Consider the following 144,179-nt stretch of genomic DNA (forward strand, 5'->3'; position numbering starts at 1 on the left):
GACCATCATGATGAGAAGCATGTTATTTCAGATTTAGGATATAATTTGACACCAAGAATAAACACTACAATAAGTACTCCAACAACTAATGCAATGTTTGATGTAATTGATGATGTTATGGCGAAGCAAAATACAAATGGAGAAAATGTTGATGAGGAGGGACGAGGTATATAACTATAATTTGATTCTTTGTTTAAGGAGCTCAATATCGAGTTATACCTTAATTGTGAGATGTCTTCCCTAAACTTCTTGGAAAAGTTGTTGCATATTAAAGTGATCAATAAATGTACAGCTAGTTTGTTTGATCAACTTGCAGAGTTACTAAGAGTTGCTTTCCCGAAGTGCAAGATTCCAGCCTTAGATTATGAAGATAAAAATAAGTTGAGAACGATAGGGTTAGGATATCAATCCATCCATGCTTGCAAATATGGTTGTGCTTTGTTTTGGAAGGAGAATGATTCCATGAAGAATTTCCCAATTTGTAACAAGAGTAGATGGGTGGACGCAACCACAAAGAGGAAGAAAGCACCACAAAAAGTGTTGCAATACTTTCCTTTGAATCTAAGGCTTCGATAGAATTTATAACTCCATATTCACATATAAAGATGTGAGTTGGTATAATATTGGATGCTCGGTGGATGGTATGATGTGTTATCTGGTTGATGGGAAGTCATGGTAAAATTTTGTTCAGAGACATTCAAAGTTTTCTAAAGAACCTAAAAATGCTTGTCTGGATTTAGCTGTAGATGACGTTAATCCATTTGACAACTTTATTAATACTTTTAGTATTTAGCCGATTATATTGACTAGTTATCATACACCACCATGGATATGTGTGAAAGGGTCTTCTTCCATGTTAACCTTGTTGATTCATGGCCCTAAATCACCCTTAAAGGATATTGATGTTTACTTGAGGCAAGCCTTTAGTGGATGAGTTGAAAATGTTGTGGGCCGAAGGACTCCAAATGAGAGATACACCTGATGCAGATTAGTGCCCAAAGCCATAACAAAGCTCAGTAATATTGCTATAAATAACATTGTCCTTTTGGGTTACACGCAAGAACAAAAAGAAGCATATATGTAAAGATATTTATTTGAAGGACTAGTTTTATTAATTAATTAATTAATTAATATTAGTATATATATATATATATCTAGGGTTTCAAATACCTCCATATAAATAAAGGGCTCTAGTTTTGATTCTGAGAGAGGAGATTTACATCTAACTCTAAGCTACAAAAGTTCGGAATACTCAAACCCTAAAGAAATCCCAAACATTTGTCTTCACGTCGTGACAATCTGGCTGTCACATTGTGACAGAAGAACATAATCATAGTTTTGATCATGTTTGAGCTCGAAGTTCTAGGGTTACGTGGATTTGGCTCTTGTTTGCGTCTTGGGTGCGATCACAGAAGATGAGCTCTCTTTTAGGTTCTCTAGTTCAATCCACTGCCTTGTCAAACAAAGAAACCAACTAAGAAATCAAATGTATGTTTTTCTTTAGAATTATACTAAGTTGCATAGACTAGAGAGTTTAGATCTGACAGATTTCAAGTTTTAGATTAATTTGTGTATTGTTTCCGCTGCCTTTTGATTGATTAAATGAGGCTTAAAACCCATTAGTGGTATTAGAGCCTGGTTAACTCAAGTCTACTGCACATAGACTTTGTCTTTTGAATGTGTTAGGGTCTGTATGTGTAGGGTTTCTGATTTGAATTGTTTAAATGTCGAGAAATTTGCCTTGATTGAAATTGAATTTGGTATTTCAGTAAAAAAATCAATGTTTTAGTTGATCTGTATCTTCGCCACGACGTGGCTGATCCTACACCATGTTCTGGTATCTACCCGGATCACGACTGACTTCGTCATCACGATGTGACTTTCGATTGAGAACCTAAAGAATAATATATCTAAATTGTGTGTTTTTTGAGTATCACGATGTGGTAGTTCATTCTCCACGTCGTGAAACCTGAAGTACCAGATTTCACTAAATTCGTTTTTATTTTTTGGTTGCTCGTCCTTTTCAAATTTCAAGCACATACAAGCTAGCCTTTACACTAAAAGATTAAGTTACATTTGATTTAACTATAAGATTAATTAAAGGACAAAATATTAGAACCTTATAATTTAATTGTTGATTTCATGTCAAATGAATTAAAAGACACATAAACCTTAGTTATGTTATATATATATATATATATATATATATATATATATATATATATATATTGTAAAATAGTATTTAATTATTTATATGTATAAAATCAAAATAAACATTACGTTCTAGCATGTTTCATCCTAATGTGCATTGTTAGTCTTAACATGCTATTGATATGAGTCAATAAATCTCAATTACAGGAATCTCATAGAGATTGAGATTGACATAGTTATAAGTAACTTAATATTGTAATTTTCGGCTAACCCAATTTACATTTTGAAGCAAAATATGGATCCTAACCCTTTTAATTAATAATATTGGGTAATTATAATAAAAGGATTTCTTGATCAAACTAATTGTTTTTCTTTCTTAATAGATGTCTCATGGTTCGGGTTCTACTCCTCGTCCTCCTCCTCCAATACTAACCTCTTCATCAAACTTCTCACTACTACAACTCCTCTTGCGAGACAAGTTCATTGGTCTCAATTATCTAGATTGGATTCGTAATCTAAGGATCACTTTGAGGTACAAAAAGAAGGAGTATTTTCTGGACGAAGAGCTTGTAGAGGAGCTTCCTAATGATGCTACCAAAGAAGAAGCAACCAATCATGAAAAGCATCACTATCACTCGATTGAAGTCTAGTGCTTAATGTTGGTGACTATATCTCTTGAATTCCTAAAGAGTTGTGAGAATCTTCGGGCGTGAGACATGAATGATCAGCTTAAAGACATGTTTCAAGAGCAAGCTCGCACAAAGAGATTCAAAGTGATGCAATCAATTCTAGGTTGCAAGCAACATGAGAGTTGTTCTGTGAGTGTGCATGTACTAAAACTAAAAGGGTACTTTGACATACTCGATCCTCTAGGATTCCCATTTACTCAAGATTTGGATATTGATATCATCCTTAAATCTTTGACTAGTACATACAAGACGTCACTATGAACTACAACATGAATGGTTTGGAGAAGAGTATCATGGAGCTACATGGGATGCTCAAGATTGCTAAAGAAGGCATCATTCCACTTAGGAACTCTAGCTTAACCACTCCTACTAAGGCTATTAGGGAAGATGGTGTGAAAAAAGGAGGTCCTCTCATCCTCATCCTAAGGGAATATGGAAATGGAAAGCTGGTAATCCAAATCCCATCCCTAAGAACTGTTAGGGTATGAAGTCTTGTCTAACATGGAGCATTTTGATTTCAATGGAGCTCTTAGAACACAAATGAAGCACTTGGGGTTCATGGAGCAAGTGCCAAAGGAACAAATCATTTGAGAAGGCATTGAATCATCTGAAAAAGGAACGAATCAAGTTCCAAAGGAACATATCGTCTAAAAGTGGTTTGAAACAACTTGGAGTGGATTTGAGCAACTTGGAGCAACATGGGGCATCATGGTGTGCCATGTAGAGGAAAGTTGTTCCATCCTTAGGGTTGTTGCACTATGAAGGGAGGATTTTCGCCATTTTGGTTCATGTTGCACCAAATGGGAAGGAGTTTCACCACATATACGAGATGTTGCACCATAATGAAGCCATGGAGGAGATGTTATGCCATCATGGACCATCTTTGTACCTGATGCGTTATCTTGATACCTTTGATGTGCCATGTTGATCCATGTATGCTTAGAAGGCAATGAGATGTCTAGGAGATGTCTCGATACAGTGAGCGTTTGCTATTTGAGTGATTGATCAGACTGTTAGAGAAGTAACTTGGAGGATTCAGGGAGATCTTCGAGGAAAGTACAGATAGATGTGGAAGGTGGTATTGGACCCGTACTACTGGAAGCAGGGGATCTATACTCAAATCGAGGAAAGTCACGATGAGACTAAGCGGCTTGTAGTGTTTGGGAATGTTTGAGTGTTTTCTGATGGTTTGTGTGGTTTATTTTCAGTATGGTGGCCGCTCGAGGAGGTTCTGGTGTTGGCTATGGTGTTGGAGATGGTTCGGGTTCGGGCTCTGGGGCCATGTACATGGATGATCAGATGTGAGATTTCATTTAGTCTGAGATAACTCGCGGTATATTGGAGCATACTACAATGATCTTTAGTAAGATCAAGTAGGGTATCATGGAGCTATTGGTTGAGTGTCTGGGCACATTCCATATTGAGGTGGTAGCTATGGTGAGTGCACGTTCTCTGACCTTTCAATAGTTTCAAGAATGTGGGGATCCTAAGTTCTTCAGGAAGAAGGAAACCATTGCTAGCAGAAAGTGGTTAGCAATAATCGGGAACACCTTCCGGACCAGCTTCCGCCCTGAGGAATCGATGGTCATATTTGCATCCTGTCTCTTGAAGGATAGAGCTTGTGATTAGTGGGAGGAGGTTGATACCATGAATGACGAGGTCATTGAGACAATGAATTAGGATGATTTTATGGTGAGGTTCAGGGCGGAGTTTGCACTGGTGATAGAGGTCCAACAGTTGGTGAGTGAGTTTCAGGACCTTCACTAGACTACTGAGACAGTGGCAGAGATTACTGCTATGTTCAGGGAGAGGGCCTTATTGGTTCCACAATATGTAGTGGACAAGGAGATGAAGAAGGAGAGGTACCACGACATGCTGAGGGATGACATTTGGGACTTTGTGAGCATGTCTAGCTGCAGGAAGTTGGATGATAAGATAGCGAGTGCAAGGGAGCGGGAAATTAATTTGGAGCTTTTGAAGAAGCGGGACATGGTTCAGGCTTAGGCATCAGAAGGTTCAGGAAAGAAGAAAAAGGTTGCCGATTCTGGATCAAGGGGCCAATAGGGTTCGGGCCACTTTGGTAAGTGCGGTAATACGTACGATGGAGATTGTAGGGCGGGTGGTCGTGGCTGCTTCAAGTGCGACATGACTGATCACTTCAGTAGGGATTTCACTACCACCACCACCATCAAGGTATTTGATTTGATTTTCTTTTCATTACAATATGAGGGGCCAAAAAAAGGCCAAATATCTGATTTTAGTATTGGTAGAACTGGTTGCAGTACCCGCTTCGGTGACTTTAAGGATCACTGATGGTGGCCAGGGGAAGGCGTAGGTGCCAATTGTGAGGAGCATATCATTTTAGATGACATCCGAGGAGGCTCGTGCAGCACCTGATGTGGTTATAGGTATGTATCTTCTCCTTATCTCTTTATTTATGTTGTTTACCATTCTTATATATTTGTTTTTGTTTAGGATCGTTCCTTGTGAACGTTATTCTTGCGTTGGTATTGTTTGATTCAGGGGCTACCCAGTCCCTTGTATCTCTTGTGCTTAGCAAGAGGTTTGACGATGTTCTGGAGGATCTGGGTTATCCATTCAAGGTGGAGATTGCCGACGACCGTCATGTGCGAGTGTCGAGGGTTCACCAGGGATGTATTTTGGAGTTATTCATGAATAGTACCTGATTGATTGGTTCCTATTCCTCTACGCGAGAGCTAGTCAATTGTGAGGATGGATTGGTTGAGCCCCAATGGGGCGATGATTGATTGTGGGCTTTAGTTGGTGCATCTTTGAACCCCAAGTTGGGGAGATTTGGTGATACACGGAGAAGGTGATCAGTGTGGACCGACTCTCTGTTCGGAAGAAAGGGCCAGGCGTTATATTCAACAGGGTTGTTTCAGATTTGTGGCCTATATGATGGATACCCGGGAGATGAATAAGGTGACTACGGATGATGTGTCGATTGTTTGGGAATACCCATATATTTTTATGGAGGATTTAGCTAGAGTGCCTCTAGAGAGATAGGTGGCTTTTCGGATTAACATGGTTCCAGGTGCAGCTCTGATAACCAAGGCACGTTATCGGTTAGCACCTCCAGAAATGCATGATTTGTCCACCCAGCTGCTAGAGATGTTATACATGGGGTTCATTCGGCCAAGTAGTACACTATGGGGAGCAACAATATTGTTTGTAAAGAAGAAGGATGGGTCACATCAGATGTGCATCGACTATCAGGAGTTGAATAAGTTAACGGTGAAGAACCGTTATCCAATGTCGAGGATCGACAATGTGTTTGACCAGCTTCAAGGCATATCTTTGTTTTCCAAGATTTATCTACATTCAGGTTATCATTAGATGAGAGTCAGAGATGAAGACATACAGAAGACATCCTTCCAAAATCGTTATATTCATTACGAGTTCGTGGTGATGCCCTTCGAGCTCACTAATGCTCCAGTAGCGTTCATGGATCTCATGAACCACATGTGCAGGCCTATGTTGTATCGGTCTATGAATGTTTTTATTGACGACATGCTAATCTGTTCAAAGACTTAGGAGCAGCATGAGTAGCATCTAAGAGAGGTGTTGGAGACTATGAAGAGGGAGAAGTTGTATGTGAAGTTCTCCAAGTGCGAATTTTGGGTGTACGAGGTGCAGTTTCTGGGGCACCTTATCAACCAGAACAATATCCTAGTCGATCTGGTCAAGGTTGAGGCAGTGATGAGTTGGGAGGTTCCGAGGTCTCCGTCCGAGATTTGGATTTTCCTTGGTTTGGCAGGTTACTATCAGAGATTCATCTAGGATTTCTCCAAGATAGTAGTACCTTTGACCCAATTGACGAAAAAGATTGTCACCTTTCATTGGGGGCCTGAGCAGTAGGGAGCTTTTAAAACTCTGAGGGAGAGATTGTGTGACGCACCGATTCTTGCCTTGACAGAGGGTGTTGAGGATTTTTTGGTATACTATGATGCGTCGATCACAGGTTTAGGTGCAGTTTTGATGCAGCGGGTTCATGTGATCGAATACGCTTCAAGGAAGATAAAGTCTCATGAGGCAAACTACCCTATTCATGATTTGGAATTAGGGGGTGTAGTTTTCGACCTCAAGATTTGGCATCATTATTTGTAAGGGGTCCATTTTACTATTTAAACAGATCACAAAAGTCTGAGGTATCTGATGGATCAACCTAATCTTAACACGAGGCAGTGTATGCGAGCGTATAATGGGTCAGCTGTCCTCTTTTTTCGATTATAATAGCCAAGTTTTGTTGACTCTTCATAGGAGGGTTTGGGTTCCATATTTAGGTGGCACGCATTGAGGTTCTCTATTCATCCTGGAGCAACGAAAATGTATAGATACCTTCGGCTTGTGTGACATCCCCATTTTCACGGCCAGAAAAGACCGATTTCGTTTATGCTTTTAAAAAAATAAAATCAGAGTAATCTTTCAAAAGTATTGCGGAATTTGTCCCTAAAACAAAATATGATAAAAATATTTATCAAAGCATTTCTTAAAGAAATGTATTTTCATTTCATTACAAAACTCGGGATGTCCACATTGATATAGAACAAAAGCATAAACTGTACAAAATAGGCCTTACAACAGTTATTTACATCTACTGGCCTATAATCCAAAATCTCGCTTCATCATCCAACTATGCTCTTGCCACCGCCCGTAATACAAGAAACTGAGTGGGTCAGGCTTGGGAGCCTGGTGAGCATAAAGGGTTTTCAACCCATAATAAATAAGTTTATTAATTTTATCAAACCAAACAAACCCTGATTATCCATTCTCATTATCCTTACTTTACGTCCCTAAAGTATCTATTATAAGGGACATAGCCTAAGGATTTTCATCGGGGTGACAACACTGCTTCAGGGGTTCCTCAACAATATATGTCAAATAAGGCAACCAACGAGGTGACAACACTGCTTTGGAACTTCCTCAACAATTTATGTCAAATAAGGCAACCAAAGGCGTGACAACACTGCTTTGGAAATTCCTCAGCAATTTATGTCAAATAGGCACGAAGTACATCGTTGCCAGGGTTTATACAACGGCCACTAAATCCATAGCTTCCATGGTTTTTAAAGTACACCAGGTGAACATATAGTTCACCACACCTACAGGTTGCGAGCCTGCTAGTGTACCATGGACCGTCTAGAATAGTCCATGGTTGTCATCCATACTCTGCTAGATGACGGGGCCAACGTTTGGGTAAAGGATTTTTCTCACTTTTCACTTCTCACCCTCATCTCATGATCTATATCACTTTTCATCTCATCTTCCAACTCATTTTTCATCACACACCAACTATTTCATCTATCCATGTTATACCCAACATATTTTTAGATAAAAATACATATATAGTTTAAAACCTGTACAAAACATTCATTCAACACCCATCTCAAATAAACAAACTATATATATATATATATATATATATATATATATATATATATACACACACACACAACACGTAATTGATATAAAATACTTCATATCTATGTGTAAGATGAAAGTGACTATACACTCACATGATAAGACGACGAGTAGACCACACTTCGTACCTTAAAACAATATTCTTCGAAGAAACTGATATGTTTTCTAAAAAACCGGGCTTTACGCGGACAGAGTTTCAACTCGAAAACTCTTTTTCTCGGGATCTTCGGGCTCTCCGGGGTTTTCTTACGATGCTAGGATAGTATTTTAGGGTTAGGGGTATTTAATGTAACATAAAAGAAGTAAAGGGTGAGAGATTGAAAATTTTTAACATCAATTCGGCTGGCTTAGTTCACTATTTATAGTGGAGCCTGGCTTGTTCTACGCAGTGCGTTTCGGTGGGTGCGTGGCTTCGGACGTGTCAAGATGCGAGATACGCGTCCACTGCATGCGAACACGGGGCTTTCCCCTTCGGATAAGCTTCGAAGTTTGTGTCCAAAAAAATTCAAAATTTCATAACTTTTGCATATGATCCCTGTTTTCGATGTTCTTTATATCCACGCGTAGGTGAGATTATACTCTACAACCTTCGATTAATCTCCGTCGGCTAATTTTGAATTTATTTTTAAATTTATATTTTAACAGGTCGGGACATGATAAGTTCGTTAAAAATTCATAACTTCTTCATCCGACGTCCATTTTTGTCTGTGTTTTTACTGTTGAACTACTATTAACGAGATCTTCGATTCTCGTTTAGGTTGTGTCGACTAAAAATCAGTTGATCTCATATTCGAACTTCGGGTTGTATACTGCTAAGTCGAAACTTAGAAAAATCATAACTTCCTCATACGAAGTCAGATTTGGGCGTTCTTTCTATGCACGCTCCCGGTTTAACGAACACTACGACTTTCGTTTAGATTGCTAAGGCTAAAAAACACTTTATCGTAAATTCACTTTTTACATCATACAGCGTCGTGCCGGTTCTGTCGCGAAACTTCGACAAGTCATAATTTCTTCGTTATAACTCGGATTTCGGTATTGTTTATATCTTCGGAATCCTTGTTTCAACCACTACAAATTTCTTCATAGATATCGGGTTCATCTAATATTTATTTTCGACGCTTATTTTTATCCTTAACTTATTAAATTATAATAATTTAAGCATAAAACACATAATAATCAAATCATAAATCTTATTATTTCAAAACAAATTACAAAGGTTGGCCTAGACTATTACTTTACCATAAATGTTTAGCCCATAAACACGGGCATTACATCTTAATTATTGGTGGCCCTAAATGAAGCAGGGTGTTGCATGGTACGTGGATAGGTTCTTGACTTATAGTCCGAGCATCAGCGACCTCACGACAAGTTAGAGTCGTTAGGTATTCCCGTCTGGAAATGTGAAGATATCACGATGGACTTAATTAAGAAGTTACAACGGACGGCACGACGAATGGATTCGATATTGGCCATCGTGGATCGATTGACCAAGAGCATGCACTTTATCTTGATTAAGGAGAGTATCTCTGCGGAGAATCTAGCAGACATCTTCATCTAGGAGGTTGTAGCATGGCATGGTGTGCCAATTTCAGTTGTTTCAAATGGGGATGTCCGATTTACTTCCAGGTTCTGGAATAGATTTTGTATTTAGGAGTGGGTACTCATCTGCACTTCAGCTCGGCTTTCTACCCGCAGACTATAACGCCCGTAGATCAGGGCTAGTCAATTTACAGACAATAAGTGTCAAAAAAATGACATGTTGATATAAGAGTGTTTTGAATATATAATATTAACCAAGTTGTAGTATATGTCACAAGGTTTCCGTACATAAAAAAAAACGTTGAAATCCGAGTTATAACGAAGAAGTTATGACATGTCGAAGTTTCGCGACAGATCCGGTACGACACTACTTGACGTAAATAGTGAATTTACGATATGGCGATATTTAGCCTTAATGGTCTGAACGAAAGTCGTAGAATACGTTAAACCGAGAGTGTGCATAAAAAGATCGTCTAAATCTGACTTCGTATGAGGAAGTTATGATTTTTCGAAGTTTCGACTTAGTAGTATGTAGCCCAAAGTTGAAATATGAGATCGATTGGGTTCTAGCCGAAACAATCTAAACGAGAATCGAAGATCTCGTTGATAGTAGTCCAACGGTAAAAAAAGACAGACGAAAACGGACGTCAGATAAAGAAGTTATGAATTTTAACGGACTTTTCCTGTCTCGGCCTGTTAAAAATATAACTTTAAAAATAAAGTCAAAATTAACCGACCAAGTCTAAATGAAAGTTGTAGAGCATAGTCTCACCTACGTGTGGATATAAAGAACGTAAAAAATGGAGCTCGTATGCGAAAGTTACGTATTTTTGAAGTTTGGTATATCGGAGTACGCCACGCGTACATGGGTACGCCCAACGTACCCGTATACATGGATCGGTATGGGCCACGTCGACCTGACCCATCACTCGAGTGTCTCGGTTCCGAGACCATGACGTGTCGGGTCTGATCCGAAGAGTACGCCCGACGTACATAAAGATTATGCCCATGGTACATGTCGACGAGCCTGTACGCCAAGCGTACTCGATGTACGCCCAGCGTACTGCTTGTCGAGGGAGTACGCCCAACGTACTCTGAAGTTATGCCCAACATAATCGCAGGGATCAACCCCTATAAATAGAACTCAAGGGTTGCCGAATTTGATTGCTAATTTTCATTTCCCCACCCTTCTACTTTCTCCTAAATTGCATGAAATACCCCCCGAAGCCCTGGTACCATCCCAACACCCGAAGCAAGTTTCGACGCTCCGACGATCCCGAGAAGAAAAGAGTTTTCGAGCTGAAGCTCTGCCCGCGAGAAGCCCGATTTGTGAAGATATCCCGGTTTCATCAAAGAATTTCTACTCGAAGAGTCGTAGTTCTGTCCGAGCATCGTCTAATCATGTGAGTGTGTAGTTACATTTTCTAACACATAGATATGAAGTATTAGCTATGAAGTACGTGCTATGTGTTTATACATTATTTGTTTATTGAGATGGATGTTGAAATAATGTTTTATACAGGTTTTAAAAGATTTAAATTGTATATGTGTTTGCATCTACAAATATGTTGGGTAGAATATGGGTAAATGAAATAGTTGATGTGAGACGAAATAATACGTGTTTTTGAACTCATGTGTTCATTAAGTATTTTTGAACTCTATGTGTTCACTTGGTGTTTGAACTCAACGTGTTCATTAGTTATTTTTGAACTCTATGTGTTCACTTGGCATTTTTGAACTCAATGTGTTCATTAAGTATTTTTGAACTAGATGTGTTCACTTGGTGTTGTTGAACTGCGTGTGTTCACTAAGTGTTTTATAACTAAGTATTCACCAGATGTTTTGAATTAAGTGTTCACTAGGAGTGTTAGAACTAGGTGTTCGTTAAGTATGTTGAACTAAGTGTTTACCGGTTGTAATTAGAGGCCTTGGCAGTGGTGGACTTTGTGTCAATTCCTTAGGTCAATCCTTATGAATAAATGAATAAAGGATAGTTGATTCTTAGGGTAAATCCTTAAGAAATAAAGGAGATAATGGGGATGGGTAATTTGGATTGATTGATTGATTGATTGATGATTGAATATAATAATTATATTATTGTGGGTCGCAAACCCTATATGCTCACCAGGCTCCCAAGCCTGACTCACTCAGTTTTCTCTGCATTACAGATAATGACACAAGAGTATAAGTTGGTTGACTTGACTAGGGATTTTGAATTATAGACCAGTAGTTGTAAATAACTGTTGTAAGGTTAAATTGTACTATTTATGCTTTTTGGTTTGTATCGGAACATGACATCCCGAGGTTTTATTATTTAATGAAAAGTACATTCTCTTTGAGAAATGTTTTGATAAAGTTTTATCATATTTTGTTTGGGAACAAATTCCGCAACTGTTTTCTTTAAAAGATTACTCTGATTTTAAAACAAAGCATGAACAAATCGGTCTTTTCTGGCCGTGAAATTAGGGATGTCACACAGACTGATGGTCAGAGTGAGCAGACTATTTAGACTTTGGAGGACATGATTCGGGCATGTTTACTAGATTTTGGTGGGAGTTGGGATGCGTATCTCATTTTGGCGGATTTTTTGTATAACAACAGTTATCATGCCAACATTGATCAAACTACTTTACAGATGCTCTATGGGAGGAAATGTAGGACCCCGATATGTTTGGCTGAGGTCATTCATCAAGTCATTTGTGACATCCCAGTATTTAGGTCAAAGGCTACGAATTGTTAAGTTCACAGTAAACCTCTTGGTAGTTTGACTCATCGATTTTTAGTGAATGTTATGTGAAATAAATGAGTTCATTTCAACTATTATAAGATACTAGATGGTATCCTACTTCCAATTACGTAAACTGATAATCATATCAAACATCTCAAACTGCAACCCTAGGAATGCGTCTGAAAACCTGAAATTTCATATTAAGCCGTTATGAGCAATAAAAACACTCTAGTCTCATAATACGTGTTTCCCTTTTTCTGAGAATATAAAGAACGTCCAAAATGGAGTTCGTATGCAAAAGATACAACCGTTTTAAGAATCCAAAATCAGTATAATACAGATTTTTCTTAATACCACTAAAACTGTTTCTATCTGTTGAGGGACTTGCAAGCCTCATATGGAATTTCCGAGAATGTTTTTAGACTAAGGTCATAGTCTAATATTTAATTTCATACTTGAAATATTTTTAATAAAAATATTTATGAAAATTGAAAAATCAAACGCTTTTAGATTTATTAATCGCGAAACATTAAACTATTGATTTCGAGATGATTCTTATTATTGTTAATGTATTCCGGAAAAATATATAAATTTAATGCCGGTTAACGTGAATTTTAACTATGGAAACAATATAATATTTGAAAAATCGTGTTCACTTATTATTAGGGGTGAGAGACATAGTATAGTCAAAGATCAAGCTAAAACCAAATCAAATCCTAAATTATACACCAATTTGCATATTGAAAATATTGAGTAAATCTTGCATTGTACTTCCCTAATATTTCATAGATCATATTGTATACAAAAATAAAACCAAAACCAAAGCTACACACAAAGAGCTTATACAATTTTACACAGAAAGTAAACATCTTTTTATACTCATCCATACACAAAGATAACCATACACACAACGTGTTCTTCTTCTTTTCGGTTGAAGCTGTCAGGAACAACCCTCACATCCATTCTCTTCTTCATTTCCTGTCAATAAGAACCCAACCATACACTTACGTGATGTTTATACAAGTATTGTTCTACACTCTTATAATCTTCCATTCAATCAATTTGTAAAAAGAAATCACAGAGAAATTTACCTTAGATTTAAGCCATTGGGTTCAATCACACAGCAGTCCATCTTCTTGTTTGGTTTCCTGTCAAGCAAAAGCAACAAAAACATTGATTTCTTACTTCTTCATTTGCTGTGAATCATCAAGCCCAAACACTCCATTGAAATTTCATATTTAATTCAAACTTCTCAAATTGTTAAAATTTCATATTTAATTTTTTTTAAATAAACCCATGAAATACATGGTCTCACACCTAGTTGTATTAAAAAATAAAAAAATAAAAAAAAATGAAAGAACACGGGACTGTGCAACCATCGAGATGAAGGCAACCGAGGAGCTGCTTGAGCAGCCCTCGCTGTACCCACCGAGATCACTGCTTCTGTTTCCTTTTCCCTTCGAGACCTCCAGCCACACCGAGCCCCTTCCTTCAAATCCTCCTTCCGAGACAGAAGAGCCAAGAGCTGCTCAAGCAGCCCTTGCTGCCCTCGCTTCACCCTCCTCTCCGGAAAAGTAAAAAGCACCGGTGGCGGTTCCTCTTCCCGATGAACGACAAGAGGCGACCGCCTCTTGTTTTGCTCGCCCCTCATCGCAATTTCTCAACCCCCTTCGCACCTCAGAACACCCTCCGCTTCGATCCTTCTCTTCTTCGGCCTAGTCGAACCCCGGATACCACCACCGCTTGCGAATCGATCGACGAAAGATCAGCAGCCATCGGACCCGATTTCCTTTTTGCCTTCGTGTTTCTTTATTGACTCGATTGTTCGACCGCTTTCTTTCTTTTGTTTGTTTGCCTCATCAACAAATGACGACGAGATGCAATTTAAGCCCTAACTTAAATTCATTTTATAAAATGACAGAAATACCCCCACTATTAAATTGTTTATTCAAAATAAGTCCCAACCTCAAACCTTACCCCATTTATTTAAAAGGACCCCTCCTTTTGTATATATATATTTTTACCAAAATAGTCATATTCATTAAATTGAATTACCAAACAGCACCTATAGTTTTAGTGAAGTTACAAAACAACCCCCATAGTGTAAATTTGTTACAAAACGGTCCTGAAAATGTTTCAAAGTTCAAGAATCGTAGCTTTGCGGTTTTTCACGTCAAGCTTCTCAAAGAAACCGAATTCGAACGACTAGAAATCACTCTTCAATGGTGAGTGTTTACTTCTCATTTTTAATATTTTAATTATTTTTTTTTTTTGGGGGGGGGGGGGGGGGGGGGGGGGGGAATACATGTGCCTATATATTTTGTTTATACAAACCAGTTACCTTTTTATGCGAAAATACAATAAACCTAGTTTATAAAAATATGATTTAACAATGTAAGTAAACTAGTATAAACTTTTTGTATATTTATTATGGTTATTTAATCGTGAAATAATTAGTCCACATAGCAAATGCTACATGATACAAAAATATATGATTTTTATGTGACACTATGTATTATAACAAGAATGTTATAAAACTTTGTAGTATTTCAATGATTTAAGCTATTACTATTCATGTATATTTATATGTTTAAATACATAAAGTATATACATGTACATATGTTCAGTACTTCGAAACATACATCTTTATAAAAGCGAGCACATTACACTTTTACATACATACCAAGCATACTTGGCTTTTATAAACTTTATAAAATGATATTCATTATGGCTAGTGACTTATTCATAATTAAGTTAGGGTTGAGAGCTATTCACAAACTTTTAGTTAATGGATTTTTAGTGAGACATTATTCATTAGTTGAGTTTAAACACGTAACATACCCACACAACTATAATCGTTAATCTTCGAAGCGAGATACATACGTATAGATCTATATAGGGTGGACATCCTCACATGTGGTTTCTAGCTACAACCTCGACCAATCAATCAAAGCGAGTGATAAGTGTTTACGATCGTTACTGCAATGTCCAATGAAGCATTGTAAGGGGTAGACTCAGTCACATAGCTCGTTATAAGACTCACTATAAACATTAACTGGAATCTCTCTCTCTCTTTCTCTCACTCACTACAAACCATAGGCTTGTTTGCTTTCAATACTATTTTAAGTATGGAATTACTTATTTAACAATACAGTTTGGTTTTTCAAGTATATTAATAGATACTTTACCAACACGGTTTTAAGTATGGATTTACTTATAGAAAGATAAATTTTGGATTTCAAAGACTCTTTAGTCTTAACTATTGTTATACATATAAAAATAATACCTTTTAGACTTTTTAAAAGAATTTAGTTGTTAGCAGAAAACCTATAACTCTCACCAACCTTGTGTTGACCCTTAAAACTATATGTATTCTTAGGAAACCACTAAACATATATTCAAGACGGATTGGAGTACATGTGACCTATTTTACTTGTTGTTGTATTATAAGCCTATATGTTAAGGTAAATTTATGTACTATTATTATCTGTAAAAAAAAACTTGTATTCAAATGTCAAAATGGAACTCGAATGCTATTTAGTTTATTCTTGTACTTGTGATATATATTTAGTTTACATGTGATCCATGAACTTAGTTGCACAGCACGACGTGTTTCGGTGCCTTGGTCGGGGGTGTGACATCATGGGGAGTACAGAGTTTGTACTCAAGATGATGAAATTTATAAAGGAGGTTTGCGGAAGACTTCAGACAACACAGAGTCGAAAAAGTAGTTATGTTGATAGGCGGCGGTCAGACTTAGAGTTCCAAGTGTAACGCCGTAAATTTCAAAACAATTTTTCGCATTTTATAAAAACATAATTCATTAAATATTCATAAAAACATCAATGTTTGAAACTCAATCCATGCCATATAAAAATCCCAAGATCTCATAACATAAAAAAAATCATGTGTGTGTACTGATCAAGCCGGCGCCTTTCCACGGTCATCACTAGTACCTGAAACAAATAACACCAAACACTGTAAGCACAAAGCTTAGTGAGTTCCCCAAAATACCACACATAACACATATTAGCCACTCGAGGCTATAACTATGTGGGTCTGTGGACCCTACTCTGTGAACCCTCTGGTTCTATCTCTGTGAACCTTCCGGTTCCAACTCTATAAACATGCACAACATAAATCACATAGAAATAATGCAGTACAACACATAACATACATATAGCATACAAATACTCTGTCACATAACTCTGATTACCTACTCAAGGTAAAGTATAGTGAGAAGACTCACCTCGCGTATCTCGATAACTTGCAAATCCTGGAAATCACTCGCGCTCGATCCCCCGAGCTATAATCCTCCTATAACACAATATATCTCTAATTAACACTTTAAGGTTGACTAACCCTATCAAGTCAACACTGGTCAACCCTGGTCAATGGTCAACGGTCAACTTTGATCGGACTCGGCGAGTGCACTAGAGCGACTCGGCGAGTATATACGTGTTCACTGACTCCCTCGGATCCTCTCTTGACACGTCGAGTACTTCCCTAACTCGATGAGTTCCACCTGGCATGAATCGCGGGGCCACCACGACTCAACTCGCCGAGTCTCAAGAACAACTCGGCGAGTTCCGGCTTGACTCAGCCCCCTAATGACTCTCCCTGACTCACTGGGTCATCCCCAACCCGGCGAGTCTACTCGCTGAACAATTTACGTGAAACCCCAACCCTACTCGCCGAGTCTCAAGAACAACTCGGCGAGTTCATGCCATGCACAAACTCTATCAACCTTCTGAGGTCAGATCTGCTTCCCCAAACCATAGATCTGGCCTTCCCAAGCATGAATGTCACGTAAAGTTCGAAACTTGATGCTTGTATAACCCCCACAAGGCATCAAAAGGAGATTTGGTCCCAAAAATGACAACCTAGGTCCAATAACTCCATAATAACCCAAAAAGCTCCAAGGGTTAAGGTCTCTGGACCTCTTTGAGTCCAGATCCAAGGTACAAACTCGAAGAGGGACCATTTGCTTCACATAATCACTCTCCAAAGGGGGTTAGAAAACCCTAACTCTAAAGATCAACCCTAAAACTGAAGGAGGTTCGAACTATTACCTCAAAATCAAGCCTCTGGACTCTGAATCTACTGGAATCTCACCTCCTCCTTGCTCTTGCCACCTTCTTCTTGCTAAACAAGGAATACAAAGGCCCAAAAGTGACTTCCTCTCTCCCAAAACGATTTAGCTCTCTTAGGGTTCTCTCAAGGGACTGGTAGCCGCAATGGGAGGCTATAAGTGCCCTTAAATAGGCTCCAAACCCGGGGAATTAGGGTTTCATTAAACAGTGTGGACTCGCCAAGTCCACTTTTGGACTCGCCGAGTCCAGACGTGAACCCGTGCCCATAGCCGCGATCATACTCGGCGAGTTTGAGCTCCAACTCGCCGAGTCTCCTCACAATCACCACAATTATAAGAATGAATAATACATGGGAATCCGGGCTGTTACAATTCTCCCCCACTAGAACTAGACTTCGCCCTCGAAGTCTCGCTCTGCAAATAACTCCGGATGCTGCTCGCGCATCTTACGCTCCGGCTCCCAAGTCATCTCGGACCCCTTTCGATGTTGCCACTGAACCAAAACCAAGGGTACCTCCTTGTTCCTCAGAACCTTGATTTTCCGATCTCTGATTGCCACTGGTCTCTCAGCATAATTCAGGCTCGCATCCACCTGAATATCCTCTAATGGAACCACTGCCGACTCGTCGGCTATACACTTTCGCAACTGCGACACTTGGAAAGTGTCGTGAATCTGCCCCAACTCTGCTGGCAATTCCAAACGATAGGCTACCCTGCCTACCCTCGCGACCACCCGGAATGGACCAATATATCGGGGCCCCAACTTGCCCCTCTTCCTGAATCGAATCACTCCTTTCCAAGGAGAGACCTTCAGGAGCACAAAGTCGCCGACCTGAAACTCAAGCTCGGACCGGCGTCTGTCCGCATAACTCTTCTGACGACTCTGAGCGGTCAAAATTCTTCCAAATCATAAACCCTAATCTAACATATCTAAGAACGAAATTCATATGTAAATAAGGGTTTGGAATCTTACCTTACTTGTTATGTAGCAATAACAAGTCAATCCACAAAGTCCTTGACTCTTGAAAGCTTAGTGCCTAAAGTGTTACACCTCTAATGGAGTCACAAACACCACTAGGAATAAGGATAAACAAGGAAGAGAGATAAGGGGCACAAAAATGTCCAAGATCTTCTAAGAAAGCTTAGCCACGTTTTTGGGAGCCTTAAGGGTCCTTATATAGTTGAGGCTTCTAGGTTATCAACTTGGAAACCCTAATCCAGTTGCTTCGTCCTGAAGCATCCCAAAGATCCTTCCAGAAGGACCCTTGGACGATTTGTATATGGAATCTCATATAGAATTCGTCCATTACTACCTTATGGATCCTAAGCCCAACTTTGTAACTATCTTATAATTACAGTATCAGTCCCCTTTATTTAATTAATTTCTTTTGACCACAAAATTAACTCTTGATCAATATTATTTAAACGATATGATTTCTCTTTTAATATATTATTCACATAATATATTAATAAATCATAATTAATCCTCTTTCTCCTTAATTCATCCTATCAGTTGCTATGGTGAAGGCAACCCAAAAGGACCATGCTCATAATCAGGTCAAGTACATACCAAAATAGTTATGGGCTTAGACACCTAATCCAACAGTCTCCCACTTGGATAAGTCTAATAACTATTTTTAAAATACGACTTCATAATGCGATTAGCAATCGTAGCCTTCAAAAGTCGTTGTCAACTCTGATCTTATCAGTAACGTGTCCTTTAGATAAGAGATCATATATTCCTCAATTCTAGATATCGTATAGACATGAGACATGGATTATAATCATTCTCTCAATTTATGTGTTGTTTCCCGATTTCCGATTTATGACGACTGACAACATACTACAATTGAACACATTAACTTAGTCTAGGCTTGGCCAAGCGCTTAGGGTGTCATCACTAAATCATCGAGGGGCCCATAGATATCACTTTTATCCAACTTTGGGTAAAAGGAACAGATAAAATTCGACTCAAATGCTTGCTTGTATTTACTCATCAAATCGCACACAACAATATGTTTTATAACACCAAGTTACTTGTGCGTTTACATATATCAATGTGCAGCCGACTTGCAAACTACAACTCACATGTCTCCATTTCAAGAATATAAGATATTATCATATCACCAATCACTCATGATAAAATCCATGAAGTGATTCAAGTGAGCGTGGGTTTAATCCAATACTCAAATCTTATTTCAGGAATACTCATGAACACTGCAGCAGACTTTTGCTATGTCTAAACGCTTTAGAGAATCTACAGTCAGATTCATGACAGTCTAGCTTCAATACCTACTTCAAAAGTATTCATCGACTGTGGATGGTTTGAATAATCTTATTATTCGGGAAGTCAAAACATGCGAAATGAATCACAAGAATAATACTAATCCTATATGGCCCCAAACTTTTGAGTATAAATAAAACACCTTTATTTAATCACCATATTGATTACTTATTATTCATTGTATAATGTTTCGGATAAACAACTTATTACTTGAATTATAACAACAGTTGTCCCATGCTCCAAGCATGCACACTATGTTTACCTATGGTCCATACTCTGTGAAATAGATCAATTAAACACATTGATATCCAACTCCCACTATGAAAACAATTCCATATTTTTCATACAACAACTCATTATTAATAGAATCATATCTAATCATAATAATGTCATTATGGTCCATTCGTTACTATACTTCCAACTTCCCACAAGTGACCAATCCTTGGCGAACCTTAGATTGTCCTTGACAGTTGTTTAATTATTTTAGTCATATCCGGTTCTGGTCCTTTTCCCTCTTAATGCCCTAGGCATTTGGAAAATTTAGAACGTTCGAATATTACAGCATATGCAATCGATCATATACCAGAAGCGTATGGGAAACGATTCATGAAAAACGTGATACTTTACCAGTTTCTTGCTATAATATTTCCATATATAGAATTCTTTTAACTTGAACCTTTTCAACATAACATCCATATATGTCCTTTGACTAAATTTAATTAAAATTTCTCAATCCAATCTTTTAGATTTTTGAAATGAAGTATAACATTCACTCCCTTAGTTATAGCAAAACAAATTTTCAACCCCTGCAACTTTGCAAAGTGAAACTTTTGTTTTCTACAATTAATATTGCTAACTTGCAACACTTAAAATAATAATCATGCTCCCACTAACATGATGATTATATCAATACCATCATAATATTTATGCTCTCACTAGCTTTGACACGTATTTAGAAAGCAATTGAACTTCTAGAAATCAATACTTTTTGACTTCCAAAGTTCATATTTCTAATATGATATGCTTCGATAAGCCTTTATCTAAGCTTCTCAAACTCATACACCTTTCCTTAGATAGCTCGTATGTATGTCTAAACTAATTTAGAACTTATAGCTATAAGTCCTAAATGTTTAGACTAATGGCCAAATCTCACAATTCGAACTATGAAGAGAGATGTTGTAATCATAATCGAATTTGAGAACGCAAATATCACAATTGCTATCTCCTTAAAATCTCTCTTAGTGAAAGAATTTCCTCACAATCATTTTCATGAAATGGAGAGAAACCTTATGACACTTAGATTTTATAGTGTATGTGCTCCTATCCATGTGAATTTGTCATAACCATAATCATAAGATAATGTTTGTGAAAAATCCAAACTCTTATGGATATAACTTGTTCATTATTAATTTCTTGCCAACAAGGGTCCCACTATTCCTTCAAAGTTATTTAGCAGCTCACCTATACTAGTCAATGCACTTTCATTGAACAAGGTGCTTGCCCTTATGCAGTCAATTGAGAACTCGTATAACTCATATGCATAAGTAACTTTATTGGAATGACATAGAAACAAAATTGTGTCAACTAGTGATTAACAATAGGTTTACTCTTGATTAGTTCTTGAAACTTTTCAAGATCTTTAAGACTCCCACCGACCTCTTGACATATAAGATTATTCTGTCAGGAAACATTTCTTTTCAAACAAATATTCAAGAGTTAGTGCGGTTTCTTATCAAGATAAACACTTCACACAATTGGTCTCAGTTGGTCTTTGTCATATCCAAGACATCACAACTTACCAATTTCAAATGTACAAAAATAAGAAACCTTTCTAATCCACATTTGATAAGCATTATAAACCTTCTTAAGACGATGTCACTCAAGTCACAATCTTGGAGTACGACTCTAAGACTTGATTTTGGAACGAAGTATGATTAACCTTTTGATTTAACCATTCAACAATTTCTGATTCCTCTTCTTAGTCATACTAGTGCACTAAGGTGTTCTTAGAGGATCAATTATGACACGGTTTCATAATCATAAGTTAATCATAAAACATGATGCTTAATTACTCTCCCTTCTTTTCAGATTGGAGAAACTTTTATCTTTCTGCCTAATTGATTCTTCTTATTCGTTCTGCTATACATTGAAACCTTTTCAACGATTCAGAATTACACTTAATCTTGTAAGCATAACCATATTTACTAAACTTTTTAGTAAATCATGACGAAAAGTTTTATCGTTCTTTGTGATGGACTTGACTAGTACACAACAATGTTTGCTAGATCCCCTAGTCCTTCACTTGACTCACATCCATATGTGAACAAAGAATTAGTCTCAATTTCCCAAAGATGAAGGTTCTCATTCATCGTACGATGCAAGTCGCATGATTCCAAGTTTTTGTCAAATTGAAAACTTGGGTGATGAGAATCTTTCCTCATTAGGTAAATTTCTAACACTACCACAAACAACATAACTAAGAATCACATCTATTTCAACATTGCTAATAATAGAAACAAACAAACATCAATTTTCACAAATGCCATTGCAAGGAATTATAAATAAGACAAAAATCAAAATTAATTTTATTTATAAAACCGAGGAAAAAACTAGTCCTTACAACGCAATTCAAATGAAAACTATGCTATTACATATTCCTAAGCAATCCATCATAACTCTCTAAGTAGCAGCTCAAAATCCGATCATCGAACCAGGCAGTCGAAATCCATTTCTTCGCGGTCAGACTCAGCTCACTTTTCATTTAAGCTTCCTTTCTTTTCTTTCATCCTACAGAACATCAAAATGTAATCTTATAACATCATGTATTAAGAATCTACAAATAGGAACTTAATAGAGTTAGATAGTGGATTTACCTGAAGTAGAGTCATACATCTTGACTCTCCCATCCTATCGATCTTTCAGGTACATATGGAATCTTCGCATCCAATACCCCTTCTCTTGGCAGTAGAAACAAACAGAATCTTTTGGAATAACACATGGGACAATTTCAGATTCAGCCTTTCTCTTTACCATTTCGACAAACGGTTTGACTTCGGCCAATCCCTTTCCATTGGGAAGAGAAGAATTTTATGGACTTCTAATGTTGCCACTGTCAATGTCCATGGCGGTTTGGGAATTTGATCTTCCTAACAAATTTGATTGACCAGTGCACCAAATCATTGTTGATTCAACAACAATTAGCAAATAAGTCAAATGAATGAGAGTCACATCATCGTCCACCATATAGTAATAATCAATGAACTTACTATAAGATTTAGGAAGTGATTGAAGAACCAAGTTAACAACCAACTTCCTTGAGACAATGACACCCAACATTCCTAATTTTTCAATGAGTGACTTCATCTCCAAGACGTGTGCACACACAGGCTTTCCATCTTCATGTCCTTTTGCCAACAGGGCTTGAGTGACCTTGAACTTTTCAAGTCTTTGAACTTGTCATTCGGGGAGAATAATTGGAGGAGATGGAGGAAGTGAAGCATGATTTCCATTTCCATGGTTCAATCGTCGAACATCATCTTCAGGTGGAAAGTTATTTCCATAGGAGGGAAGACCATAGTTAGATTTTGACATCTACAAAAACGGGAGAAAATTCAAGTTACTTGATTGAGTCCTTAATAAAACACCCAAATGAGATATTAAGGCTAGGACCCAACACAATATTCTACAACTTGGAAGAGGGATGCTGTAATCCAATTGCAGAACATTTGAAGGTAGGTAAATGACGATTTACCAATTTCCAACATGAAAAATGAAAAAGAAATTTAAGTTTTAAATGAATTGAAACTCCTAGATCTTTTGAGATTCATTGAACTTTCAATGGTATGTTTAATCTCGATTATGCCCTTAAAGTTTGTGACTGGGATGTCGAGGATCACAAACAAGGTGTGGATAAGCATGCAAATTAGCTTAGTACTCTCAAAACCTAATCAATGTGCCGGTTAGCCACACACGCTCCATTGATCTATCATAATCTACGAGCTACCCATTTCCATCCTTCATTGGTCCCATATTGGTGTGCCGGTTGACCACACATGCTCCACTAACGACCAACCAGGTGCAATGTGCAATTTCATGGATTAGCACCAACTCCACATTTTTCCTAAAGCAACTAAGATTTGGGAATTTGTAAAAGTGTTTATCTACTTTGTATTTCATTATACTTATAATGGAAAGTTGTGTCCTATCCTACCCATTCGGCTAACGACCATCCACTAGTCAAGACTGCGGTGGGTAAGAGTAGATACCCATTCAATTGCCATTTTATAGGCAATTTCCTTAAATACCTCTTATAGACCAGTTTTGTGAATGAGGTCTACTAACGGTAAGACTGACTCTTTGCTTATACATATATAATATATACTAGACTTTAAATTTTATATAGTATAAGGGTGTATTTTACACTTTTAAAATACTTATTGGTTTAAACTATTAATAAATTTGAATTTGAATTTTATTAATCTTAAACCATATTATTACGGATTTATTAATTATCTCTTTTAATTAAACACTTAATTAATTTAATAAAACCATAAGGGTGTAATTTGAACTTTTCAAAACACTAGGTTTTTAGAACTTAATATTTCAAAATTAAAACCTTTTTATCAAATTTTAAATTCCAAAACTTGAGGGCAAATTTTGAAACTTTTCAAAATATCTTTTACATTAAATTTGAAAAACAATTAAATATCATATAATTCATAATTATCACATAATTTTAACTAATCTATTTTTCTTACAAGATAATTTGATTCAAAATACAAATAATTAATCTTTATCTTATAAAACAAGTAATTATCTTAAATTGATAATTATCCATTAATTTGATTAAGATATCAATTACCATAATTAACAAAAATATGATTTTTATTTGGAACAACAATTTATGGTAATTATCCAAATAAAATTAGGGCAAAAATTTCGAAATCTGCTATCATACTGTGTTCTCGAGGTGAACACACTGTGTTCTCGAGGTGAGTCTGGTCAGATTCGAAATTCGCAATTTTTTCAGCGTTGAAAACTTAACGTTTGCATCATATAATAGAAAACTACCTAGGCTCTGATACCACTGATGGGTTTTGAACATAACATCATGATGGGTTTTGGTCATAAGACATCCTATGTGCTCATACAAACCCTAATGCTTGGATCTAGGTTTCTCTATTGTACATACTTTGAATCCAAGACTATAAACCCTAATTCTAGCATATGGAAATCAATATTAACATATAATTAGGTTTAAGAACATACCTTGATTGTTATATAGCAATAACAATCCAATTCCTCCTTGAATTGACCTTGGAAAGCAGAGAGTCACAAGTGTCACTCCTCTAATGGCTTACAAACACCATAAGCAAGTGGAGAAGGTATAAAGAGAGAGGAGGGAGGTTAGAATTCGTCCTTAGGACCTCTTGGGAAGGGTTGGACGAATTCCTATGCCTTAGGGGGTTTATATAGGTGTTAAGATTAGGGTTTTAGTCCTTATCCTTATCTAGTTGCTTGTCCACCAAGCAACCATAAGATAACACTTAGAAACCCTTATCCTAGTCGAATTCTAAGTGATTATCACTTCAAATTCGTTCACCATATATATAAGATAATCCTTACCTTATTTTGTAACTATCACATAATTACAATTCAGCCCCTCTAGTTTAATTAATTACACTTGATCACAAAATTAATTCTTAATTAATTATTGACCAATATTAATTAAACAAATATGATTTCTCCTTTAATATATTATTCTTATAACATATTAATAAATCATAATAACCTCTCTCTTTATTTATTTCTCCAATCAAGTTGCTTAGGTGAAGGCAACCCAAAAGGACCATGCACCATCGGGTCAAGTACATACCAAAATAGTTATGGACTTAGACACTAATCCAACAGTCTCCCACTTGGATAAGTCTAATAACTATTCTGCGTATGACTTCGGATCCCGATCTGCAATCGTAGCTTTCCAAAGCCGCTGTCAACTCTGATCATATCAAATACGCGTGTCCTTAGATAAGGGATCATATATTCCTCCATTCTAGATATCACATGAGATATGATTTCTAATCATTCTCTTTGTACTACTTCTCAATTTCTGATTTATGACGACAGACTAATTGAACAAATCAAATTAGCCCTAGCCCGGCCGAGCATTTACGTTTGTCATCACTAAACCATCGAGGGGCCCAAAGATATCGCTTTTATCCTACTTTGGATAAAAGGAACGGATAAACTTTGATACAATGCTCGCTTGCACTCACGCACCGAATCACACACAACAATATGTTTTATAACACCTAGTTACTGGGGCGTTTACATATTATAAATGTGCAACCGATTTGCAAGATACAACTCACACATCTCGGTCTCAAGAATATAAGATGTTATCGTCTCACCAATCACTCGTGATATAATCCATGGAGTGATCCAAGTGAGCGTGGGTTTAATCCAATGCTCAAATCACATTCATAAGCACTCATGAACGTTGCAGCAAACATTTGCTTATGTCTAATACTTTTCTATACATTCCACACACCAATTCACGACAGTCTTCATTCATACCTACTTCCAACATATGAACGACTGTGGCCCGTTTGAATAATTCGATTATTCTTAATAAACTCAATTATTCTGGAAGTCAAAACATCCAAATGTGAAACACAAGAATAATACTAATCCCATATGGCCTCAAACCTTTGAGTATAAATAAAACTCCTTTTATTTATCACCATATCGATTACTCATTATTTGTCGTTTCGGGTAATCAACTTCTTACTTGAATTCCAACACTTGTCCCATGCTCCTAGCATGCACACAATGTTTACCTATGGTTCTTACTTCGTGAAATAGATCACATTGAACACATTTCCAATCCTTCTCATTTCACAACTCCAAATCCGTTTTTCATAAGTTAAAGAATATCAAATTCTTGTTACTTATAGAATATGCTAGATTCTAACATTCTATGCAACTTATCCTTTCGTAATGTCACTGCAGCAAAGTCACAAAGACTATTGCCAATGATATTACAAAGTCTTCTATCGGAGATTGTTACAAGACAATTCCATAGGTGTGATGTCTCTTACTCAAAGTACTTTCTTTGAACACCCTTTTGCATAGAAGTTTCTAATCTAGTCATAGATTTCTCAATATTCAATTCCCAATATGGACACACTTCCATATGTTCTATATGACAACTCATTCTTAATAGAATCTTATCTATTCGTAATGATGTCGATATGGTCCATCCAATATGGAAATATTTCCATATTTTCCAATACTATACTTCCAACTACTCACAAGCGACCAATCCTCGTCGAACTTGGATTGTCCTTTGATAGTTGTTTAATTATTTTAGTCAAAACCAATTCTAGTCCCTTTTCCCTCTAAATGCGCTCGACATTTGGAAAATTTTAGAATGGTCAAACATTAAAGCATTTGCAATCGATCCTATACCCGAAGCGTATGGGACACGACGCATAATCTTTTATTTTCTATGTTCTCAAAATTCGAATTGTGAAGAGGGATGCCATAATCATAATCGAAATTTTAAGAACACACTTTGTATCTTTGACTAAATTTTATTAACATTTCTCAACCTAAACCTTTAGATTTGAAATGAAGCATAATATTCTCTCCCTTAATTATAGCAAAACAACTCTTCAACTATTGCGACTTTGCAAAGTATGACTCTTGTTTTCTATAATTAATATTGCTAACCTTGCAATACTTTCCTTAATAATCATACAATCATAACTTTTATGCTCCCACTATCTTGATGATTATTATAAAACATAACACTTATGCTCCCACTAGCTTCGACATGTATTCATAAACATCTTAACTTTCAGAAAACAATGCTTATTGAATTTCTTAAGTTCATGTTTCTAATACTTAGTGCTTTGATAATCTTTTATCAAGGATTCTTTATACACCTTTGCCTTCGATAGTTCATATGTGTGTCTAAACAATTAAGACTAATTGCCAAACCTCACAATTCAAATTATGGAAAGGGATGCCGTAACCATAATTGAATTTTAGAATGCAATTTTACAATCACTATCTTCTTAAAATCTTTCTTAGTGAAAGCATTTCCTCACAATCATTTTCATGAAGGAGGAAATCTTATGACACTTAGATTTTAAACGGTGTAAATGTTCCTATCCATGTGAATTTGTCAAAACCAACGTTTACGACAAATTCAAACTCATATGGATCGAACTTTCTTAATCTTGATTTCTTGCCTCATGGTAGCACAGCTGCCCACCACGTCTTCCAAGTAGTTAAGCATCTCACCCTTTCTTATCAATGTACCTTTCATTGATTAAGGTGCCTTGCCTTTTATGCATTCAAGATGAGAACTCATAGAACTCATATGCATAATTAACTCAATTGGAACATCACATAATCAAAATAATGTCAATACGATAGGTTTTCAACCTCAACTCGTGTGCTAGTGATGATTGGTAAGGTTTATTTGATTTGTTCTTGAAACTATTCAAGACCATTAAGACTCCCACTGACTCCTTGACATATACGATTCTTTTGTCAATAACCATTTCTTGACAAACAAATATTCAAGAGTTAGTGTAACTTTTATCAAAACACTTCATAAATTGGTACTAGTTGGCCTTTGTCTTATTCAAGACATCACAACTTCCCACATTTGATGAATGTTATAAACCTTTAATACTTTTCACTCATTGTCACAATCTTAACTTTAAGATTTGTTATTGGAACGAAGTATGATTGACTTATTGATTTAACCATTTCTTCAATTCTTGATTCCTCTTCTTAGACATACAATTGTACTAAGACTCACTTAGAAGATCAATTGAGATATGGTTCTTAATCATTAAGACCTATCATAAAGCATAAAAGCTACTCTCCCTTCTTCTTAGAATGGAAAAACTTTTATCTTTCTGCCTACTTGATTCTTCTTATTCGTTCTACTATTGATCTAAACCCTTTAATCAATTTAGAATTACACTTAATCTTGTAAGTATAATCATATTTACTAAGCCTTTAGTAAATCATGACGAATATCTTTGTTATTCTTATGGTGAACTTGATCAACACACTACTTTGTGTACTTGATCTCCTAGTCCTTCACTTGACACTTTGTCAACGAATTGGTGTAATTTCCAAATATGAATTTCTCATTCATCATGCAACCAAGTTGCATGATTCCAAATTTCTGTCCGATTGAAACTTTGGGCGATGAGAAACTCTCCCTATTTGGTAAATTCTTGACATTTCCATAAATAACATAAACAAGAATCATATCCATTCGTTGTAGAAATATTCAAACATTGATTTTCATAATGATTTCATTGTAAGGAAATAAACAATTAAATAAATAAGTCAAACAAAATTTATTTTATTTATAAAAGCAGCGGAAAAATTTGTCCTTACAATGCAAAATCCATTGAAAACTATGTACAAAAGAAATTTTCTAACAACCCTATCATAACTTTCTAAGATCAAAATCTAATCTTCAAGTCCATGCGATCAAGATCCATTCCTTGTGATTAGATTCATCTTGCTCTTTCACCAAGCTTCCTTTCTTTTCACCGATCCTGTAAAACATTCAAATGCAATCTTATTACATTATGTATTAAGAATTAATGAATAGGAACTTAATGGAGTTAGATAGTGGATTTTACCTGAAGCGCAACCATACTCTTTGACTCTCCCATCTTCTGAACTCTTCAGGCTCTTTCGGCAGACTTGTATCCAACGCCCTTTCTTTTGGCAGCAAACGCAGGTCGGTTCTCCTAGAACGTCCTCAGAAGTATGGTCGGTTGACTCTCCCAACAAATACGCTCCATTGCTTCGCCAAATCATTTTTGATTCAGCAGCAATGAGCATGTAAGTTAGGTCAATGAGGTTGTCGTCATGATCCATCATATAATACTTTCTTTTGAACTCATTATATGATTCTGGAAGTGACTGCAAAACCCAATTCACAGCCAACTCATTCGGGAACGACACACCCAACATTATCAACCTATCAATGTGTGATTTCATTCCTAGAACGTGGGCACACACGGGTTTACCATCTTCATGTTTCATTTCCAATAGGGCTTTAGTGATATTGAACCTTTCAATTCTTCGATCTTGTGGGTTGGGGAGAACAATAGGAGGAGGAGGAGGAAGTGAAGCATGATTTCTCATTCCTCGATTGAATCGTGGAATATCATCTTCATGTGGAATGCTTGTTCCACGGGATTTGGGAAGACCATAGTTGTCGAACTTTGACATCTACAAAACGGGAGAAAAAAAACAAATTCAAGTTAGTTGATTGATTGAGTCCTTAGTAAATCACCCAAATGAGATACTAAGGCTAGGACCCAACACAATATTCTACAACTCGGGAGAGGGATGCCGTAACCCAAATTGCAGAACATTTGAAGGTAAGTGAATGACGATTCACTAATTTCCACCATGAAAAACGAAAAAGAATTTAAGTTTTAAATCTATGAAAACTCCTAGATGCTTTGAGATTCATTGAACTTTCAATGGCATGTTTAAATCTCGATATGCCCCTCTTGTTTGTGACTAGGATGCCGAGGATCACAAAGCGGGTGTGAATAACCATGCAAACTACATGGTGCCCTCACATGTTACAGTCACCTATTCGATGTGTCGGTAAACCACACACGCTCTGTAACGCCCGTGTTTCTGGGATTGCCATTTTTAGCAATGTAATAGTCTAGGTTAACCTTTGTAACCCAATTTGAAATAATAAAAATGTATTATTTGTGAATTATGTGAATTATGTGATTTATGTGTTTATTTTCTTAATTATTATAAGTTAATGAATTAAGAATAAAATAAGCGTCAAAATTAAAGTGTGAGATAAGCCCGATATCTTTGCATAAAGTTGTAGTGGTTGAAACAAGGATTCCGGAGATATAAGGAATGCCAAAATCCGAGTTATAACAAAGAAGTTATGACCTGTCGAAGTTTCGCGACAGAACCGGCACGACGTCGAGTGACGTAAAATATGAATTTAAGATAGAGAGATATTTAGCCTTAGCGATCTAAACGAAAGTCGTAGATTTCGTTAAACCGAGAGCGTGCATAAAAGGAACGCCCAAATCTGACTTCGTATGAGGAAGTTATGATTTTTCTAAGTTTTGACTTAGCAGTATGCAGCCCAAATACTCGATTTGAGATCGAGCGGTTTTTAGCCGAAACAATCTAAATGAGAATCGAAGATCTCATTGTTAGTAGCGAAACGATGAAAAGTTAGGCGAGAACGGACGTCAGACGAAGAAGTTATGAATTTATAACGGAGTTTTTCTGTCCCGGCCTTCTAAAAATAAATAATAAAAATAAAAGTCAAAATTAGCCGACGGAGTCTAAATGAAAGTTGTAGAGTATGTTCTGACCTTCGCGTGGATATAAAGAACGTCGAAAACGGAGTTCGTATGAAGGAGATATGAATTTTTGAAGTTTTAATAAATATTTAATATTTATTTTAATTTAAACTCCGGTATTATCCGAAGAGAAGCGAGGCGGTCTATCCGAAGTACGCAGCGCGTACTGCTGTACGCCCCGCGTACAGCATAGGGCACTCGAGTTCTACGGAGTAGTGCGTCGTATGCAATGACGAAGATGGACCGGTGACGTAAGCGCTGACGATCTGCGAAGCACTACGCCCCGCGTACCCCCGAAGTTACGCCCCGCGTAACCCCGAGGATCAGGCTATAAAAGGAGGTCCGAAGCAGCTTCTTTTCTTTTGCAAATTCATCATTCTCTCTAGCCCTTTTGCCTCGATTTGCGTGCCGATTATACCCCGAAGCCCCGGTATTATCCCCGAGCCCCGAAGCGAGATCCGAAGCCCCGAGAATCCCGAAGAGCGTTATTCCCGAGCCGAAGCCCTGCCCGCGAGGAGCCGGTTTTTGTGAAGATCTTCCAGATCTATGGAGAGACGCTACTTCTATAAGCCGTAGTGCTGTCGGATCATCTTCTGATCAAGTGAGTGTATAGTCCCTTTTCAAAACGCAATATTATGAAGTATTTAATATAAAATATGTGCAACGTGTAAATATTTTGTGGTTATATGTGTGAATGTATATTCACTCTCTTCTATCTCATAGATCTGATATATTCTCTATGAAATACGTGTTATGTGTGTATGCCTCATCTGTTATGTGGAATATGTATTGATTAAAGCATGCTATACATGTTTTATAAATAATGTATAAAAATGTATATTTTTATCTACTAATATGTTGGGTAGAACATGGGTAGATAATTGGTGTGAAATAAACAGATGAGAGGCCTCGGTGTTATTGGTGTTATTCTAGTCATTCAGCAGAGTATGGATGATGACCACAGACTATTCTAGACTGTCCTGTGGAACACTAGCAGGCTCATTACCTGTAGGTGTTGTGAACGACGTGTTCACCGGTGTACTCTATCCCCCACATGGTTGCCTTTAGGACACTTATTGTTGAGGAAGCCCCTCTGCAGTAATATCCGTCCCGATGAAAATCCTGAATATAAGTTCCTTATAATAGACGTTATTTTTAGGAACGTAAGGTGAGGATAACGGGAATGGGTAATCGGGTTTATTGTTGATTGATGAAATTAAATATAATTATTGTGGATTTGAAAACCCTATATGCTCACCAGGCTCCCAAGCCTGACCCACTTAGTTGATTTGTATTACAGGAAGTGGCGCAAGAGCTTAAGATGGGCGAATCATCAAGTCATTTTTGTTTACAAGTCTGCATATGTATATATTTGTTGAACGACTTGTAATATCATCGTTTATGCTTTATGATCTATATCGGAACATGACATCCCGACTTTTGATTATGAAATGAAATCATATTTCTATATGAAATGTTTTGATAAATATCTATTTTATCATGTTTTGTTTTTGGGAACAAATTCCGCATCTCTTTTAAAATCAAACGGATTTACTCTGAAAATGTTTTAAAAAGCATAAATGAAATCGGTCTTTTCTGGCCGAGATTTTGGGGATGTCACACGCTCCACCGAACTATGACAAACATTGAGTCACCCTTTGCTACCTTTGCTTAGACCCATTTAGTGTGCCGGTAAACCACACACGCTCCACTAACGTCTTTGCAAGGGCACAATGTGTAATTTCATGGAATTGCATCAATTCACTTTTGCCTAAGTAACTAAGATTGGGAATTTTGAAAAACATTTAGTTACTTTTATAATTCATTATACTTATAATGGAAGGTTTCGTCCTATCCTACCTGTTCGGCTAACGACCCTCCACTAGTCAAGAGTGCGGTGGTTAAGAGTAGATACCCATTCAATCGCCATTTTATAGGCAATTTCCTTAAACACCCCTTATAGACCAGCTTCGTGAATGAGGCCTACTAACGGTAAGCCTGACTTTTACTCATACATATATATAATGTTAGACCTTTAATGTTATATATAGTATAGGGTGTATTTTTATACTTTTAAAATACTAGGTGGTCTAATTTAACAATTATACTTTTAATTCAATTAAATTCTAGACCTAAACTTTTATGGATTTATTAAACTTCTTTTAATTATACACCTTAATTAATTAATAAAACCATAAGTGTGTGATTTGAATTTTTTCAAAACTATACTAGTTTTAGAATTTAACATTCCTAATTAAACTTTTAATCAACTTTTAAATTCCAAAACTTGAGGGCAAGTTTTGAAACATTTCAACACATTAGGGTTTAGAATTTAAATATGCATCAAAATTAAACTATTTAATCAAAATTTAAATTCCAAAACTTGAGGGCAAGTTTTGAAACCTTTTTCAAAACATTAGGGTTTCAACTATTTAAATTTCAAAACAACAAAACTTTTTGGGGTTCAAATTTTATACTATAAAACCTAAAGGGCCAAATATGAAACTTTTCACAACAACAAGGATCAAATAACAAATAATTCAAATTAACATTTAATCACATAATTATCCATATTTGATGATTTCTTGCAAAATAATTTATCAATTTACTTAAAATAATTAATCAATTATCTTATAAGGAAACAATTATCCTATTAATTGATAAATATCTTCAATTAGATTAAAATTATAGTCAAATATATCATATAATCGGATTAATATTAATCTAACATGATAAGGTAATTATCCCAATGCAAAAACAGCAAGAAATCCCGAGATAAGCACTGTCTGACGCACCGACTCGCCGAGTCACCCTCTGGAACTCGCCGAATAGGGCTGACTCGCCGAGTCCAAGAGTGACTCGCCGAGTCAGGTCGAACAGTGAGGCCAAAACACGATTTTCAGTTACATCAAGCATCAATACAATAGAAACCAATCATGGCTCTGATACCACTGATGGGTTTTGGTCATAAGACATCCTATGTGCTCATACAAACCCTAATGCTTGGATCTAGGTTTCTCTATTGTACATACTTTGAATCCAAGACTATAAACCCTAATTCTAGCATATGGAAATCAATATTAACATATAATTAGGTTTAAGAACATACCTTGATTGTTATATAGCAATAACAATCCAATTCCTCCTTGAATTGACCTTGGAAAGCAGAGAGTCACAAGTGTCACTCCTCTAATGGCTTACAAACACCATAAGCAAGTGGAGAAGGTATAAAGAGAGAGGAGGGAGGTTATAATTCGTCCTTAGGACCTCTTGGGAAGGGTTGGACGAATTCCTATGCCTTAGGGGGTTTATATAGGTGTTAAGATTAGGGTTTTAGTCCTTATCCTTATCTAGTTGCTTGTCCACCAAGCAACCATAAGATAACACTTAGAAACCCTTATCCTAGTCGAATTCTAAGTGATTATCACTTCAAATTCGTTCACCATATATATAAGATAATCCTTACCTTATTTTGTAACTATCACATAATTACAATTCAGCCCCTCTAGTTTAATTAATTACACTTGATCACAAAATTAATTCTTAATTAATTATTGACCAATATTAATTAAACAAATATGATTTCTCCTTTAATATATTATTCTTATAACATATTAATAAATCATAATAACCTCTCTCTTTATTTATTTCTCCAATCAAGTTGCTTAGGTGAAGGCAACCCAAAAGGACCATGCACCATCGGGTCAAGTACATACCAAAATAGTTATGGACTTAGACACTAATCCAACACATCATTCATATGGTGTACATGCAACTCTAATGCTTGGGATATAGGTTTTCCTCAAGTTAAACATGCAAAAAATCTTCCAAAGCATAAAACCTAATCTAACATGTCTAAGAACGAAATTCAAATGTAAATAAGGGTTTGGAATCTTACCTTACTTGTTATGTATCAATAACAGGTCAATCCACAAAATCCTTGACTCCTGAAAGCTTAGTGCCTTAAGTGTTGCACCTATAATGGAGTCACAAACACCACTAGCAATAAGGATAAACAAGGAAGAGATATGAGAGGCACAAAAAGATCCAAGATCTTCTAAGAAAGCTTAGCCGCGTTTTTTGGGAGCCTTAAGGGTCCTTATATAGTTGAGGCTTCTAGGGTTATCAACTTGGAAACCCTAATCTAGTTGCTTAGTCCTTAAGCAGCCCAAAGATCCTCCCAGAAGGCCCCTTGGACAATTTCTATATGGACTCTCATATAGGATTCGTCCATTGCTACCTTTTGGATCCTAATCCCAACTTTGTAACTATCTTATAATACAACATCAGTCCCCTTTATTTAATTAATCTCTTTTGACCACAAAATTAATTCTTGATCAATATTAGTTAAATAATATGATTTATCTTTTAATATATTATTCACATAACATATTAATACATCATAATTAATCCTCTTTCTCCTTAATTCATCCTATTAGTTGCTATGGTCAAGGCAACCCAAAAGGACCATGCTCATAATCAGGTCAAGTACATATCAAAATAGTTATGGGCTTAGACACCTAATCCAACACATGGTACTCCTCAAGGTGTCACCTTGTGAAGGTGTCATCCGATTCAGGAAGTGGGGAAAGCTGGGCCCCATGTATCGTGGTCCTTTCAGGGTATTAGCCCGGGTGGGCAGGGTTTCATATCATTTGGATCTACCCAAGGAGCTTAATCAGCTCAACAACACATTTCATGTATCTTAGCTATGTAGTTGTTTGATTGATGATTCCACAGTAGTTCCATGCAGGACAAGCAAGTGGATGAGCGCCTAAATTATATAGAGAGATCAGTGTGATCCTCGACAGGAAAATGAAGACTCTGCGAAACAAGGTTGTGGAATTCATAAAGGTGCAGTGGTTGCACCGAATGTGTTTGGAATAGATATGGGAGGCTGAGGATGAGATGAAGGAGCATTACCCTGAGTCATTTACAGCAACGAAATTCAAGGACGAAGTCTGATTCTAGTGGGGGAGAATTGTAACATTCATTTTAGGTACATTTCTCTTTTTGGCTTAAAATATAAAAAGTTTGCAATCTAGGTCCCTACGTGGGACATAATCAAGGTATACGGGGCCTACCTTGCTGAATCTTCTACCTGGGGTTTCTCCCTAGTATGCTAGGTGTATTAATGGTACGTTGGGCGTAGCCAAGTCACGGGAAAACCCTAATTTTAGGGTTTGGACCCTATTTAAGCATCATTACAGACCATGAGGCTATCCCCTCATCAACCCCCATTCCCTTGAAGATATCCCACGAAAACCACGCTAGGTGTACTAATGGTACTAATGGTACGCTAGGTGTACTAATGGTATCTTGAGTTTTTGAGTGATTTTAGTGTGTTTTGGTGCATCTTGAAGAAGAAAAAGAATCTTGGTGAAGGAGCATTGATCGAGTTGGAGCTTATGGATCTAGGTCTTATTCATCTTTCTCAGCTTCCTTGAGGTATAAAGTCTTCACCTTGCGTATTTTATGTTTAGATCTAGGACTAGTTGAGATTTGAGCATATTTAGGTCCCATTGATGAGTTCTTCAGAGTAAATGCTACTCCTAGAATGCTAGATCTAGGGGTTGGACCTCTTGGAGCCATTCAAACGCTTAAAGCTATTGATATTATGGGTTAAGACCTTTATTATAAGTGGATGTAAGTTTTGAACATTAAGGTCTTAATGAATTAAGCCCTTTTGATGAGAAAAATATGTTTGGCCAGTATGTTGGGTGTACTCCTAACTACCCTGCTCGTATGGGGTTTTAGTCCTCATGGTTGATTGGTGTTAGTACGCAGGGCGTAATATTGGGGTTCGCATGGCGTACTCCCAGAAATGGGTTAGGGCCTTTTTGCTATATTTCAAGGTCTAGGTTTCTATTGGATTGGGTTTAACCTTGAGAGGGTAAAATGGTCTTTTACCCTAGGACTCGTCATTAAGGATTTAAACTAATTATTATGGTTTATGGCCTAATTGTTAATAAGGGTTTTATTACTTGTGATTAGTGTGGGGATTTTTTGGTTCAGCAGTCCAAGTGTTATTTTTTTATTAGCAGACCGAGGTGAGTCTTCTCATTCTATTATTGGAAACTAGGTGTCATTATATGCTTGTTTTATGTGTGACACTTGCTTGTATGCCTGCATGCGATGATTATAGGCGGGGCCTGATGGAGGTTGGGCGGAGCCTGAAGGACGTCAGGCGGGGCTCGATGATAAGTGGGCCCATTGTATGTATGTGTTAACATATCCCTATAGGAATTAATTAAAGATAACGAGACATATATCTAAAGGAAGACCTAGATGACGGTCACTACCCAACATAAGTTTTAGGTCCGGGCCCTTGCCCTCGCGGCCTTACACTCAGACCCCGACGCTCTAGCACCAAGTTCCAACTCAGAACGAGAAACTCTTATCTGTAGCAAGTCCTAGTACAAACCGCCTCCTAAAGCGATAAGTGTAGCACTCAGAGTACTACCCATCAGTAGTTCTGCACCAATAGCAGATAATCGCTAGTGGTTTACAATCCGCCAATAGGATGCCTCCACGTCCTGTCAGCCCAGACAATACAAAAGGTACTGTCGGGGACATGCTCCCACACCAACTGGTATAATAGAAAACTTTCTTCTCCAGAAGAAGGGATAGCATCATTATCTATCTTAAACTATGCCCTAATTCTCTCATCTAATTACTAAATAGACCGTCAGAGTTTTGTTATGGGACCACCTCCCGAACAACGACTGACGCCGGTTATCTCTTTGCTGTGATTCTCAGGCTTAACCCAGACGAAGCTATTCCCAAACGGCATTAAGCTCAGAATACATATCACAACATTTGGCGCCATCCTGGTGTGTATTTAGAGTTACACAACCTTTATATGACTCTACACTTCGGCAAAGATAGGAAAGGAACCTGCGGCGTCCAGCGGAAGAGAAACGAGTCCACTCATATCAACGTTGTCACTCGATGGCACACAACCATCTGCGTCAGATGCACATGCATCCACCCAGACGCCAACAACATAGACATCAGGTCCGATAACAGGAACCACATCGACAATAATCGTCACCCTATGGTGACCGTCACCCGTTACAATGGAGCAGCCGGTTACAACCACGACTGCAGCGCCTCAGTCGACACTGACTCAACAGTCACAACAACCGACCATCACTGAAACCTGTAGAGTCAATAGTTCAACTGGTGGTTTCACATCCGTAATCACTATTGCACCAGGCGGGGACGAACACTTGGTCCTCATGTACCATTATGTCCTCCGCACAATACCAAATGTCAAGCTATTAGTTCTCTCCAATAGCAAGAATACCACACATTCTGCTTTACACTCAACAACCTTTGATAATCAACCCCTATTTCTAGCAGTCTCACAAATCCATCCCCCAAACATCTTCGTCGCAAGAACCAACCCCCACTTGTCATCGGCAGCCTCAGGGTTCAAATTCGAACATGCTCCAGCAGGTGGAACCGGGTTCACAACTGCAGTAGAGCACACAATCGAGCTCCCGAAAGCAATCATACATCTTGCAATCAGCAATGTATAACCAAGCATACAGGAACCCATACTACACTCAACATTTAATGATGTATGGTGGTTTTCCATACTCATGTATGGAAAACCAGGTAAGAAGCACCAAATCTGCTTTTTCCAAGAGCTCTTGCAGTATGAGATCCCACACTCGACGATGATACAAAACATCCCCAAGTATGATGATACAAGTGACCCCGATGGGCATATCGACACCAATGAGTGGACGATGACATCGTAGAGGATGGACGAGCGGTTCATGTGCATGTGTTTCCCTGTTACGTTATCAGGAAACCCTAGAAAATGGTTCAAGGCACTAGGACTGTGACATCCCCAAATTTCTCGGCCATAAAAGACCGATTTAGTTTATGCTTTTAAAATAAAATCAAAGTAATCTTCCAAAATATGTGGCAAAATTTGTCCCCAAAACTAAATATGATAAAAAAAATTTATCAAAGCATTTCTTAAAGAAATGCATTTTCATTATATAACAAAACCTCGGGATGTCATGTTCCAATACAGACCAAACGCATAAATAGTACATTATAAGCCCTACAGTAGATATTTACATCTACTGGCCTATAATCCAAAAATCCCTCGTCATCATCCAAATTATGCTATGTATTGACTATCTGTAATACATAAAGTTGAGTGGGCCAGGCTTGGGAGCCTGGTTAGCATATAGGCTTTTCAACCCATAAATAATAATAAATTTATTAATTTCATCAACCAATAATAAATTTATTAATTTCATGAACCAATAATAAATTTATTAATTTCATCAACCAACAATAACCCTGATTACCTATTCCCGTTATCCTCACTTTACGTCCCTAAACACCTATCATAAGGGACCTATCCTAAGGATTTTCATCGGGGTGACAACACTACTTTAGGGATTCTTGAGCAATTTATGTCAAATAAGGCAACCATGTGGGGGATGGAGTATACCGTTGAACACTAAGTTCATATAAACCTACAAGTTGTGAGCCTGCTAGCGTTCCGCTGGACTGTCTAGAAAGGTCCGTGGTCATCATCTATACTCCTCTAGATGACTGCAACAACAACAATATCGAGGCCTCTCATCATTTTAACACACATAAACTATTTCGTCTACCCATGTTTTAGCCAACATATTTGTAGAAAAACATACATATATAGTTTAAAACTTGTATAAAACATCTATTCAACATCCATCTCAAATAAACAAACAATATAATTACACATAACATGTATTTTATAGAAAATATTTCATATATATGTGTAAGATGAAAGTGACTACACACTCACATAATAAGACGGTGATTGGACAACACTTTGTCCCTTACAACAATCTTTGTCGATGAAACCGGGATGTTTTTTCAAAAAACCAGGCTTCACGCGGGCAGAGTTTCGTCTTGAAAAACTCTTTTCTTGGGATCTTCGGGCTCTCTGGGGCTTGCTTACGATGCTAGGATGATATTATAGGCTTGGGGGTATTTCGTGTAGGTAAAAAGAAAGTCGAAGGTGAAAAAGTGTAAATTTTGTAAACAAAAATCGGATGGTCTCGCATGCTATTTATAGTGACCGAACCCTCGCATTACATTAGGCGTAATTCGTAGGTACACGGGGCGTGCTGCCTCGCAAATCTCTTCACTGGGCGTAAATTCGTACGTTGGGCGTACGAAGTGGATCAACTTGGACGCGTCAAGGCTACGACACGTGTCTCTCATGCGAAGGAGTAGGGGGTGATGGACTTCGCATCACTTACACGACTACACTGGGCGTACTCCTTCGGACCAGCCTCAAAGTTTGTGCCCATAACTTCAAAAAATCATAACATTCGCATACGAACTCTATTTTTGATGTTCTTTATATCCACGCGTAGGTGCAATTATGCTCTACAACTTTAATGTAGACTCCGTCGGCTAGTTTTGACTTTATTTTTAAAGTTATATTTTTAACAGGCTGGGACAGCAAAAGAAAAGTCAGTTAAAAATTCACAACTTCTTCATCCGACGTCCGTTTTCGTCTGTATTTTTACCGTTGAACTACTATCAACAAGATCTTCGATTCTCATTTAGGTTGTTTTGGCTAAAAATCACACGATCTAAAATTCGAGTTTCAGGTTGTATATTGCTAAGCCAAATCTTAGAAAATTCATAACTTCCTCATACGAAGTCAGATTTTGACATTCTTTTTATGAATGTGCTCAGTTTAACGTATACTACGACTTTCTTTTAGATTGCTAAGGATAAAAAGCACTTTATCTTAGATTCACTTTTTACGTCATACAGAGTTGTGCCTGTTATGTCGCAAAAATTTGACAGCTCATAACTTCTGCGTTATAACTCGGATTTCGTTATTCTTTATATCTCCGGAATCCTTGTTTCAACCACTACAACTTTCTTCTAAGATATCGGCTTCATCTAAGATTTATTTTCAATGCTTATTTTTATCCTTAACTTATGAAATCATAATAATTAAGTATAAAACACATAATACTCAAATAATACATCTTATTATTTCAAAACAAATTACAAAGGTTGGCCTAGACTATTACATCATCTTTAATGTATAGCCTAGAAACACAGGTGTTACAACGACCGGGAAACATCTCGAGTTTTGAGCAGTTACAATAACTTTTCATCAACAATTTAATGTAACTAAGGAAGGTAATGGAAATGCGAACTCCATAACAGCATGAAACAAAAAAAGGAGAGTCAATACATGCATATTACAATAGATTCACTCCGGCGACGCTCAACATCCTGGGCCATGAAGAGTTCCTTGTAACTGGCGCCTTCGGCTAAGGTCTACTCCGTGGCCCTTTTGTAACACCCGTGACTTGAGGTAATGATAATTATTTAATTCAATTATAATTAATTGTTGGACTCTGAGTTCAATATTGGATTGTTGAATTGGGCCTTAGTGAGTGGACCGTTTATTTATTAGGTTGACTGAATACGTACGTTGGGCGTAAGCTTGACGTACGTTGGGCGTAAGCTTGGCGTACACGAGGCGTAGTGCAACATTGGATGCGGGGGGTTGATGCGCGTACACACAGCGTACAAAGAAGTACGTGCAGCATATGCGAGCAGACTCAAAACCCTAATTTTTAGTGTTTAAGCCATATAAATACCACAGTATGTCCCAAACCCTAGCCTCCTTACCAGCCTCTCAACCTCAGAAACCCTAGAAAGCCTTTCATTCTTCACCTTTGTGTGATTTTGGTTTTATGGAACTCGTTTTGGTGGTTTGATGCTTGGAAGGAGAAAGAAGATGTTGAAGAAGAAGAACTTGGAAGGAGATAGCAATACCATTTAGCACTCATTGGAGGTAAAAAGCTCACAACTTGCCTCATGAATGCTTAGATCTATAATAATGGTGTTTTGGGACCTTTTGGTCCTAAGAATGGATTTGTATGGTCCAAATCCGTTTCTAGGTTTAAGGTTGCCACCCTTAGTGCTATATGAGTCCCAAGAACAGAAAAGTTTCAATCTTGAAGGCCCTTTTTTGGCCATGCATGAGTTCTAGTCATTTCCATGGAAGATAGTTGTCATATTTCAAGTTTGGGTCCATTTGGTGGGTTGCAAGCCACCAAGTAATCGACTTTATGGATTAAGACACTTTAGTGGACTCAGATATGTGTTTGGAGCTTAAGGTCTTAAGGGAATAAGCACTTTTGGATTTTATGGCTTAACAAGGTAGTACACTGGGTGTACAAGCCCGTACGCGCAGTGTACAAGCCATGCAGCATGTACGCTTAGCGTAGAGAGGAGTACGCACTGCGTACTCACTGGATTCAGATTCTTCGTCGTTTGGGCCAACATTTGGACTTCTTAGCTATTTGGCCTTAGTGGGCCATCAGAAGTCAGTTATTGGGCTAAGGATATGTTTGGGCTTAAGGGAAGGCCCATTTGAGGAGTTGGGCCTAATTTAGAAAATTGGACCATTAGCGGTCTTGGAAAGGTTATATAGAATTCGACCATGGATGTTATGGAATTAGGACTAGGTTATGGTCCAAATTAGATTAGAGGGTAAGGTGGTCATTTTACCCTAAGAAGGATTATTGGATTTTGACTACGTATTTTTGGGATAATGATAGTCGGGGAGTCCTTGAAGTAACTATTAGAGATTCTAACCATGAGATTCTGCATTCAACTTTGAGAGGTGAGTTTCCTCTGGGTTTGAACGCGTTGAAGGCACCAAGGTCGGCATGTGTATGTTATGCGTGTTGAGTAGTAGCTTAATGTGGGCGAGGCCCATATCTCATACATAGATGAGTGTGGGCGAGGCCCGTAACTCATAACATTATTTGAGTATAGATATGGATTGATAGATTTTATTATACTTGTTGTATGTGTGATACTTGTATGTGCTTTATAGATAGCTAAGTGTAGGAGAGGCCTATATCTCATAGTTAGCTGAGTTTGGGCGAGGCCCGTATAGCTGAGTGTGGGCTATTACCGTATCTCAGAGTTAGCATAGTGTGGGCGAGGCTCGTATCTCCTAGTTAGCCGAGTGTAGGCGGGGCCCATATGTCCTTGAGTGTGGGAGGGGCTAGTATATCCTAGTATCATGATTATGTGTGTGACATGTGATAGTTTGGGGAAAATTCACTAAGCTTCGTGCTTACAGTTTTCAATTTTGGTTTCAGGTACTTCCGGTAGCAAGCGGAAGAACTGGGGATGACTGCATTGCACACACCATGATGTTTAGCCTGGTATGTTCACTCTGATGTTTTGATATGATACTCTGATTTGATACTATGACTTATGTTTTTGGATGGAATGATTTCGATAACTATAGGTTATTTAATAATTTAAAACGAAAATATTTGGTCATGATTTTTAGGGTGTTTCAAGTTGGTATAAGAGTCTTGGTTTGAGGGATTCGGAAAAACTCTCGGGTGTGTCTAAACTCAAACTGAGGACTTGGTGTAAAATTTTTAAAAGAAAAACTATTTTTATAAAAAGGATTTTGAAAATAGAAAAAGGGTGTGGTGCATGTAATCACCCGAGCTCAAGTAAGTTCTCCCAAATTACACGTACATGTTTGTTTTGTTATGATATGCTTATGAGACATGCTAGATTAGGGATAAGGATCTAGGAATGATGTCTTGTATGTCTGCTATATGAGCTTTATGAACTGCATGCTAGTATTGATTAGTCAGTGATATGATGTCCTGATTAGGATATGCTTGGTTTTGTTTACTCAATGCTCGGATGCTACTTGCTTTGTACTTTTAGGTGTTCCTAGTTATCTTTAACTAACTAGTAAATGAATATGTTAAGTTGCATATTACGAGAACTAAATAATTTAAGAAGGTTAGGTTTAGCTCTATTTCGTAGCTCTCGTTTCAGTCTAACCGTTGTACGGTAGGACCTCTCATTTGAAGAATTATCTAGTCTTAGTGATATGTAATGGTATTCGTGAGCTAGTTAGGGGAGATGGCAGGGGCTTCTTGTGCAGTTGATGGCAGAGAGTGGGTCTGAGTTAACCTTAGGGCAGGCCTAGGATGAGATTAGCTAGAAGAGCAACAATAGTAGTGAAAGGGACTTGGTGGATTCAAGGCAATTCTTGAGGAAAGTACAGATAAATGTCGAAGGTAGTATGGGCCCGTACTACTGAAAGCAGAGGATCCATACTCGAGTCAAGAAGAGCTGATGTGAATCTAGGGAACTTGTAATGTGTGTGATCCGTCAAGTTATGATGAGTATTCTGATGTTTGTTATGGTGTATTTTCAGTATCGTGATGCTACGCACTAGACCAGTTGGCAACTCTAGCGCGGGTGAGGGACCAGGTTCGGGCTCTGGAACCGGGCCGCTTGATGATCAGATGAGGGAGTTCAATTCATCTGAGATCACACAAAGTATATTGGACCACACTCCTGTGATCTTCAGTACAGTCAAGGAAGGTATCATGGAGATTCTTGACGAGAGGCTAAGTGCTTTTCACACCGAGATGGCGGCCATGATAGGGGAACGTACGATGACATTCAGGCAGTTCTGAGCTTGTGGAGCTCCAAAATATCATTGGGCCCGGGACCCTATTGCTAGCAGCAGGTAGTTGGCTGATGTCACCAACACCTTTCGCACCAGTCGTTGTCCCAAGGGGACAAGGTCCGACTTGCTTCCTGCCTTCTGAAGGATAGGGCGCGTGGTTGGTAGGAGGAGGTTGGACATGCGATTGGAGATGATGTTGCTCTTGATGCGATGACCTAGAGTGATTTCTCGGACAGGTTCATGGCCGAGTTTGCACCTGTGATTGAGGTGCAACAGCTTGTGAGGGAGTTCTAGGATCTTTGGTAGACGACTGAGACAGTGACTGAGATCACCTCTATATTTAGGGAGAGGGCCTTTCTTGTTCTGCAATATGTGGCAGACGAGGAGATGAAAAAGGCCAGGTACAATGAGATGTTGAGGAGCGACATTCGGCAGTTTGTGATCCAGTTGCAAGACGTTGGAGGATATGATAGCGAGGGCTCAGGGGAGAGAGATTGATTCAGAGATGGAGAGGAAGAAGAAGCCATATTCGGTGTCTGGCGTGGAGGGCTCGGGCAAGAAGCCCATGGTAGATTCCCAAGGGAAGGGCCAGCAGGGCCGAGGCCATTGCGGCAATTATGGGAGGATGCATGAGGGTACATGCAGAGCGGGTAGTTCGGGCTGCTTCAAGTGCGGCTGAACTAGTCATGTTAGCAGGGACTATACTGCTACCACCACCACCAAGAAAGTATCTGATCTTATTTGCTTTCAGTGCAATCAGAGGGCCACAAGAGGTCCCAATGTCTAAGTTTAGCAGCAACAAGATAGGTGGCAGCACCCGCTCCTACTACATTGAGGATTACCGACGGCCGTCAGGGCCAGACGGAGGCACCAGTAGCGAAGATCAGAGCCTTCCAGCTGACAGCAGAGGAGGCACGTGCAAATCCCAACATGGTGACGGGTATGTATCTTCTCCTTATTTCTTTATTTATATTGGTTATTGCTTATGTTTATATGTTTTATTATGGGATTGTTCCTTGTGAACGGTATATCTTCTCTAGTATTATTCGATTCGGGGGCTACCCGATCTTTTGTTTCTCTCGTGCTCATCAAGCGATTTGTGGGAGCTCCAGGGGAGCTGGAATGTCCACTTGTTGTAGAGATAGCAGATGATAGAACCATTCGGGTTGCGAGGGTTCATCGGGGATGTACACTGTAGTTGTTTGATCAACATTTTTTTGTGGATTTAGTCCCCATTCCCCTGTGAGGGAATAAGGTTATCGTGGGGAAGGACTAGTTGAGTCCCAATGGGACAGTTATCGACTGCGAGCAACAGCTAGTACGAGTCCAGACCTCAAGTGGGCTAGGGTTAGTGATTCAGGGTGAGAGGCCGCAGCATGGGATGACTTTGTGTTCAGTAGCGAGGGCTGAGCGCTACCTTCAACAGGGTTGCGCAGGTTATGTTGCCTATGTTATGGATACTCGAGATAAGGGTAAGACGACCAAGGCAGATGTACAGATCGTACGGGAGTACCCGGACGTGTTCCCAGAGGATTTGCCTAGGGTACCTCCGGAGAGGCAGGTAGAGTTCAGGATTGACCTAGTTCTTGGTGCTACTCCGAGAGCGAAGGCACCATATCGGTTGGCTCCTATCGAGATGCAGGAGTTGTCTACACAGCTGCAGGAGCTGTTAGACAAGGGATTTATCAGGCCGAGCAGTTCCCCATAAGGAGCCCCGATCCTGTTTGTGAAGAACCGTTATTCCCTCCCGAGGATTGATGTTACATCCCGTTTAAAATAGAATAATTAAATAATAAACCCATAACTCCGAGAAGTATTATTATTATCATTATTATTATTATTATATTATTATTATTGTATCCCAAAAATCAAATAATAAATATCGGGATGTTAATTTTGGGGGCTAAAGTGTAATTAAGGGACTTATTATGAAAGGATTTTGAGGTCAAGGGCTAAAAGGGTAACATATGGAGCTGGATCGTAAAGATTTCAGAAGACAGGGGTTGAATGGTAACTTTTGGGATTTAATTTGTCAGAAAAGGGGAAGGAAGGACTAAACTCGTCATTATGGAACAATGTCTCTATGGAGCGGGTATATAGCCTAACTATTCCATGGTCTCTAACCGTAACCCTAATAGCATACATCGGCCGTCACCCCACTTCCTCTTCATCCTCCAGCCGCCACTTCCTTTTCTTCGTCTCCGGCGCCGCTATAACAAATCATGTCGCTCGTTTTCCGACCGCCTAGCACCGTCGGGTAGCCCTCGTCACCGGCATCATTAAAGACCGGCAGAGGATGGAGGTGAAGCTGCACCGAACCGCCGGGAAATCAAATTTTCTTGCGTTGTTGCCGCCTTTTTCCTATTAGACTTCCCTACAGGCGTCGCCGCTACCTCCCCGCTGTACCCTCCTTCTGCTCCGCTGTCTCTCGTCACCTCCGCTCTGAGTGGCAGACCAGTTTACTCTGGCTAGCGTATGCCGTCGTGAGTGAGTGATTACGTGATGAATGCTTCGTGTGCGTGTGTAGTTGTTGCAAATACTCTCTCTCTCTCTTTCTTTCTCTCTCTCTCTCTCTCCATGCTTTTTGGATGTCACAGATTCCGACTGCTACCGTCAGCCACCGCTGTGTCACTGTTGCTGCCTCGTACGCCACCATGAGGTGGGTGGTGACGTTTATTTTCCAGCAAACGTGCTTAGTGTGTGTATGTGTTTCCGTCAGGAGGGTGTGTGTACATGTTCTAATGTTAGTGTGTTTCGTGTGTTAGGTTATCTATGCTGGATTTCTTGATAAAAGCCACCACCACCGTGAGGTGGTGGCTGCCACCATCTACCACCGCCGGCAACCACAAGGTGGCTGTGTGTGTATTATTTTATGAGTGTGTGTGTTGTTTAGATACTATTGTAAATTACATTGTAATTCGTATGGGAATAATGAAAGAAAAGTCTAAACCACCATCGTAGGGTGGTGGCTGCCGCCACCGGCCACCGTGTTTGGTGGCGGTGTGCTCTGCCTTGTTGTGTTTGATTCGTTTGGGATGCATGGAACCCTAGTGGGCCCAATGAGGCCCTAATGGGCCCAAGGAAACCTAATTGACCTAATAAAACCCTAATGGGCCCAATGAGGCCCACAGTTATTTAAAAGCCCACCCAATTGACTAATGGGCTAGTATTGGGTAGGAAACCCTAATTAGGGTTTGGAAAACCCTGATGGCTTAAAACCCTAATTTTTGGGAATTGATCTGGACACACACACGAGAATTATTTAGTAAAGTTAAAATATTAATTAATAATCATTGGAAAATTAATTTAAGGAAATAATGGACTTAATGGATTAAATCCTTAATGGGTTGAGTAGGAACACTTAACCCTAATTTTCATTTCATGTGAGAACCCTAAATTCAGTTGGGCCTTCCTATTGAACCTTGAGTTGGGCCTTTCCTTTGGGCTTTTGTAATTGGATTATTAATGGACCATCCAAGAATGATCATATGGACTAGAATAGGTTGATGGGCTTTAGGGTAAGGCCCATATGTGGGGTTAGGCCCAATTTGGAAAATTGGGCCATAAATGGACCATAGTTTGGGCATGTATGATTATGTGATATTGGGCCATGTGAATTTCAAGAGTTTGGACCAGAATAATTCGATGGGCCTTAAGGAAAGTCCGTGTAGAGGTCTGGGCCCAATTTGGAAAATTAGGCCATATGTTGGGCTTTGGCCCATTACTTGGATTTTGGGCTTTTGAAGTGTGAGTTGGACCTTGGGTTTGGAACCAATTATTAATTGGGTATTGTTTGATGTTGACAGTTCGGGAAGCTAACAGCCACCAGCTGGAGTTTTATCTGCGGGACTTCAACAGTGTCGGCTGAGTTATCCTCACTATATCAACAGGGTCTAAGGCACCAAGGCCGGCTATTTATGGATTGTATTCGGATTATTATATGATATGCCTACTGATTTACATCCTGGTAGTTAGGATGCTATGTTAGTGACCTGTTAGGTCGGTGTCCTTGTTATAGGAACATTGCTATACTTGTGATCTGTTATATCGGTTTGACTGTTATATGCATGGTATTGTTTGTATGTTATCCATGTGCACATGATTTTTTGTTTGGAAATTGGGTTGAGGCGGTCCTGCTTCGTGCTGTAGGCCAACATACTCGGGGCGGTCCGGATAGTCTATAGGCCCTGAGGAGGCGGTCCAGTCGTGTCGAAGGTCCGACGAGCGGTCCGGATAGGTTGTAGGCCCTGAAGAGGTAGTCTAGTCATGCCGAATGCTCGGGAGCGGTCCAGATAGGCTGTAGGCCCTGAGGAGGTGGTCCAATCATGCTGAAGGCTCATTATATATGTTGTTTGTTATTATTTTGTTGTGTGGTATATGTTGGTATTTTGGGCTAAATCACTAAGCTTTCGGGCTTACAGTTTCAGTTTATTGTTTGAGGTGCATCACAGGATCATGGCAAGACAAAGGCGTGATCGTACAACTCCTCACTTCTTATGACTTTGTTTCTGGGATACTCTGAGATGATATATTCTGAAGACAAGTTTTGTAATGGTTAATAGATCTGAAATGTTTTTAAAAGTTTAAATTTACAATGGATGATTTATTCAACCAGCTTCAGGGTGCATCTTGGTTCTCAAGATTGATCTGCAATTGGGTTATCACTAGATGTGAGTCAGGGACGACAACATACCGAAGACAACATTTCGGACTTGCTATGGTCACTATGAGTTCGTGGTGATGCTTTTTGGGCTCACTAATGCTCCTGTCACATTCATGGATCTCATGAACCTCGTGTGCAGACCGATGCTGGACCGGTCTGTGATAGTCTCCATCGACAATATCTTGGTTTATTCCAAGAATCATGAGCAGCATGAGGAGCACCTGAGGGAGGTGCTGGAGACACTGAGAAGGGAAAGACTTTTCTTAAAGTTCTCCAAGTGCGAGTTCTGGTTGCGCAAGGTGCAGTTTCTGGGGCACCTTGTCAACCAGAAGGGTATTCTGGTCGATCCGGACAAGATAGAGACCATGATGCAGTGGGAGGTTCCGAGGTCTCCATCTGAGATTCAGATTTTTCTTGGTCTGGCGGGTTATTATTGAAGATTCATCTAGGATTTCTCCAAGATTATTGTCCCCTTAACCCGCCTGACCAAGAAGTTGGTGACATTCCACTGGGGGCCTAAGTAGCAGGCAACCTTCGAGACTCTCAGAAAGCGGTTGTACGAGGCACTGATTTTGACTTTTCTGGAGGGCGTCGACGATTTCATGGTTTACTATGACACTTCGATCACAGGCATGGGTGCAGTGCTGATGTAGCGGGGTCACGTGATAGCATACGCTTCGAGGTAGTTGAAGCCTCACAAGGCGAATTATCCGACGCACGATTTGGAGTTGGGGCTATGGTTTTCGCCCTCAAGATTTGGCAACACTACCTTTATGGGGTTCGTTGTACCATTTACACGACCACAAGAGCTTGATGTACCTGATGGATCAGCCGAATCTAAACATGAGGTAGCGTTGGTGGTTAGATGCGGTGAAGGATTATGACTATGAGATCCTTTATCACATGGAGAAGGCCAATGTGGTGGCCGATGCTCTTAGCCGCAAGGTAGTGGTGGCTCCGATTCGAGACATATGTCTGAGGATGACAGTGATTACTTCGTTGCTGGAACGGATTCGGGAGGCGCAAGTCGAGGGTATGAAGGAAGAGCACCGGAAGTGTGAGCGGATCATAGGACAGGTGGCCTCATTTGATTATGCTAGCCGTGGGTTGTTTCTGCGTCCAAGGGTATGGGTTCCTTACTGGGACGGTGTACGCCAGGTTCTGATGGATGAGGCTCACAAGTCGAGATTCTCAATCCATCCTGGGGCGATGAAGATGTATCGGCAACTTCACCCTGATTATTGGTGGCCCTACATGAAGCGGGACATAGCATGGTATGTTGACTGGCGCTTGCTTGCAAGAAAGTCAAGGCCTAGCACCAGCGACCTCACACAAGATGCAGCCGTTGGATATTCCCATGTGTAAATGGGAAGACATCGCTTTGGATTTCATCACGAAGCTTCCCAAGACCGTACGTGGAGTGGATTCGATTTGGGTCATCGTGGATCTGTTGACCAAGAGTGCTCATTTCATCCCGATCTAGGATAATATATCGACTGTAAATCTAGCTGAGATCTACGTACGTGAGGTGGTGGCACGGCATGGAGTGTCGGTTTCAGTTGTGTCAGACCGAGATGTTTATTTCACTTCCAGATTTTGTAAGTTGTTTCATGACGAGATGGATACTCGTCTTCACTTCAGTATCGCTTTTCACCATCATAAAGATGGGCAGAGTGAGAGGACGACTCAGACTCTAGAGGACATGCTGTGTGCGTGTGTATTAGATTTTGGCGGTAGTTGGGATACGTATCTTCTGTTAGCATGATTTTCGTATAACAAAAGCTACCATGCTAGCATAGATCAACCTCCCTTTGATATTCTCTACGGGAGGAAATGTAGGACCCCAATCTGTTGGGGAGAGGTCAGTCAGAGAGTCATGGGGAGTACCGAGGTGGTACTCAAGACCACTGAGAAGATTCAGCAGGTCCGGAGCAAGCTTCAGACTGCTTAGAGTCGAGAGAAAATTTATGCCGACAAGCGCCATTCAGACTTGGAGTTTCAGGTGGGTAATATGGTCCTCCTCAAGGTGTCACCTTCGAAAGGTGTCATTCGGTTCAGGAAGTGGGGCAAGCTGGGCCCCGGATACATCGGTTCACTTAGGTTTTTGGCTTGGGTGGGCCAGGTGGCTTATCGTTTGGATCTTCCAACAGAGCTCAGCTAGAACCACAACACTTTGCATGTGTCCCAGCTTCGGAAGTGCTTGGTGGATGACTTCGCAATTTTACCTTTAGAGGATATTCAGTTTGATGACTAGGGGTGAGCATAATAACCGAAAAACCGAACCAAAACCAAATTAACCGATATAACCGAACCATTTTAAAAACCGTTGGTTCGGTTTCTAATTTTTGTTAACCGTTAACTAACGGTTCGATTATGGTTTTATAGGTTAACCAAACCATTATTAACCGAACCACTAACTTATATTTTAACATATAAAATTATAGATTATATATAAAATAATATAGTCAAACTTATTTAAGACCCATTAAAATTTCAAAATATAATCCATTAAACCTCATTTATCAGGAGACGAACTAGCAATCAAACCATCAAAGGTTGATCACGCAGACACACACAATCTTCCAATCATGCATCGAGTTAGATTATTGATTAATGTTGTAATTCCTAATCGCCTAATTCTATAATTTGTAAACATTATTCACAGTTAGTTTAATCTTCACACTCATAATCCTAATTGAAGGTTTCTAACACCATTAATCCTAATCAAAGATTGTTTTGACTTTATAGTCATATTCAAATGATTTTTTGACTTTATAATCAAGACTTCTAGGTAAGTTAAGTTTTTGGTTCTTCTTGACTATGTAATATATTAAGAATGTATTTTTTTTGAATTTTTTTGGCTTTTTTTATTTACTGTTTTGACTTAATCACATTGAATATATACGAGTAACTAACTTTTTTTTATCCAAATAACACATAATATGAATGATTGGCTCTTTTATTTTATAGTTTTTTATTTTATCGCATTGAATGTGTATCAACATTTGGATTTGTTTTAATATTAATATCAATTATCAATACATAAAATTATTAATGTCAATTTTGTTAATGTTTTATATTTTTATTGAATGTTTTTTATTTTGAATGTGACTATGTGTTATCTCACTCTAAGTATTAAGGGTACATATTTTATTATATTACTATAAGCTAGGTTACAAACATTGGCGTCGAGGACTTTTTGATATTCTATTTTCATTTTTATGCCAATATACTTTCATCATTTATATTATTTTGAACATTATGGTTAACCAATATTAACCATTAACCAAAACCGTTAACCGATATAAACCATTAACCATAACCAATATTAACCATACCCAATGGCTATCAAAATGCATTAACCAATCATAATGGTTATGGTTCGGTTTTAACCAATAACCGAACCAAACCGCCCCATACACACCCCTATTAATTACAGCCTGAACTACATCGAGAGACCAGTAGCCATTTTCGAAAGGAAGACGAAGGAGCTGAGGAACAAGAGGGTAGAGCTGGTAAAGGTGTAGTTGCTACACCGCAAGGGGTTCGAGTGGACTTGGGAGACCGAGGAGGAGATGAGGGAGCACTATTCGGAATTGTTCAAGGAAACGGACTTCGAGGACGAAGTCTGATTCAAGTGGGGGAGAATTGTAACACCTGTGACTTGAGGTAAGGATAATTATTTAATTTCTTTATAATTAATTATTGGACTATGAGTTTAATATTGGATTGTTTGAGTTGGGCCTTAGTGAGTGGGCCGTTTCTTTATTGGGCTGATTGAAGACATATGTTGGGCGTAAGCTTGGCGTACGTGGGGCGTAGTACAACATTGGACGCGGAGGGTTGATGCGCGTACGCGAGCAGACTCAAAACCCTAATTTTTAGGGTTTGATCCATATAAATACCACATTATGTCCCAAACCCTAGCCTCCTTACCAGCCTCTCAACCTCAATAAGCCTAGAAAGCCTTTCATTCTTCACCTTTGTGTGATTTTGGTCTTGTGAAGCTCATTTTGGTGATTTGAAGCTTGGATGGAGAAAGAAGTTGAAGAAGAAGAACTTAAGTAGCTTGAGCTCAAGGATCTGAGATTGCATCACCATTTAGCACTCATTGGAAGTAAAAACAGCTCACAACTTGCCTCATGAATGCTTAGATCTATGATAATGGTGTTTTGGGACCTTTTGGTCCCAAGAATGGATTTTTATGGTCCAAACTTGTTTCAAGGATTAGGGTTTCCACCGTTAGTGCTATATGAGTCCCAAGAACATAAAAGTTTTAATATTGAAGGTCTTTCGGTGGCCATGCATGAGTTCTTGTCATATCCATGGAAGATAGTTCTCATATTTCAAGTTTGGGTCCATTTGGTGGGTTGCAAGCCACCAAGTAATTGACTTTATGAATTAAGACACTTTAGTGGACTCAAATCTATGTTTGGAGCTTAAGGTCTTAAGGGAATAGGCCCTTTTTAGAGTTTATGGCTTAACAGGGTAGTATGACGGGCGTACAAGCCCATACGCATAGCGTACAAGCCATGCAACCTATACGCTTAACGTACAGAGGAGTACGCCCCACATACTCACTTAGGCCAACCTTTGGACTTCTTAGATACTGGGCCTTAGTAGGCCATCAGAAGTTAGTTATTGGGCTAAGGACATATTTGGGCTTAAGTGAAGGCCCATTTGAGGAGTTGGGCCCAATTTAGAAAATTGGGCCATTAGTGGGCTTGGAATGGTGATATAGAATTGGACCATGGATGTTATGGAATTGGGATTAGGTTATAGTCCAAATTAGATTAGGGGTAAAATGGTCATTTTACGCAAAGAAGGATTTTTGGATTTTGACTAAGTATTATTGTGATAATGATAGTCGGGGAGTCGTTGGAGCAACTATTAGAGATTCCTTACCGTGAGATTCTGCATTCAGCTTTACAAGGTGAGTTTCCTCCGGGTTTGAACAGTCAAAGGCACCAAGGCCGGACCCTGTATGTTATGTGTGTTGAGTAGTAGCTAAGTGTGGGCGAGGCCCGTGTCTTATAGATAGCTAAGTGTGGGCGATGCCCGTAACTCATAGCATTATTTGAGTATAGATATGGATTGATAGATTTGATTATACTTGTTGTGTGTGTGATACTTGTATGTGATTTATAGATAGTTGAGTGTGGGCGAGGCCCGTATCTCATAGTTAGCTGAGTGTGGGCAAGGCCCGTATCTCAGAGTTAGCACAGTGTGGGCGAGGCCCGTATCTCCTAGTTAGCCGAGTGTGGGTGGGGCCCGTATCTCATAGTAGCATGATTATGTGTATGGTGTGTGGTAGTTTGGGGGCAAGCGCCTCTCTTACAGTTAGCTTGACACCGATCATAAGAACGCCTGAGATCGGAAAGGTGATGGCAAGCACCAAGTTAAGGATGAGATTCTTACCATCTCGAATCCTTGCAAGAGAGGCGAGTGCGGAAAAACAAAAGATGACATTGAGGAATTGCCTAAAAACATCCTCAATATTAGTTTCATGTAAGAAGACCCAAGGATGTCGGGCTGGAACCCTAGGTATCCACTCCTGATAAATACCTACATATCCCAAATATGAATCAACTGTGTCTACATAGACAACGGCAGTGGTATTGACATCCTTTACGAGCACTGTTTCTAGCAATTGCCAACCTCCTGGAAGGAAGGTTTAGCACTTTCGACCACTGGCCCACTCGTAGAGTTTATAAGACATAACTTATAGCCAATAGGTACCATACATCTCCCTCTTACTATAACCAGTCATGACTGGAGATATATGGTCACACACACGATAAAATTCTCAATAGTATGCTTCTTTGCATAGCACGTTGTCCTGCTTAGGCGACCGACACTGTTCCAACTGCGGTCCATTCCATCAACGATCCATGACACCATGAAGTTTAGTGTAACAGCCCGGATTTCCAGGTATTTTATTGTTTTGATTTTTTGGTGTTTTGAGAGGGGACTCGGCGAGTTGGAGCTCAGACTCGCCGAGTAGGGTCGCGATTCTGGACGCGGGATTCGTCTGGACTCGGCGAGTCCAGGATATGGACTCGGCGAGTCCACGCTGTTTAATGAAACCCTAATTTCTCGGGTTTGGGACCTATTTAAAGGGCCTTATGGCCGTCATTTGCACCCAACAGTCCATAGAGAGAAACCCTAGAGTGCTTTAGCGATTTGAGAGAGAAAGGAAGCATTTCTTGACATTTGTGTGTTGTTTAGCAAAGAAGAGGGAGGCTCTAGCCAAGAGGAGGCAAAGGGGACTGCTATTCGGTGGAGTTGAAGCTTAGCCCTTCAATCTAAAGGTATGATTTCGGCTCATCTCCTGTTTTGTGAAGTATAATTGATTTTAGGGCTTCTTGTGACCTTGTTGAGTTGATTGGACGGCCAAATAGTCCCTTGCTAGTGATGAGACTTCGGATCTGGATCCATAGAGGTCCAGAGAGCCTCATTCATCAAGCTTTTTATAGAACAATGGAGGTTATGACCTTGAGTAGTGGGATTTGTTGATGAGTCTTCATATATGGTTGTATAGAGGTTGTTTATGCACAAAGTCTGGGGCTTTACGTGGTGAATCATTCTAGGAAGGCCAGATCTATGAGTTGTTGGAACAGATCTGACCTTAGAAGCAAGTTTGAGTGATTGCATGGCATGGACTCGCCGAGTCCGATGAGCAGACTCGGCGAGTAGCTTGAAGATTGCCTTGGACCGACCAGTGAGTGGTCCAGTCGAGTCATGTATTGACTCAGTGAGTCAGGGCGAGTTAGAGAGGGTTGTCAAGTGGTCCGAGTCGAGCTGGGACTCGCCGAGTCGTTCTTGAGACTCGACGAGTTGAGTCGGGGTGGCCCCGCGATTCTTCCAGGTGGAACTCGTCGAGTCAGGGGGAGTACTCGACGTGTAAGAAGGGAATCCTAGAGAGTTGGTGAAAACGTCTAGACTCGCTGAGTTGCCCTCGTGCACTCGCCGAGTCCGGTCAAAGTTGACCGTTGACCGTTGACCAGAGTTGACCTGTGTTGACTTCTTAGGGATAGTCAACCTTAGAGATAAAAAGTGTTAATTAGAGACATATGATGTTATAGGAGGATTATAGCTCGGAGGATCGGGCACGAGGGATTCAGGATTTGTGAGTCATCGAGATCCGCGAGGTGAGTCTTCTCACTATACTTTACCTTGAGTAGGTAATCAGAGTTATGTGTTAGTGTATGTATGTTATGTGTATGTTATGTGTTGTACTGCATTATTTCTATGTGATTTATGCTGTGCATGATTACCGAGTTGGAACCGGAAGGTTCCTAGAGTTAGAACCTGAGGGTTCACAGAGTTGGGTGCACGGACCCATAGAGTTATAGCCTCGAGTGGCTAATATGTGTTTATGTGGTATTTTGGGGAACTCACTAAGCTTCGTGCTTACAGTGTTAGTGTTGTTGTTTCAGGTACTAACGACGACCGTGGGAAGGCGCTGGCTTGATCTGTACACACGAAGGGGACTTTGATATATTTACATTGATCTTGGGATATTGTGTAATGTGAATTGAGATTTAAATCTGATATTTTTATGAAAAATTAATGAGAAATGTTTTTATGAATTGTGAAAAATTATTTTAAAATTTTCGGTGTTACAAGTTGGTATCAGAGCCTTGGTTTGAGGGATTCGAGTACACCTTCGGGCGTATTTAAACTCAAACTGAGGATTTAAAATGTATTTTCAAAAAGAGTAAAAGATTTTTTTTGAAAAACGCAGAGCAAGAGATGTGTGTACGATCAGTCAGCGCCCGGACGGTGATTTCCCAAATTACCTTTATATATTATGTGATATTGATATGGTGTATCCGCATGCTAGAGTAGGCTAGGTATTACTATTAAGACTAGAGTGGCCTGAATTGTGATGCCTTAGCCTAGGGAGATGTGAGCTGCTATGAGATGCTTGAGAGTGAGTAGGTAGCAGCGAGGGGCTTATGAGAGATCTATTAGAGAGTGGTGTATGCATGATAGAGTACTTGAGACCTGGGATCCAAAGAGAAGGACTTGGGGTGTATTTCGGTACGGTGCGGACAGTAGTATTGGGCCCGTACTACTGGAAGCACCGGGGTGGTGTGCAGCCCAAGTCAGAATCTTTGGAATGCCAAGAATCGAGGAGGAAAGAGTTGACGAGTGTGAGCATACTCGTATGGATTCTAATTTATCGTATGTTGTATTTCAGAGGTAGATCATGGTGAGGACTCGTTTGATGCCCGAGAGCAGTGGTACCAGTGAGGAGGAGATCCGCCGGATCATTCAGGAGGAGGTGGCTGCGGCCATCAGGGCAGAGATACCGGAGATGTTTGGGTCTATAAAGACCACATTGATTGAGACGTTTGATGAGCGTTATGCCGCTCTTTCTGAGGCTGCGGCTGCAGCGGCTACCGCAGCGATTGCTGCTGCGAGGCCGCAGGGTGGGGATGCGTTGCTGTTCCGTGAGTTCAGCAACACAAAACCACCGGAGTTTGATGGTACTCAGGATCCGGTGGCAGATATGAGGTGGATATCTGATATTGAGGGGTGTTTCTTCACTTGCTCGTCTCCTGAGCATTTGAAGGTCCGGTTCGCGCTGAACCAGCTTCGCTTGGGAGCGAAGGACTGGTGGAAGTTCGTGACGGCGCATTATACGCCTGCTGAGCTTTCTGCGGTGACCTGGGAGAGGTTCACCACCATGTTTCGGGATGAGTACGTTCCCCAGGTGGAGAGGGAGCGTTTAGCACAGGAGTTTCTGACCCTCAAGCAGGGTACTGAGTCTGTTACAGCGATCACGAGGATGTTCCACGAGAGGGCGATGTTCTGCCCTGAGCACGTGTCCACTGAGCAGGCACGTATGAGCCGCTACTTGAGCATCTTGAGGCGCGATATTCGGGAGTTCGCTGCGAACTCCTCGTACCGGACATTTCCCGAGCTTCAGGCAAATGCCCGGAAGAGGGAGATTGAGCTTGAGACTCAGGCCAGGGAGGAGGCGGAGTCTCAGGGGAAGGATCGGCGACCGGCACTGTCACAGCCGGCCGCCAAGCGGGCCAAGCCTGCTGATCCCAGACCAGGGAGCCAGAAGGGCCGCACTTGCGGAAAGTGCGGCAAGGGTCATGACGGAGTTTGCCGAGCGGGGTCTTGCTACAAATGTGGCAAGGAGGGGCACATGGCCAAGGACTGCCCCAAGGGGTTTGCAGTGTGCTTTCACTGCAACCAGACCGGACACCGGAAGGCCGAGTGTCCGCAGTTGCGCGGAGCATCTCAGGGGTCTGCTCCTGCCGCCATCAGAGCTACAGAGAGTCGGCCTGTGAAGGCCGAGGCGCCGAGAGCTCGAGGGAGAGCCTTCCAGTTGACTGCGGAGGAGGTCCGCGCTGCGCCCGATGTTGTGGCTGGTATGTTTCCTTTCGTGTATTTATTTTTGATATATGATGTTATGCTTATATAATGTTATGCGTAGGTACCTTTCTTGTGAACTCCGTACCTGCTTTAGTGTTATTTGACTCGGGTGCGAGTCGGTCTTTTGTATCTTTGGCCTTTGGTCAGCATATCAGTGTTAGTCGTGAGGCATTGAGTCGGCCCCTGAGAGTTTCCATAGCTGACGATAGAGTGATTTGTGCCACGGAGGTTTTCCGGGGATGTGTGTTAGAGATTTTCGGGGTTGAGTTTCCGATTGATCTGATTCCTATTGCGATGGGTGATGTTTGTGTCATTGTGGGCATGGACTGCTTGAGCCGATTCGGCGCGGTTATCTACTGTGAGCGTCAGCTGGTGACTATACGAGACCCTAGTGGGGGAGTTCTTTCGGTGTACGGTGAGGGTACACGTTCGGGATCAGCCTTTTGTTCGGCCGCTAGGGCGAGGCAGTGTCTACAGCAGGGCTGTAAGGGTTTTGTGGCGTATGTGATGGATACGCGAGCGACTTCCGAGAGACCGAGTTCAGTTGGGGAGGTACCGGTGGTGCGTGAGTTTCCAGATGTCTTTCCCGAGGAGCTGCCGGGAGTACCTCCTGTGAGGCAAGTGGAGTTTGGTATTGATTTGGTTCCGGGGGCTGCGCCTATAGCTAAGGTGCCTTATCGTCTTGCACCTCCAGAGATGCAAGAGTTATTCTCGCAGCTTCAGGAGTTGCTGGGGAAGGGATTCATTCGGCCGAGCAGCTCGCCGTGGGGAGCACCTATTCTGTTCGTCAAGAAGAAGGATGGTTCACACCGGATGTGTATTGATTACCGGGAGTTGAACAAGCTGACGGTCAAGAACCGTTACCCGTTGCCGAGGATCGACGATTTATTTGATCAGCTGCAGGGAGCATCTTGGTTTTCCAAGATCGACTTGAGGTCGGGATATCATCAGGTGAGAGTGCGGGATGAGGACGTCCAGAAGACAGCATTCAGGACGCGATATGGGCATTATGAGTTTGTGGTGATGCCTTTTGGGCTCACCAATGCCCCGGCGGTGTTCATGGATCTCATGAACAGGGTATGCAGGCCGATGTTGGATCGGTCGGTGATTGTATTTATCGATGATATTCTGGTGTATTCGAGATCTAGAGAGCAGCATGAGGAGCATTTGAGGGAGGTCCTTGAGGTATTGAGATTGGAGAAGCTTTATGCAAAGTTCTCCAAGTGTGATTTCTGGTTACGGGAGGTCCAGTTTCTAGGACATCTCGTTAACCAGGAAGGGATTCTGGTCGATCTGGCCAAGGTTGAGGCGGTGATGAGTTGGGAGGTGCCAAAGTCACCCTCTGAGATCAGGAGCTTCCTTGGATTAGCAGGGTATTATCGGAGATTTATCAAGAACTTCTCCAAGATCGCAGTGCCGCTCACCAGATTGACCCGGAAGGGTGTTGCATTCTCATGGGGTCCCGAGCAGCAGACCTCCTTTGAGACACTTCGCCAGAGGTTGTGCGAAGCCCCGGTATTAGCTCTCCCGGAAGGGATGGAGGATTTTGTAGTATATTGTGATGCATCGATTTTGGGGTTGGGTGCGGTGTTGATGCAGAGGGGTCATGTGATAGCATATGCATCGAGGCAGCTGAAGCCTCATGAGACGAGATATCCCACGCATGATCTAGAGTTGGGGGCAGTAGTGTTCGCCCTCAAGATTTGGCGCCACTACTTATATGGGGTTCGATGTACGATATACACGGACCATAAGAGTTTGAAGTACTTGATGGATCAGCCCAATCTAAATATGCGTCAGAGGAGGTGGTTAGATGTGGTCAAGGATTATGATTGTGAGATCCTGTACCACCCGGGCAAGGCCAACGTGGTGGCCGATGCGTTGAGCCGCAGGGCGGAGAGCACTCCATTGCGAGATGTATGTTTGAGATTGACCATGATAGCTCCGGTATTGGATGCCATTCGTGGGGCACAGGCCGAGGCTGTGCAGCCGGAGATGCAGAAAAGGGAACGGGTCGTTGGTTTGGTTTCAGAATTCGTTACAGATGGGAGAGGGCTTATGACTTTTCAGGGTCGGATTTGGGTACCGTTTGTGGGTGGTACGCGCACTTCTTTGATGGAGGAGGCTCATCGGTCGAAATTTTCGATCCATCCGGGGGCTACGAAGATGTATTTGGATTTGAGGAAAGAGTATTGGTGGCCCTGTATGAAGAGAGACGTCGCATGGTTCGTTGAGAGGTGCTTGACCTGCCGTAGGGTTAAGGCCGAGCACCAGAGGCCGCATGGCAAGTTGCAGCCATTGGAGGTTCCCGAATGGAAGTGGGAACAGATCACTATGGATTTCATCACCAAATTGCCGAGGACGGCCAGAGGAGTTGATGCAATTTGGGTGATTGTGGATAGGTTGACGAAGAGCGCTCACTTTCTTGCCATCAGTGAGAGTTCTTCAGCGGAGAAGTTGGCGGAGTTGTATGTGAGAGAAGTGGTATCTCGGCATGGGGTGCCGATCTCGATTGTTTCAGACCGTGATGTGCGCTTCACTTCCAGATTCTGGAAGAAATTTCATGAGGAGTTGGGTACTAGATTGCATTTTAGTACCGCATATCATCCGCAGACAGACGGTCAGAGTGAGCGGACGATTCAGACGCTTGAGGACATGCTTCGAGCATGTGTGTTGGATTTCGGGGGTAGCTGGGATGCGTATTTACCCTTGGCAGAGTTTTCCTACAACAACAACCATCATTCGAGCATTGGTATGCCACCCTTTGAGCTGTTGTATGGTAGGAGGTGTCGGACCCCCATTTGCTGGGGAGAGGTTGGGCAGAGAGTGATGGGCAGTACAGAGATCGTGCTTCAGAAGACAAAGCAGATTCAGCAGGTCAGACAGAGGTTATTGACCGCCCAGAGCCGACAGAAGAGTTACGCAGACAGACGCCGGTCCGAGCTTGAGTTTCAGGTCGGCGACTTCGTTCTCCTGAAGGTCTCTCCTTGGAAAGGAGTGATTCGATTCAGGAAGAGGGGCAAGTTGGGGCCCCGGTATATTGGGCCATTTCGCGTGATTGCAAGGGTAGGCCGGGTAGCCTATCGTTTGGAATTGCCAGCAGAGTTGGGGCAAATCCACGACACTTTTCATGTGTCGCAATTGAGGAAATGTATTGCCGATGAGTCGGCAGTAGTTCCATTAGAGGATATTCAGGTGGATGCGAGCCTGAATTATGCCGAGAGACCAGTAGCCATCAGAGATCGGAAGATCAAGGTACTGAGGAACAAGGAGATACCTCTGGTGTTGGTTCAGTGGCAACACCGGAAGGGATCAGAGATGACCTGGGAGCCGGAGCGCGAGATGCGGGAGCAGCATCCAGAGCTATTTTCAGAGCGAGACTTCGAGGGCGAAGTCTAGTTCTAGTGGGGGAGAGTTGTAACAGCCCGGATTTCCAGGTATTTTATTGTTTTGATTTTTTGGTGTTTTGAGAGGGGACTCGGCGAGTTGGAGCTCAGACTCGCCGAGTAGGGTCGCGATTCTGGACGCGGGATTCGTCTGGACTCGGCGAGTCCAGGATATGGACTCGGCGAGTCCACGCTGTTTAATGAAACCCTAATTTCTCGGGTTTGGGACCTATTTAAAGGGCCTTATGGCCGTCATTTGCACCCAACAGTCCATAGAGAGAAACCCTAGAGTGCTTTAGCGATTTGAGAGAGAAAGGAAGCATTTCTTGACATTTGTGTGTTGTTTAGCAAAGAAGAGGGAGGCTCTAGCCAAGAGGAGGCAAAGGGGACTGCTATTCGGTGGATTTGAAGCTTAGCCCTTCAATCTAAAGGTATGATTTCGGCTCATCTCCTATTTTGTGAAGTATAATTGATTTTAGGGCTTCTTGTGACCTTGTTGAGTTGATTGGACGGCCAAATAGTCCCTTGCTAGTGATGAGACTTCGGATCTGGATCCATAGAGGTCCAGAGAGCCTCATTCATCAAGCTTTTTATAGAACAATGGAGGTTATGACCTTGAGTAGTGGGATTTGTTGATGATTCTTCATATATGGTTGTATAGAGGTTGTTTATGCACAAAGTTTGGGGCTTTACGTGGTGAATCATTCTAGGAAGGCCAGATCTATGAGTTGTTGGAACAGATCTGACCTTAGAAGCAAGTTTGAGTGATTGCATGGCATGGACTCGCCGAGTCCGATGAGCAGACTCGGCGAGTAGCTTGAAGATTGCCTTGGACCGACCAGTGAGTGGTCCAGTCGAGTCATGTATTGACTCAGTGAGTCAGGGCGAGTTAGAGAGGGTTGTCAAGTGGTCCGAGTCGAGCTGGGACTCGCCGAGTCGTTCTTGAGACTCGGCGAGTTGAGTCGGGGTGGCCCCACGATTCTTCCAGGTGGAACTCGTCGAGTCAGGGGGAGTACTCGACGTGTAAGAAGGGAATCCTAGAGAGTTGGTGAAAACGTCTAGACTCGCCGAGTTGCCCTCGTGCACTCGCCGAGTCCGGTCAAAGTTGACCGTTAACCGTTGACCATAGTTGACCTGTGTTGACTTCTTAGGGATAGTCAACCTTAGAGATAAAAAGTGTTAATTAGAGACATATGATGTTATAGGAGGATTATAGCTCGGAGGATCGGGCACGAGGGATTCAGGATTTGTGAGTCATCGAGATCCGCGAGGTGAGTCTTCTCACTATACTTTACCTTGAGTAGGTAATCAGAGTTATGTGTTAGTGTATGTATGTTATGTGTATGTTATGTGTTGTACTGCATTATTTCTATGTGATTTATGCTGTGCATGATTACCGAGTTGGAACCGGAAGGTTCCTAGAGTTAGAACCTGAGGGTTCACAGAGTTGGGTGCACGGACCCATAGAGTTATAGCCTCGAGTGGCTAATATGTGTTTATGTGGTATTTTGGGGAACTCACTAAGCTTCGTGCTTACAGTGTTAGTGTTGTTGTTTCAGGTACTAACGACGACCGTGGGAAGGCGCCGGCTTGATCTGTACACACGCAGGGGACTTTGATATATTTACATTGATCTTGGGATATTGTGTAATGTGAATTGAGATTTAAATCTGATATTTTTATGAAAAATTAATGAGAAATGTTTTTATGAATTGTGTAAAATTATTTTAAAATTTTCGGTGTTACATTTAGCACGAGCACTGGATCAACCACTATCTTTGCCACTAGACATTGTGTACTCCGTCGCTATCAGACCTTCGCTGCCTCAGATCCTTTACCAAGCTCAATTGAAGAAGAAACAGGGAGCAAATAGGTGAAAAGAGCAAGATAGAAAATCCTAAAGCCATAACATCAGTAGGTACAAGCACCCTCGAGAATCAATCTCCCCTAGTTGGGTCGCAAACCGAATGGGGGCAAGAAAGCACGACAAGTTACAAAGGAAACACATTAGCTACCCTGACCAGAGCGATACACTGTTGCTCTGTGACACCAAAAGAACGTAACAGAAATGACGCTAAGACCAGGCGAGTTCACTCTCAAGGTGGGGAATGGCCAATCCTTGGATGGCTAAGAAGAAATTACCTCAAATCAGAGCAATATTCAAAAGCCCCTCATAGATAACGAAGCAAAAAACAAATAAGGACTTGGAACACGCCTCTGCCAGGCACAAGAATTCAGAGCAGAACACTCACGCATCTACCACCAACAGGGTTAATGTCACCCACATGGAAAAAGATTAGAAGAGCCAAAGATACCAACACAAGGAGCAAGAATTGACACGATTGAATGGGGGCTTTAAGGTCTAAAAGACCCCCCTGAGAGGAAGTCGTGAGTACCAACGCTCCGAATAGGTTTCCCTCAGCATATTTCAACCATCAAATCAAGAAGGTACTGACTAAAGCTCTCTGGGAAAGAGACATCAACAAAAAACAGATCTCCAATGCCACGAAAATCTCCAGTCGTCTCAAATGTTCGCTAGATCACTTCTTGTAACACCCGCAGATACGGGCTATTCAATTACAATATATTAAGCGTTAAAAAACTGATTTTTATAGAAGATTATCTAGGATAAATAATCTAAACCAAAAATAGTTAGGGTCAACAATTGTAACCTATTTTACATAACAAAAGAAGAATTATATGAATATTATGTGTTTCATGATTATTATAATATAATAAAATAGGAAAAATAAGTCGAATCATCCGTAAATCGTAAAAATAAGTGCGTCAAAACATATATATATATATATATATATATATATATATATATATATATATAAATCAGTTATGATTTTTATAAGATAAAAAAGTCATCCACGCACGACGAATGTGTGACGTAAAAAGCTACGAAGAAAATGGTTGAATTTAGCTAATGCGCCCAAAATGAAAATCGTAGTACTCCTTAAAATACGAATTTTGAGAAAAAGAATGTCAAAAACGGAGTCCGTACGAGAGAGTAATGATTTTAACAAAATCATTTAATTTTATAAAATATGGACAAAAATATAAATTCAAAACTAGCCGACGGAGTCTAAATGAAACTTGTAGATCTCGTCGCCAGCTATGTGTGGATATAAAGAACGTCAAAAACAGAGTTCGTATCAACGAGTTATAATTTTTAATAGCACATTTACGTATTAAAATAATGTGTAAATCATATATACGTATACATACATACATACTACATACATACATACTACATACATACATACATACATACATACATACATACATACATACATACATATATATATATATATATATATATATATATATATATATATATATCATTAGAAAGGTATCAACGATGCGGTCGTTATATGACTAGTTTTGAGTATTTGGACATTAGTTTAGTACAAATATCATTAAATCTATTTAAAATAGCATTATAAAGGGGTGTTTAGTCGTTAAAATAAGTATAAGGTCCTTAAGTAAATATAGATGGTAGTTTTTGAAAATTCAATTACTATAAATAAGAGCCTCTAGCTCTCATATTTCTTGCACCATTATCTTGATTCAAGAGTCTTTCTCTTCTTATTCCCTAAGCATTTCGGTCCCTGGTGATTCGACTTCTCTTTCTGTAGTTTTTAGTATAGTAAGGTGAGCGCTGAAGCGCTGCAAGAATCTTTTTTAGAAAGATTCAACGACGAAGTTCTGCCCCTGCAGAACCTGGCTCCTAGCTAAGTAACTTTAAATATAACTTATAATATCATTGTTACGAACCTATAAATAAAATTTATTAGTGATTAAAAGTCGTTATACTGATTGATCTACTTATGGGGATGATGTCTAGGCTGTGATTTAGTGAGGTGTTTAAAGTGGGATTTCCAAACAGTATATTTCGTATACCAAATAGACCCTACCTCCAATATGATCCTACCTGGTTGTTCCTTACTTAATATATCATGAAGTAGACTTTGAGTTAATGATGAATCTAGACTAATAATTAGTCGCAATAAAGATTAGACTAAAACTTAGCGATAATAGTGTTAGGTTTTGTCGAAGGAAAATAGAATCGTTAAAAGCGAAGCGCTGTCCGAGTTTGGAATCGTCACTTTAACAAGTGAGTGCATAGTTACTTTCATCTTACACATATATATGAAGTATTTTATATAAATTACGTGCTATGTGTGCATATTATCTGTATGCTTGTTATCTATGTTGGATGAACGATTTTATACATGTTTTAAATTATTTAAATTGTATATGTATTTTATATCTACAAAATATGTTGGGTAAAACATGGGTAGATGAATGATGAGGGATGAAAGCTGATATAGAGGAACATTAGCAGTATGAACATAGTGCCATATAGGTGAACATTGGCAGCAATGGACCGAGTATCCTATAGATGAGCAATGGCAGATGCGCCACAACATGTAGATGTTTTTGATCTACTCTAAACATCCTAGCAGCTGCGCTGTAAGGATAGTATCGGCAACTGCGCCTAATAGAGAACATTATAACCCTATTAGTTGCGCCCAAATGACAATTTCGGCAGTTGTGCCTAATAGAGAATGTCATAGTTCTGGCAGCTGCGCTTAAATGATAATATTCGCAGTTGTGCTTAATAGATAATATTGACAGTTGTGTCATTGGCAACGATGGACTTCGTGCCTACTCCTTAGGACAATCCTTTGGACTGAATGAGTGAACGATAAATGATTCTTAGGGGAGATCCTTAAGAAATAAAGAAGATAATGGGGACGGGTAATTAGGTTGATTATGTAATGATTAAACATAATTATATTATTGTGGGTTGAAAACGCTATGTCCTCACCAGGTTTCCCAACCTGACCTACTCAAGCTTATTTATATCACAGGTGTCGATATGAAGCTACGTTACACTGAGAGATTTAAAAGAGATGTAGATCACTAGTGTAAATGAATGTAAGTTTTGTTTCTGTATTGACGACGACATCCCAAATGTTTTAAATGAATAAAATACATTTCTTTGGAAATGCTTTGATAAAGTATTTATCATGTATTTTCTGGGAACGAATTCCGCAACATTTTTATTAAAAGGGTACTCTGATTTTTATAAAGCATAAAGAAAATCGGTCTTTTCTGGCCGTGAAAATGGGGATGTCAAGTTGGTATCAGAGCATTAGTTTAAGCGAACTAGGAATAAGGATTTATTTCTAGACTTAAACTTAGAATGCTAAACGATGATCGTGAGGAGTGTGTCTGATATATATTTTAGGTAGTACACCTAAATAGACACAAGCACTAGCTTATGTAGGGAAGATGCCTAAAATGCTTTTATATGCTAAATGATTTGTGATGCTATCGTTTGATCGGATCTATGGTCTGTTTCCGACTGGATCTAGAAATATTATGTGTTTAGATTTCTATATGTTTAATTACGGTATTAGAACTGGCATGTAAATTTTCGGAGTGATAAGGAGATTTACACATTGATGATAAATAAAATCTTTCCTATCTTAATTCTCGTCACTACACACCGAACATTTAAATTGGTGTATATATCGACATGGTAAGAACTCGAAGTGGATTAGGAAATGCTAATGGAAACCATCGCCCTGAGCCACAAGTAATTGAGCTTGTGCCGGTGATAGCAGCTGCACCCGATCCAATCACAATGGCAGGAGTCCAGGAAATGATTCGGGTTATGATGGCCGAACAAAGGGAGGAGATGAGGAAAATGTTGCTTAATAGGGATGAACCTACAATGTCTGTTGAACAGCCCGGATTGAATGATGGGCAATTGGAGGAAGGGAGATATATTAGGACTGTTGGTCAAACTGAACCGCCAGTGGTTAGAAGGAACAACCAAGATAACGGAGTCGAGAGGAACGGTTGCAAGTATGAGGACTTCACAACTTGCAAGCCAATCGACTTTCATTGGGAAAGAGGATCCAATCGGAGTTATGGACTGGATCTCGAAAATGGAGTTGGCTTTCATAACATGTGGATGCAAAGGCAAGCTACAAACCACATATGTAGTGCGTCAGTTCAGGGGTGGCGTTGTTCACTGGTGGAACACTTTCAGAAAGATCATGAGCCCCAATGAACCACTGTAACTGACTTGGCCATAGTTCCTGGTGCATTTCAAATGAAAATTCTGCCTGGCCCAGAATCTGCTAGAGCTAGAGAACCAGTTCCTAACATTGGAGAAGGGCAGCATGTCTATCGACGAATACACCAATGCCTTCACCGACAATATGGAATTTGCTTTGCGCATTGTCACTGACAAACTAACGGAAGTCGATAAGTATACAAAGGGACTACCATGGGAATATGTTGTGCCGGTACGCCAAACACCTACTCTTGAGGCGACTATCTGGGCTGCTAAGTCTGATGAAGAGATGATCAAGAGTAGAGCCGCCAACAAGGTCGAAGTTGGAGAAAAGAGAAAGTTTGAAGGATCTTCAAGGTCCAACGAGAAGAGAAAATCTTCAAAGTCTGGAGGAGGAGGAAGTGAAGCAAGATGGTGTGAGAAGTGCAAAAAGAAACGCTCTGGAAAATACGGTGATGAGGTGACTTGTTTCAAGTGTGAAAAGCATGAGCATTACGCCAACGAGTGTACATTCAACAAAAGGGTGTGTTATGGATGTAATGAAGAAGGGAACTTCAAGCAAGACTGCCCAAAGAGGGAAGGAGCTACAAAGCAAAATGCACTACCAAAGCCGAAGGCAAAAGCATTCCATATGATCCTTGACGAAGCAGATGACAATGCAAGGAATCAGAAATGAGGACTGATACCCTAAGATCAAGTTATGAAGTAGCCATGCGGATAGTATCCGGTGGTGTAGCCTATTAGAGGCATAATATAGGTTAAACTTGAACATCTATGTAATCGTTTCAAGAAGTAATATAAACCTTGGTTTTGTTATCTGGTGTGTTAAGTTGTTATGTGATTTTCTTGTATGGTAAATTGGAAAACTGCGAGACAATACTTGGGACGAGTATGAGTAGGTGTGAATGGTAGTAGAGGCCTATACTGCCGGAAGCACAGGACTCGCACTTGGATCACGGAAAGTCACAAGGTTACCAAGGCACTAGTAATTGATTCGGTTTTGTTAATGTCATTCGTTACCATCGTTTTGGTAATGACTAAGAAGATGATTGTTATTCTGACACTAATGGTCATATCCAATCGATTGCGACTAAGATGACTATGTTACGTGGTTGAGAGAACCAACTTCGATGTAGCATCCGACATAATCCAGAAGATTGAAGTGAAAGATAATCTAAGCAATCTATAGAAGTATCGCAATCACCGTAAAAGTAAGAAGCTTGTAGCTAAAAGTGCTACATGCTAGAATATGATTATATCACATTAGAACATGAAGGAAGGTATCTTCCATTTTGGAATATGACTCAAAAGACCTGAGTCTAAGCGTTGCATCATACGACGAGAGTTCATTAGAACATGGCCCGTCGGTCTGTTATGGTAATCGAAGTAAATACGTTATCTTAAGTTAAGTATGTTTAAGAAGATGTGGGAATCTCAAATAAGGACCGAGTTTGTAACTCGAAGGTTACGATTGAAAGTCCAACATAGGATAAAGAGCAGGTCCAAGATTGTGCAACGCTAGCACTCAAGGCATCCTAGAGTTTGATACTCATTTGAAAGGACATAAGAGTTATGACTACCACCTAAGACGGAAAGGAATCATACGGAGTCATTATACAAGCCCTATTTTGTTGATGATTCTGGGACAGAATCATTCTAAGGGGGAGATAATTGTAACACCCGCAGATACGAGCTAGTCAATTACAATATATTAAGCGTTAAATAAAAAGATTTTTTTAGAAGATTATCTAGGATAAATAATATTAACCAAAAATAGTTAGGGTCAACAATTGTAACTGATTTTATATAACAAAGAAGAATTATATGAATATTATGTGTTTCAGGATTATTATAATATAATAAAATAGGAAAAATAAGTTGAATCGTCCGTAAATCGTAAAAATAAGTGCGTCAAAACACACACACACACACACACACACACACACATATATATATATATATATATATATATATATATATATATATATATATATAGAAAGTACACATCTTCTCGATTCCGAAAATATAAATTTCATAGAAATCCGACTCCGTATGAATTAGATATGATTTTTATAAGATATAAAAGTCAGCTGCGCACAACGAATGTATGACATAAAAAGCTACGAAGAGAATGGTTGACTTTTAGCTAATGCGCCCAAAATGAAAATCATAGTATTCCTTAAAATATGAATTTTGATGAAAAGAACGATAAAAATAGAGTTCTTACAAGAGATTAATGATTTTAGCAAAATCATTTAATTTTATAAAAATATGGACAAAAATATAAGTTCAAATTAGCCGACGGAGTCTAAACGAAAGTTGTAGATCTCGTCGACAGCTATGCGTGGATATAAAGAACGTCAAAAACATAGTTCGTATGAACGAGTTATAATTTTAATAGCACATTTATGTATTAAAATAAAGTGTAAATCATAGATACGTATACATATACATATATATATATATATATATATATATATATATATATATGTATATATCATTAGAAAGGTATCGACGATGCGGTCGTTATATGACTAGTGTTGAGTACTTTTGACATCAGCTTAGTACAGATATCATTAAATCTATTTAAAATAGCATTATAAAGGGGTGTTTAGTCGTTAAAATAAGTATAAGGTCCTTAAGTAAATATAGATGGTAGTTTTTGAAAATTCAATTACTATAAATAAGAGCCTCTAGCTCTCATATTTCTTGCACCATTATCTTGATTCAAGAGTCTTTCTCTTCTTATTCCCTAAGCATTTCGGTCCCTGGTGATTCGACTTCTCTTTCTGTAGTTTTTAGTATAGTAAGGTGAGCGCTGAAGCGCTGCAAGAATCTTTTTTAGAAAGATTCAACGACGAAGTTCTGCCCCTGCAGAACCTGGCTCCTAGCTAAGTAACTTTAAATATAACTTATAATATCATTGTTACGAACCTATAAATAAAATTTATTAGTGATTAAAAGTCGTTATACTGATTGATCTACTTATGGGGATGATGTCTAGGCTGTGATTTAGTGAGGTGTTTAAAGTGGGATTTCCAAACAGTATATTTCGTATACAAAACAGACCCTACCTCCGATATGATCCTACCTGGTTGTTCCTTACTTAATATATCATGAAGTAGACTTTGAGTTAATGATGAATCTAGACTAATAATTAGTCGCAATAAAGATTAGACTAAAACTTAGCGATAATAATGCTAGGTTTCGTCGAAGGAAAATAGAATCGTTAAAAGCGAAGCGCTGTCCGAGTTTGGAATCGTCACTTTAACAAGTGAGTGCATAGTTACTTTCATCTTACACATAGATATGAAGTATTTTTATATAAATTACGTGCTATGTGTGCATATTATCTGTATGCTTGTTATCTATGTTGGATGAACGATTTTATACATGTTTTAAATGATTTAAATTGTATATGTATTTTATATCTACAAAATATGTTGGGTAAAACATGGGTAGATGAATGATGAGGGATGAAAGCTGATATAGAGGAACATTGGCAGTATGAACATAGTGCCATATAGGTGAACATTGGCAGCAATGGACCGAGTATCCTATAGATGAGCAATGACAGATGCGCCACAACATGTAGATGTTTTTGATCTACTCTAAACATCCTAGCAGGTGCGCTATAAGGATAGTATCGGCAACTGCGCCTAATAGAGAACATTATAACCTTAGCAGTTGCGCCCAAAGGACAATTTTGGCAGCTGCGCCTAATAGAGAATGTCTCTGGCAGCTGCGCCTAAATGATAATATTGGCAGGTGTGCTTAACAGATAATATTGACAACTGTGTCATTGGTAACGATGGACTTTATGCCTACTCCTTAGGACAATCCTTAGGACTGAATGAGTGAACGATAAATGATTCTTAGGGGAGATCTTTAAGAAATAAAGAAGATATTGTGGATGTGTAATTGGGTTGATTGTGTAATGATTAAACATAATTATATTATTATGGGTTGAAAACCCTATGTACTCACCAGGTTTCCCAACCTGATCCACTCAAGCTTATTTGTATCACAGGTGTCAATATGAAGCTACGTTACACTGAGAGATTTAAAAGAGATGTAGATCACTAGATTAAATGAATGTAAGTTTTGTTTCTGTATTGACGACAACATCCCAAATGTTTTAAATGAATAAAATACATTTCTTCTTAAATGCTTTGATAAAGTATTTATCATGTATTTTATGGGAACAAATTCAACAACATTTTTATTAAAAGGGTACTATGATTTTTTTAAATAATAAAAAAAATCGGTCTTTTTTTACCGTGAAAATAGGGATGTCACACTTCTCGTGTGAGTCTCTTCCGAGCGATGTCCCAGATGAAAAGAAGGCTAGCGCCAAGCATGTGCGATTCGTAATAAGGAAAGCAAAACCAGGAAAAGAAAGAAACTTTCCCTTAGAAAGGAATAAGACAAGCGAAACCAGAGCACATCGAGGCTTGGGAATTGTCTCCGGAAGGACACCTCACCAAGGAGCACACCGGCACAACGCACATAGAGACGTGATCGAGCTCCTAGAAACCAACATGCCATTACTTTGACCAATTGCCATCGGCCACCCGGTGAATGGGGCATAGATGCCATGGGGCCACCCCCTATCACCCAAGAGAAGCTAGGCTCTCTCTAGTCACCACCATATGTTTCATTAAGTAGACAAGAGTAGAGCATCCATCAAGATCAAAAAAGGCTAGATAGGAGAACTGCGTATAATGACTCAACTACATCGCTTAGCCCCAAGACCTGATGTCCGTGAAGTACCCTTAAAACCGACATGAGGCACAAAAGCAATATCACCACTTGGGTTGCAAATAGGCCGTTGCAAGTGCCAAACTTTGGTGTAAACATTAGCAACACGAAGCAACTTCCAAAAATAAACATACTCAACAAGAAACATGAGACCACTAGACTCTGCCAAGCTGCCCATATGGAAAACGCTAAAAATCACCACACTTGGCGCATACGAGTGGAAATCTCCAAAGTAGGAGACTGAGAATCAGAAAAGAACGGGTCTAGCCATGCATGACCCCAAAGCAAGCTGAATGCTGCCAGGGAATGCATGAGCATGACCACAAATGTACACCAAGATAGAGTTTGCGACCTAATAGTTTAGCATAGAGGAGTCACTCCTTGGACCTGGAGTGCATGCAGTTTGCACCATGTTACACCCCTGACCGAGGCGGCGGAACACTTCGGGTTGTGCTACTAAGTTCATGGATCACAGGTAAACTAAATATATAACAAGAGTCCAACAATAAGCAAAATAGCATTTACATTCCATCTTGATGTTTGAATAAAAAGTTTTTACAAAATAATAATAATACATGAATTGCCTTAACATATAGGCATATAATACAACAACAAGTAAACTAGGTCACCTATAATTCAATCCGTCTTGAAAGTTTGTTTAGTGGTTTCCTGAGAATACATGTAGTTTTGATGGTCAACACAAGGTTGGTGAGTGTTAGAGGTTTTCTGCTAATAGCAGTAATACTTTTAAAAAGTCTAAAAAGTATTATCTTTGTATGAATAACAATAGTTGAAACAGGGTTTTCCATGGGTCATTAAAAGCCAAAATGTATCTTTGTATAAGTAAATCCATACTTAAGAACCATATCGGTGAAGAATCCTTGAATATACTTTGAAATCAAACTATACCATTGCATAAGTAATTCCATACTTAAAATAGTTTTGAAAGAAACCAAGCCCATGGTTGTAGCGAGAGAGAGAGAGAGAGAGAGAGAGAGAGAGAGAGATATTCTAGTTTAATGTTTACAGTGAATTCTATAACCGAGCTATGTGATTAAGTGTACCCCCTACAATGCTTCATTGACGTTGTAGTAAAAAATGTAGACAACTATCACCCGGTTCAATTGATTGGTTGAGGGTTGTAGCTAGCAACCACAGGTGTGGATGTCAACCTCGTATAGATCTATACATATGTATCTTGCTCCGAAGATTAACAGTTATAGTAGTGTGGGTATGCTAAGTGTTTAGACTCAGCTAATGAATCTCACTAAAAAGCCCTTAACTAAAAAGTTTGTGAATAGCTCTTAGCCCTAAATTAATTATGATTAAGTCACTAGGCATAATGAATATCATTGTATAAAGTTTATAAAAGCCGAGTATGTTTGACATATACGTAAAAGTGTAATGTGCTCGCTTTTACAAAAACGAATGTTTCAAATTAATGAACATATGTACATGTATAAACGTAGTGTACTTAAACATATAAATAAACATCCATAATAGTAATAGCTTGAATCCTTGAATTACTACAGAGTTTCATAACGTGCTTTTTATAATATGCAATGTCACACAAAAATCATATAATTTTGTATCGTGTAGTATTTGTTGTGTAAAATGGTTATTTCACGATAAAATAATCATTATACATATATGAAAATTTTATACTAGTTTATTCGTAACAATATGCTAAATTGAATAATAATATTTTTATAAAATAGTTTTATTGTATTTTCGTATAAAAAGGAAATTGATTTGTATAAACAAAATATTTAGGCACATGTATTCCCCTCCGAAATAATTAAAATATTAAAAAGGGGCTGTAAGTATTCACCCTTGAAGCGTGAGTTCCAATCGTTTGAATTCGGTTTCTTTGAGAAGCTTGACGTGAGAAACCCAAATCCACAATTCTTGAACTTTAAAATACTTTCGGGTCCATTTTGTAACGAATTTAAACTATTGAGGGCTGATTTGTAACTTTGCTAAAGTATAGGGATTGTTTGGTAATTTAATTAACTGAAATGGGATTGATTTGGTTAAAATAATTTCAAAGGAGGGGTTGTTTGGAATAAATGTATTTAATGATTGGGGATTGGACTGATCTTGTAAGATATTTCTCAAATGAGGATGAATTTTGATATATTTAAATGTAAGTTTGAGTTATCTTTGACTTTTGGGTCAAAATCAAAACCCGTTATCAGTTTGAGGACCCAGTAAAATCGATCAAATGAGTCAACAAAGAAAAGGAGCGTCATCTTCCTCTGATTAGGTCTCCGTCTTTGTCTGATCGGGCAAGATCACGAAGGAAACACGTAGCGGCTAGAGGTCCAACGACTTCGGATTGATTGTAGGCCAAGGGAAGTCTCGTCGGTGGTCGATGAGGCCGAAGAGGAGGGAGCGAAGGCTCGGTCCTCGTCTTATTCGAGAAAGGGGAAAATCACGAAGGAAATCGAAGGTGGTTGTTCGTCACCGGTAACAGAGAATCGAGGGAAAGCGGATCCTCGATCATTGACTGATCGAGATGAGAAAAGAAAGAAACGGGATGGGGAAGGGCAGCAGCGAGGGTCGATGGGGTCCGAAGAAATGGAGGGCGTGAAGAAGCAGCGAAGTCTTCCTCGTCTCTTCCGGCTGCGAGGTGTGACGTCCGGACACTGCAAGCAGCGGTAGCAGTGAAGACAAGACCATTTGACCCTAAAGCAATCCAATGAAATGAAATGCGTTGGTAAGCCATCCTGTAATTAGCTATATGCATCAGTTATATCTCCTTGAATAATCTTGATTTTAAACCTAAAGAGAGGGTAAATCAGATGCAAACGAAATGTATTTTCCAGAAGAGAGAAACACATCGATCTAAACAGATGCATAGAAGTTGAGAAAAATACGCTTCCAATTAACCATATAGAATCTAATTGATTAGCAGAATCATCTCGATCTTACCTTGAAGAGGCATCGACATTGATTTTAGTTTGTTTTGATTGAAATCATGGAGTGTTTGGTTTTGGTTCTTGACAGGAAAGAAGGAGGTGGAATGGTGGTAGGGTGGTGACGGTGTAAGGTGGTGGAGCGAGGTGATAGGAAGAAGTAGGAAGAAGATGAAGAACGGTGGTGTTTGGCTTGCTTATTTGACAAAAGAATGGGGGAAGAAGGAGGGAGCCTTGAAGTCCCATTGGTTTGATTGATTTCTCAAGAACAACACCTCCAATGGAGGTGTTCTTGAACGAGATGAAAAAGAAGAAAGTCTGTTCTGTATCTTAAATCATTGTTTCTAATTGTTTTATTGTCACTGAGAATTAATTGTCTGTAGCTTTGTATAAAATTAATTGTGTACTTTGATAGGATTTTAGAAGCAATGTATCGGAAGGAAACGTGTAGGGAAGGAAGAGCGATAGAATGAGAGAAATCATTCCCTTAGACATTCAATCAATTCCCAAACTTTATTTTTTTTCCCGTTTTTTTTCCCTATTTTTCTACGATCTTATCAAATTTCTACTTTTATTTTTTTTTTGAGACATGAATAGCTTTGGAGAATACTATTCATATCAACGAAAATAGACTTAGAAGTTTGGTTGTTAATTTTAGCCTCTTTTATTTTTACTTTAAACATTTTAGTTATAATTTAAATGCAATATTTAATATTTATAATAGGGCTAATGTCACACAAACTCTTAAGTTTTCAGAGTTGTGAATTTTATGTCCGTTTTTACCCTAATATTTTTCAAAAGATGTTCGGTTTTACATTTTTACCGGTGATAACAGGTTTTCCAGGTTACCATTATATTAATTTCGTAAAAAACCCTTAAGTTTATAGTTTTTTTTACGTTTTTACCCTTAAGTTTATAATTCCTTTTGTACTTTTACCCTATGTATTTTTTTTTTCATATTATACGTATTCATGCAGAAAAATCATATTTATATACGAAAAAAATTTAATTAAATATTGTATTTACATTTTTGTAATGTTAATTTTTTATGTGTGTGTGTAATATATATATATATATATATATATATATATATATATATATATATATATACACTAGGTGTGAGCCCTATGTATTACATGGGTGTATTTAAAACAATTAAATATGTATAAAGATTTGAAAATTTTGAATTTATAAGAAAAATGAGAAAAATATTGAATTACTAAAATTAAAGTGTTTTTTTTTCTCTTTTAAATTTAAACAAGTCATTTAGATAAAATAATCAAAGCAAATTAATGAGATTTTATTTTAAAATTTTGAAATTATAAGGAAAATCAATTAATGAAATTGATATGCATTTATTATTAAATTTAAATACAATATGGAATTTAATAAAATAGGAAAAGCACAGAATTACATATGGAATAAAAATTAATTCAAATAACCACAAAATGACATATGGCAAAATGAATAAGAGTGTAACAAGTGGCAAAAAAACCTTCATTTATTAGAGAAGAAGAGAAGATATATATCCCTATACTAATAAGAGTGGTGTTTTTGTCATGTGTCACCATATTAGACATCTTAATTAATGTGTTGCCACTTGCCAATCTATTAGTTCTCCATTTTAAATTTATTAGACCTCCTCATTAATGTGATGTTATTTGTCAATGTATTTATTATCTATTTTAAATTTAAATTTAAATTTTAAAATTTATATTATTGTTTTCATTAATTCACAAATAAAAAATATCTAATATATATTAAAAATCAATTTTACATATTTATTTGAATCAACAATTATAATTTCATATAACTAATAAAAATATTTTTAAATTAATAATTTATTTAAAATAACTGATTAACATTTTGAGTTTTAACTATAAAAGTTTGATTAATTTTATAACCGTGGTTCCCACGGGTTATAAACTAGTATATATATATATATATATATATATATATATATATATATATATATATATATATATATATATGAGTTTTTTTCCTGGATAAACCATTTAAAATGTAAAAAAATAATATGTTTTTAGAACTACAAATATGTATTTTTATGTTTTTAACAATATACATATCAATAAAAAAAAACTTGTTCAATCACAAACATGTTTATATAAGTATATACATATATTTTTAGAAGTGTAAATATGTATTTTATATATGTTATTTTAAAGTATAAATATATTTTTTAGAAGTATAGATACATATTAATATTATAAAATTTTAAAAATATTATTTATCTTTTTAAATGGTATAACCTTGCAAACACACACACACACAAACAAACAAATATATATATATATATATATATATATATATATATATATATATATATATATATATATATATATAACATTAAAAAAAATATCAATACAATATTTAATTAAACATTTTTTCACATATAAATATGATTTTTCTGCATGCATATGTATATTATGAAAAAAAAATACTTAGGGTAAAAGTGTAAAAAAAAATTATAAACTTAAGGGTAAGAATGTAAAAAAACAGTAAACTTAAGGGTTTTTTTGCGAATTTAATATAATGGTAACATGGAAAACCTGTTATCACCGGTAAAAGGTAAAACCGCACATTTTTTAAAAAATGTTGGGGTAAAAACGGACATAAAATTCAACTTTGGACAAAACCGACAAAACCTAAAAAACTTGAGAGTTTTTATGACATTAAGCATTTATAATATCATATTAATGTATTAATGTTCATATACGAGATATTTAGTATGCTAACAAAATGTTTATTTTTAAAAGATCAATCTTTGAATCACATGTCTTTAACCTTGCCATGTTTTTAAAGCGCTTTTCCCTAAGTTCTTTTTTCCAGCATAGCTTAGTAAAATTTTGTCCTTCGGCTGGCTCATAAATTGAACATCATTCACAAAACTACAATAAAATGCGTCGTAATGTCCCATATATCCTTAAATAAGTTCTACTTGGTCTCATGACTCATAAACAAAACTCTCATCACATACAACGAGAGTTGAACAACCTAAACGGAAAATATACAGAAGAATCTCAAACTTTCGGGAAAAGTTTCAATAAAGTCTTAGTTCTTTTTTAATAGAAAATTGTCATTATTTTGAGAAAATCATATAATCAGTTATTTGCTGGCCAAATATAAAAATGATCTTTTTCGTTAATTTGGACAAAATATTAAATAATCGTGACCTTTTTGTTCAATTTTTTTTAAGAATTTTATTGAAATTTTTCCCAAAAATTTGGGTATTTTTCCGTATATTTGCCCAACCTAAATTATCATATTCTACAAATCCATTGGTACAGTCTCGAAAGAAAGGACATATGTACACAAATGGTGTACATCATAAGGTATCGTGAACAAACATTTACTAAGATCATATTATATCGATCCCATTAAACATTATGAAACCCAAAAAGATCGCCAATGAAAACACTCAATAATAGGCTAAAATACATCAGTGTTGTGTTATCCTCACCCAAACCTTTCCATTAGATGATGTTACCTTTTAGTGTAGCATTATTCCATATCTTCTTAAAGTAACATTATTCAGTTTTTATGTAATGTTAGGTTATAGGGTGTGGGGTGCGGTTTGGAACCGCGATGCAGCCACGTGGACCGCGAACACCGACCCCAGGGTGCGGTTTCGTGCGGTCAAAACCGCAATGCGGCTATAGAAGACCGCGTAATCTGATTGGCTATATATATATATATATATATTACCATTTTAATCATTTACTCCATATTCACACCACCTTTACAAAAATATTTACGCAATCTTTTCATCCAATTTTTTTTTGAAAAATATATTCTTCCAAAAGGTCTAGCAAAGAAAAAACACCAGTCAGAAACACCAACACCCCAATATCTTCTTTTTAAAATTATGTTTTTTATTTAAAAAATAAGTTTTATTAAATTAAAATAGTTAAAAAAACAAAAAATAAAAAAGAAAATAAAAGTGTGGCACCATTCCCTTGGTATCGCAAGAGACCACACTTGTGTGGTAAAAAATGACATGACGCTTATGTGGCAGGGGAGGAAATGTTGTTTCGGTGACACCACTCCCTCCAGCCTTACTCCACGATGATGTAACGTTCCCTAGTCCCTATATAGAAGTACTTGACATTTTGACAATAGTTTTTACTTCGTTTTTGTCCAAAATCATTTTGTTTTCAAAAATGTATTTCTCAATATAAAACCCAAAAAGATGAGATGTTACATTAGCATAATTTAATCGTTACAAGTTATATCATTCATGGTAATGAATCCTCAAAATTATTTTCTTATTGAATTCATCATAATTTTTGTACCAATATGTCGTTTTCCATGTTTTTGTGAGGTGAGGGGGCTCTAATTTAGTGAAAGAATGGTGTATGGTGCAATAGTACCCCACGTTATCAATTTTATTTCTACTGGTTGTCTTGGTTATGTGGCTCAACACAAACATGTTGATATAAAAAGTTGTGAAATGCCAAAATAATAGGGAGTGTAGGGGTGATTTGGACTTGAGCTTCATCATATCCATCTGTTTGGATACATTCTAAGTACTCCCATTACACCTTCATAAAGTTCAAAAGCTCCACATCAATGACCCCATCTTGTTTCATTATTTAGGGATGGTGGTAGGTTTAGCTTTTGTTTGATTGAAATTTCCAAAAGCATCCCCATCTATATTCATATATGTTATATTTTTATGTTATATCTTTTTTCTGTGAACGTACATAGCATATTTCTAGTATATTAAATCAACTGAATTGATTGAAATATAAAATAGTCAAACTCTATGAGCGATGACTAGTCTATATACACATAAAAGTAAATTTGCCAAGCCCAATTAATACTTTTTTATGTTATCTGATGCGAAAAGTAATTATAATGGTTTGAAATTCTCGCTCATAAATAGTCGATTTATAAAATTGTAGACTTAATTTGTGTTAAAGTTGGTATTACATGTAAGACCCGATTTTTAAGAGAAAATCCATGAAATAACCAAAAGTTAGAGGTGTTTTAATGAACTAACCATGAAATTTTGAGTTTTGAAAAATAACCACAAGATCTACAGAGGGCCTCTGCGGATCCTTTTAATCATCTGATGAACGATGTACAATACTAAGGAAATGACGTGGCACCACTAAATAACAAAAAAAAAATTGTGGCTATAATGGTTTCGTAGAGGTAGTTTTGCGGATCACTATAGTCCTCTGAGGAACCATCGAAAACGGGGTAAAATCGGAAAAATTGTCAAAACCAGCCAATTCCTCAAAGATATTATAGATCCGCAGAGGTGTACTATGGATCCGCAGTGCCACCTTTGCGGAACCATTATAACCACAATTTTTTTTGTTCATTTAGTGGTGCAATGTCATTTCCGCAGTACTATGCATCGTTCCTCAGAGGATTAAAGGGATCCGTAGAGCCCCCTCTGCAGATCTCATGGTCATTTTCCAAAAATCAAAATTTCATGGTTAATTCCTTAAAACACCCCTAACTTTTGGATATTTCATGAATTTTCTCGATTTTTAATACAAAGCACGCCTAAAATTTTTTATTTTCAAATAAAAATCGATATAAGAAGCTGCAAAAGGATATTACAATATGCACGTGTAAGGATCCAAGTCGGATGCTAACAACTTCACACCTTTTATGGACTTGAACTTTAAAGACACACACAACAAAAGAGAAGCTACAACGATTTTATTAAGTATGACAACATTATGTAAATTAGTTACACAACTAAATATATCAATACATCATTAAATCATACAATTCTTTATAGTGTCTTTCAAATAACCCATTATACTTGCATACACAAATTCCTCAAACAAATATGTTTACAACAATCTGAGTTGTTATTCTGACCATTAACTATCCGTAGTAGACTTACAGTTATGCTAGCTACTATCATACCCTAATAACCTTTTTACCATTGATATTACAACAACATAAACCACCACCTTATCTAACTAACATTTCCCTTAGCGGCAGTATAGCCACGTAAGCTTCCACTATTCTCCAATAACAACCTACCAGTATAGTGTTACAAACACCAAATTCACCATTGTCTTGTATTTCTCAAATATGATATTACAGTCACAAAGATTACCAATGCTCTTCAATAACGATGTACAAGTATAACGTTATAGACACCAAGTTTGTTGTTGACTTTTATTTTTCAATGATGTGATAATACATCATCAAAGGCTACCAACAAATTTGAATATCAACATACAAGTATGACATTACAGACACCAAGCTTGTTAGTGACTTGTATTTAGTTTCCAGTGGTATTACAATCACCAATACTACCACACACGTCAGTCAATTGGTATTAAAGTCACCGAGACTACCATGAATAACAATATCCAATATTGTGGTATTTCAATCACCAAAACTATTGTTAAGCTTGATAACCTGCATTTGGGATATTATAATCACCAAGATTATTATAACGTCCCAAAAATGAAGACTAAAAAATTTGATTTTTAAATTAATAAAACTATTATCCAAAACATGGTGAATCAAAGTGTATCAACAACAGCCGAATATGTCAGAGTAATAAAATACGGAATGATGTGGTGTGTGTGCTGCAATCTTCTAGGGCACTTCCCCTTCGAACCAAAAGTACCTGAAACATAAACTAAAAACTGTAAGCACAATGCTTGGTGAGTTCCCTAAAATACCGTATACCATACATATATGCTAGCTCAAGGTTGTGTCGTGTCTATTTCACCCCCAAGTCTATTTCAACTCATGTGTCGGCCCAAGTCGCACCGGGTCTATTTTACCCCCGGGTCTATTTCACTCCCGAGTCTATTTCACTCCCGAGTTTATTTCAACTCATATGTCAGCACAAGGTTGTACATGGTCTATTTCACCCCCAGGTCTATTTCACCCCACATACATATAACAAACAGGCACACAGACATATAACACATACAAATGGAGTCACAAAGACTACAAGCACATAACATATCCTAGTGTTCCACAGTGTAGTTAGCAAACTCACCTTAGCTGCTGAATTTCTCACCTAAAATCTTGGTCTGTTGGTCCGAAAAAATCCCTGTGTGTTATCATTATCAACTAATATCCAATTAATGATTGAACCTTGACCCATAATCAAGAATCTAAGTTACTTATCCGATATCCAGGGTAAAAGACCATTTTACCCTTTTTCCTTACTTGGCCCAAAACCTACGCCCAACCCATTGCTCAGAAGGCCCAAATTCCAAAATGGCATCCTAAAGCCCAATATGCCCCAATCTTCCTAATTGGGCCCAAAACCTAACAGTCCTAATTCCAAGAAAACCCAATATACTAGCAAAAGCCCAAAATCAAACGTCTAATGGCCCAACAAGGCCCAAACCCTAAAAGTCCACAGCATGGCCTGAATCCGTGAATGTCAAGCCCAAGAGTCCATATGCTAAGTACGCGGGGCGTACTCAACTCGTACGCTTAGTGTATTCCTTCCGGGGTCGGTACGCGGAGTGTACCAGTTGGGTACGCCCAACGTACTCCCCAGACTACCGATCCACCCCATTAGGCACTTAATCGGTTAAGACAAGCTGTCAAACTCTTAGATCTGATTCTAGAGGGTTACTTATCACGTAAAGTTGGAAAATTTACACCCTGCATGGCTTAATGGGACTCATGGCTCAAAAAGAGATTAATAAAGATCTTAATACTTGCATGGGCAATATCCTCGATAAAGTTTACATTTTTATGAACAATGGACCTCAATGGAGCTAAGATCTAACATTCATGGCTTCTAGAGTAGATCTAAAGCTTAACTTTAACTCAAAAAGACTCAAAATGCAAGAATAACACCACAAAATGGATATAGCATAAAAGACCTTCAAGATGAGAGCTTTATACCTCAAAAAGCTTGATAAGGTAAAGATGAAGCTGGATCTACAAGCTCAAGCTACTCCCAAGCAACCTCCAAGTGTTCTTCTTCTTCTTCTTCACCATAAAACATCAACAAACTCATTTTCAAGCTTAAATCTCACCAAATACACTAAGGGTTTTGATATTAGGGCATGGGGTGATGGTGGTTTTGATGGGTTTTAGCCATAAGAAGTTTCCTATGTACGCATACAAAACCCTAATGCTTGGATCTAGGTTTCTCTAATTAAACATGCTTTGGATCCAAGACTTCTAATGACTAATTAGGTATAAGAACAATACAAAATCAGATCTAGAAGTTTACCTTTGAACCTCTTGTTTGATCTTGTTGTCTTGGAGCTCTAGAGTCACAATTGTCACTCCTCTAATGGCTTACAAACACCAAATAGCAAGGAGGATGATTTGAGAGAGAGGAAAGGGAAGAAATTCGGCCAGGGGTTCTCTTCTTTAGATGAGATGCCGATTTCCCTTGCTCAAGGGATCTATTTATACTTGTAGACTCCTTAGGGTTTCACCTTTAAACCCTTGTTGGATAATCTTTCCTTAAAGCAATCCAAATCCTTACCTTAGATAAGCCTTGGACGATTTTGAGCTATCCTAAGCCCTAGAATCCGTCCATCCCTTATCCCTTAAGGATTTACAGTCTAAAGTGTAACTATCAAACAATTGACAGTTTATACCCTCTTATTTAATTAATCTCTTTAAGTCACCAAATTAATACTAATTAATTTATGACCTATATTAATCAAATAACAATATTATTATTCCTTATATTATTCTCATAATATATTAATAATATTTATTCTCTCATAATAAATCATCCTATCAAGTTGCTATGGTGAAGGCAACCCAAAAGGACCATGCACAATCGGGTCAAATACTTGCCTAATATAGTTGCAGACTTAGACACTATTCCAACAGTCTCCCACTTGGATAATTCTAGTAACTATATGCACAAGTACAATCCGATTCGCAATCGTAGCTCTCAAAGACGCTGTCAAACTCTGATATAATCAATCTTGTCCTTTAGATAATGGATCGTATAGTCCTCTGTTAGATATCATGCTGACAATTCTATGGAATGATTAGTCTAGCATTTAGGTTTCTCGATCTCCGATTTATTTGACATAGAACTTAATCGAACACATCAATTCAGTTCTGACCGGGCCCGGCACATAAGTCAAATCAAATCATCGAGCGGCCGAGATATCGCTTTTTCCCTCTTAGGATAAAAGTTACAGCTAAACTTCGACTTATATGCATTTACTTATTCATTAATCAACTATACACAAGAATGTGTTTTATAACACCGAGCTACTGATGCGTTTTCGCATTATCAATGTGATGGGTTTTAGCCATAAGAACTTTCCTATGTGCGCATGCAAAACCCTAATGCTTGGATCTAGGCTTTCTAATTAAACATGCTTTGAATCCAAGACTTCTAATGACTAATTAGGTATAAGAACAATACTAAATCAGATCTAGAATCATACCTTTGAATCTCTTGTTTGATCTTGTTGTCTTGGAGCTCTAGAGTCACAATTGTCACTCCTCTAATGGCTTACAAACATCAAATAGCAAGGAGGATGATTTGAGAGAGGGGAGAGGGGAGGAATTCGGCCAGGGGTTCTCTACTTTAGATCAATTGTCGATTTCCCTTTGCCATAGGGTCTATTTATACTTGTAGACTCCTTAACGGTTACAGCTTAAACCCTAATTGGATAATCTTCTCTTAAAGCAATCCAAATCCATTCCTTAGATACACTTGGACGATTTTAAGCTATCCTTAGCTTCTAGAATTCGTCCAACCCCTATCCAATATGGATTTACAGTCTAAAGTTTAACTATGAAACAATTGACAGTTTATACCCTCTTATTTAATTAATCTCTTTAAGTCACCAAATTAATTCTAATTAATTCTATGACTTATATTAATCAAATAACAATATTATTATTCTTTATATTATTCCCATAATATATTAATAATATTTATTCTCTCTTAATAAATCATCCTATCAAGTTGCTATGGTGAAGGCAACCCAAAAGGACTATGCACAACCGGGTCAAATACTTGCCTAATATAGTTGTAGCCTTAGACACTATTCCAACAGTCTCCCACTTGGATAAGTCTAGTAACTATATGCACAAGTACAATTCGATTTGCAATCGTAGCTCTCAAAGACGCTGTCAAACTCTGATCTAATCAATTTTGTCCTTTAGATAAGGGATCGTACAGTCCTCTGTTAGATATCATGCTGACAATTCTATGGAATGATTAGTCAAGCATTTAGGTTTCTCGATCTCTGATTTATTTGACATAGAACTTAATCGAACACATCCATTCAGTTCTGACTGGGCCCGACACATAAATCAAATCAAATCATTGAGCGGCCGAGATATCGCTTTCACCCTCTTGGGATAAAAGTTACAGATAAACTTCGACTTATATGCATTTACTTATTCATTAATCAACTGTACACAACAACGCGTTTTATGACACCGAGTTACTGATGCGTTTTCGCATTATCAATGTACAATCAATTAACAAATAACAAACCATATATCTAGGTTTTAAGACTATATGATATTATCGTCTTGCGATCACCCTTTTATATCATATGCCATAAGGTGATTCCGGCAAGTGCGGGTTTGTTCCAATGCTCAAAACCAGTTCATAAGCACTCATGAACGTCGCAGCAATCTTTTGCTATGTCTAATACCATTTAGACAATCTACGCACCGATTCATGACAATCTCATTCATATCTACTTCCAACATATGAACGATTGTGGACAATTTGAATAATTCGATTATTCTTAATAAACTCAATTGTTCTGGAAGTCAAAAATGCAAAATGAAACAATAGTTAAACAATTAACATAAGACAGTAACATTACTTATAAATAAAACTCCTTTATTTAATCATCAAATGTTAATTACATTTATCTATTACATGTTTCTAATACTATCTAATCTATGCTAATATCATCCTTCAGCCCAATACTCCTAGCATGCTGTAAGTGTTTAACCCTGCTCAGTCCCTTCGTAAGCGGATCTGTTGGGTTATCTTCTGATGATATCCTCTTCACTACGAGTTGTCCTTCTTCTACACGATGTCTAATAAAGTGATATTCTCTGTCGATATGTCTAGATCTACCATGATCCCTCGGTTCCTTGGTCAAGGCAACCGCTCCTTCATTATCACAGAAAATCTCCATGGGCTCCTTTATGGCAGGTACAACTCCAAGATCACCGATGAAGTTCTTCAGCCATATTGCCTCCTTCGACGCTTCACTCGTTGTAATGTACTCTGATTCGCACGTTGAATCAGCTACGGTTTCTTGCTTGGAACTTTTCCAAGTCACTGCTCCTCCATTTAGGGTAAAGACCCAGCTCGACAACGAGTGGTAGTTGTCCCTGTCGGTCTAAAAGCTGGCGTCACTATACCCTCGCACCTTCAAGTCATCACTCCCTCCGAGGACTAAGAACCATTCCTTCGTCCTCCGAAGGTACTTAAGGATATTCTTCACCACAATCCAATGGGCTTTGCCAGGGTTTCCTTGATATCTACTAACCATGCACAAAGCAAAGGCTACATCAGGGCGAGTACAAGTTATAGCGTACATGATTGAGCCAACTGCGGAAGCGTATGTTACTCGGCTCATTTCTGCTATTTCAGCTTCGGTACTCGGACTTTGAGTCTTACTCAACTTGGCATTACTTTGTATCGGTAATTCTCCCTTCTTTGAGTTTTCCATACTAAAACTTTTTAGTACCTTCTCTAAGTAAGTGTTCTGACTAAGTCCAATTAGTCTCTTACTTCTTTCTCTTACTATCCTTATTCCCACAATGTAAGAAGCCTCTCTGAGGTCCTTCATAGCGAAGCACTTCCCGAGCTAGGACTTAACTTCCTGCAGAGTCGGGACGTCGTTTCCTATGAGTAATATGTCATCGACATATAGAACGAGGAAGCTTACTATACTCCCACTGGCTTTGACATATACACAAGATTCATCTTCGCTTCGTACAAATCCATACTCTTTGACTTTCTCATCGAAGCAAAGATTCCATCTGCGAGATGCTTGCTTAAACCCATAAATGGACTTCTCAAGCTTACACACTCTATTCGGATGCTTCGGATCCACAAACCCCTCTGGCTGAGCCATGTAAACATCCTTAGCCAACTTTCCGATAAGGAAAGCGGTGTTGACATCCATTTGCCAAATCTCATAATCATGAAATGTGGCAATTGCTAGCATCACTCTAATAGATTTTATCTTCGCAACTGGTGAGAAGGTCTCTTCATAGTCAACTCCGGGAGTTTGAGTAAAGCCCTTCGCGACCAATCGCGCTTTATATGTGTGTACGTTTCCATCCACGTCGGTCTTCTTCTTAAAGATCCATTTGCACCCAACGGTCTTACGTCTGGGCACATTATCAACCAAATTCCAAACTTGGTTATCATACATGGATTGGATCTCGCTATCCATTGCCTCTTTCCATTTTGCAGACTCCGGGCCTGCCATGGCTTCCTTATATCTATTAGGTTCATCAAGATTTATTAGTGTACCATCACTAATATACGTGTCCCCTTCGGTAGTAATATGAAAACCATAGAACTGGGGTTGAACTCTAACTTTATCGGAACATCTAAGAGGTAAGGATTCGTCAATCGGTTCAACCGGAGTTTCCTCCTCGGGTTGAGTGCCAGCGGTAGAGGTTCCTTCATCTATCGACTCTTGAATCTCTTCAAGTTCGATTTGCCTCCCACTGTCTCCTTGTCTTATGAGTTCTCGCTCTCAGAAAACTCCTCTCCTCGCAACGAAGACAACATTGTCCTTCGGTCTATAGAAGAAATATCCAAAGGATTTCTGCGGGTAGCCGATGAAAATACATCGCTCACTTCGAGGTTCGAGCTTGTCATGAGTTTCTCGTCTTACGGAAACCTCGCAACCCCAAACCTTGATATGTGCTAACGAGGGAGTTTTCCCTGTCCACATCTCGTGAGGTGTTTTGGCAACCTTCTTAGTAGGGACTCGGTTAAGGATATGGGCGGCAGTCTCTAAGGCATACCCCCAAAAGGAGATTGGTAGTAGAGATGGCAACGGGGGCGGGGAACACAGGGGACCCCAATCCCCATCCCCATCCCCGAATCCTCATTCCAATCCCCATCCCCATCCCCTTCCCCATCGGGGAATATAAATAAACCCCCATCCCCACCCCCAACGGGGAAACGGGGATTTCTTTATCTCTTTTAACATGCAAACTTTTATGTAAGAAAAAAACTCTATATTTCAGTTTTAGCAGCATAAGTTTAAAGATTTTATAAAATATATAAGTACCCATAAATTGCATAAAAAATTGAAATAAATTTTCTACCAAATTTAAATACATACATGAAAAATCAAGTAGAAAAGAATTATCAGATTGATATTTAAGGTAAAATAGATCAACCAAAGAGAAATATATATATATATATATATATATATATATATATATATATATATACACGAGTTTAAATTAGATAAAAGAAAAAGTAAAAAGTATAATTTCAACCAAGTAATTACTAATGAGTTAGGTTACCTAGATCAAATTTTATGTATTATCAACTATACTATAAATATACGTTATGTATTGTTTTTATATATTAATATATGTCGGGGGCGGGTCCAGGGTCGAGGATTAAGGGTATCCCCATCCCCATCCCCATCCCCACTTTTTTTATTCGGGTATTCCCCATCCCCGTCCCCATCCCCGGTCAACCTGGGGTTTTTCCAGTCAAAACGGGTGCGGGTTTCGGGTTCCCCATTACGTATGGGGCTTTTTGCCATCCCTAATTGGTAGTGAAGCACGACTCATCATAGAGCGAACCATATCTAATAAGGTTCGATTACGCCTTTCTGCCACACCATTCAAATGCGGTGTCCTAGGAGGCGTCAATTGTGAAACTATTACACACTCCTTGAGATAATCGTGGAATTCAAGACTTAGGTACTCTCCTCCTCGATCGGATCGAAGCATCTTGATTTTCCTGCCCAATTGATTCTCCACTTCATTCTTGAACTCTTTGAACTTTTCAAAGGTTTCTGACTTTTGTTTGATTAAATAGATATACCCATACCTACTATAGTTATCGGTAAAAGTCACGTAGAAACCGTTCCCATCCTTCGTGGTTGATCTAAACGGTCCACATACATCGGTATGTATTAGGTCCAATAGACCCTCACCCCTTTCACAGGTGCTCGTGAAGGGTGATTTAGTCATCTTTCCAAGCAAACAAGACTCGCACGTGTCATATTCCCTAAGGTCGAATGACTCCAACACTCCATCCTTTTGGAGTTGGGCTATGCGTTTCTTGTTGACATGTCCAAGACGACAATGCCACAAGGATGCTTTATCCATACTAGTGGAAGAATCTATGTTTAAAACATCATTTCCTAAGTTATCAACAATCATAACAGTTTCATAAATTCCATTACATGGTATAGCTTCAAAGTAAAAGACACCATTTAGATAAGCCAAAATAGAACCATTCTCATTATTAAAAGAAAATCTAAAACCCTGTCGAAATAAACCATGAAATGAAATGATGTTTCTAGCCATTTCTGGCGAATAGCAACAATTGTTCAAATCTAAACATAAATTATTCCTAAGCACTAAAGAATACACTCCAATCTTGGTCACAGGCGACGATCTTCTGTTTCCCATGATTAGATTGATCCTTCCTTGCTCCACATCCCTACTTCTTCTTAGTCCCTGCACATTAGAACAAATGTGATAACCACAACCAGTATAAGAACCCAAGAAATAGCATGATTAGAATCGTTAGATTTAATTGTGTATATGACTGCAAAAGACGGCTTGATCTTTCCTTCCTTAATGGCTTGCAGGTACTCTGGGCAGCTTTTCTTCCAATGTCCTATCTTATGGCAGTGGTGGCACTCTGCCTCCTTTGGGTTAGGGCATGGCTTAGCAGGATCAACTTTGGTCCCACTAGAAGAGTCACCATCTCGGGCTTTAACCTTACGATAGTTCTTAGACGAAGCCTTCCTCTTCTTTCCCTTTCCTTGTCCTATAGCCAAGACAGGAGCAGCGGGCGGATTGGGAGTTGGTGCAACAGACTTGTCCTTGAAGTTGCTCTCAGCAACCCTCAAGAGACCTTGGAGTTTGCTTAGGGTGACCTCCTCTTTGTTCATGTGGTAGGTCATCCTAAATTGATTGTACATCGGAGGCAAAGAGTGAAGCACCATGTCGATCGCCAAGTCTTCCCCAAAGTCAACATTCAACTTGCGAAGGCGGTCGACATACCTTTGCATCTTTTGCAGGTGCACGGTAAGAGACTCTCCATGACCCATCTTAGCGGAAATCATGTTAGTGAAAATCTCATAACGCTCTTATCTCGCGTTTTGGTGGTATCTCTCCAATAAGTCTTGATGCATCTCGTAGGGGTACATGTCCTCATAGGACCTTTGGAATTCAGAGTTCATGGTGGCTATCATGATGCAATGTACCCTCGTTGCATCGCGCTCATGAGTTTCAAAAGCGGTCATTTCAGCCGGAGTAGCGATTTCAGGGTTGATTTTCCCGAGCTTCTCATCGAGGACATACTCCTTATCCTCATAACAAGCAATGGTGCGAATGTATCTTATCCATTCGCTAAAGTTCGTCCCATCGAAAGTGACCTTTTGACAAAGGCTCATCAATGTGAAAGAACTAGCAGCAGCGTTGTTTGCGTTCGACATCTACAAATAGAAAGGACAAAAATAGATTAGAATATGAATCCCTAATTATCACCCAATAAGAAAAATTAGGGCTAGGATCCAACAACAATATTTACATATTAGAAAAGGGATGCCGTAATCTAACATGCAAATAATATGAAGGTAAGTGAATGATGATTCACTAATTCTCCACCATAAAAACATAACTTTAAGTCCTAAATGTATTGAGAATTCCTAGGTTCGGATGAGATTCATTGAAACTATTCAATGGCATGTTTAAATCTCGACATGCCCCTCTTGTTTGTGACTAGGATACCGAGGATCACAAAGCGGGTGTGAATTACCATGCAAATTCACATGGTGCCTTCATTGTAACGATCACATATTCGATGTGCCGGTAAACCACACACGCTCCATCGAACTATGATAAACAATGAATCACCCTTTGCCACCTTTGCTTAGAACCAATTAGTGTGCCGGTAAACCACACACGCTCCACTAACTTCTTAGCAAGGGTGCAAAGTGTAATTTCATGGGATTGCATCAATTCACTTTTCCTAAAGTAACTAAGATTGGGAAATTTTAAAAAAGTTGTAGTTACTTTGTATTACTTATTATACTTTTAATGAGATGATGAGGTTTCCATATCCTACCCGTTCGGCTAACGACCCTCCACCGATCAAGCAAGCGGTGGGTGTGAGTGTACACCCATTAAGCGCCATTTTATAGGCCGCAACCTTATACCCACCTTATAGATCGGCTTCGTGAATGAGACCTACTAATGGTAAGACTAGCATTTTAGTTATACATATATATATATATATATATATATATATATATATATATATACATATTATTCTTGTAATATTATATTAGTGTAGGGTTGTATTTTAAACTTTTTAAAATCTAGGGTTTGAAATTTAAATTGTCTAAATTAAAACTTTTAATCACAAAATATAAATTTCAAAACTTGAGGACAAGTTTTAAACATTTAAAACATGGAGGATCAAATAACAAATAATTTTAATTAACAATTAATTTCCTAATTATCTATACTTGATTTATTCAAGATTTCTTGTAAGATAATTACCAAATAAATCAAAATAATTAATCAATTATCATATAAGAAAATTAAATATTTTATTAGTTGATAAATATCTTTAATTAGATCAAGATTATAGTCATATATATCAAAAAATCGAATTAGGGTTGATCTAATATGATTAAGATAAGTTTCCTTAAGATAATCATGAAGAAATCCCGAATCTAGCCATTCCTGACGCTTGGACTCGCCGAGTCAGGCCAACTCGCCGAGTCCATGACTCAGAAACACAAAAATCAAATTTTGCAGTTAAGTTTCAAACAAATAAGCAACAATTTAATGAAAACCAAGCTAGGCTCTGATACCACTGATGGGTTTTAGCCATAAGAACTTTCCTATGTGCGCATGCAAAACCCTAATGCTTGGATCTAGGCTTTCTAATTAAACATGCTTTGAATCCAAGACTTCTAATGACTAATTAGGTATAAGAACAATACTAAACCAGATCTAGAATCATACCTTTGAATCTCTTGTTTGATCTTGTTGTCTTGGAGCTCTAGAGTCACAATTGTCACTCCTCTAATGGCTTACAAACACCAAATAGAAAGGAGGATGATTTGAGAGAGAGGATAGGGGAGGAATTTGGCCAGGGGTTCTCTACTTTAGATCAAGTGCCGATTTCCCTTTGCCATAGGGTCTATTTATACTTGTAGACTCCTTAAGGGTTACAACTTAAACCCTAATTGGATAATCTTCTCTTAAAGCAATCCAAATCCATTCCTTAGATACACTTGGACGATTTTAAGCTATCCTTAGCTTCTATAATTCGTCCAACCCCTATCCAATATGGATTTACAGTCTAAAGTTTAACTATCAAACAATTGACAGTTTATACCCTCTTATTTAATTAATCTCTTTAAGTCACCAAATTAATTCTAATTAATTCTATGACTTATATTAATCAAATAACAATATTATTATTCTTTATATTATTCCCATAATATATTATTAATATTTATTCTCTCTTAATAAATCATCCTATCAAGTTGCTATGGTGAAGGCAACCCAAAAGGACTATGCACAACCGGGTCAAATACTTGCCTAATATAGTTGCAGCCTTAGACACTATTCCAACAGTACAATCAATTAACAAATAACAAACCATATATCTAGGTTTTAAGACTATATGATATTATCGTCTTGCGATCACCCTTTTATATCATATTCCATAAGGTGATTCCAGCAAGCATGGGTTTGTTCCAATGCTCAAAACCAGTTCATAAGCACTCATGAACGTCGCAGCAACCCTTTGCTATGTCTAATACCATTTAGACAATTTACGCACCAATTCATGACAATCTTCATTCATATCTACTTCCAACATATGAACGATTGTGGACAATTTGAATAGTTTGATTATTCTTAATAAACTCAATTATACTGGAAGTCAAAACATGCAAAGTGAAACAATAGTTAAACAATTAACATAAGACAGTAACATTACTCATAAATAAAACTCCTTTATTTAATCATCAAATGTTAATTACATTTATCTATTACACGTTTCTAATACTATATAATCTATGCTAATATCATCCTTCAGCCCAATCCTCCTAGCATGCTGCAAGTGCTTAACCCTACTTAGTCCCTTCGTAAGCGGATCTGCTGGGTTATCTTCTGATGATATCCTCTTCACTACGAGTTGTCCTTCTTCTACACGATGTCTAATAAAGTGATATTTTCTGTCGATATGTCTAGATCTACCATGATCCCTCGGTTCCTTGGTCAAGGCAACCGCTCCTTCATTATCACAGAAAATCTCCATGGGCTCCTTTATGGTAGGTACAACTCCAAGATCACCGATGAAGTTCTTCAGCCATATTTCCTCCTTCGATGCTTCGCTCGCTGCAATTTATTCTGATTCGCACGTTGAATCAGCTACAGTTTCCTGCTTGGAACCTTTCCAAGTCACTGCTCCTCCATTCAGGGTAAAGACCCAGCCCGACTGCGAACGGTAGTTGTCCCTGTCGGTCTGAAAGCTGGTGTCACTATACCCTCGCACCTTCAAGTCATCACTCCCTCCGAGGACTAAGAACCATTCCTTCGTCCTCCGAAGGTACTTAAGGATATTCTTCACTGCAATCCAATGGGCTCTGCCAGGATTTCCTTGATATCTGCTAACCATGCTCAAAGCGAAGGCTACATCAGGGCGAGTACAAGTCATGGCGTACATGATTGAGCCAACTGTGGAAGCGTATGGTACTCGGCTCATTTATGCTATTTCAGCTTCGGTACTCGGACTTTGAGTCTTACTCAACTTGGCATTACTTTGTATCGGTAATTCTCCCTTCTTTGAGTTTTCCATACTAAAACTTTTCAGTACCTTCTCTAAGTAAGTGTTCTGACTAAGTCCTATTAGTCTCTTACTTCTTTCTCTCATTATCCTTATTCCCAAAATGTAAGAAGCCTCTCCGAGGTCCTTCATAGCGAAGCACTTCCCGAGCCAGGACTTAACCTCCTGCAGAGTCGGGATGTCATTTCCAATGAGCAATATGTCATCGAAATATAGAACGAGGAAGCTTACTATACTCCCACTGGCTTCGACATATACACACGATTCATCTTCACTTCGTACAAATCCAAACTCTTTGACTTTCTCATCAAAGCAAAGATTCCATCTGCGAGATGCTTGCTTAAGTCCATAAATGGACTTCTCAAGCTTACACACTCTATTCGGATGCTTCGGATCCACAAACCCCTCTGGCTGAGCCATGTAAACATCCTTAGCCAACTTACCATTAAGGAAAGTGGTCTTGACATCCACTTGCCAAATCTCATAATCATGAAATGCGACAATCGCTAGCATCACTCTAATAGATTTTATCTTCGCAACTGGTGAGAAGGTCTCATCATAGTCAACTCCGAGAGTTTGAGTAAAGCCCTTCACGACCAATCGCGCCTTATATGTGTGTATGTTTCCATCCATGTCGGTCTTCTTCTTGAAGATCCATTTGCACCCAACGGTCTTACGTCCGGGCACATTATCAACCAAATTCCAAACTTGGTTATCATACATGGATTGGATCTCCCTATCCATTGCCTCCTTCCATTTCACAGACTCCGGGCCTGCCATGGCTTCCTTATAGCTATTAGGTTCATCAAGATTTATTAGTGTACCATCACTAATATACGTATCCCCTTCGGTAGTAATATGAAAACCATAAAACTGGAGTTGAACTCTAACTCTATCGGAACGTCTAAGAGGTAAGGACTCGTCAATCGGTTCAACCGGAGTTTCCTCCTCGGGTTGAGTGCCAGCGGTAGAGGTTCCTTCATCTATCGACTCTTGAATCTCTTCATGTTCGATTTGCCTCCCACTATCTCCTTGGCCTACGAGTTCTTGCTCTCGGAAAACCCCTCTCCTTGCAACAAAGACAACATTGTCCTTCGGTCTATAGAAGAGATATCCAAAGGAGTTCTGCGGGTAGCCGATGAAAATACATCGATCACTACGAGGTTTGAGCTTGTCCTGAGTATCTCGTCTTACGAAAGCCTCGCAACCCCAAACCTTGATATGTGCCAACGAGGGAGCTTTCCCTGTCCACATCTCGTGAGGTGTGTTGGCAACCTTCTTAGTAGGGACTCGGTTAAGGATATGGGCGGTAGTCTCTAAGGCATACCCCCTAAAAGAGATAGTGAAGCACGACTCATCATAGAGCGAACCATATCCAATAAGGTTCGATTACGCCTTTCTGCCACACCATTCCTGTGGTGTCCTAAGTGGCGTCAATTGTGAAACTATTCCACACACCTTGAGATAATCATGGAATTCAAGACTTAGGTACTCTCCTCCTCGATCGGATCGAAGCATCTTGATTTTCCTGCCCAATTGATTCTCCACTTCATTCTTGAACTCTTTGAACTTTTCAAAAGTTTCTGACTTTTGCTTGATCAAATAGATATAGCCATATCTACTATAGTCATCGGAAAAAGTCACGTAGAAGCGGTTTCCATCCTTCGTGGTTGATCTAAATGGCCCACATGTCATCTTCCCTAAGGTCAAATGACTCCAACACTCCATCCTTTTGGAGTTCGGCTATGCGTTTCTTGTTGACATGTCCAAGACGACAATGCCACAAGGATGCTCTATCCATACTATTGGAAGAATCTATGTTCAAAACATCGTTTCCTAAGTTATCAACAATCATAACAGTTTCATAAATTCCATTACATGGTATAGCTTCAAAATAAAAGACACCATTTAGATAAGCTAAAATAGAACCATTCTCATTATTAAAAGAAAATCTAAAACCTTGTCTAAACAAACCATGAAATGAAATGATGTTTCTAGCCATTTCTGCCGAATAGCAAAAATTGTTCAAATCTAAACTTAAACCATTCCTAAGCACTAATGAATACACTCCAATCTTGGTCACAGGCGACGATCTTCTGTTCCCCATGATTAGATTTATTCTTCCAGCCTCCACATCCCTATTTCCTCTTAGTCCCTACACATTAGAACAAATGTGGTAACCACAACCGGTATCAAGAACCCAAGAAATAGCATGATTAGAATCGTTAGATTTAATTGTGTATATGACTGCGAAAGACGGCTTGATCTTTCCTTCCTTAATGGCTTGCAGGTACTCTGGGCAGCTTTTCTTCCAATGTCCTATCTTATGGCAGTGGTGGCACTCTGCCTCCTTTGGGTTAGGGCATGGCTTAGCAGGATCAACTTTGGTCCCACTAGAAGAGGCACCATCTCGGGCTTTAACCCTACGATAGTTCTTAGACGAAGCCTTCCTCTTCTTTCCCTTTCCTTGTCCTATAGCCAAGACAGGAGCAGCGGGCGGATTGGGAGTTGGTGCAACAGACTTGTCCTTGAAGTTGCTCTCAACGACCCTCAAGAGACCTTGGAGTTTGCTTAGGGTGACCTCCTCTTTGTTCATGTGGTAGGTCATCCTAAATTGATTGTACATCGGAGGCAAAGAGTGAAGCACCATGTCGATCGCCAAGTCTTCCCCAAAGTCAACATTCAACTTGCGAAGGCGGTCGACATACCTTTGCATCTTTTGCAGGTGCACGGTAAGAGACTCTTCATGACCCATCTTAGCGGAAATCATGTTAGTGAAAATCTCATAACGCTCTTATCTCGCGTTTTGGTGGTATCTCTCCAATAAGTCTTGATGCATCTCGTAGGGGTACATGTCCTCATAGGACCTTTGGAATTCAGAGTTCATGGTGGCTATCATGATGCAATGTACCCTCGTTGCATCGCGCTCATGAGTTTCAAAAGCGGTCATTTCAGCCGGAGTAGCGATTTCAGGGTTGATTTTCCCGAGCTTCTCATCGAGGACATACTCCTTATCCTCATAGCGAGCAATGGTGCGAATGTATCTTATCCATTCGCTAAAGTTCGTCCCATCGAAAGTGACCTTTTGACAAAGGCTCATCAATGTGAAAGAACTAGCAGCAGCGTTGTTTGCGTTCGACATCTACAAATAGAAAGGACAAAAATAGATTAGAATATGAATCCCTAATTATCACCCAATAAGAAAAATTAGGGCTAGGATCCAACAACAATATTTACATATTAGAAAAGGGATGCCGTAATCTAACATGCAAATAATATGAAGGTAAGTGAATGATGATTCACTAATTCTCCACCATAAAAACATAACTTTAAGTCCTAAATGTATTGAGAATTCCTAGGTTCGGATGAGATTCATTGAAACTATTCGATGGCATGTTTAAATCTCGATATGCCCCTCTTGTTTGTGACTGGGATACCGAGGATCACAAAGTGGGTGTGAATTACCATGCAAATTCACATGGTGCCTTCATTGTAACGATCACATATTCGATTTGCCGGTAAACCACACACGCTCCATCGAACTATGATAAACAATGAATCACCCTTTGCCACCTTTTCTTAGAACCAATTAGTGTGCCGGTAAACCACACACCCTCCACTAACTTCTTAGCAAGGGTGCAAAGTGTAATTTCATGGGATTGCACCAATTCACTTTTCCTAAAGTAACTAAGATTGGGAAATTTAAAAAATGTGTAGTTACTTTGTATTTCATATTATACTTTTAATGAGAGGATGCGGTTGCCCTATCCTACCCGTTCGGCTAACGACCCTGCGTCGATCAAGCAAGCGGTGGGGGTGAGTGTACACCCATTAAGCGCCATTTTATAGGCTGCAACCTTATACCCACCTTATAGATCGGCTTCGTGAATGAGGCCTACTAACGGTAAGACTAGCATTTTAGTTGTACATATATATATATATATATATATATATATATATATATATATATATATATATATATATATATATTAATCTTGTAATAATATATTAGTATATGGTTGTATTTTAAACTTGTAAAATTCTAGGGTTTGAAATTTAAATTTCCTAAATTAAAAAAAAACTTTTAATCACAAAACATAAATTTCAAAACTTGAGGACAAGTTTTAAACATTTAAAACATGGAGGATCAAATAACAAATAATCTTTATTAACAATTAATTCCATAATTATCCATATTTGATTTATTTAAAGATTTCTTGCAAGATAATTACCAATTTAATCAAAATAATTAATTAATTATCACATAACGAAATTAAATATTTTATTAGTTGATAAATATCTTTAATTAGATCAAGATTATAGTCATATATATCAGAAAATTGGATTAAGGTTGATCTAATATGATAAAGGCAAGTTTCCATAAGATAAATATGAAAAAATCCCGAATCTGGCCCTTCCTGACGCTCGAACTCTTCGAGTTCCCAACTGGACTCGTCGAGTCAGGCCAACTCGTCGAGTCCACCATGGGACTCGTCGAGTTCATGACACAGAGACACAAAATTCGAATTTTGCAAAACAGATTCAAACAAAGAAGCAACAATTTAATAGAAACCAATCTAGGCTCTGATACCACTGATGGGTTTTAGCCATAAGAACTTTCCTATGTGCGCATGCAAAACCCTAATGCTTGGATCTAGGTTTCTCTAATTAAACATGCTTTGGATCCAATACTTCTAATGACTAATTAGGTATAAGAACAATACAAAATCAGATCTAGAAGTTTACCTTTGAACCTCTTGCTTGATCTTGTTGTCTTGGAGCTCTAGAGTCACAATCGTCACTCCTCTAATGGCTTACAAACACCAAATAGCAAGGAGGATGATTTGAGAGAGAGGAAAGGGAAGAAATTCGGCCAGGGGTTCTCTTCTTTAGATGAGATGCCGATTTCCCTTGCTCAAGGGATCTATTTATACTTGTAGACTCCTTAGGGTTTCACCTTTAAACCCTAGTTGGATAATCTTTCCTTAAAGCAATCCAAATCCTTACCTTAGATAAGCCTTGGACGATTTTGAGCTATCCTAAGCCCTAGAATCCATCCATCCCTTATCCCTTAAGGATTTACAGTCTAAAGTGTAACTATCAAACAATTGACAGTTTATACCCTCTTATTTAATTAATCTCTTTAAGTCACCAAATTAATACTAATTAATTTATGACTTATATTAATCAAATAACAATATTATTATTCCTTATATTATTCTCATAATATATTAATAATATATTATTCTCTCATAATAAATCATCCTATCAAGTTGCTATGGTAAAGGCAACCCAAAAGGACCATGCACAATCGGGTCAAATACTTGCCTAATATAGTTGCAGCCTTAGACACTATTCCAACAGGTTTAAGATGTTTAAATAGGGTGCAAACCCTAAAATTTAGGGTTTGCCCCTGCAGCATGTACACCATGCGTACTCCATGTACGCCCCGCGTATGTGGGTGATTCCTGCGATCAACAAAAGGGGTAGTACCCTAAGCATACTCATAGAGTATGCCCCACATACTAGATATCAACCAAAACATTATTTTTGCATTAAGGGCTAAGAAGGAAAATTACCAAAACTTGAATGCTACAATTGTCCCCCACTTGAATCGGACTTCGTCCTTGAAGTTCGCTGCCACAAATAACTATGGGTAGTGCTCCCTCATCTCGTCCTCTGGCTCCTAGGTCCATTCCCAACCCTTGTAATGCTGCCAATGAACTTTTACTAACTCAACAACCTTGTTCCTCAAGGTTTTCGTCTTGCGGTCGAGAATCGCCACCGGTCTCTTGATATAATTCAAGAAATCATCCACTTGAATATCCTTTAATGGGACCACCACGGAATCATCCACTAAACATTTCCACAACTGAGAGACATGGAACGTGCTATGTAACTGACTAAGCAACCCGGCCCACCCGGGTCAAAACCATAAAAGGACCAATGTAACTGGGGCCCAAATTGCCCCTCTTCATGAATCGGATGGCACCTTTCCAAGGAGACACCTTCAAGAGAACCATATCCCCAATTCGGAACTCTATATTTGATCGGTGCTTCTCAGCATAGCTCTTCTGCTGACTCTGAGTTGTTTGGACTCTATTCCAAACCTGCTGAATCAATTTCGTAGTCTTGAGTACCACTTTGGTACTCCCCATGAATCGCTGACCGACCTCACCCCAACATATTAGGGTCCTAAATTACCTCCCATTGTGCATCTCAAAAGGAGGTCGATCAATGTTGGCGTGATGACTATTGTTATACGAAAACTCCGCGAAAGGGAGATACATATCCTAACTCCCACAAAAATCCAAAACACACGCCTGAAGCATATACTATAAGGTCTGAATCGTCCACTCACTCAAACCGTTAGTCTATGGTGGAAGGTCGTACTAAAATGCATACAAGTACCCAGCTCGTCAGGGAACCTCTTCTAAAATCTGAAAGTAACTGAACGTCCATGTCTGAAACCACAGAAGTCGGTACCCCTTGTTGTGCCACAACCTCCCTTATGTATATCTCAGCCAACTTCTTAGCAGATATATTGTCCTGACTCAGGATAAAATGCATGCTCTTGGTCAATCGATCCACGATGACCCAAATCGAATCCACTTTGCGCGCGGTCCGAGGCAACTTCATAATGAAATCCATTGTAATATCCTCCCATTTCCAAACGGAAATGTCTAACGGCTGCATCTTTCCATGAGGCCGTTGATGCTCAGCCTTGATTTTCCTGTAAGTCAAGCACCTTTCCACATACCAAGCTATATCCCTCTTAATGCAGGGCCACCAATAATCAGGACGAAGATCCCTATACATCTTCGTCGCTCCAGGGTGAATGGAGAATCTTGAGTTGTGTGCCTCTTCCATCAAAACCTAACGCGCATCACCCAAATAAGGAACCCACACTCTCTGATGGATAGTTTATAACCATAACTATCATAATCGAAAGAAGCCACTTGACTCACTATGCGCTCACTCTTCTGGTGTTCTTCTTTCATAGCCTCGAGCTGAGCCTCTCGAATCTGCTCCAACAGTGGAGTAATTATGGTCATCCTCAAGCAAATATCCCTGATCGGAGCTGTGACCACTTTACGTCTAAGAGCATCGGCCACCACATTGGCCTTCCCCGGATGATAAAGGATCTCACAATGATAATGTGACATCCCCAAAATCTCAGCCAGAAAAGACCGATTTCATTTATGCTTTTTAAACATTTTCAGAGTAAATCCAATTGATTTTAAAAGAGATGCGGAATTTGTTCCCAAAAACAAAACATGATAAAATAGATATTTATCAAAACATTTCATATAGAAATATGATTTCATTTCATAATCAAAAGTCGGGATGTCATGTTCTGATACAGATCATAAATCATAAACGATAACATTACAAGTCATTCAACAAATATATACATATACAGACTTGTAAACAAAACAACTTGATGATTCGCCCATCTTAAGCTCTTGTGCCACTTCCTGTAATACAAATAAACTGAGTGGGTCAGGCTTGGGAGCCTGGTGAGCATATAGGGTTTTCAACCCACAATAAATAATTATATTTAATTTCACCAATCCACAATAAAACCCGATTACCCATTCCCGTTATCCTCACTTTACGTCCCTAAAATAACTTCTATTATAAGGAACCTAATTCAGGATTTTCATCGGGACGGACATTACTGCAGAGGGGCTTCCTCAACAATAAGTGCCCTAAAGGCAACCATGTGGGGGATATAGTACACCGGTGAACACGTCGTTCACAACACCTACGGGTAATGAGCCTGCTAGTGTTCCACAGGACAGTCTAGAATAGTCCGTGGTCGTCATCCATACTCTGCTGAATGACTAGAATAACACCAATAACACCGAGGCCTCTCATCTATTTATTTCACACCAATTATCTACCCATGTTCTACCCAACATATTAGTAGATAAAAATATACATTTTTATATATTGTTTAAAAACCTGTATAGCATGATTTAATCAATACATATTCCACATAACAGATGAGGCATACACACATAACATGTATTTCATAGAGAATATATCAGATCTATGAGATAAAAGAGAATGAATATACATTCACACATATAACTGCAAAATATATACACATAGCACGTATTTTATATAGAATACTTCCCGTATTCTCAAATACATTCAACAATTACTTGTATAATATCGTGTATTGAAAAGGGATTATACACTCACTTGATCGGAAGACGATCGGGCAGCACTACGGCTTGCAGAAGTAGTGTCTCTTCGTAGATCTGGAAGATCTTCACAAAAACCGGGCTCCTCGCGGGCAGAGCTTCGGCTCGGGAATAACGCTCTTCGGGATCTTCGGGGCTTCGGATCTCGCTTCGGGGCTCGGGAATATTATCGGGGATTCGGGGTTCAAACGGCACGCAAAACGAGGCAAAGGCTAGAGAGAGAAGGAAGAAATTGTAAAAAGAAAAGAGCTGCCTTCGGATCCCCTTTTATAGGAGCTGAACCCTCGCACGTACGTGGGGCGTACGAGGCTACGCGGGGCGTACGCCTCGGATCGTAAGCACTTGCGTCATCGGAGGTACTCGAGTGCTGACTTCGTCATCCTTCGCTGTACGCTGGGCGTACATCAGTACGCGGGGCGTACTTCGGATAGGCCGGCTGACTCCTCTTCGGATAATATCGGAGGTTTAATTAAAAATAAATATCTAATATTTAATAAACTTCAAAAATTCATATCTCCTTCATACGAACTCCGTTTTCGACGTTCTTTATATCCACGCGAAGGTGAGACTACGCTCTACAACCTTCGTTTAGACTCCGTTGGCTAATTTTGACTTTTATTTTTATTAATTATTTTTAGGAGGTCAGGACAGAAAATTTCGTTATAAATTCATAACTTCTTCGTCCGACGTCCGTTCTCGCCTAACTTTTCATCGTTTTGCTACTAACAACGAGATCTTCGATTCTCGTTTCGATTGTTTCGGCTAAAAACCGCTCGATCTCAAATCGAGTATTCGGGCTGCATACTGCCTAGTCGAAACTTCAGAAAATCATAACTTCCTCATACGAAGTCAGATTTGGGCGTTCTATATATATTCAGAAATCTCGTTTCAACTACTACAACATTATCCAAAGATATCGGGCATATCTAATACTTTAATTTTGACGCTTATTTTATTCTTAATTCATTAAATTATAATAATTAAGAAAATAAACACATAAATCACATAATTCACATAATTTACAAATAATACATTTTTATTATTTCAAATTGAGGTTACAAAGGTTAACCTAGACTATTACATTGCTAAAAATGGAAAGCCCAGAAACACGGGCGTTACAATTCTCCCCACATTAGAATGATTCCGTCCCCGGAATCACACACCAGCAAACAAATGCGGATAGCGACTCATCATGTCACTCTCCGTCTCCCAGGTGAGATTCGGCCCATTCGTGTGTTTCCATCGGACAAGCACTAACTCAACCATATTACATCGCAATTTCTTAGTCTTTCGGTCAACGATTGCCTCTGGTTCCTCAATCAATCTTTTGTTCTCATCGGTCCTCAACTCCGAAAGTGGAATTATGTCGGGAACATCTCCCGTGAACTTCCTCAAGTAACACACATGAAAAGTGTTATGAATTCCATTCAGTTCTTCTGGTAGTTCGAGCTTGTAAACTTGGTTCCCAATTCTCTGAAGAACTTTAAATGGTCCAATAAACCTTGGACTTAACTTTCCCCTTTTACCAAATCTTATAAGTCCCTTCCACGGCGAGACTTTAAGCAAAACCGAATCTCCAACTTCAAAAGTCATCAGTATTCGCTTTTTGTCAGCATAGCTCTTTTGACGGTCCTGAGCTGCTAACATTCTTTCCCTAATTATTCTCAACTTTTCAGCAGTTTGATGGACTATCTCCGGTCCCATAAACTGCTTTTCCCCAGCCTCAAGCCAACAAGACGGCGTACGACACTTCTGTCCATACAATGCTTGATAAGGTGCCATCTTAATGCTCGAGTGAAAACTATTATTATAGGAAAATTCTACCAAAGGTAAATGTTCATCCCAATTACCTAGGAATTCCAAGGTACACGCTCTCAGCATATCTTCAAGTGTTTGTATCGTCCGTTCGCTCTGACCATCAGTCTGTGGATGGTAAGCTGTACTTAAACACAACTTGGTACCCAATTCCTCTTGTAGACTTTTCCAAAACCTCGAGGTGAAACGGCTATCACGATTCGACATAATAGTTAGCGGAACACCGTGAAGCCTCACAATTTCCTTCACGTAAGAATTTGCAAGCTTCTCCATAGACCATTTCTCATTGGCTGCTATGAGATGCGCACTCTTAGTGAATCGATCAACGACCACCCAAATCATGTTGTGACCACTTTTTGTTCTGGGTAGTTTAGTGACAAAATCCATAGCAATGTCTTCCCACTTACCCATAGGCACAGGTAATGGTTCTAAACTCCCGTATGGTTTCTGATGTTGTGCCTTAACTCTTGCACAAGTCACACACTCGGCCACATACTTCGCAATGTCGAGCTTCATCGTCGGCCACCAATAATAGGGTTTCAGGTCCTTATACATCTTTGTGCTACCGGGATGAATCGAGTACATGGTTTTGTGAGCTTCTTCCATAAAAAGATCTATGAATCCTCCTGTCTTAGGTATCCAAATCCGATCTTGGAACACCTTCAGTCCGTGATTGTTTATACCGAACACCAACGTTTTGCCCAAACGTTCCTCCTTTCGGTCATTCTTCTTAGAAGCTTCGCTTTGAGCTTTCTTGATACTTTCCAAAATAGTCGAGACAACTTCAATTCTCAACGCTTTTGGCCTTCTCCTTTCAAGATTGACTTTCCGACTGAGAGCATCAGCAACAACATTGGCTTTACCGAGGTGGTAAAGTATCTCACAGTCGTAGTCTTTAAGTAACTCTAGCCAGCGTCGTTGTCTCATATTCAATTCCTTTTGACTAAAGAGATATTGGAGACTCTTATGATCAGTGAAAAGTTTGCACTTCATGCCATAGAGGTAATGCCTCCATATTTTCAGTGCGAAAACTACCGCTGCCAACTCCAAATCATGAGTCGGGTAGTTCTTTTCATGCTCTTTCAATTGTCAAGACGCATATGCGATCACCTTATCCCTTTGGGTCAAAACGCAACCCAATCCAACCCCAGACGCATCACTATAAACAGCGAAGTCTTCAACCCCATCGGGTAGAGAAAGTATCGGTGCCTCGCATAGTTTCTTCTTTAGCTTCTCGAATGCTTCTTTATGCTTATCACTCCAAGCATAAGTAGCTCCTTTATGGGTCAAAGTTGTTAATGGACTAGCGATTGAAGAAAAGCCTTGGATAAACCTTCGGTAATATCCGGCTAATCCTAAAAAGCTTCGGATCTCCGTGGGAATTTTCGGTTGTTCCCACTTCATTACAGCTTCAATCTTTGCTGGATCAACCATTATCCCATCTTGGTTGACCACGTGACCCAAGAATTGGACTTCACGAATCCAAAAATCACACTTAGAGAACTTTGCATACAACTTCTCCTTCTTCAAGACTTCTAACACTTCTCGCAAGTGTCTGCCATGCTCCTCTTGGCTTTTCGAGTAAATCAGAATGTCATCTATGAAAACTATCACAAATTTATCTAGGAACGGATTACAAACTCTGTTCATTAAATCCATGAATGCTGCTGGAGCATTGGTTAGTCCAAACGACATAACCAAAAACTCGTAGTGTCCATATCACGTTCTGAATGCAGTCTTCTCTATATCCTGCTCTCTTACTTTCAGCTGATGATATCCTGACCTCAGGACGATCTTTGAAAAATAACTTGAACCTTGTAGTTGATCGAATAGGTCATCAATCCTTGGCAACGGATATCTATTCTTTATTGTTGCCTTATTCAGCTCTCGGTAATCAATACACATCCTCATGCTTCCATCTTTCTTCTTTACGAATAACACCGGAGCTCCCCAGGGTGAGGAACTAGGTCTTATGAAACCTTTGTCCAATAACTCTTGAAGTTGCATCATTAGCTCCTTCATCTCCGTCAGTGCTAATCGATAAGGTGCTTTTGCAATTGGCATTGTTCCAGGCAACAAGTCGATACGAAATTCTACTTGTCGATCGGGTGGTAATCCAGGAAGATCTTCTGGAAATACTTCCGGATAATCACACACAACAAGAATGTTTTGTATCACCTTCTTTTCCTTCTTAGCATCGATCACGAATGCTAAGTGTGATGTACACCCCTTGGTCAAACATTTTCTGGCTTTCATTAGAGAAATGATTCCAGAATTTACTCTGCGTTTATCTCCGTACACCATAAACGATTCCTTTCTAGGCGGGTTCACTTTCACTATTTTCTTCTTGCATAAAATTTCGGCATCATTGGCGCTAAGCCAATCCATTCCCAAAACGATGTCGAAACCATTAAGTTCAATAGGCAATAATTCCTCGTGGAACTTATTCCCATTCAGATCAATTAAGATGTTTTTCATACGATGGCTAACAGGTACAAACTTGCCACTAGCAACTTCGACTAATAAGGCATTATCTAGTCTATCAACAGGCAAAGCTAGTTTTCTACCAAATTCATGCGATATAAAGGAGTAGTTGGCTCCAGAATCAAATAAAATTTGGGCAGGCAATTTGTTAACGAGAAAGGTACCTGAAGCGACATCAGCTTCATCTTTAGCAGCTTCCAGTGTCATCTGGAATGCTCTCGCCTTTGCCTTTGGCGGAATGTTGGGTCTTGCTGCTTCCTTCTTTTTCGGACAATCCCTTGAGATGTGACCCTCCTCACCACAACCATAACAAACATTCTTGGTGAAGGTGCATTCATTGGCATAATGCCCTGGTTTTCCACATTTGAAGCATGTGGTTTCCCCGCCACACTTCCCATGATGCTTTTTCTTACACTTGTCGCACCATTTCGCCTCTACCTTTCCTCCACTTCCTCTCGAACCAGATTTCGAGAATTTACTTTTCTTGCTGGACCCTAAAAATCCATCGATTTTCCTCTTTTCACCAACCTCTGAGCTTTCCAAACCCTTTTCCCTGATCTGGGTCTCAACATTTCTAGCAGCCCAGATGGCGGCTTTCAATGTGGTTGCTTGTTTAACCATTGGACCATAGTCCGCTGGTAGTCCAAGGGAAAACTTGTTAACCTTAGAGAGTTCTGTAGGCACCAAATATGGGATAAACTTCATCTTTTTTGTGAAACCTGCAGCGTATTCAGTAACGCTCAATTTCCCTTTCTTCAAATTCTGAAACCCATTACTGATTTCCAGAAGGTCTTGCTCGGAGCAGTATTGCAGTTTTAGTTGTTCCACAAAGTCTTCCCAAGACATTTTGCTTGCTTCTCCCTTGGGCATAGAGTCAGCTAACAACTTCCACCAACTCAACACGCCAGATTTTAGCAGAGGGATCGCAAGTGCGGTCTTCTGCCTGTTGCTGCATTCGCAACTTTCAAACATAGTCTCCATTTCGGAGACCCAGTCCATAACTTGCACCGGCGTCGGGCTTCCGGATAGACATGGTGGTTTGGACGCCATGAAATCCTTGTACTTACACCCACGCCCATCATTTCATCCATCCTGGCTATTGCGCCTAACCACGGGTGGGTTGTCTTGACCAATGATCCCACTAAAGTTTTCTCCTTCAAACTGCCCTCCATTCTCCTCGGGCTCTTCCACTTGAATTGACGGTTCTTCACGATTCTGCCTAAGCAGGCATCTTGTTTCTTCCATCTGATGATCCAACATCGTTTGAATCATCATTTGTACACCAGCCATTGTTATCGGCTCAGGTGCAGCAGCTACAACAGGTATTTGTTGAATTACAGGTGATTGATTCCTGTTTTCATCAGCATTTCCAACTCCGCTTCTTGTTCTCACCATTTTTGATCTATACACCGAATAATGTGAAATTTAGATCTTCATTCACGACAGATATTCAAATCATCCTTATTACTCCAAACGATTACATGCTAGTTCTAATATCGTATACATACGCTTAGAATCCTAAACACATAAACCTTCAGATCCGGTTGGCAACAAACCGTAGATCCGAACAATTAATATCATGTATGGCAACATATAACATTTAGCACATAAAAGAATTTTAGGCAACTCTCCTAAAATAAACTAGTGCTCGTGTCTAAATTTATCAGACACACATCTCCCAATCTCCACTTAGCATACTAAGTTTAAGTCTAGAAATCCTACAAATTCCTAGTTCGCTTAAACTAATGCTCTGATACCAACTGTGACATCCCCAAAATCTCGGCCAGAAAAGACCGATTTCATTTATGATTTTTAAACATTTTCAGAGTAAATCCTTTTAATTTTAAAAGAGATGCGGAATTTGTTCCCAAAAACAAAACATGATCAAATAGATATTTATCAAAACATTTCATATAGAAATATGATTTCATTTCATAATCAAAGTCGGGATATCATGTTCCGATACAGATCATAAAACATAAACGATAACATTACAAGTCATTCAACAAATATATACATATACAGACTTGTAAACAAAACAACTTGATGATTCGCCCATCTTAAGCTCTTGCGCCACTTCCTGTAATACAAATAAACTGAGTGGGTCAGGCTTGGGAGCCTGGTGAGCATATATGGTTTTCAACCCACAATAAATAATTATATTTAATTTCACCAATCCACAATAAAACCCGATTACCCATTCCCGTTATCCTCACTTTACGTCCCTAAAATAACTTCTATTATAAGGAACCTAATTCAGGATTTTCATCAGGACGGACATTACTGCAGAGGGGCTTCCTCAACAATAAGTGCCCTAAAGGCAACCATATGGGGGATAGAGTACACCGGTGAACACGTCGTTCACAACACCTACAGGTAATGAACCTGCTAGTGTTCCACAGGACAGTCTAGAATAGTCCGTGGTCGTCATCCATACTCTGCTGAATGACTAGAATAACACCAATAACACTGAGGCCTCTCATCTGTTTATTTCACACCAATTATCTACCCATTTTCTACCCAACATATTAGTAGATAAAAATATACATTTTTATACATTGTTTAAAAACCTGTATAGCATGATTTAATCAATACATATTCCACATAACAGATGAGGCATACACACATAACACATATTTCATAGAGAATATATCAAATCTATGAGATAAAAGAGAATGAATATACATTCACACATATAACTGCAAAATATATACACATAGCACGTATTTTATATAGAATACTTCCCGTATTCTCAAATACATTCAACAATTACTTGTATAATATCGTGTATTGAAAAGGGATTATACACTCACTTGATCGGAAGACGATCGGGCAGCACTACGGCTTGCAGAAGTAGTGTGTCTTCGTAGATCTGGAAGATCTTCACAAAAACCGGGCTCCTCGCGGGCAGAGCTTCGGCTCGGGAATAACGCTCTTCGGGATCTTCGGGGCTTTGGATCTCGCTTCGGGGCTCGGGAATATTACCGGGGCTTCGGGGTTCAAACGGCACGCAAAACGAGGCAAAGGCTAGAGAGAGAAGGAAGAAATTGTAAAAAGAAAAGAGCTGCCTTCGGATCCCCTTTTATAGGAGCTGAACCCTCGCACGTACGCGGGGCGTACGAGGCTACGCGGGGCGTACGCCTCGGATCGTAAGCACTTGCGTCATCGGAGGTACTCGAGTGCTGACTTCGTCATCCTTCGCTGTACGCTGGGCGTACATCAGTACGCGGGGCGTACTTCGGATAGGCCGGCTGACTCCTCTTCGGATAATATCGGAGGTTTAATTAAAAATAAATATTAAATATTTAATAAACTTCAAAAATTCATATCTCCTTCATACGAACTCCGTTTTCGACGTTCTTTATATCCACGCGAAGGTGAGACTACGCTCTACAACTTTCGTTTAGACTCCGTTGGCTAATTTTGACTTTTATTTTTATTAATTATTTTTAGGAGGTCAGGACAGAAAATTTCGTTATAAATTCATAACTTCTTCGTCCGACGTCCGTTCTCGCCTAACTTTTCATCGTTTCGCTACTAACAACGAGATCTTCGATTCTCGTTTAGATTGTTTCGGCTAAAAACCGCTCGATCTCAAATCGAGTATTCGGGCTGCATACTGCCTAGTCGAAACTTCAGAAAATCATAACTTCCTCATACGAAGTCAGATTTGGGCGTTCTATATATATTCGGAAACCTCGTTTCAACTACTACAACATTATCCAAAGATATCGGGCATATCTAATACTTTAATTTTGATGCATATTTTATTCTTAATTCATTAAATTATAATAATTAAGAAAATAAACACATAAATCACATAACTCACATAATTTACGAATAATACATTTTTATTATTTCAAATTGAGGTTACAAAGGTTAACCTAGACTATTACATTGCTAAAAATGGCAGGCCCAGAAACACGGGCACTACAGATAATCCTTCACCACATCCAACCATCGGCACTGTCTCATGTTCAAATTTGGCTGATCCATCAAGTAACTCAAGGTCTTGTCATCTGTGTAAATAGTACAACGGAACCCATAGAGGTAATGTCGCCAAATCTTGAGGCGAAAACCACAACCCCTAACTCTAAATCATGTGTCGGATAATTCGCCTCATGACGCTTCAGCTGCCTCAAAATGTAAGCGATCACACGACCACACTGCATCATAACTGTACCAAATCTCGAGATCGAAACATCACGATAAACCACAAAATACTCAACACCCTCAGGCAGGGTTAAAATCAACGTCTCATCAATCTCTGCTAGAGGTCTCAAAAGTTGCCTACTGCTTAGGCCCCCAATGAAGAGTGACCACCTTGTTCATCAACTGAGTCTGAGGAACTGCTATTTTGGAGAAATCCTAAATGAACTTCCGATAGTAGCCTGTCAACCCAAGGAAGCTTCAAATCTCAGATGGAGACCTCGGAACCTCCTACCTCATCACGGCCTCGACCTTGGCCGGATCAACCAGAATATTGTTCTGGTTGACAAGGTGCCCCAGAAACTGCACCTCATGCAACCAGAATTCACATTTAGAGAACTTTGCATAAAGTCTTTCCCTCCTCAAAGTGTCCAATACTTCTCTCAAGTGTTCCTCATGTAGCTCCTGGGTCTTGGAATAGAACAAGATATCATCAATGAATACAATCATAAACCGATCCAACATCAGCATGTGTATGCGGGTCATGAGGTCCAGAACTTTGCCGATTTCTATTCTCATCCACTCGATTTTTGGGTGAGTTTTCTTCAATTGATTGTGATTTTGCTCGATTTTTGGGTGAGTTTTCTTCAATTGATTGTGATTTTGCTAAATACATAAACTTGCTGCCATCAATCATCAGTTCTTTTTTCTTAATATGTGTAATTGATTATTGTGATTTGTTGTACTTGTAGGAACGAAAGACGCGTGTGGTTTCTCGATTTCTGATTCTTTTCTCATCTTCTGCTCTTCAACTAATTAGGGTAAGTTCTATTTTACTTCAAGTGATTTTTTTTAATTTTTGTTTGAACACCAAACCTCCTGCATCAATCTATCACCTCTAAACTAGCAAGTTAGAATTTCTTTACCCCATTTAGGAAAAAGCTGAATCTGTTCATTGTTTTCAAATTAACGTTTGTGTTGATTCATGCTTTGTGTTAAAGTTCAAGATTTGATCTTTAGGTTTCTTTAAATCAAACAATAGTGTTGTGAGGATGGACATTGCTTAGTTTGATAAGTATGATATTTCAATCCATCCGAAAATTGTGATCCAACATATGAATCTTGCTTACTTTGAAATGTTAGAAGGCCTTATCTAATATAATCCTGTTGGGATTTGGCAAATAACATTTGAAAAAAAAATATGTTTTGTGTCACTTGTGTGATCTTTAAAACTAATTAATACACTTGGTTTGTATATACAGTGCTGGTTGAAGAAACAGAAGGATCCTATGGTTTGAGCATCAAATTCTGCTGTTTGGTATATGAGATTTATGGTTTACTTCAGGTATAGTTTCTGATTACTATGGTTTGTTTATGATACAAATTTGTGAATTACTTTTCTAAAGGTTTGTTCTTGTTTCTATGATGTGAACCAGGACTTGGATGAATTAGCAATTTTAAGTATTGAAAGTGATTTTTTTTAAAAATATTGATTATTGTAAAATAAGAGATGCTTTTTCAAAAAATGCATGAAGACATCGTTTTAGGTGATTTTTTGTATATTTTGTTTGTATTATTTGTTTGATTATAAAAATTATTGCATTTTTTATATTAGAAATTACTACATTTGTTTGATTATATGTTTTTGTTATTGTACGGTACACATATAAGGGCATAATTTTTTTATCTCGCCCCGGATAGTAAAAAACAATGGAGCGGCCCTGGAGCTTACGGTTTGGGTTGGATGGTTTATGCCTTCCTAAATGTCTCATGAAGTTTTGTAGGTCATTAATACATTTAAGACCAGAAGTCATTAATAAAATAAGATGTGACAAAGTATTAATATATGTTTTAGCACTTATTTCAGCCATTGAACTCATTACGAATGTCTATAAAATGTTTGGAAGGAAACACAACAACGTACATTAAACATAAACCCACCGATCGAGTATTAGATGGGTCGTGTATATGCCTAGGAATATTTCATACAGATGTTAAACCATTATTAATAACATCCTTAATAATTACCTAATGCTATAAAATGATTGAGATCATTTGACTCACTACTAGAAAAAGGCCTTTTACGACGCTCATTGCGCGTCGTAAAACGCTCAGACGACGCGCAAATGCGTGTCAAGGAAGGCCCTGTCATAAAGAGAGACGACGCGCTTTTGCGTGTCGTCTATAGACGACGCGCATTTACGACGCGCATTTACGACGCGCGGTTACGACACGCAATGCGTATCAAGGAAGGCCCTGTCATAAAGGAAGACGACACGCATTCGCGTGTCGTAACCTTACGACGCGCGTGATAATGACACGCAATGCGTATCAAGAAAGCCCCTGTCAAGAAAGGTCATGTCATAAATGAAGATGACATACATTTTTGCGTATCGTAAATTTAAATGTTTAAAAAAAATAAATTTATATATTTATTAATTTTTAAATTAAATTTTCATTTAATTTCTTATAATAGAAATAAAATACCATATACAAAAAATACAATCCATTGCATAATATAAAATAAATTGCACAAATTATAATGTCATACAAAGAATCATTCAAATGTTAAACAAAAATAATACATTGCTAATATGTGTTATACATTCCTATAAAACTAACAAATAATCATACAACTCTGTTTCTTACTGGAAAGGAATGCCAAACATGATTAAAAATATCACTTAATCTTTGATTAATCACCTGCTTAAGTAGAATGATGTTGTTGAGAAGGTTACCTAGCAACAGAGAAAAACAAAACACCTCTCCCACAATCACAACATCATTTACAGAAAAAGGGTTGTCAATTACTTTCATTAAGACTTTCATTCAATCACAAAAATATTAAGTAAAAGGGTGAAAAAAATAACTTACTTTTGATAAGTTGATCTCCCTTAGAGCAAACACAGGTAAACCATTGAACAAGACCCTCGGGCCTTCTTCTAATGTAAACACAATGCTCGTCTGCAAAATTGAGGCGATAAAATATTAAAAGTTTAAACGCAAGAATTAGCAACTAGTTTCATTTACCTATCCATAGTTTCAGTTTATAGTTTATTTCTTTTCATTCTCCTTCTGTTACGAATCTTCTTCTCCTTTTACTACTTTTTTTTAAGATTTGAGTTTCATATATCATCTTACTTTCATTATGTATACATAGTATCTGTTTTCTATGGTATCTATTTCGTGAGAAGGAGATAGCATACAACAGAAGTGTGGTATCTGTTTTTTGTTTCATTTGTTTTTGTTTTTTCATAAAGTATAAAGAAAAAGGCATATTTGTCCTTTTCCCTTTAAAGAAATAATGTTAGGTATCCTTGAATTTTTTAGCATAATTGATGTAATGGTGATTTTATAAATCTAAATCATACTTTTCGGTTGTAACAGTTTTTTTTAAAACTTTTTGAACATAATGTTTAAATGAAAAACTTAAAGTTTCTGTTAAAACTGTATTGAATGTAATCAACATTACAACAATTATTATAAAAAAATGCAAAAAAAAAAAAAAATCACTGTGATTACTTCTTTAGACTTTGATTTATACAAAGGGACCAAATTTCATTAAATTTTATTAACACATGGGCCATTATGTAATTTTTTAAAACAAATGTACTGCTTTGAAAATTTAGTTACACAGGGGCTATTATGTCAATTGAATAACATAAGGATCAAATTTCAATTAATTTATTAAGACATGAGTTGTTTTGTAAATTGGTTAACAGAGGGAGCATTTATGTAATTTTTAGCAAAAATTATATTACTTTCAATCATAAGGATCAGATTTCAATTAATTTAATTACTTTTTTATCTTTAAATAATTATCAAAAATTATATTACTTTGAATCATAAATACTTTTACAACCTTTTTTTAACACGATAAATTATTATTATTAAATTTTAGTTTACAAAATTTATGTTTCATCGTATAATCATTTTAATACCCTCCTCCCTCCCCCTATGTGCTATTTAGTGTACAAATTCTTTGACAAAAAAATGATTAAAATGGCCGGATCGGGAAAAATGAAAAAAACAGAATTTTTTTTATCTGGGCAAAAAGTAATTTTGAAGTTTTATTCAAAACAAACACAAAATAAGGTATCTTTTAGATTAACCCTATAATTTAATTAACATTAGTTTTAAATTTTTTTGTGGTGTCCACACGTTATAACCTAGTATAATAATAAAGAAAAAAAGTTGAGAAGAACTTACAGCTTCTACCATCAAACAATGAGTCAGCACTAGCTTCAATTACTTGATATGTTCCAGCAATAATGTCCATAATAAGTGTAGCCATTTGGGACATGAGGACCATAGGGTAAACTCCCAATTCCGTCAGTTCTCTGGCTCTTTTCACAGTTTCAGCTGTGTTTGATAACATTGCTAACTCCAGAACAAAAAACAATAATTATCCTGTTAAAACTTATAAATTATAAAACATCATATAAAAGTCAAGTGTTTTTTTATATAAATAGAAACAATATTATAAGTTATAACAATAATAATGTAAGCTTATGGATTGGTTTGTAGCCCATCTTTCATAATAATGAGTGTATCTTTCTAAAGAGTTTTTAGCCATTTCTCTTCGTTTCTCTGTGTCATCATACTGCAGACAACAAAATACACAATATTTATTATTTAATAACTTCAAATGTGTAAAAGATTTATTAAATAATATAAATAAATCTTAATTTATCACTGCTCCCTCTTTTTATGAAAAACATATTTCACAAGATTTTTATGAAAAATACATTGGAAAATACATAAATAAATAAATAAATAATAAACTTACCAGCGGAATCCAAATTTGCAAGGCGGAGTTCATGTAATATGCATACAGTTGGTAAGCCATCCAAATACTGGGGTGCATGATGCAAGGCCTGGCTTATGGGTCCCAAAACCTATGACAAATGAGGGTATGTAAGTGTAAATATGGATGTGGGATCTGATGCAAGACTATGACCCTTTTCTTTGCATATAACAAGTACCTTTAAAGATGAACGTTCACCAGAAAGTAAAGCAAGATTTGCGAGACCCATCATAAATTCTGGAAGCTGCACAAAAAATCGTGTTTTAAGTACAATTCTTCACAAAGTCATTAGAGAGAGAGAGAGAGAGAGAGAGAGAGAGAGAGAATGTATAGGTAGTATTTGAACAACTCTTAAACAGAAATCATAAGCTTCATCTGCACAAAGGAATGTTAGTTATTGACTGAAACTCAATGATTCAATGGATTCTAATCAGAAAAATCCAATGTGTAACAGGAAAACTGGTTTCATACACAGTATGTTCTTATCCCACGGGTAAAATAGGGTTTCTTTATTGCATCCTTTAAATCTTAACAAACTTGCAACTCTTTTAAGGGCACTCTTTCTCATATACCTCACTTGCATATTTCCAGTTGATCACCTTCCAGATGTTCTTTAAGTAATCGGGCCTGACATTTTTATACTGCAAATTGTACAAAAACACATATATAAGTTGAAATGTGTACAATTTGTATACCATACAAAAATGAAATTTGTTTAAATGCATGCTCCGAAACTTCTATGCCAAGCAGAGGAACCAAACTTGGACCTTTTGTAACCAGTGGGTCCTACAACAGAGATTCATATTTCAATAATTTGAATTCTGAAGTTTAATAGGGATACTAATTTGTTTGAATAAAACTAGTGATAACTTACCTGGTTTGATGTGGTTTCAACCACAAGCCTCTTCAACTCTATGTCAACAACAAGCCGCTGCCAAAATATATCATAAGTTTAAAATAACAAAAAAAAAAGTTGAAAGAAAAAACCAAAATGACAAAATAAAGATTAAGGAACATACCACCCATCCAGAACCTTGCACAGCAGCGCCTTTTGCGTTCTTTTTAGCAATCAATTTTTCCACAGAACTAAAGCTCTGGTTGATAGTCGAGCCCAAAGAACCATGTGGTGGCTCGCCACCTCCTTCCTACAATAAGGTTTTAGGGTTTCAGTTTTGGTCAAATTATAGTGCTCGGAAGTCAGAATTATCATCTAAATCAGAAGAAGAAGTCAAGAAACTAACACTGGTGGGAGTGAGATTCTTCTAGAAAATTAAGTGATTTACATGACCTGCTCAGAGACATAAGGGTAGATTAGATATCTGTGGTTGTATGAATATTATTATCCTCCTAGCATCAAATTTGTCCTAAATGTGTTGTTCAGTTGTTTCATTTTAACCTATTTAGGACTTGAAGAGGAAGTTTCCAATCGAATTATAGTGTTTAACCTTGCAAGAAAGACCCATTACAAGAAAGACCCATTACAATCATAGCTCTTTGTACCCATAAATCATCACATAAATCTTCATCTTCCTTTGTTCACAAATCTTTATTCCACCCACCCCACCCCACCCCACCCTAACACACCCAAGCTATCACCAAATCTGAATTTTTTTTCAATACTTTTAGGAGATTTACATCTGACTCAGTACTGAATCATGTCTGCTGAAGCCATAATAGGCTGGTTTGCATAAAGGTAACTCAGTGAGTTATTCATGAACTCGTCGACAAACTCAGTGCCACCTCCGCTGCCGTATTGCTCGTCCTCAAACCTACAACCGGTGTCGACAGGTTGGTACATAAAAGCGATCATCTCGTTCAGAGACTGTAGCCGGTGGCTCAGCTCTGCCACCTGAGCTCTTAGAACAGAGTTCTCCGCCTCCACGCTTATGTAATGCTGGGTGGTGATACTGACGCTTGATATGATCTGGTTGTTCTCATTTCTGAGTTGATTCAGCTGACTCTTGAGATCATCCAGATGCTTTTGCTTCCTCTTTCTAGATCTCCTTGCAGATTCACGATTCGAAATCATTCTCTTCTTCCTCCTCTGATCCATCAATTGCTGAAGATCTTCATCAGACCCCGAGTTCTGAATTGAGTATGAACCACCTGATGATGTTGTCGTACCACTAGAGGAAGCCATTAGAATACCTTCAAGTTTGAAATTGCAGATTCGAAGAGAGAAAATGAAGATTTTAAACAGAACCCAGATGGTAATAGAGCTTCAAATTGATTATTATTATTACTATTTAGATTTATCTATCTATTAAATATATATATATATATATGTATATATATATATATATATATATATATATATATATATATATATATATATATATATATATATATAAGATATAGATGTAAATTCGTACATAACGCTTCTAGCAAGTATTCAACCAAAAACACTGAAATCGACAAGATAGGAAATTATAGTGTTTAACCTTCGCCATTGAACTTAATAGTGCTCTGAAATTTGACAACAGTTGAAGCATCTCCCTTGGTGATAGCATCATCGAGCTGCTCGATAGCTTTATTGTAGTTGGTTATGTAAGTCCGGTGGTGTTTCTGGTGATGGAGCTGCATAATCTCTCCGCTAATCGCCGACTCCAGTGCGCCATAATCGTAGGAAAGATCGGGAAGCGTGAACGTCTGCAATCCACACACATGTTGCTAAAACTTTGATATCGCACCTAGGGTTTTAGCAGTCGCGAGGGTTCGTAGAGCCATGTGTTCCAAAAACAGATGGAGAAGAAGGGAATAATCTTTGTACCTGATTTAGGGAATAAAAGAATATTTAGAGATTGAATGTAAGAGAAAGAAATCCAGGGCATATACATGAAGAAGAAGAGAACAATCTTCGAACCTGATGCCTCCTCCGCTTTTGCTTTCCTTCTCTTGATGTTTCCGATTATACCTTGAACCTCTGACTTTCAATCCCAAATCTGACTTATAACCATCGATTTCTGATCTTCAACCTCTAATTCGAGTCATATAGTTTCGAATCTCAGAAAATTTACCTTGCTACCTCTTATTTTTGATGAAAGAGGAGACTCAAATCTGAGAGAAAAATGAGGAATCGATAATTAGGGCAAGAGGGAAAGAAGAAAAAAAGGAAGGCGGGGTTTTTAATGTTTTAGGATTTCATTTTTTCATTTTCCCCCCTGATTATTAAAGGATGGAATGCGTTCCCCCTGATTATTAAAGGATAGAACGCGCGTTCAAATTAAATTTATAAAGCGACATCCTTAGACGACACGCGTCTTATTATAGGTGCCCTCCGTGTTTTTTTGTTTTTGTTTTTTGGACACTAATTTAAGGGCACGCAATAATGCGCGACCTAAATTCTTAAATTTTTTGAAGAGATGACTCTTTTTTAATGTCGCTCTCTAATGCGTAACATAAATCAAAGAGCGTCGTGTTTTGCACGTCGTAAAAGGCTGTTTTTCTAGTAGTGACTTGAGTTATAAACGATGTTTAGTGCTTAATTGTATAATTAATCCTTGATAAATGGTTCATTCATTAATTGTAGGTGCTCAAAAAATGTACGTTTATGCAACACTACAAGAGAAGTAACATACTTAGAGAAATGTAGAAAGGAAAAGGTAAGTTAATACCATGAAATATGAATACATGTTCTTATCACTACTCTTTAATATTTGTTTTGAATTAATTTATAGCATGGTGTACTTGCTTACTAAGTATGATGTTGCATCGACGAAATATATTTGGAAGTGTTTTTATTTGGTGAAGATAATATATTTTATTGAAAGTTTGTCTAAGCATCCTACTTGTAATCACTTAAGATGGGTCGACTTAAGAGTTTCACAGGCACTTCTGGAAATAATTTCTGTTTCGCCTCCATGGTGGTTTTCATTCTACGTGGATGGCTAATTTAATATGCTTAAGGTATAATTCGAAAACTCATTCTATGGTTTCATGAGATATGGTCACATGTTTCCAAAATGTCGGCTTCATGTAGGTGCCTCTAAACGGGTGTTGGGTGCTACTGCCTTATTTATATCTTTGTACCATCATGATCCCTACTAGAAAGAAAATTGTATTGAGTGTAGAAAACTTGGAGTGGGAACTCTACAAGCATGTGTATTGCATTATTGGTTTGATTTTAAATTTGATATTAGTAATGATTCTTGTCCACACATAACTTATATGTAAGTAATTTTTAAAGTATGTTTTAGAGTTTGACTTTGGAGTTGGATTATTGTCAAATTTTATTACACTCAAAAGTCTAACTTCAAGTTTACTCACTAGGCTCCCTAAGTCTAACTTTACTATTTTGACATGTATTCTCATTAAAAGATCAAAGCATAGCTAGAGGAGTTATTTTGGATAGTCTTAGAAGGTTGTGTATCATGTAATGGTTCATATTTGATTTATGTTATTATCTAGTTATGCACCCTTAGTATCTTGAATTTTCAAACTATAATGGTGATACTTTAATTTTTGAGACCTGAATTCTACAATAATTCTACAAAAGGATTTGATGTATTAAAAAGGTAACATAATTATTTTTATGGTATATGAAAGATGTTTCGGTTGATATCAAAACATTGGTTTACGTCAACTATTTAGACTTAAACTTTGGTGCTCAAATAAGAATTACAAAATTTAGTAGTATGATCTTAAGGTATAAAATTAAATTTTATGTATTATAGTTTAATAAACATGTGGAATAGTAATGAATGATAATAATAAGATATTATCGAATTCATACTTCATGAATATTAAAAATTGATAATAATAATAATAATAATAATAATAATAATAATAATAATAATAATAATAATAAGAGAAAACTGTAATAAATTTCCTATATATTGGCCTCATAATCGATTTAGTCCATATATATTTTTTTTATTCAATTAAGTCCCAAATACCGGTAATCATACTCAATTTAACACTATGACCCGATCAACAGTTCATCTAACTTTCAAAAATTATATTTTTGGCCCAGATTTCAAAATTCATTACAAATTTGGTCTAAATTTTACACTTTTGGCCTACATTTTAAATTTTGTAACAAATTTGGTCCAAACTTTACCATTTTTGCCCAAATTTTAGAAATTTATTATGAATTCATCCTAACTTTAGTTTTTTTTACAACTTTTTTTCTCAAATAATTGTTTCTAATATGGTTTTTTCTTTATAAAATCATATTTCTACAAAAAAAAAAACGTATTTTCATATAAAACTCTTATATTTTCTATGTAAAAACTAATTTTAAAAAGTTTTTTGTAAATGAAATATTTAATTATAAAAATATCTATTTATTAAGTATATAAATTTATACAAATCTATTTTCTAAAAAAATATGTATACAAAAACTTATTTTACAAAAAAAATGTATACAAACACTTATCACTTATATATATATATATATATATATATATATATATATATATATATATATATATGCACACAAATAGGTGTGTATCTATATATTTTTTATAAAATCGTGTTTGTATATATTTATTTTGTAAAATACGTTTTTGTATATATTTTTTATAAAAACGGATTTGTAAATATTTATATACTTATTAAATACCTATTTTAAAAACTAGATATTTCATATACAAAAACTTTTTTAAAAAAAGTTTTTATATAGAAAATATAAGATTTTTATGTAAAAATACGTTTTTTTGTATAAATATGATTTTATAAAGAAAAAACATATTAGAAACAATTATTTGAGAAAAAAAGTTGTAAAAAAACTAAAGTTATGATGAATTCATAATAAATTCTAAAATTTAGGCAAAAAGGATAAAGTTTAGACCAAATTTGTAACAAAATTTAAAATCTAGCCAAAAGTGTAAATTTTAGACCAAATTTGTAATATATTTTGAAATATGGGCCAAAAATTTAATTTTTGAAAGTTGGATGACCTATTGACCGGGTCAAAGGGTTAAATTGAATACGATTACCGGTATTTAGGACTTAATTGAATTATATATATATATATATATATATATATATATATATATATATATATATATATATATATATATATATAGGTACTAAATCGATTATGAGACAAATATGTAACGACTTTATTGTAGCTTTCCCTTAAAAAAGCATGTATATACATGTAATTGGATTCTAGTAATTATGTTATTAATTGATAAAGTATGTATATACAATTTTAGAATTACCGTTTAGAACTCAACCAAGTAATTTTAACAAAGTTACTTTTAGAAGAATTTAGGTTATCCACATCATCAGTACAATATCATTAAACTTTCAATTGTGTCGCATCATCTTTTGTAATTACTACAAACATCAGTATAATAACAATTCTCTTTCAAAATGAAACACATTAACATATCAACACATAATATAAAATATAAAATATGAAAATATATAAATGAATTATATTAATTATATTGATAAAAGATGATTATGTTGGACCTTGAGGGTTTGCAAGCTTTTCAACTATTGAAAGAAATATGTTGACATGGCTTTCAAATAACGTATAATAAACATTTGAAAGATGAAAAAAACCGCTTGTATGGAAGCTCTTACTTGGTAAGGTTAAATAAGGGAAATTGTTAGAAAAATCCAAATATTTTCGAAAAAGTTACACTTTAGTCATAAGTTATTTTTTTGAACATAAAGTCCCGATTATTTCATTTTGGCTCGAATAACCAAAAAAATCTTTTTTTTTCTCTTTTAACAGGAAATGACATATTATCGTGCTTTTACAAATAACTGAGACTTTTATGTTAAAAAAAAGTTGGGACTAAAGTGTAACTTTTCCGAAAATATTGAGACTTTCATAACAATTTTCTGGCTAAATAAATGTTAAATATGGAACTTTCACAAAATACCAAAGTTAATTTTGACATTATTTATATTTTTAATTCATTAATTTCATTAAATCTAACATTTATTATTTTTATTATTTATTTAATTTTTCAAATAATTCCACTTAAAAATAAGAATCTAGCCCCAAATCGCATGTGTTATTAAGGTAGGCAAAGACGGAGCCATGTATGATATATAAAAAAAAAAAAAAAAAGATCTCATCGACTATGAAAAAACCAATCTTAGATATGTAATCTACAAAGCACGTATACAAAGCAAGTTAACCTTGCTTAATGTCAAAAGGGAACTTTATAATAGATATGTTGGGTTTAATTCTAACTTTAGTCAAAGTGGTGACACGATATGTTTTTGTCAGATTAATTTAGTTGATGAATTGGTCAATTTAGTTGATGAATTGGTCATATGTTGAGTAAGTCTTAAGAGAATAATGTGGATTAGTTGTAACTTTCATAGGAGCACATGCATCTATAGCTTTTAGCCTTTCTCGTTTGTTTTTTAGCTATAAATAACATAGCTTGTAGTTTATTTTATAGTGTGGAATATAAAAAAAGTTTATCATTTGTTTTTTTTATCTTCTCTTCTCTCGTATACATCAACAAAGTTTGTTTTTTTTCTTATTTGTTCACTAGTTGAAAAATGGCTGAACTAACATCTGGTATCAGAGCCTTAGGCTCGTGGGATCACCTGAAGAGATTCTATATGAACGATAAAGTTTAGAGAAAGTAGAAGCTCTGTGTGAGTTGAGTTCATAACCATAAATATGCGTGATTAAATTTGTATCTGTACGATATAGTTTTAGAGATCATACTGTGTGAGTTGAAGGAAAGCTGTGTACAAAATTGGAGTTTTGGGTGAACTAAGAAGATAAGCAACCTATGTGGTGAAGCTAACATGTGTGGTGAAACTAGTCAATATGAAAATAAGATCTATGTGATCAGAAAACAAGAATTTTATGCACCTGGAAGTATGTGTAGGTAGATTGAAGAAAGGAAGAAGATTTCAAATAACCCAGATCTATGTGAGCTGTGTTGGTTGGTGTTGTACAATAGAAAAAAGTCCAATATGAAACAAATGGTGATGCTTGTTTATTTTTCATTCTTGATGTAGGAGGTTGTCGAGTTCTATGCAGAATCCATCGGAGGTGATGGATGTACTAGTATTGAATCCAACGACGATGAAACTTGGTTGAAGAAAGAAGAGAAGCCAAAGAAAATTTTTGCCATATGATGATTGGTGGATTTAGATTTAAATGTGAAGAAGATGGTGTAGTAGGTGGCTGTTTCTTATTGTGGTTTGATTTTCCGGTTCTGCAAGTGGAGGTTGGTAGAGAATGTTATGGGTATGGACAAGTCAAAATTAGGGGTGATTGTTGGGTTTAATTCTGACTTTAATCAAAGTGTGACCAAATATATTTTAGTCAGATTAATTTAGTTGATGAATTGGTCATATGTTGACTAAGTCTTAGGAGAATAATGTGGATTAGTTGCCACTTTCATAGGAGCACATGCATCTATAGCTTTTAGCCTTTCTCGTTTGTTTCTTTAGCTATAAATAGCATATCTTGTAGTCTATTTTATAGTGTGGAATATAAACAAAATTTTATAATTTGTTTTCTGTCTACTCTTCTCTCGTATACAACATCAAAGTTTGTTTCTTTTTCTAATTTGTTCACTGGTTGAAGAGGGGGCTGAACCAACAAGATAAACATGGTCTGGGCAGGATGGATCTCGAAGTTGGTGCATATAGACTGCATCTTAAAAATTCATGGTAAAAAGGCATTTTTATGTCCACTTAGTGAATAAGTCATGACTTTGAAAGGGAAAGACTTAAGAAACTATAGTTGGTTTCACAATTAGACCAAATCTTTCTAAGCAATCAATAGTAACCTATTGAGACCAACCATAAAAGACATGATTTTCTTTATAACGCTGAAAAAAAAAGTCATTTGATTTCATTTTATGTTTAAAAATCCATATTTACCAGATGTTATGCATCTGTAAATGTTTTGGCACAAGTACCCATGTCTTATTATCAATACGAGCATTAAACTCACTTTTATCATATTTTTCAGAATCAATTTGGATAGAGGATCCTTAGGATTGTTAATGGAATTAGGGTTTATGTTGGAGATCTGGATACCCCTTTGATCGTTTGAACACTATTCGAACTGATATTTCTACCTATGTCTGGGTTGCAAGAAATTCAACATAGGATAATCCAAGGGGTGTAACACTCTAAATTTTCAAATAAATGTTTCATTTTTAATTCCACACAAAACACAGCTTAACATCTCTCACACATAATTTATAGATGTTTCAAAACACAAACATAAAAATTGTTTTTCACATATCCCAGATTCCTTAAAATATAAATCAACAAGATGGTGTGTACAATCATGTCGACGCCTTCCCGCGATACTAAGATGTACCTGAAACACATCTCACACAACACTGTAAGCACAAAGCTTAGTGAGTTCCCCAAAATACCACACAAAAATAATTAGCCTCTCATGGCTATATCTCTGTAAGGACCCTCCGATCATGTGTCTTAGTGAAGACCCTCCGGTCTCAAGCTCGGGTTGGATCCTCCAGGCGTGTATCTCAGTGAAAACCCTCTAGTCTGACGACTCAATTGGACCCTTTGGTCCTATCTCAATAATTGCACAAATTAATATATAGCATAAATCACAATGACAGAATGCATAATATCACATATATCAGTAGCAACACATCAGACCCTCCGGTCAGTAACACGAATAAGACCCTCTGGTCACACATTAATTACCACTCATGTAAGTATAGTGAGAAGAATCACCTCGTAAGTAAAGCAAGTATGTCTCGCACTCAAACTGTCGATCTAGACTCCGCCTTCAAATGGCTGCTACAATTGAATGGATGTTGGATCTATAGACTCCTTCTTGTTCTAAGCTCTTCACTCTAGGATTCGGGATATTACAATTCTCCCCCATTAGAATCAGAGTTCGCCCTCGAAGTCATTCTCTGGAAACAACTCTGGGTACTGCTCACGCATCTCAGACTCCGGATCCCAAGTTCACTCGGATCCCCTCCGATGCTGCCGTTTAACCTTAACCAAGGGAACCTCCTTATTTCTCAAGATCTTCACCTTTTCATCCAAAATCGCCACTGGATTCTCAATGAAGTTCAGGCGATCATCAACCTGAATGTCCTCTAAAGGGAACACTACCATCTCGTCGGATACACACTTCCTCATTTGGGATACATGGAAGGTGTCATGAATTTGGCTCAACTCTGCATGCAGCTCTAACAGATAAGCTACCTTACCTACTCGAGCAATCAATCTGAAAGGACCAATGTATCTAGGTCCCAGATTACCCCGCTTCCTGAATCGAATCACCCCTTTCCATAGGGATACCTTTAAGAGGAAAAAATCGCTGACCTAGAACTCTAGCTCGAATCATTTCTGATCTGCGTAACTCTTTTGATGACTCTGGGAGGCCAACAACCTTTGTCTAACCTGCTGGATTTGCTTTGTCATCTTGAGCACTATCTCAGTGCTCCCCATCACTCTTTGTGCCACCTTCCCCAACAGATGGAAGTCCGACATCTCCTCTCGTATAAAAGCTCAAAGGGAGGCCTCCCAGTACTGGAGTGATGGTTGGTGTTGTATGAAAACTCAGCCAAGGGCAGGTAGGAATCCCAACTCCGACCGAAGTCCATAACATATGCGCATAGCATGTCCTCGAGTGTCTGAATCGTCCGCTCGCTCTGCCCGTCTGTCTGTGGGTGGTTGTTGGATCTATATGCTCATGAATCATTATGGAGTGATATTGCTAATAATATATAATCATGTAGGGTCACACCTTTATCAAGTTGGCACATTTTGTATATTTATTATTAATATGATTATTAATAAATAATATCAATTCTTGTATTTTAATTAGGGAATAATTATTGTTTTGTGAAAATAATAATTATAAGAGAGTATTACTAGTTATTATTTCATATGGTATGAATTAATAAGTCATGCACAACATTTTGGACTATTTCGATTCTTTTGTCTTTTACCTAAAGACAAAGTTTATATTTTATAAACTTAGAGTTTATAAAAAAATAAAGAATCTTACTTTTTAAAAGGCATAATGATGGTGTGGGAGGTTGCTTTTCCAACCTTCCACCTTATGTCTCCCATGCATCTAAAGGCTACCATTACTTTAGATTATTTTAGTAGTTAGGCCTTACTTTTCATAGGCTATATAAGAGATGCATGAGGCTTGCATTTTTGCAAGAGTGAAGCTCTTTTTCTTCCTGTCTTTTCTCTCTAGAACCATGGGTTCTTCTTCTCCTCTTCCTCTCTCTCTTTTGAAGTTAGTTTGGTGTTTAGAAGACCTCTTGACTTGTTCCCTTTAGTGCTTAATTGAGTTAAGCACTTAAAGGCTTTAGACACTCAAGAATACAAGAAGGAACTAGCATTCCAAGTGTCTTACTCTTTATGGTGGATACTTGTAAAGAAATCATACACTTTGATTTTTGCTATCTTCATCAACACCCCAAAACCAAGTGGGTTCAAAGGCTTCAAATGTTATCTCTAAAACATCCTATGGTTGTTTTTTATTTCATTCTAACCTCTATAAATGGATCCATGATGGTGTGGTTTTGTTATGAACTAAAAATAAACTTGTTATTTTTAAAGTCTTCCATTGCCGGTTTTTGTGAAAAACAAACTTTTATTTCGTATCAAAACCCAACAGTGGTATCAGATTCATCTTTTATATGTTAGAATGATTTTTTATGTTTGATAATCTTTGGTTTTTTGAAAACAAGCATGGATTTCTTTTGGTTATGGATTAAAATTATTTATTTTTATATATAACCATTTTCATGCATTTTTGTTGTATAAAAGTTGCATTAGAAAAAACAAATAGTTGTTTATTATAATATTTGATATGTTGTTGTGTATAAACAATCCATTTGGACCTATGTGTTGTGTTTGGTTGATATTTATTTATTCATATGATGTAATAGATAAATAAGTATTTTTCATTTGTTGATTTGATGTAATAAATTAGTTAGACTAGTTGTATTTAGTGTAAATGTAACAAGATGAAGAAATTACTACCTTGAAAACCTTTTGAAGTGTCCCTTAAGTCCTTTAGGAAAGACTTAATAATTTTGTGATGGCTCAAAAAAATTATTACTAGATAAGGCTTGGTTATACAAAATATAATGCATGTTTTTGAGATTTATTTTATGTTAAATGTATATAATGTTCTATATATGAAAATGGTTTTTACATGTCAAATAACATTTTTTCATAAGATAATATCACTTGGAGTTTGAGTAAAAATATTTAAAAAATAACATAAAATGTTTATAAATTGATATTTATAAAAACGTTTTACTGGTTACCGGTTTACCGGTTAAAACTCAATTTTTTGATTGAAAATAGTTTTATTGTAAAACTTATAAATATCCAACTTTAAAATATTTGAAATGGTTTAAAAGATGTTTAAACTTTATATAAACTTCATGCCTTTATAATAAATAAGGAGTTTTTATTAAAAAGACTAAAATTGGTTTATAATGCTATAACGGCAAATAATAAAACTAGTGATTGTATTTTTCGTCGAAACTTAATATATGATATCGATGTTTTAAACATAATGCAACATGTTGCTATTATGTTTTATGCATGCTAAATGAGATTTAAAACATAAGCACCCAAGTTTTTGTTTATCAAAATATGACTTTTATCATAAGATGCATAAAATTGAGTTTATAAAATAAAATTAGTTTATTCTATAAAATCATGAAGTCATAAGTTTTTTATTGTTAAAAGAAGATTTAAAATAGTGATTTTATAACTCATCCAAAACTCCAAGTCTTAAGCATAAAATAAAGTTTTATTAAGACTTTTACCGGTTCTTAGAACCGTCTACGACTAAACTTTAAAATACCAAATTTTAGTTTATAATTGATCGCGGTTAATGGAAAATAAAATGAAATTTTATTTGGCGCCTAAAGAACCTCATAACAAGTGATATGGATTTTACAAAAGGGTACATGAATTGTTGGATGCATGCAATATTTATGAGACCATGTTTTTATAAACTATAATTGTAAAACATATATAAACCCTTATTTTAAAAAAATTTAAATCTATGCAATCCATTTGAAATTGACTTGGTATTTTTGCATAGTTCATATGGAATTTTGGGTCACCTTATTCATTTGTGTAACGATCTAAAAATTCCAACCAATTTAAACTTTTCAAAAACAACCCAATTTCATAAAGTTATCACAAAAAGGTTTTCAATACATTTATTATTAGAGTATTTCCCAGAAACCACATCATAAACATATAAAACACGAGGAGTGGTACGATCATGCCTTTGCCTTGCCACGTTCTCCTAAAGTACCTGAAACATTTAAACCACAACTGTAAGCCCGAAATCTTAGTGAGATACCCCAAAAATACCAACACCATACAAACATAACCATATCATATAACCGATACAGAACAACCATGCACTTCGGGTCTACTGTGTGACTGGTCCGCCGCACCGGCCTACAGTCCACCTGGTCCACCCTCCGAGTCTATCCATATACATCGAGTCTACAATATGATTGGTCCGCCCGCACCGGGCCTTCAATCACCTGGTCCACTCTCTGAGTCTACAGTATGACTGGTCCGCCCGCACCGGGCCTTCAGTCGGCCTGGTCCACTCTTCGAGCCTCGGCACGTCTGGTCCGCCCTCTTGGGCCTATAGCCTATCCAGACAGCTCGCTGGGCCTTCGGGATAACCGGTCCGCCCTAGGTATGTTGGCCTACAGCACAAAGCAAGTCCCGCCTCAACCCAACTCCAGTCCAATAACCATGTGCACATAAACATACAATCATATAACATTACACATCCAATCAAATCGATCTAGCAGATCACATAACATAACGTCATCCTAACCAGGATACCGACCTAACCGGTCACTAGCATAGCATCATCCTATATACCACGATACCGACCTAAACCAGGTCTCTAACATATACCATCCTAACTACCAGGATGCAAACATAGCAAGGTAATAACATAACAACGATACCCGGATTACAATCCGATAAAGGGCCGGCCTTGGTGCCTTAGACCCTGTTGATATAGTGAGGATAACTCACCTCGCAACTGCCGAAACTCTGAACTAAAGAAGCAGATTCCCGAACCGCCGCCTCACCAAAAATCCCGAACTACCCGAAGCGACAAAACAAACATTAGACCAAGCACAATATCCTTCCAAGGTAAATTGACCAATTTACCCTTAACTCAATTTGGTCCACGACTAAAGGCCCAAAAATCAAAATATGAAAGGCCCATCACTAGATATGCTCTCAAGCCTACTAATGGCCCAAACACCAAAAGTCCAAAGCAAAGCCCAATATTGGCCCAATTTACTAAATTGGGCCCACCTCACCTAATGGGCCTAGATCCAAGGTCCATAACAATTAGCGAGTCCAAATTTCTCCATCCATAATGTCTAGTCACGGCCCATGCTCTATTAGCCCAATAACAGCCCAAACTCTTAAGGCCCAAAAATGAAAATTCAATAGAGGGCGTACGCTAGGCATACTCCTCTGGTACGCGGGGCATACTTCGTCTCAGGTTGACTGGAAAACGGGCTGTTGACCCTGTACGCCGGGCGTACAGCTTCCTATGAGGGGCGTACGCGAGTTCCACAAAAATCCTTATAAGATCTTAATGGCTTAAGCTCTTAAGCCCAAACTTGAGATCCATAGACCAAATATGCCTAGGATTCATAAAGTCTCAAACTTTATTACTTGGGACGTCCATAAAGCTCTTAATCCAAGGTCTTAATCCATTAAGGCCTATCTATAACACATATGAGACAACCAAAGCCCTTGGGACCTCATTTTTCTTACTCAAGACCTCTCCTAAGGTCTAAAAGGACAGCTAATCTCAGCCAACTCGAAACATGCATCAAGATGAGGTTTTTGGGACAAGAATAATGTCAAAACTTCACAACACATAGATCTACACAATATGATTGTCAAGCAAGAGACTTTTTACCTCAAAAGAGCCTCAAAAGATGATGTCTTTGCAGATCTACAAGCTCCAGCCACTCAACTCCTTCTTTGACAACTTCCTCTTTCTTCTTCTAGACTCTCCTTTGCCAAAACAAGCTTTCCAAGGTCAAACACACCCAACAATGGAGGTGGGACGGCTATCTAGGGTTTTTGAGGATAAGAGAGTGCTTATGGAGGCTAGGGTAAGAACCATTATGTTCCTTATATAGTGGCTGGCCCTAAATTTAGGGTTTCTGGATGATAGACGTACGCTGGGTGTACGTCGAGAGACCTTCGCGTTCCTTTCCTCCACTACGCTGGGCGTACATCCAGATTACGCTGGGCGTACCCAGCCAAACACATGCATGCATGCTTGGCATGCATGGGACCCCTTTTCTAAACTCCCCCCCTTAGGGACCATTGCTGCCAATATCTTTAATTTACAACATCTCCTCCATCATAAGTCGTTCCCGCCAAACTCTATATCCACATCAAGGACCGAAACGCCCTTACTCTTGCTCTCGGGAACCCATAAATAGATATTTCAAGAACGGGGTGTTACAATTTGAGTTGTCAAAATAGTCAATGTGTTTTTGTATTTGCTTATGAGATAAAGGTCACCTAACCATTTGTGAAATAGAACTCATATGTTTTCTTAATGGATGATTTGATCAATTTCTTATGTGATAAAGGTCGCCTAAGCATAAGAGTTTTGAGGTATAGATGGCATAAACATGCCAAGCTAAACAATAGTTCTTTAGGATCCCATAATCTAGGAGTTACATATCGTATGCAATTGGTAATCGCTACCTACCGAGTTTGATTATGTTTATGGGATAAATGTCACCTAACCATTTACTTGTTTCGTTACTTGGATCCTAGACTTTTATAAATTAATGTTTTAAGAAACAATATAAGGTATTAATTTTTAAAGACTAAATATTAAAAATACTAAATGAAACTTTGTTAAATTCTGTTTATAACTGTTAATAATTTTATGCCTTGCAAAACCTCTCTCTTGTTGAGTTTCAAGAGACAATAACATTTGATGGTTATAATTTCTATAACTGATATAATATCTTGAGGTTCTACCTTTAAGATAAATAGAAATTATATATACTGAAAGATCTCATACCTGAATAACCTCTGCAACCAATTAGTCTGATCATGATACTTTGATGGAAGTATTATTGTGATGATATTGATGTGTCACACATCATACTGAAAAAATTAACATTGACTTGCAGAAAGTCTTGGACAATTATGAAACATATCAGATGTCTCATCAAGTAAAGCAGATATTTAATCAGAACACTAGAAATAGCTTCAAGTTTGTTCACCCATTGAATAAAAGGAAGTCTAAGAGATTTCACACTCATATAGACTTATAATTCAGTTATGAGAAATACAGCATAAACCCAGAAATCAAGAAAGGACCAAATTATTGGTGTTGTTTCTATTGTGGAAGAAACTGGACACTAAAGGAGGAATTTCTCCTCTCATCTCCTCAAGCTGAAGAAGTCTGACTTGGACAAGACTTCAGGTATCTATATGATAGAACTATTATTTTTCCATCGTTTACTTGAGTAAGTTATACTTAAAGTGAAACTAATAATTGATATTATGAGTTGATGATTGGAAGAAATATTCAACAAATTACAAACGAATGGTATTTCGTGTTGAAGATATAATAAGTGTTGTTATAATCTTTTATTTAAACAATAGATGTTTTGTACCTATCCTTTTAGGGGCATGTAACTGTTGTAATTTATGAATAAATCTAGATTTTCTTATTGTTTAATGGATTTTCACATTCATGTTCTAAAACGATGTATTCTGTGTTAAAGAATATTTTCTCATAATGTTATTTATGCCGTAAATCTATAATCTTTCATTAAATTAATAGTTTTGATCGTAACACCTATATAATCAAATGATATTTTATTGGAACTAATCTATGTCATAATCATCATCACAATAAAAATAAGAAATACATATACCAACTTCAAAAGGATGGAATTTTTTAAGACAAATGAGTTTGATTCATTTGATATATGTGGATCCTATTTATATGGGAAGATGATTCACAAGTGTCTTTATCTATTTGTAGTTAAAGAACAAAAGGGCTTGACAAAGAATTATACATAAGTGATGTATGTAATCTTTTTCATTCTATGAATAGATTTGGTGATAGATACTTAATCAATTTCACTGACGACTTTCATTCGTCGTTGATGAAACCTTTTGATTTGATCAAATTTTTCATAGTAAAGATTGAAATACACATTAATGAGATCATCATTAACCTTTTTTGTGATAAAGAAAATGATTTTTGTAAACCAAGTCTTCTTGGAACATCTTAGGAATTGTGGAATCGATTCACAACTTATTTCGACAAAATCACTCACTTGTCATTCGTATGTTTCGTGTGGCACAGGATCACCTGGTCACTTGAATCTAATCTTTTGATATTTGAGGCTGCCTTCAAATTCTCCAGTGGGATAGGGTCACCTAGCCACTAACTGAATGTTGATAATACAAGTTTTGTAAAGGATAAAAATAGACCTTGCAGTCTATTATATGATGTTTTAAAAGAACTATTTACTTTATAAAATTTTGGAATTATGCTCACTGCAACAAATATATATTGAACATATATATTTTTCAACCAAAAAATGGATTAGATGCTTATATTATGCTAAGGATGAAATGTTGCATCCTTATCTAAAAGGAATAGAGTTATAGAGCTTATGTTAAATAATAAGCTCAACCACTCTGGTATCTACTAATTCCATTTATGTAGAATATCCTAAATGATTGTTTAGGATGAAGTTTATACTAATCCCACTAATTTTAATTCCATAAGACAAGTGATTAGAAAGTTCTTTTTCTAATTCGGATCTAAATGGAACTTTAAGAGCTTAAGAACCATAAACTAAATGCATCATAGTTTGGAACTCGCAAATTTCAATTGTTGTTGAATCTGCTCAATGGTTGGCTGGAAACTAATAAAACACATAGAGATGCATTCATGTATGATTATCAAGTATGGGCTTGATTAATCTTTCTCGATATAGTTTGACTATAAAGAGTAAGTGAGTTTTCAAGGGAGAAAACATACATGAATAAAAATCTTTACAAGATTTAAGCTAACATCTCACAGTAAGAATCTTCTTTCTTATAAGTTAATTACATAGTGTGATTTAATTATGAATCTAGATGATTCTTGTGTTTACTACAAAGCTAGTGGGAGCGCAGTAACATTCCTAATGTTATATGTAGTTGACATATTAATTCATGGAATAAGGATCTATATAGATAGATCATGGCAACTTAAAGGATTACGTAAAATTGCATTAATTGTCAAGGATCTTAAAGAGCTTAAGATAAAGGACTCTGAGAGAGTCATCTTGTCAAATATCATATGACATGATTTTGAGCAAAATCCTAGTGCAAATGTTTTTGAACTAGATAATATGATTGTATTTCGTATGCTGTTGCAATTAGATTAATCATATATGTCATGATTATGCATAAAGGCCAAATAATTTGTATGCTTAGAGCATGACAAATGATACCAGTATAATCTGAGAACAAGTCATTTTGTGACTTATAGGAATATTCCAAAGTACTTGCAAGAACTAGAGAAATATTCCTAGTCTACGGAGTATTTGAAAGAAAGCTATGTTTAAAATTGTTACACATGTGTAAAATTTTCAAATAGATTGAGATGACTCTCAATCGCAATCGGGTGTGTCCACATTATGAATGAAGAGATGCTTACATGAATAGTGGTTCCATGTAGATTTTAATTACAGCTACACATCATAGTTACAATACCTCGTGGTTTGGAGAACCACGTATAAAGATGCTTAATGTATAATTCATTATGACTATGGGTAATCCCGTTACGCAAGTATTGGTAAATAAGTCATATTCTAGCATCTAATTCATTCTCAATAGTTTTTTTTTATATATGAGTTATATACAAAACTGAAAATGATTGTATTTGTAAAGTTTATACAAATCAAGTTTGTCAAATCTACTTAACAAAGTTGTTTCATTAGCTAAAGCATGAAAGTCAAGCTGGTGTTATAGGGCATTGTTGATACAAGTAGATGTATTTGATTGTAATTTAGTATTTTGATATTGGAGCAATATTGTAATGAATGATATATTGGATATGAGTCTTTTATTAAATAATTGTTGTGTTCTATATTAGCATGTTTAAATCCTTAAATAACTAGGTTATTCTAACTGTCCATAGTCATTCATAGTTGTGGGAGCATCTATGAAGTAAGACTAATATGAGTGGATTGGTGGATTCTCATGGAGATGAGAATGGAAAAGAGCTGCTACCAACTTCATAAGTACTTGATTAGGAGAATAAGTATTGGACTTGACTCACATCAAAACCACTTTATGGATCGTATTCAAGACTGATGTTTTGATGAAGGTTGTATCTTTTTAATCTTAGACCCGAGATACATATTTAAGACTTGATGTGTAGGAATTTTTGTGCTTAGACATGGTTTAACGTTGTTTCGTAAGAAGCACTCAAAAGGGTCATCGTTGGGTATGACATGAACTACATTGATAGGTGTATGTAGTCAAGATGATCTTTGTATTCTTAGACCTGAGATACATATTTGGGACTTGAGGTGTAGGAATTGTTGTGCTTTGACATGGTTTGTCGTTGTTTCGTAGAAGGCAATCATAAGGGCCATCGTTGGGCATGACATGAACTACATTGATGGGCGTATGTAGTCAAGATGGGATTTTTCCCTCTTATTCGTTGAGAGCATGACATCTAAGCCCTTAGTTAAAGTTGAACACTAAATGAGATTGATCATGATCCATATCTCATGTTTGTCATGACGTCTGAGACAAAGGAATAATTGATGCCACACCTTTAGTAAAAATTGCAGCTTAGAGCTCCTGGAATTGGTTGTTGATGAGATGACACCCTTCATATGTTGTTAGGGGCAGTAGCCCGTTGCTAGACGTCAGCTATTGTCTATGTCAGTCTATGATGAATCTTGTGCAAGTGGGAGATTGTTGGATCTATATTCTCAATAATCATTATGGAGTTATATTGCTAATAATATATGATCTTGTAGGGTCACACATTTATCAAGTTGGCACAGTTTGTATATTTATTATTAATATGATTATTAATAAATAATATTGACTTTTGTATTTTAATTAGGGAATAATTATTGTTTTGTGAAAATAATAATTATAAGAGAGTATTACTAGTTATTATTTCATATGATATGAATTAATAAGTCATGCACAACATTTTGGACTAGTTGGATTCTTTTTCTTTTATCTAAAGACAAAGTTTATAATTTATAAACTTCGAGTTTATAAAAAAATAAAGAATATTACTTTTTAAAAGGCATAATGATGGTGTGGGAAGTTGCTTTTTCAACCTTCCACCTTATGTCTCCCATGCTTCTAAAGGCTACCATTACTTTAAATTATTTTAAAAATTAAACCTTACTTTTCATGGGCTATATAAGAGATGCATGAGGCTTGAATTTTTGCAAGAGTGAAGCTCTTCTTCTTCCTCTATTTTCTCTCTAGAACCTTGGGTTCTTCTTTGCTTCTTACTCTCTCTCTCTCTTTTGAAGTTAGTTTGATGTTTAGAAGACCTCTTGAATTGTTCCCTTTAGTGGTTAATTGAGTTAACCACTTAAAGGCTTTAGACACTCAAGAATACAAGAAGGAACTAGCATTCCAAGCACCTTACTCTTTATGGTGGATACTTGGAGAGAAATCATACACTTTGATTTTTGCTATCTTCATCAACACCCCAAAACCAAGTGGGTTCAAAGGCTTCAAATTTTATTTCTAAAACATCCTATGGTTGTTTTTTTATTTCATTCTAACCTCTATAAATTGATCCATGATGGTGTGGTTTTGTTATGAACTAAAAATAAACTTGTTATTTTTAAAGTATCCCGTTGCTGGTTTTTGTGAAAACAAACTTTTATTTTGTATAAAAACCCAACAGTGGTATATGGTGTTGAAATGTAGTCGGGTACCCAACTCCTCATGAAATTTCTTCCAGAATTTGGAAGTAAAACAAACATCACGATCTAACACTATTAATGTTGGCACTCCATGTCGTGCCACCACCTCTCGAATGTAGACCTCGGCCCATTTCTCCGTAGAAGACTTCTCACTTAAAGTGAGCACTCTTTGTCAACTGATCTACAATCACCCATGTCGCGTTGACACCCCTCACAGTCCTCGACAATTTGGTAATAAAATCAATGGAGATCTGTTCCCACTTCCACAGGGGGATCTCCAAAGGCTGCAACTGGCCATGGGGACGCTGGTGCTCTGCCTTGACCAAACGACATGTCAAACATCTCTCGACTACCCATGCCACATCTCTCTTCATATAGGGCCACCAATAATCCTTTTTCAAGTCCAAATACATCTTTGTGGCCCCAGGATGGATCGAGAATATCGAACTATTGGCCTCCTAGATCAAAATCCATCGGGCTCCACCCATATATGGCACCCATATCTGCCCATGGAAGGTCATAAGCCCCCGAATATCGGTGTCAAACTAAGAAATCTGCCCGATCACCCACTCTCTCTTACGGTTTTTTGGTCTCATGGCCACCACTTGGGCCTCTCAAATGGTATCTAAGACTGGATTCATCACTGTCATCCTCATACACACGTCTTGGATCGGAGCACTCGCTGCTCTACAACTCAGGGCATCGGCTACCATATTAGCCGTGCCAGGATGATACAAAATCTCACAATCATAGTCTTTCACTACATCCAACCACCTCCTATGTCTCATATTCAGGTTGGGCTGATCCATAAGGTATCTCAGGCTCTTATGGTTCGTATATATGGTACATCGGACACCATAAAGATAGTGGCACCAAATCTTGTGTAACACCGTAAACTTTCAAACAAAATTTTCATTTTTAAATCAGATAATTCTCATTAACACATTTCACAAAAACCCCAAAGTATTAAATTATCAAAACACATGTCCATAATTGTTGAATAAAAATCCACGATGTTCAAACATAACTCCATCTCGTGTGTACAATCAAGCCAATGCCTTCACGCGATCCTGAGAAGTACCTGAAACACATATCACATAACATGGTAAGCATGAAGCTTAGTGAGTTCCCCAAAATACCACATGCACAAATAAGAAGCCTCTCATGGCTATAGCTCGGCATGGACCCTCCGGTCTCACGACTCGGTGTAGACCCTCCAGTCATGTGTCTTAGTGAGGACCCTTTGGTCTCACAGCTCGGGTTGGACCTGCCACTACTGTATCTCAGTAAGGACCCTCTGGTCTCACAGCTCGGGTTGGACCCTCCGGTTCGATCTCAAAATGCATAGAATAATGTAGCATATATCACAAAGTACCACTCAGGTATGTATATATAGTGAGAAGACTCACCTCGGATGACGAACAACTCCTACAAATGTTGTTGTTGCACCGGCCTCTAATGCTGAGCCAAAACCCACAATTAACCCAATTAAGATCTAAAACCAAACCTTCACTCATTAGGTCTAAAGATAGCTACTCCCCGACCTAGAAATAATCCAAGCCCATTGGGCCTACCAAGGCCCAATAGTAAATGGTCTCTCCCAAGGACCAATTCTTAAACTTAAGTCCAAATGGAAAGCCCAACACAAAGGCCAAAGACATATACATATATTTCTCTGATCAAAATCTCCATCATAATAGGCCTAACACTTAAGGCCTAATGTGAGATTTAGCCCAAAAAGCCCACAACAATGTTACACGGGACGTACCTCCCTTGGTACACTCAGCGTACACATGAGTCTTGAACGGGGACACTTGATCAGTACGCGGGGCGTACTAGAATTACGCTCGGCGTACATCCAGACTTGCTTTTCCCACTCTCTTCGTCTTAGCCCGTTAAGACTATAGCTATACTCTCATATCTGGACTCACTAAAGGCTCATACACTATAAAGTTCATGACTTTAAGCCTTTGCATGGCTGAGGAAGTCCCAAACACAAAAACTCTCACTCTTTACTCCAAAAAATGCTCATATCTCATGCATGGGGTGGTTTTAACATCCAAGACCTCATTTTTATTAATCCTCTCCACTAGAAACACTTAAAAGGACATATATTAAGCTTTGGAGTTTAATAAGTCATAAATCTTCAAGCTTTGGGACCAAAAACCCTAAAATGGACCATAATATGCACAAATCAAAAAGGATGAGAAAGCTCTGAGCTTTATACTTTCAATGATGCTCCAACCACAGAAAAGCTCAGATCGAAAGCTTAGACTCCAGCTCCATTCTCTTCAATGCTCCTTCTTCACTCAAAGAATCCCACAAGAGCACATAGAAGCTCACAAATGGCCACTCAAGCTCAAGGGATGGAAATTAGGGTTTTGATAGAATTGAGGGCTGGAAATGGTGGCCATAAATGAGGTCATCATGTTCTTTAAATAGGGACACACCCCTCATTTAGGGTTTTCACCCTAAGCCTAGTACGTCCAGCATATTAGGTGGCTCCACTTCCAAATCACGCACATGAGTACGTTGAGCGTACACTCGCATACACCCCACGTACTCATCTGCCACCTTTTCTCAAATAAGGGACTAAACTTTCCAAAACCTCAAACTATCATAGCTTCTTCATTATAAGTCCGTTTCCAATAAACCTCATATCCACGGAAAGGTGGCGAGAAGACCTATGCTTCTAGTAACTCGTCGCAGCCTAAAGGCTTCCACATACCCGGGTTGCAACCCACGAACCCCAAATCACAGACGATCTGAAACAGGATGTTACATCTTGAGGGCGAATACTACCACTCCCAGCTCTAAACCGTGGATGGGATATCTTGTTTCGTGAGGCTTCAGCTGCCTCGACGCATATACTATCATGTGCCCCCTCTGCATCAACACGGCACCCATTCCCGATATAGATGCATCACAGTAGACTATGAATTCCTCTACTCCCTCTATAAGGGCTAACATTGGAGCTTCACACAATCTCTGGCGAAGAGTCTCGAATGATGCCTGTTGCTCGGGCCCCCCAAGCAAAGATAACATCCTTCCTGGTCAATTTGGTGAGAGGAACAACAATCTTGGAGAAATATATGATAAACCTGTTGGATTAATGTCTAAGTCCATAACTATATTTGGTATGTACTTGACCCGACCCGGCATGGTCCATTTGGGTTGCGCTTCACTAACACAATTTATATGGATAGTCTTTTGAGAATAGTATATTTATGATTTATATTAATATATTATAAGTTCTAATATATTAATATATAATCATATTATTTAATTAGTATTGATCAAGAATTAATTTATAATTAATTAAGTGATCAAAATGAACTAATTAAATATGGACTCTTATATATATGGAATGGGCCAAGTTCATTTAGGTTGGGCTAAGCTTTCATGGATAGTCCATGGAGTGTTTAACCCATGGATCATATGAAATGAAATGTCATGGGTTTAACCTAGTTTCCATACTATATAAAGATGTCCTTGGTTGGTGAAATTGCCACTAGTGTGGTACACTAAGAAGGGCCAGTCGATTTCACTAGAGAGAACCAAGTATCCATATTCTCTAAAGTCTTCCAAGGTGTTTTGGTGATTTGTGATTCCATTTGAGGCTTCCACACTATTGGGGCTAAGCTCTTAAAGCTTGAAGACATCAAGCTACATCAAAAGGTATGTCATCTAACTAGTACTTTGTAGTATAAGAACTTCATAATATGCTAGTTAGAATTAAATCCTTGGAAAGTTCTTATTTGCATGTATAATAGAGAAAACATAGATCCAAAGTTTATAGGGTTGCATGTACACCATAGGAGTGTTAGAATGCTCAAAACCCAACAGTGGTATCAGAGCCTGGTTGTTTTCTGTTATATTGATGCAAATATTTTATTTTCAAAGTTGAAAAAAAAGGAAAAAAAAAACATGAAGTTTTCAAATTTTAAGATAATTACTTGTTCTTGTGAAAAACTAATTATTTGTAAAATTTGAATAATTTGCTTTATGAGTTGAATTATGTCAAATTTAATAAAAGATAAAATGATATGATTATTTTATTAGTTTTAAAAGTTTGATCTAAAGAGTTTTATTTTTTGAAACCTCCATAAGTTATGGATATGAAAAGGTTTTAAAAAAAATTGATTCAAAGTTTTTATGGAGTTACAAAATTTTATGTTAATGTTTTAAAGAATTCCATAACTTAAGAATAAGTTATGGATCACCAAAAGTTTTTTGAATTATCTTGTTCTTATGAGTTGCTTAGATTAATAGAAAAGTTGAGTGAAATAGTTGTTTTCAATCCAAATTAATCTAAGAGTTGATTCTAAAATGTGTTTTTGTAACTTGTCCTCAAGTTATATGAAAAGTCACATTTAAGTTTCATAAAACTCATAAAAGTTGGCAAAGGTTACAAAATGAAGAGTCTAGTTCTAATTAAATGGTTTTATGACTCCATAACTTGTCCTCAAGTTATGGAGAACCAAGAGTCTCTTCATTAAATCTATACTAATAAATAAAACTCATTTTCTGCCACATGTCATGTCCTCATTGATTTGGACACATGGCATTTTAATAGATTTTTAGAATTTATTTATTTCCACATGTAATTTTCTGATTTGTTCACATATCATAACTTATTTCGGTTATAATATTGAGAGAAATAAATGCTTCCTTGAAAACAAATTGATATATTTATAATGAAATAAATGTCATAATTAATGAGAACTCTAAAATTGATATTGATATTAAATTTAATGTTTAAATATTGATATTAAATTTGTATTTTTAATAAACCCGTGTAGTACACGGGTCTTACACCTAGTAATAAATAAAAAAAAGTGTAACCTTAATTAATTCCATAAGTTATAAAATAAAGAAAAGTTAATTTTTTTATTAGTTTAAAGTCTTCCATAACTTGTCCTCAAGTTATGGAACTTGAAGAGTTTTTGGATTAAAACTACTTTAGACACATAAGTTATGGAATTAATTAGTTTTGAATAGTTTCAAAACTTGCCCTCAAGTTTTGGAATTTGAAAAAGTTTTCACTTATGAATACTTTAATTCCAAGTTAGCCCTTAGAATTTTAAAAGTTAAAATTTAACCCTTATACTTTATAATATTATAAGTTAATAATATATATATATATATATATATATATATATATATATATATATATATGTATAAGAGTAAAGTCAGTCTTACCGTTAGTAGGTCTCATTCACGAAGCCGGTCTATAAGGGGGGTATAAGGTTACTGCCTATAAAATGGCAGTTTAATGGGTGTCCACTCTCACCCACCGCTTCCTTGACCGGTGGAGGGTCGTTAGCCGAACGGGTAGGACAATGACTATAATTCTCCCTTCATTAAAAGTATTAATGATAAATACTAAGTAACTAAACCTTTTATAAATACCCAATCTTGGTTACTTAGGAAAAAATGAATAAGGTGCTAATCCTTGAAATTACACTTTGCACTTTGTTTAAGTCGGTTAGTGGAGCATGTGTGGTTAACCGGCACACTAACTCGTATTTAACAAGGTAGGCAAAGGGTAACTTAATGTTTATCATAGTATCGATGGAGCATGTGTGGTTAACCGGCACATCGATTGAGGGGTAAACACTTAAGGGTACCAAGTAATTTGCATGGTTACTTCACACCTTGTTTTGTGATCCTCGGCATCCCAGTCACAAAACCTGAAGGGCACACTCGAGATTGAAACATGCCATTGAACAGTTCAATGAATCTCAAAGATCTAGGAATTTCAAATCCAATTAAAACCTAATTAATTATTTCGTTTTTCATGGTGGAAATTGGTGAATCGTCATTCACCTACCTTCAAATATTTTATAGCTTGGATTACGGCATCCCTCTTCCAAGTTATAAAATAGTTTGTTGGGTCCTAGCCTTAATATTTCATGTTGGGTGTTATATTAAGGACTTTAAATCAACTATCTTGAATATCTCCCAAGAGATGTCAAGTTCAGACATCTATGATCTTCCCAAATATCTTGGAACTTCACTTCCTCCACCTCCTCCAATTATTCTCCATAACCCACAAGTTCAAGGTCACTCAAGCTCTATTGGCAAGGCAAGGTCTAGGTGTGATCACATCTTGGAGATGAAGTCACATGCTAACAAGTCGGGAGAGTTGGGTGTCAAAGTCTTGAGAAAGTTAGTGGTTCAATCACTTTCTAAGTCACATAGTGAGTTCCTTTGGGACTCCTATGAAATAGACTATGACAAGACCCTTAATGATCTTATCTATTTGCTTGGTGCTGCTAAATCAGAAATGATTTAGTGTACTAGTAAAGCAAATTTGATTAGGAGATCAACTTCCCAAAACTTTATGGACAAGTACAATAGTGACACAGGAAATCCAAAAATGCATTCTCTTCCCAATGGAAAAGGATTGGCCATAGTCAACTTGGTTGACCAAATGGTAAAGAGAAAGGCTAAGTCTGAGATAGTCCCATGTACTATTACCTAACGGTCCATATATTTCTATTGCCAAAGGAAGGGGCTTTGGTTATGAAGCTGCCAAACTTACCTAAGGATGGTAAAGTCAATAAGTTTGACTTTATTTCAGGTAAATTCCATTGTCTAACTCTATTAAGTTCTTACTTGGAGATTCTTATTACATGATGTGGCTGGGTCACATGTTGATATTTTAAGAATCAAAGAAAAGTAAAGAAACTT

The 144,179-nt window shown here is 37.8% G+C and overlaps 2 pseudogenes; both read right to left on the reverse strand.

Annotated features, from left to right (window-relative positions):
• Positions 1-117,104: 117,104 nt before the first annotated feature.
• On the reverse strand, positions 117,105-119,283 carry LOC145057556 (superoxide dismutase [Mn], mitochondrial-like; annotated as a pseudogene).
• Positions 118,026-118,791, reverse strand: LOC145057557 (bZIP transcription factor 11 pseudogene; annotated as a pseudogene).
• Positions 119,284-144,179: the final 24,896 nt, after the last annotated feature.

This window comes from Lactuca serriola, chromosome 6 (assembly GCF_051521515.1).
Source record: "Lactuca serriola cultivar US96UC23 chromosome 6, Lser_US96UC23_V15, whole genome shotgun sequence".
In the NCBI taxonomy this organism is placed as follows: Eukaryota; Viridiplantae; Streptophyta; class Magnoliopsida; order Asterales; family Asteraceae; genus Lactuca; species Lactuca serriola.